The sequence below is a fragment of the Xiphophorus maculatus genome, chromosome 13, assembly GCF_002775205.1.
Source record: "Xiphophorus maculatus strain JP 163 A chromosome 13, X_maculatus-5.0-male, whole genome shotgun sequence".
Lineage (NCBI taxonomy): Eukaryota > Metazoa > Chordata > Actinopteri > Cyprinodontiformes > Poeciliidae > Xiphophorus > Xiphophorus maculatus.
In genome coordinates, this window is record NC_036455.1 from 20560997 (window position 1) to 20703755 (window position 142759).

Genomic DNA, 142759 nt, shown 5'->3' on the forward strand with positions numbered 1-142759 from the left:
AAACTCCAGTCCTCAAAAGTTGGATGTAACTTTTACACGTTTTTTCTGGAACAACACACATGAATCAAGTGGCTGAATTAATTCTTTGACTTGCAGTCAAATTTTACAAAGTCCCACTAATAACGCAGTAATTTTTTTTTTAATTTATGTGTGTTGAGCAGAAACATAACCAAAGTTTGCAGGTCTCTGTTGCTTGACGATTGAAGTTGACAGTTCTAAGTTGTTCCATTCTACTTCAGACTTTGTGTTTAGGATAGCTGCCCCGATGGATGCCGAACCTCAACTTGTTGCCTCTAAGCAGATAATATTCCAGCATTATTCAGCTCTATTTATCCTCTCGGTTACAACTAGCACCCATGTTTCTCTGAAGCAAAACATTCACCCAGCACATCGCTGTGTCTGTGTTCTGGGTAACATGTGCAATGATAGCATTATTATGTATTTATATCAAGCTTAAATTAACCACCGGTTGACACAACTAACTTGGTGACTTTATGTTTGCTCTGGATTTTATTCGGGAGATACTACAGTAAATAAACTTTAAACAAATACATGTCACACTTTCCATGTACAGTAGTTCCTTCATAAATATTTAGAACCCCCTCTTGCATTTACAATTATATACTATTTTGCTTTGGTCTTTCACATACAATCCAAGAAAATACATTGAATGTTGTGAAAGGTTGAAGGTGAGTGAATATTTTGCATGAGGTTTTTCCATAACTTTTCCACCCTTAAATTTCTGCTTGAGCCTCTAAGTACAAGGCTGATTCCAGTCAGGGGGTCGTAATACTTCCTGCTACCCTCCTTCACTCCCCACTCCCACCTCACATCACTGGCTGTAACTCGTCAATCACTCCTCTCAGATGGCCCCATGATCACAATCGACACTCAAATGATGGAAGCGAATAAAACTCATTACTGACGGTCACCACTGAGTCATGGCCGAGCATTAAAAGTTGCGCCTGGCCAGCCGATCATCCATTCCTCAGCCGTGCTTTATGACGGGACACCCGATCGGGTTTGCATCGCCTCTCTGGACCAATCTCCATCAATCCACTCTATCTGCACCTACAGATACCCCCTTCCTCTGTGTCCAGTGCACCTCGTGCTGTCAGCTGCATGCTTCTTGGTTGGAGGGGTGTGTTTCCTTTTTTTGTTGTTGTCTTGGAATGACTCATGGAGGGGCTGGTGCCTGAGGTTTTTAATGTGGTTCCTGTTGTAAAGCAAATGTGTTTCAGTTTTTATGTACAATTAAATTCTCGTTGCCACCCTGAGGAGAAAGATTGGTCAATAATTTCCCACACCGCAGAAGTTAATGCCTGGACAACTACGCGTCCTCCTAACTAGTAGTCATTAAGCTGCTGTCCATCCTCTAACCATTGCCTAAACAAGTCTAATGTAAACTTTGGCAAAGCAGTGAGTCATCCAAACGAGAGCGTTCAACTAAAACTGGTTCTGTCCTCATAAAGTTGGTGCAGAGAGAGAAAGAAGTGTGTTTACAGAAACACATGAGCGGCTCACCTCTGATCTGCCCTGAGATAGAGGGTGGAAAAAAAAGAAAAGAAAAAAAGACAGAATGAAAGGCATGGATGTAGAGAAAGAAACAGAGGAAAGGAGACGCCAGGGGTTACATGATTGCAGAACAAACTCATAAAAGTTCCATTAACCCGTGAGGAGTTAAAGAGGCTCTGTTTTCATCCAGCAGACAGCCGTCACAAACAGAGCATCACTATAAACCCGATCCTCCCGCTTCAGGTCCATCTTCTTCTTGATCTCTGCAACCTTTTCTTCCTCAGCCTTTGCATCATTCTCTGTGAACATTTCTTTTTCCCACTCCCTGTGATTTTAATATTTTACATTTTGGTTTTCTACCATGCACAGCTGAACGCACACTGGAAGCGCAAGTCTTTATCATTAGGATTCTTTCTTTGCCTTTCTGCCACCATTCCTCCCGCTCAGTAGACAAAAAAAGAAAAGAAAAAGAAAAACCCCTTGTTATCGTCCCTTTAAACAAGGTTCTTATTCTGTGAGTCACAATGTGAAGACGCCACAGGTCTCCCTGTCAGCGTCACTCTGTCTGTCTTATTAAACCTGTTTGCCATTCATTCATGCACATTTGTTAATTGTGTTTCCCTCCCCAACCCAACAGGAAACCTTTGAAGTACATTCTACTTATCTCAAGAATTTATGTGAGCCAACATATTCCTCACACTGGCCTTTCTCTTCATTTTGGGGTTGCAGTAGAGAAACTAAAAACACTTAATCACTTGAATATGTTAACTGTCTGTCTTAACACACAACCTGAACTGTGGGTATTATATCATCTCTGATAGCATCTCTGATAGCAAGACTTTGGTTAGACAGTGTCTAACAACAGACTACATTAAACATGTGCATTTGTGGGTAAAGTAAATATATTTTATTGCCAATGATTATCTTTAATAGGATGCTGGCCCGTCCTGTGTAGCTCAAAAGAGGGTGGTCTTCTGGAAAGACTTTCCACAAAGTTTAGGACTTTGTTTATGAAATGTTTTGCCCATTCTTCCAGAAGCACCTTTGTGAGGTCAGATGTGAATGACTGGTGGTGGGAGGTGAGGGCCTGACTCACAGTCTCTACGTCAGTTCATCCCAACTGTGTTTTGTTGGATTGACTTTGGGATCATATGTAGGCAAGTCAAGGTCTCCCACCCCATATTAGCTCACTCATGGCTTTGTGGGCCTTACTTTGTGCACTGATGCAGAGTCAAAAGGGACATTTGCAAACTGTCCCCACAAATTTGGGAGCATGGTGTTGTCCAAAAATATCTTGTTTTTGTACAGGAATGAAGGCTGCTTTCATTTGAACTAAAGGACTGAACCCAACTCCAGAAAAGCAATCCTACAACACAACCCCCTCTCCACCAAACTTCACATTTGGCACTTTGACACTCTTATGGCAACAGCCAAACTCAGACTCATTTATTGGCATTCCAGAAAGATTCATCTGATTCATCTTTGCCAAAAAAACCCCTCCATCGCTATAGAGAGCTTTTGTGTGCTTTACTGCACCACATCTGATGCTGATGCTGCTCTTAGCACTGTAAGGCCTGAATACAACTGCTTAGCCACGGAAGCTCATTCCATGAATCTCTTTATGCATTGCTCTTGAGCTCACCTGAAAGCCACATAAAGTTTGGAGGTCTCACAAAGCAGGGTGAATACTTTCAGAGGCATTCACTTTAGAGGTATTCAAGCTTGTAACAGTCAAAATGACATATTGTTCTGATACCATTTGATGTGATTAGCATTTGACCAGAATTTATGGTGGAAGCAATACATGATTGCCCTTTCCCTTGTTGTTTGGACTCATACTATCTCGAATTGATTCTTTAATGCTGAAGACAGATCCCCAGCAAGCTGGATTTTACAAACACGCATCATGCTGAATGCAGACATGTAGCCGACCCAACCTCTGTACTGACAGTTACCAGAGTTTTATAGGTTTGGGGGAGGTTCACTCCCTTCTAAACAGTGTGAGTGTTCTTTGAAATCACCCATTAAGGCACTAAGCACAGGCTCTTAGCTTTTCGTCTGTTGCTCTGACTATGTGGTACCATTATCTCCACTGCGCCCTTTCCCATGGTATAACATTACCTCCCAAACTAAGTCTGCCTGAACACACAGACAAACTTTAACATGGTATCCTTGTGCCTCAGTAGTACAGAGCTAAAATTTGTAGAATTAACTCATTTAGTACACATAGAGTGAAATGGGAATTCCCCAAAGAACTATTAAGGTCTCATCCTTTTCAGTTTAGATCGTCACCGTTTTGCAGATGTGTTTGCTGATAGTGGCATTCAGATGTAGACTGATGAAACAGTCTTAATGTTGCAGAAAAGTTGCATCAAATTTTCTGAATGGCTGGACACCTCGTGGTTAACTTTAGATAATTTGAAAACTGAGTGTATTTGTTTTTCTGTATGAAAGATTGATAACCTTTCTGCTGTAAAAATAGAATAGGGTAACAGGAAAAATAGAGAGAAATATCCAGAGATATGGTAGCACTAGACCCTTCAGGTCAACCAAATGTATGTTGCCCCTGTTAACATTAATATGAATGAATCAATGTTCTTTACGACAAGAATTCTGCAAATTACTACTAATGTGCATAACCTCGTCAACAAAATGAGGCCAGAAAACCCCAAAATAATCAGACTGTGTTGTTAACAATCATAGCAACCAGCAGGGGAAAACAGAGTTTTGAGGCAAATTAATGTTTTGAAATACAGATCAGAATCCTTTGAGAGTATTTAGAACTTCACAACAAATATATATTTTTAAAATGATAAGAAAATAACCTCATTTTTTCCATATAAAATTTAATGAAAAAAATAATTTTGGAGAAAATTTACATTATAACACAACCCACATTTATTCCCACTTAACATGGCTGAAATTACACACGTATCACATCATCTGACCAAGATTAGAACATTTTTATTCTGCATTTTATGCTAACTTAACGTTGAAAATGTGAAACCATATGTAAAATCAGAAAAATAAAGCTGTGACTGAACTAAAACTTTCCGTGTTTCAATGATCCAGAATTGAAATCCACCGAGAACTGACTGAGAATTAAGATATGGAAAGCGCAGGACCAACACAGAGTCCAAACTGGAACCTAATGGGATGCACATGAAAGAAATTTTTCAAATGTCTCACATTAAACTTTCCTGAGACTTGAGGAAGGGAACAAGAAATATCTTACTAAAGGTACTGTAGTCAAGGGATAGAAATAAAGAAATTATGAGAATGTCTTAACTTTTTCCTCACTTAGTATATAATTTTTTGTTGATTTTCCAGGTGAGCAAAACAAGATGAGTTCTTGTATTTTACTTGTAATAAAATCCGTTTTTATCCAGAGAACAAGAAAAAGACATCAGTATGTTAATATTTGTTTGGAAAGAGCTGAATATTTTAAAAAGTGATGATTTTTTTTTCATGACTGTAAATATGTAATAAAATTTAATTCGGTTCAGTTCTGTTTATTTATACATCCCCTGTTCACAACAAAAGGGAACTTCGATGTGGATCCAGTGACATACAATTTTAAACAGGTTCAGCCAGATGAGACTAAAGCTGCTGTCCCATTGTTTGCTACCTTGTATCCAAATGTAATGTAAAGCAGCTGGTGTTATGTGGGTCTAAACGAGAGGAAATGAAATAGATGCTGTATTCTGATGCCTTTATAGCTGAAATAGAAACCATATATTCAGATCAAAGTTGTGGAATTCTCTGTGTTCAATGGTGTCGGGATGGGGTGCGTTAATTGTGTTGTGATGTCAGTGTGTCATGTGAACTTTCTCACATTTATGAAACAAGTCAGACAGCCAAATTAATCAGAAAATATCACTAGATAGTTGCAGATATTCTTCACCGGACACTAAACAAAATCAACATTCTTCAGTGGTCATAGTGATTTAGCTAAAAACAGGTAATTCTTAATTGGGTACTTTTCACTAAAGATAAATTAAACGTTAGATTTTTCACAAATCTAACGTTTGTGAAAAATCTATTATTTTATTTATTTATTTATTAATTTATTTTTTACTAGATATCCTAACAAATGTCTGCATCTGCAGGTCCAAGCTGGAGGATGCTGGTGCATCGGAGTCAAAATGAGGGCAGGGGGGATTGTAGAAGCTTTAGGAGTGGATAGAAGGGAAGCCCAGGCCCCTCTGGACCCCAAGAGAACAGAGACAGTCTGGGTGTGACGGTAATGCGATGGGGGCATAATGAGGATACATCACTGCAGCAATGAGGTACTCTGTCACAGGAAGGCTCACACAAGCAGCTACATGCCCGCTGTGCACAGATAGAACCAGTGGCCACAGCAGAGATCACATTGTCATCACCTTCATTACTGTTCTGCGGCGGATATCAAGCAAACCCATAGAGGGGCGCATTCTCATTGTGAAGAACAAAATCTAATGTTGTGAATGACGCAAACCCATGTGTGGCTGTGGGAACGGTGCCATCGCTCACACTAGAGTTTGTTTGATTGTGTGGGAAAAATGGGGACTAACTTTTCCTGTCGCCTTCGACCACCGCCGTTACTGAGCAGTAAAGCAGCGAGCGAGCAGTAAAATAAAGGGAGGTGTGGGGAGAATTGGACTGATCGTCTAAGCTTTTGGCAGCCGTAATGGCTGTAAAATAATAACACTGTCATAAAATGAAGTGCTTATTAAATTATTTTTAAACAGTATCTCACAATACGGTGCCTGCTTTGCGAGCTCCTCCACAAAATAGACAGACCTCATGGGGAAAGCAGCAGAACAATCAAATGGCGTTTAACAAGTTGGTCATTATCACAACACTGAGTAAGACTTTAGGCAAACTGTGGTGACAGAGCTCCTACTAGCACTATCAACAAAGTCTCACTTTGCCATTGTGTGGCCATTACTTGGACTTTAAATGAAAATTGAGCATCACAGTAGCAGTTGAATATGGCCTCATCTTCAATTCCACATTGCTTTTGAGAGGCTTTTGTGTAGGCTTTATGGGGGAAGGTGTAGAAACTTTGGCAGGAAAAGACCAAAGACCAATATATGCAAATTATCCGAATCTCCATTCAGAGGTGTTGCCTCAACGCCAGTGTTTTTGCACATGACCAAGCACACGACAGGTAAACAAACTACAAGCTGTACTTGTTGTAGCAGTTGTAAATTTGGATAACAAAATTATTCCGAGTGCAACTGTTTTAACCTGAATATGAATCTTATGTAAAGGAGAACATATTGAAATCACGGCCTCTTTGATTAAAGCTGGTAATATTACTTTGCTACCTGACTCCATACATACTTGTACAACTCTTAAATGGAGTAGACGTTTTTCTAGATTGTCATACAAAGAACAATACCCTGAAATCATGTCTGTGTTTCATCAGCATGGGACATAACCATGCGAAATGTGGAGTTGTCATTATTTTCAAAATCCCTCAAATTTGCATGCATAAGTGTGGTGAAAAGTTCTGGTATTACAAATTTGGCCATTTTTCAGGGTTAGCTTTTTTTCCCCTTGAATGCAGTGTTTCTGCAGTTTTGTCTTGTGTGCTGGATAGTACAGTAACTTCTGTTGACTCATACAACAATACAATACAATACACAAGACAGAAATGGACAAGACAAAAGATGAGCAAAGATTGTGCTCAGAAAATGAAAATCAAAATCAAAATCAACCATGATAGTAGTTTGATGTTCTACAGCTTCTGTGTTTCAGGAATCGGACAACTTGCAGTTACTAATTCAGCTTTCTGTTTTGCTCCCTCTCAGAAAATCCTGAGGACAATAGCCTGACCATCAGTTCGGACATCATGACTTTGTAGCAGGGTAGTGATCTGAAGCACACCAGCAAAGTCCACCTCTGAAAGGCTAAAAAAAATATCTTGAATGAAAATTCAAACATGGATTTCTTTGTGTTTAAATTAATTGCTAATGTTTTTTTCTTCTAGTTAGCTCCTGAATAAACAGATTAATGTCTTTGGAAATCAGCAGGTCAGTGAAAAGGCCTAATACTTGATAAATGTCCCATTGCACTGTCAACTATTGAATATTTTTCAGCTTCATTTCAGCAAAATGAAGCTGAAAAGCCTCCTAGAGATCCAACTTTTGTTTTTAATCTGTTGATAATTGAAATTAAATCCTTCTCAGTCACTGGGAAAGCCAGTGAAAGTTAGCATTTCTGATTAAAAGGTGAATTCATTTAAACAGAATTCTGTATATTTATGTTGTGCCAATTCACAGCAAATGCCATCTCGAGGAACTTGAAACACCTGTTATTATTTCTCAATCAAATCAAAACTGTTTTAATCGGTATATTACCATTTTACATCAGTTTGGACAGATGTTTATGTAATTTAAAGATATATCAATACATGTCAAGAAGTTCTCGTCAAATGCTGAAACAGCTAGTTTGTTCATGCGTTACCGACCATTGGTCAGTGCAAAATGGTTTCTGTTGTGATTTCAGAAAACAACGAAACGATTCATGTAGATGGAATTTATTTTAGGTTTTTTGTTTAAAATCCAAACCGGAGGAATCCCCGCAGCATGGTGCTTCCACTACCACTTTAGTCTGTTTCACCGTGTCTTAAAGGTGACGATAGTTTTACAAAAATCTCTTTTAAAACACTTATCCAAACGTATCCAAACGATAGCTTTTGCAGGTTTAAATGCTGGATGAAACATACAACTTGGAAATATTATACGAAGCCGAACAAGGCATGAAATATATGTCCTCTTGAGGACATATTGTTGTCCGAGTTTATTTAACGTACTCGGCAAATGATCCAAATTCGGAGCACTTTCGACTCTACTTAATTCGAACACCTAAAGATGACGATGTAATTGAGTCGTTCCTTTGATGGCCCGAATCCTTGCCGCTCTGTTATCCTGTCTGACAGAAGCCTGCAGCAGCCGGGGCCCATTTTCTCTCCACGCTCGGCTGTCTCCTGTGCGCCGTAAGTAATGTTGATAAAGACGCCACCCGCAAAAAAAAAAAAAAAATACTTTCGCGTCTCTCACTCCGCCCTCTCCCGATTGATTTAACGTGACCTTCGTTTCCAAATGATATTGGAAGGCCGTTTAAACAGATGAAGGCTTAAATTGTCTTGCTTGTGTGCGCATTAATCTCCCATTCATCATCATTACTGTGCGATCGGTCCGTCCACGCCTCCGCCAGTCTCTCTTTTTTTTGTACGCTGCGAGGCTCTGTAAATTAGGATGTAATCCAATTTAACCAGCAGCAGCAGCAGCCACAGATCCACTAACCCCCCCTCCTCCCCTTGCTCGGTGGACAGCTGCACTGCACCGCCCATATCAAAACGCTTTGTGTTGGTTCGTTGTGAGAGCTGGGGGAACCCTCCGCCGATTCTCGCTAATAGGATCTTATAAGTCGGATGTAATTGCTGTTTTACGCGCAATCTATACGAGCCCATCACGTCTTCCAGCTCAGTCATCTTCCTGCAATTAACTGACGGTGCTGATGCTGCCGCTGAGGATACAGTCGCATCCAAAGCCACCAGTGCGGCTGGGTAAATGTGGTTGTAATTTGCCTCACTTTAATGTGTCACTTTGGCACGCTCTGCTTTACAAAGCTTTTTTTTCTTCTTCTTCTTCCTTTTTAAGGAAAGAAAAGAAAAGCGTTCAAAACACGGCGGTCTTTCAGAGATCGGCCTGAACCCTGCTCATCTTTGTTGTATTACGCGCTAAAAAAAAAAAAAAGGCAAGAAAGCAATTTCCCTGCTTGACCCTCGTTTCTGCATCAGACGCCGAGCCTGATAGTTTACATAAATCTGCCCGACCCACGAGGCTTAAACGCTGTATTATTCCAAACATATGCATTTTAATCAGCTCGGTCACACTTACAAGAACTCCAGTTAATAAGGCCATCAATCAAACGCGTGTTGTGGAGAGGGGGAGGAGCGGGGGGGTTAAGGGAGGTGTGGGAGGGGGTCCAAAGGAGTAGGTGGGGGGAATCGGTGGGGCAGGGGGGCTTGTGACTATTTAGGACACAACGTTTTTATCTAACGAAGCGACAGAAAATAAACAGTCTGGTCGCTTTTTCTTTTTTTAATTTTTTTTTTATTAGAATATTTGAAAAAAAAAAAACCCCAAACAATTATTATGTTGTATGTTTATTAGTGTTCCATTAAAACAATCTAAGACATCATCAGTTCGCGCTCATTTCTATGTACGTATACCTGGTGTGAGATTTAACAGAGCCAGGTGTGTTGTGCGATTAGCAGTCAGGTCTGCAACAAATGTCCGCAGACGGTTATTTTTAATGTTTGTAGACGAACGACACAAGTAGGGCAAAAATGTGCTCTACAAATGGGAAAATTGAATGTGTTTGAAAAATGTATTTGAAATGTAACCAAATAACATGTTGATTTAGAAAACTTTAGACAAGTGACCATAAATTAATAGTTTTAATTAAACCCATTTGAACTCTCATAACACTATGGTCAGGTTGCATCAAGGAAGACCTCATCGTTGTAGTTTTTTGTTAGATTTTCTTTTAACAACATATTGCAAAAATGTTGCAAAATTTTACAGTATTGGCCCCCCTTTTTGTTGGTTAGAAAAATCAGAAAAAAACAAGAGATCTTTGTGGTTGCTGTATCTGTGAAATGTTTTAAACGGAGGTATGTTTGATCTTTGTATTTTAGAGCAAATAATTAATCGCAGGGCCGGCCCAAAGCAGACTCAAGTGCTTCTTACGGGCATCCAGACCAGATGGGCCCCCGAGAGAGCTTGATTTCTCCCAACGAATAATTAAGAGTCTTGAATGTTGCTTCGAGGTTTTATGAATTGCAAGTTCGAAGAAATCCAAAATGTTTTCGAATTCAAAATAGTTTATTTATGATTTTATACAACTGACAGATGTACTTAAAAGAAGAATGTATTCAGAGTACATGTCGTAATTTAATGTTCGATTAATCATGTCTGCGGCTTGCGCCTGGGTTGTAGTTCCACTTTGTGCACATTGTAACTGCTGACTAATAAATAAATAAATGACAACTGAAGTCTAGCCCTGCTTCTCAGGACAAACGAATAAATCCAGTAAATAACTTTGTGTTAATGATTATTTTTCTTTTTCCTCGTCATACATAATCTGAACTTGAATTGGGACAAGCTCTGATCATTAATTATATATAAAATGAATACATCACTGTGCTGCTTGTGCTATTAAAATAAGTTGACTATAAAGAAAAGAAATCAATATTTCTGAGTTACCTCTCCATTTCGATGCCCCTGAAAAGTTTCTATTTTTAAGGGCTACAGTCATTTTATTTAACCATCTTCCTCTACTCCACAGAAACATCTGGGACACCGTACCCCTTAAAAGCATAGGTTTAAGGATTATGACTGAGTGAAAATTGGAAAATGGGAATAAATCTTATTGTTTATTGTGAAAGTTCCCCCCAGCCCCCTCTATTTTTTGCAGTTACTGTCACTCAACATTCCAAGATGAAGCCTCAACGTCCAGCCTTTAAAATACAAGGCATCATGTCCCAATGACGTCTTATCTGCGACATGAAATGCCTATCAAAAGCAAATCTGCATATCCGTGAGCCGCATGCTTCCCCCCTCAATCCCATTTACGCTCTGAAAACTCGTTTAATTTGCGCGGCCCTGTTCTAACGCAGTCAATTAAGATGCCGCTAATTGTTTGCGCTCCTAACTTGAAAGATCGATGCTTCTACATTTTTTTTTTTAATCTCGCTCTTTCTATCTCTCTAGCTCCAGCATCCAGACAACTAATTCCATGTCTATTAAGTGGTTGCAGAGAAAATATGAGTGGCGTTAACGGAGCTCGGGGACCACTTAGCTGTCACGGTCAATCTCTCGCTCCCGTCAGGAGATATAGTGGAGAGGATTGGGGGGCCACGCTGGGGTGTTTTGACAGCGGCCACTTGAGAGCAAAATTGGTGTTATTTAAAAAAAAAAAGGAAAGTGGGGAACTTGTTCTGATCGAAATCAAAGAATATTATATATATATATACATATATAAATGAAAAACAACAAAGGTTTTGTTACCATAACGCATCACAAGAATTCCAATAACTTAAAAAGAGACAAATGTGTTTAGCTAACAAAAATTAATTTCATTGACTTAATTTATTGCAAATAAGACATTATGGACAACGCAGTCTGAAAAAAACATGAGCAAACAATCACAAATAATAATAATAATAATAATAACAACAACAGTAATAACGACACAAAAACGAATGATGCAAACATAGAGCAAAACAGAACAAAACATACCCCCCCCCCAAAAAACGATGGAGATCTATGGATTTGTATGGCTATCTATGGTTGGTCAGTCATTGCGTTTATCAATAATAATAATAATAATAATAATAATAATAATAATAATAATAATAATAATAATAATAATAATAATAAATCTTAAATCTAACTCTTTAGTTTTTTTTAGAACACAGATCGCGTCCGAATTTAATCCAAGTAAGAACTTTCAAAGTCTTTTCACTCTCACTTCCCAGTGACATTGAAGCGTCAGAGGAGGTCCTTTCACCTTTAACTTTTTCAACAAAAATGCAAAAGTTTGGTCAGACAGTCCGATTTCCTTCATGAAGCGCTAATGAAAGTGTTGACAAAACGTACAACTTAATTGTGTTTAATCGTATTAAAAAAAATAAAAATCTGTATTAAAAAAAAAAAACACCAAAAGAGGAGCTCAAAAAAAAGGAAGATGTTCTTCCATTTTCTCCTCCTTTCGATTGTCCCCTCTCCATCCTCCTTTGGGCCCCCCTCCGCCCCCCTCCCCAATCCATCTCCCGCATCAAGTCGCGCGGGATGTGCAGTCTAAGTCTAATCCGTTCCCTCGGCGCCTTGTTATACCTTTTGTCAGCAACGATCCCTTCCTACTGGTATTACCATTAATTCAGCGCTCAAAATGTGCCGGCTCGTACATATACATCACTTACTAATTTTACTTGCATGTGCACATTTCGGCCCGCGCCGCTGCCTCCGCCTCTTCTAGGACCCCGATGTGGAGAGTGGCTTTTAATGAGGCGGTCATAGTCTGCCTTATGGGGAAAAAAATAAAATATATATCCCCTTGTTAAAAAAAGAGAAAAGGGAAGCATCATTCTCGCGTAACTAATTACACGCGTAGATCGATTTAGATGCCTAAAGAGGCGACAAGCAATAACAATGAGAGAAAACCTTAATGACATCCATCCAATTGGATTTGCCCGCCCTCAAATAAGTCTTCTAAAAATCATATCTGGTATCCCTGTTTTGATGTCCTGGCTCTCAAGTAGAATTAAGTTACAGTCAGGCCAGATTCTTTGAGCGCTTTCTCGAACGTCGGAAGTGCTGTTTTCCTCTCCGATTTATTCATGCTGTTTTAGTCCCGGTCCAATAATGCAGAGGTTTACGCTTACACAAACGGGGAGAGTTGGTTTTGGTTTTGGTTTCATCTGGTCAGAGGCACCTCTTCCCTCTGGTCTAGTGTAACAGATGAAGTTTTGCTGAGCACTGAAGGCGTAAAAGTGACAAAAGAGTCTGTCCTGCTGGTTGGGGAGCAGGTAAAGTCCGAACCGGATGGCCTGCTAGCGATCCCGTTGGAGTGACTAGTGTGACAGGCCAGGCAGGAACAGGGACTCCCACCCGGGCCGAGGCCATGGGCCGGGCCTGACGGGTAAACGGAAGGGTGCCTAAAGGCGCACAGAAGCTCTGGCCTCTGGTAAGGGTGAGACAACACCCGGAAGCTGTCCAGAGAGCGCAGCGGGGTCGAAAAAGGTGTGGCACCAGGGGCCGGGGCGCCGCCGACACCAACACTCAGGGGAGAATAGTAGGGCAGCGGCAGGTGGGACTGGAAGGGGTAGGGCAGGTTCCCAGTGGCCGCGGCGTGGCTCATCATGTAGGTGTAGAAGGCCGGGTCAGCGGGGTGAGGCCACGTCATGGCCAACCGCTGGCGCTTGTCTTTCATTCTGCGGTTCTGGAACCACACCTGGAACAGAGTCGCATTGGGTCAAAGATTAACCACGGCCCTCCCACTGACCAACAACAACAAAAGCTGAACCCTCCAGTACTTCCGCTTTTACGCAAACAGGCCCAACTTCTAATTTAGTGTTTTCTTTCAAGAGATTTCACATCTACTGAAGCAAAGTAGCTGCATTTCTTAAAGGAAATATGATAAAATGACAGAAAGTGATTTTTTAAATATTTTTATTTTTCAATTCAGATTGCACTAGCGTAGAGTAAGACTCTTTTGTGCCTCTGGAGCCTGGTTGCCTCCTTTCTAATTTAAGCCAAAAACAATATTGTCACCTGATGTAAAAATCTTACTTTAATTGTGGTTTCAGGTAGATTTAGAGCAGCCGCGAGCTCGCATCTTCTCGGCCTGGACACGTAGTTTTCCCGATAGAACTCCTTCTCCAGTCGGGCGATTTGCTCCCGGGTGAACGCTGTTCGGTACCGGCGGATCTGGTCCGCTCCGTAGGACAGAGAACCCTGACCAGGGATTGTCTTACCCGGGTCGGCGCCGCTCTCACCCGGAGAATGACCCGGAGATTCTCCGTTGCGACCTGAATCAACATGCAGAATGGTGCATCATGTTCAGCGAGGAAGAACGATTTGAACAAACGCTCACTGACTGCAAAGGATGAGCATAGCCATATTTGAGAGGGCTTCTCCTCCACTCTTAACGGGCCTTCCTGACATGCATCTTTGTAACAGCTGAAGTCTTTATTCACTGGGGTGTCCTCCTCTTTCACGGTTTACACAAACAACGAATAAATACGTTTGATGTGAAGAAGACGTTGCATGTACAGATAAATATGTGTAACATTTCTGCAGGCCTATTTCACACTTACGATACTCGGTTTTTGAATTTTGCACAAACCAAGAAAGAAAGAAAAAAAAACAGCAATAAGGAGATTCAGATGTTCTTTCGTTCACACATTTATTTCGTGTGGGTTTCTTTTGGCGGCTACTTAAAAATCTATTTTCTGCCTCATGCAGTTCAATTAGGCTTACGGGCACATTCGCTGCCAAAGTCAGTGATGAGAATGTCTGATTACACTGTGGGTGTCACCGCAGCGTTTTCAGCCACTTGACAGAACAGCTGCATGCACCGACAGCAGTTGTGCTTGATTTCCTCCGGCTCCACTAAGTCGAAAGTGTGAAACATTCGAGATTTCATTAAAGCAGCGTTCAACAACACCCTGGTAACTTATGCACGGATTTCTTTGTATGACATTTACAAGATGCAAAATTCAGCGTTTTGGTTTGCATGTAAACACAGACAGAATCCAAAAGAAATGTCGCCCTACCTTTAGACGTTGGGTAGTCCATGCTGTCAGGGGTGCAGCTCACATCAATTTCCTCATAGAAGTCCGACTCGTTGTCCGAGCTGCTGCCATCTTTGTGATGCCGTACCCCGGAGGAAGATACGGTGACCGACCTGGTGTCGGAGCACATGCTCCTCCGTGCGCTCTCCTCCGGCGCAAGCTCCGTGGTCCTCTCCCGCGAGTACGGCGCAGCGCCGGGGCTCAGGCAGCTCCTGTGGCCCGGTTTCCCCTGCGGTTCCCGAGCTGGGATCCCAGTGACTCCCTCCGCCGATCTCACCATCACCACCTCCTCTCTGCCTTCCATCACCCGTCGCTGTTCTGAAAAGCGTCGACTTCGCGGGAGAGCGTGAGCTGCCAGGAATGTGAGCCGGAGGTTCTCAGCTCGGAGTCGGCGGCGGTGGGAGGGGTGGGGTTGAAAGCGCTTTGGAAAGGCTGCTGGGAAAGAGGGGACGCAATCCGGTGTGACCCTCAGAGAAGAGCGCGGCAGAGTGTGGAGACGGAGCTCTGGGAGGGATCACCATTTACCCTCTCTCTCTCTTTCTCTCTCCCCTTCTACAGAGCTGTCATTCCTCACAGGCCAGTCTTCAGGATGGTCCCCCCTGATGACGCCACGGATTGATTAGAAATGTGGGTAAACAGAAGGAAGAGAAGGTGGTGGCGCTGTGGTTGGAGGAAGGAGGGGGGGGGTGGGGGGGGGGACAGTTTCTGTATTTCAAATCGATAATTTGTGTATATTGATTCATTTGGCTACCTCAAAAATAGCAACAATTGTAACAACTCATATCAGTGTGTATAATTCCAAAACAAAACTAAAAGTGAAAATGCTGAGAAAATAATTTTTACTTTGATATATATATATATATATATATATATATATATATATATATATATATATATATATATATATATATATATATATATATATATATATAATTTCGATTCGTTAGAAAATTCAGAATGAATAACATTCAATTTTAGAGCAATAACTACACCTCCTGGTAAATTGGTATTAACGAAATGTAATATCTATGAATTATGTGCATCCAGAATCAGAATCAAACCCAGAATACTTAACTGCTCCCCTGAGCGACAGTCTAATGTTGCACCAGCATCCATTATGAAAGCATGAAAAGAATAGGATACAAAAATAAAAAAGAAATCAGCATTGATCATACATACAAGTAAACCTAGTATTGCCCATATGTGAATCATGCAGAAATGTTTTAAAACCCATATAACTGATGTCAAACAGTTGGGGAGGAGCTGCAGAGTCCAGTTGCCAAAGGTAGAAATAAGTTTCTGCGGCGCTCTGTGCTACATTTTGATTTAATCCTGAACTTGACCAGTGAGTCGTGGAGTGGGTGGGAGACATTGTCCAAAATGGCATGCGGCTTCTGCAGGATCCTCCTCTGTCCTGCCCCTTTATTTGCGCCTTCCTCCACCCCCACGTCCTTTTCCTCGTCTTAAGTGGAGTCAAGTAAAGTCCTTAAAGGTCAAGTCGTCGGTCAGAGTTTTGATAAGAGACCATCCGAGGAAAGCTCTAAAACCAACAGATCCTTGACTAAACTATAATCTCACGTAGAAACAACCTATATGGGCCCTTAGGTACATTGCGATTGTCACACTTGTGCAATTTCAGCCTTAAATTGTAGAAGTTTAAGATTTTCTGATCACTCCGCTCACAGCTGAGATTAACCAGAGGAAATCCATGTTTTTGCTTCATAAAAATAAATTAATAATAAATACATAAATATATAAGTAAATAAATAAATAAAAGTCAGCAAACAAACAAATGTTGTATACATATATATATATATGTATATATATACACATATATATTTATAGGGGACTTTTTAACCAGTGGCGCCACCAAGGGGGGTAAGTGGGCGCGGTGGCCTCCCCTGTCGCATCCAGTCCGATCCAGCTGCCCAGCTCTGTTCGTACAGCACTAGAACGAAGTGCTGCAGAGAGCAGTAAGACAAAAATGCACACAAAAATATAAAACACAATAAAGTTCTGAATTTTCCCAGATATAATATTTGTATTAATGAATTTAAGAGAAGGGAGGACAGGTTTTTATGAATTACTTACTTAGTTTGTTTTTGACACTGTGGTTCTTTTCTGTCATTCTACTTTGGTTGTCTGACACGGTACTGGCCCCTCAGTCAAATGTCACCAGAATCACACACTTAGGCAAAACAGTTTGGGGATTAACAGTATATTAAAGCCATGGGTGCTGATTAGCTGGTTGACCCTGTCCAAACATGATATGCTTGACGAACGATTTACTAATATATTATTTTAAGAGAAGGAAGGACATTCTTTCTCTCTCTCTTTTCTTCTTCCTTCTTTTCTTTCTTGCTTTCTTTTCTCCATATTTGAATCAAAATTTAGGTGCCCACAGCAGACTAAAATTAAAAATTGTGGGCACTCTAAAAGTATATATATGATCAACTTATTTATGTATATTGGTGATTAAAAACAAAAAAATTAAACAAGAGGGGTTTTTTTTAAATGCCAAAAAAAAAAAAAAAGATATTTTGTATTTATTTTTGCTGCCTGATCTCCCATCCAAAGCTTATTGGTGCCCCCAATTTGGCCACCCCTTACATAACTCTCTGGAAAATGATGAAATGTAAATGTAATCAACATTTACCTCCAAAACGTAATCAAATATTTGATCTCTCTTTCAAGAAGATAGATCTTTCTGAATGGAAGAATGGGTCTTTTCAAAACTCAGACATGACGTCTGAACGCCAATCAACACGTATGAAAGGATCAGAATTTTTTTTGTGTGTGTGTCAATAACAGCATGGAGAGAACCACAGGACAGAACCTGGTGCTTTACATAGATAACATGTTTTCTCTGAAGCACCAGCTTGTAGCCAGTCTTGTGGTTCAAGGTGCTTTTTAAAATCGTATTTTTACAGTGATTAGTGAAGAAAAATACTTGGTGATTAAAAAAGAAGATAATTTTGCATATGTCTTGGAAAAGTGAGGAAATTTTGGTGCCTTGCACGTCATTGGGGTGTTTTCAGACCACGTGAATGTTTATTCTATTCAAGCAACATGGCTTCACCACTTTCCAGCTTTTCATCAAATATTAAAAAGCAACTATTCGAAACGTGCAACATGCTTTTGGAATTATATCTTTCTGTGACACAACCATCTCTTTTTCTTTCTCAATAGAAATCGAGCAGCAGCACGGGCCTCATTTGTTTACACGAATTTCAAGCCTTTTCTCTCCTTTGCAAAACTCCACATTATTAAATGTATGACAAGTTACGTCAAACTACATAAATCAAGGCGGTTTACGTTGAACCGTGCAGCGCTTCTGCACGAAGACAATGACACGCTGAACTAAGCTCGGTGCCTATGGATTCAGGCTGCTTTACGCGTGTTTCTGAATTAACTTGCAGAGAAAGAGAGAGAGAGAGACAGAGAGAGAGAGAGAGAGAGAGAGAGAGAAAGGAGTAGAGACTTTGGATGGAAGTGATGCACTTCAAAGTCAGACACCAGAGAGCTCCTGCCATGTTGGTCTCTCTCACGCACACGCGAGAGATGGGGGGTGGGGGGAGCAAACGGTGGCTCTCCTGCAGCCTCCGCTGTCCTTGTGCGCCCTCGCCTGTCCAAAAGAGGAAAAGCGAGTGACTGTAGTGGCATCCCTCCCACCCCTCCCCCCTCCACACGCCCCGGAGGCTGAGAAGTAAGGGAAATTCCTTTGGCTTCCCCCCCCAACTCCTTCATCTGGTCTGAAAAGGGGAGGAAAAACAAATACTTCTTTTTGCACCATGCTCACTTTGTGTGCTAGTGGTTTTAAATGTGCAAAAGTGAACTTAAAGTCATTTTGTCGCGCACGTGTCATTTGTTATTTACTGAAAATAAATGTATTTTTTTCATTTATTTGGGCGACAGCCATGTGAAAGTGTTACCGTGTGATTGGTCAGAGTTATAAGTCAACCACCAAATTAAGCAGGAAAATGCACTCGAACACTGAAAGGAATTGTCAGCTGAACCAAAAAACATCTCCTAAAACCAGAAAGGAATTTGTTTCATTTCCGTCCTTCACCCGCAGAAGTAAAACCTTATCAGGCAGCTCTTTACTTAGTCTAACGCTTTTGACCAACAGAACCCACAGTGTGTGTGTGTGTGTGTGTGTGTGTGTGTGTGTGTGTGTGTGTGTGTGTGTGTGTGTGTGTGTGTGTGTGTGTGTGTGTGTTCTTTTCCCCAGAAAATGAACATGTTGCGTAAAGCGCTTCGTTGCAAATACATAGGGAAGGAGGATGCTTGTCAAATCTCATCCGGGGAAGCATGGGGCAGATTATTTTGAATATTGAGAATTCCCCCGTCGCCTCCCTCCGGTATATAGGGGCGGAGTTGTTATACTTTTGCTCTGACATTCATAAATGTGGGAATACATGCGCTGTGTTTGTGCACTCCAAAGGTGGCAACGATCCATCCGGTTACTGAGTTATGGAATGGGTCGTGGCCGGGGCAGATGGGATCTTGTGATCGTGCGGAGATAACGCCTGGAAGCCTTTTGCGCAACAGATGGATGACCTTGCGCGTTTACAGTAGTGCCAATTATATTGTGTGTGTTTAAGATAGTGAAGGACATCGGATGGGTTTGCTCGCTTGTGCATCATGTTAACCCCAAGAAAGGAACGAAAAAAAAAAAAAAAAAAAAAAACAGGGACCGCAGACATACCTTTAAACCAAGCGGCAGGTCGGGTTGCTCGGGTTGTTTTGCAGGGTGGTGAAGGTGAAGAGTGTGGGGGGGAAGTGGGGGTGGGGATCAAAGAAGTGGGGGAGACCAGAGAGGCAGACGCTGCAGTATGCGCACCCCTCCAGTTTTATTAGCCAGCCCAACTTGAACTTGACCATGGAGCCTGCGCAGTGCGGGTGTAATCCAATCCAGCCCACCAAACCAAACAGAATGGCTCTCACGGAGCAGGAAAATATTTCAATAAGTGACAGGGCTGGATCTTCAGTTCATATCAAGTGGATTTCTTCTCTAATATAAACAACCTGTAAATGGGGGGGAAAGAAAGGAATGCCTCCTCGGCGGCCCCTCCCGTCTCAATTTCTTCAACTTGGCCTTGAAACGGGATGACGCAGCAAGCAGAGAGTAACTCATTGACCTTGGAGCGAAACCCTTTTCGATGACTAAACAGCCGGAAATCAAAGCTTTGAGAACGTCTTTTCTCAGATCCGTCCCACAAACACAAAGTCTCTGAAATCAGGCCCGTGTTACCCCGTTTTAAAAATTGGTGGAGGGGGCAGAATGGGCTTCCTTTATCACCTATTCTGCAGTAGCAGCAGCAGCAGCAGCAGCAGCACACCAGGTGCAAAGCCCTGGCATCTCACTTGTAAGTCTTTAGACTGATCCGTGCATCTCTGGCATCTCAGAGAAAGGTGATATTTACAAGTCTGTCTGCTTGCAAATGGGCTTTCATTTTTAGTGGGTGTCGGTCCCGTCAGTTCCGGTCTACCTTCCACTGTTTCTTTCTTTCTTTCTTTCTTTTTTTCGTGCCATTTAGAGGATGCTACTCTAAATTTCGAACACGTTTTGGTTCGATTACGTTTTGTTAAAATGCAGTTTGGTCTGTTGAAGAAGAAACATGAGTGTGACTCACGATGCAAATAGGGAGACCCAACTGATTTGCATCAGTTGAATGAACGAGGCTCGGGTCTTTTTTTTTTAGGCTGACGACCCATATTGAGTTTATCAAACTAATTTTGCACTTTAATTTCTTTCTCTTTAATGTTCATTGTCACTTGGCCTTTGGTCTGCGTTCACTATTTAAAAAACCGGTGTCGGGGTAGGTAGTGGCAGCAAAAGTAGGTCACAATTTAGGAGTAATAGCTGGCGCTTCAATTTGCTGTAATTCGTTACTGTAAAATATCAATATGTACAAACTAAATTTGTGGTAAACGACTTTTTAGCTATTAGCGTTTCCTAATTAATATAAATATAAATTTTATCTGCAAAATTAAAATGACATCTAGTCAGTTTTGGTGAAATAGTTTTAAGTAATACAAAATAAAAGCAAAGACAATTATTTAATAATAATAATAATAATAATAATAATAATAATAATAATAATAATAATAATAATAATAATAATAATAATAATAAATGTTCTTTATGGAAATCTAGAGAATTAAAACAAAAGTCTGACTTAATTTTTTTGGTTTAAACGCCTTAGTATTTTTCAGTGGAAACTGAGCGTTCATTACATTATGGGTACATTATATACATTATATATATAGTATAATGTAATACACATTACAAATTATGCAAAGAATATATTCATAATAATTTCTTATATTTTGGAATAAATGAAATAGAAAAATCATCTGAAATTATATTTTTGGTTCATTCACTAATATAAATGTTTCATAACCAACAATTTGGAGACAATATATTTACTCCGGGCTCGTGTTAAAATTTCGGGCTAAAAACATAATAATAATAATAATAATAATAATAATAATAATAATAATAATAATAATAATAATAATAATAATAATAATAATAATAATAATAATAATAATAATAATTGAATTAGGCAGTCTATAAATTTACATTATATGCAAACGTGAACTTGACCGTTCAGTGTGACAATATTCCGTTCCTTATATTTTTGTGCAGATTCCTGAATGCCTATAAATGAACGTGACGCGCAGCTTGCAGGCTGCAGCATTTAGCAGCCTGTCAACGCAGCCTCCGAGACGTCTGCAGAAGCTGAAACCCGAGGCAGGGCTGATATTTCGACTCACATTCTGGGCTCACTGGGAGTGAATTAACGTTGCCGCTCATTTAACGAACCTTTAGGTGACGCTGGGATGAAATGATTCAGCTCTTCTTTCATTTTAAGTGAGCCGTCATCATCGCACCGCAGGCGAGCGTCCAAGAAAATATGGAAAAGTCAAGTGTGTGACCGCCCTGTGGTTCCCGGCTCTGACCACAGAAACATATTGGCTGTTATGTTTTGACAGCTCTTTGACAGTCACTTACTTTAAACACGTGTCACCGTCGAAGCTGGAATTCGACCACGGGGTTTTCGGGATGTTTATTTGTCCCGTGGCAATTTGGTGTTGTACGACATCTATATTTAAACCTATACGCATCACTTTTAGAATAATTTTCTCATTCCTCGCTGACGCTCTATAAGCGTCGAAGCTGTGGAATAACTTGCTCTTTGTTGGGACCGGGAGGAAAAATAAATAAATAAATAACAAAAAGAGGCTTCAAACTGATCTGAAACCCTACACAGTTCAACCTGGAACAATTTTTTTGGTGGGTTTTCTGCAGATTAAGACTGTGCTTCTATGTTTGTAATAAATGCCATGATATGTCTTTTGCAAACAGCTTGGGTAAATCTAGGATTTGCACTCTCTGTGCTGAATACTGGTTCATGTGTATGTGTGGGTGCACACACACACACACACACACACACACACACACACACACCCCTCCTCCTCCTCGAGACACCGCTCATTGTGCGTGGATTTGTCTCTTGTCTGGGCTGACCACGTGCGCGCGCCGACGGCCACCTTGGCGACACCGGAGCTGCTGATTCTGCAGGACTGCAACACAAATAATTAGACATGTAAATAATTCCCAAATGAGCATCCAAGAGTCAGAAAGGTTCGCATTTAATAGGATTGCCGTAAAGTGACTGAACACATCTGTCAAAAGTCATAACAGGACAAAACACGGAGCAAGGAACAGTTAACGATTAACACCACTTTGTGTTTATTCTGAGGTCTGATTTGCAATGGGTTGGATTTGCTTGCAGTGGCAGAAACGCCAGAAGGCAGCGCGCATGCAACAGGCCGGGCCTTGTACTCTGACTCATGATTATTGCTGCTTGTTGCCGCTGAATGATTTCATTTCTTGGCCTTCCTTGTGCGGAGATAAAAACGCGACTACTGTGCATCGCCTCAGAGATTGGCTTTAAGGGCGAACCTGGCACAATGCGAGAGTACAAACCCATGCCAACCGCAGAGTCAGAGCTCGATATAGGAAACAGAATATGTAAAACTCAATTGATTCAGAAAGTGAGGAGACTATATCAGGTTTTATTATCTTGGTTACGTCTATGAATTTGTTTAAATTATTCTCTCATCCGTTAAAATGCTCATACACTGCCTTATTGGCTGCAAGTAACAGGCGGGACCAGCTATTATTGACTGTAGTAAATGATATAATAGGTAATATTTTGGCTTTAAATTATTATATATGTTATGAAAATTACATTTGATAGACCACGACCTTCAGCAAAGTGTTTTTCTTTGGCTACTGGAGGACGGTCAGTAGTCGCCCTTCAATTCAATGAAAGACCCGCAGACATGTCTACGTTTAACCGAAGAAAACTCAATCAAAGGTTTGGTTAACCCATTTCATCAACCGCAACCGCCTGTTAAGCAGATTTTAACATCAATATGCAGATATTTTCAGACATTTTTTTTCAGCCACTCTTTCAAGATGATTACATTGAAGGAGATACATTTATGTCTATGTATGTGTGTTTTAATTCTGCTCATTGGTAATTCTGCTGCAAAAAGTAAAAAAGAAAAAATTATAATAATCTTTTATTTACTTTTACGCTTCTCAGCACATTTGTTTTTGGAAATCCGTTTTTATACATCGCATTAAATCTCGACTGATGTCAATCTCTTCTTTTTTCCTTATAGCCCAGAAAAACATGTTGAAAACAGGACTTTTTCAGACAACAGATTCGGGCCAAATTTAGTGTAAAGAAAGACAATGAAAATCAGGCTTGGTTAGCCCGGTCGATTAACCGCTGCCACCTTGTAACCAGATTCAGGCATCATTGAGGTCTTTAGATAAAGGTCAAGATTGTTTTTGTTTTTTTCTATATCTAAGCAGTTTTTATGTCTGTTTCAAAATCTCTAAACCTCATTGTCACTATTCAATTTTACAACACGTTTAACTCGGGGTTCCAAAGTAATTAAAAATGGATGCGTACGCAGCAATCTACCCACATCAAGGGAAGTTCTTTCAATTGTTATTTGAGGTTGACCAGCAATCGTTTTCATTTTGCTCCAAATATTTGTTGACGACTGAACTTTGTTTTTGCCATGTCCAATCAGTACACAACCTTTTCTCCCCTCCCCCCTTAAAAAAGCTGTAAGTTAAACACCTTTCACATCACATTCACCGTTTTAGACGTCTTCATACCTTTCACTTTTAAACCACACTTTCGTCTTGTTTATTTAGACCAAGTTGTTTGAGCTGTGTCTGTTCAACAAAAAAAGCAACGTGGGAGAGACTGAACATTGTTTAAAAAACGAGAATATAGTTTCACCGTTAAAAACGCAATTAGGCGACTTGTATTTGGCATAACACTTGAATAAATGCGTCAGTGTTAACGTCTTTTCACCTTACACTTCCAACCACATGTTCAAGTTGTTTACGTTGAAGGCAGTCGGTTTTCGATGTGGGCTTTATAAACGTTGCCGGGCGAGAACTCTGCTTGGAAACTCCATATCGATACTTGACGTTGTGCAACATAATTTGATTGCGGGTTCCAGAGTGAAACAAAAATCAACAGTTTGCGTTTGCTTTACCCCGAAACGACAAAAATGATATGGTTAAAGTTCACTCGGGATTTTGATGTCTGGAGATTAGACTCGTATTTCATTCAAAACAGTTTAAGACGTATGCTGCTGCTAAATGTGTAATGTGGCTTTTTATATATGCAGTCTGAATCGCCCGCGCCATAAGATTTTATTTTAGAAATAAAGAGTGGAAACAAATTTGATGAGGAGTTTCGTATCGTCAAACACGCAAGGAGCAGCATAAACAGAACTCCTGCTGAACTTAAAGCTTTTTCCAGAGCCGAATAGAGCAGAACAGACACATATATACGCTTTCTCTCTCGCTCTCTCTCTCTCTCTCTCTCTCACACACACACACACATACACGCTCCACGTTTATCCCCCTCTTTCCCCGTGGATCAACATCATTTTCACACCTATCTGCGAAAAACTCCTCCGCAATAATTTTACTTAAAAAGGACACGATGACGTCGCTGTCTTGTTTCCAATGCCACGCAGCCCTCAAAGTTAGACAGCAAAGCGAGAAGAAGCGGGCAAGGACTAGTTCGTGAGAGAAAGCGCACTAGAGAAACAAAACAAAATGATAGTAAAAGTTAGTGCCCTCCAATAGCTTTTCATTAGGACAGGAATTCTCACCCTTCTTCCGCTCTTTTCAAGCGCTCAGACGGGGCCCTTCAAAGCCTGAATGGTGCGACGGGCTGGACTGCCAGACAACAACAACTTTCAACTTGACCTTGGCCTCCAACCGCGTCTCACCTCCCTATGTAAAACACAGCCAAGTCCAGGGCTCGCCTTCTGACTTCGCATGCTGTAAACACGTCGGAAGCCGAACGTCTTCAATATTTAGAACAATAAATCAGACTTTTACCTCATTTGTGTTTCCTTTGTTTTATAGGAGGGCAGAAAAATCTCAAGCCATTTGTGTCTCGCAGAGATACTCGCGATGTAAATCACTTAAAGTGGGCGCTTTTCTAAGGCGGATCCCACAGAGTGTAGTGGAAAGGGGTATTCCTGGACATTCCTGTATGGCGTATAACCCATAGCGTTTAGCATAATCGCACCACCGAGGTGTGCATGGAGACTGTGCTCAATTTAAGAAACAAATCAAGTACACTTGTTGCTTTAATGAGCTTATTGTTAAATAATACCGATTCATGCTAAGGTAAGCCTGAAATGAAGACAAAGAGGGGGCGATGTGCGTGCGTAAAATCAGTGTACATTGGTTATGCGTGCAAGTGACTGAATAAAAATCGTAAAAATAGCAAAAAAGAAATCATGATTTATGTACAAATGTATTTATTTGATTCTCCTTTGACCGTGCTATTTGACAAATGATCCAAAATGTGAATATCTCGTTGTTTAAACACCGAAAATATAGATATAGCGTATGATGATACATACATACACACACACACACACACACACACACACACACACACACACACACACACACACACACACACACACACACACACACACACACAAAGTAATTTCACATGCGCCGTATTGTTCAATGGGAAACACAGCATCAAACTCAGTTAAATCTGCAGGGACAAAAGCAAAAATCCCCTCATATGTACCATCACCTTTCTTCGCCGCATTATTCTCCATGTAATTATCTGCTGATGTTTACCGTCCTCTTTGCATAGCCCCGGTCACATGAGGAAGTCTTGGCCAATAAGAGCCAACCTCTGCACTCCTGTGCGCGTCAGAGCGGCTTTTACTCACTGAGAGCCCCACCATCTCCTTTTTTCAGTCACTGGTCTTTTTTAAAAAGAGTCAGAAGCTTCCGATGTTGGATGCCGTGCTATGACAACGTCACTGCTCCTCCGTCCTCGCTGGGTCGACCCGTCGGTGATGTTCCTCTATGACAACAGCGGCGGAACCGACGAAGCGAGCAAAAACATGGAGGGTTTCCCGGGTGGCAACTTCGCCGCGAATCAGTGCAGGAATCTGATGGCGCACCCCGCGTCCCTGGCACCCAGCGCCGCTGCGGCTTATTCCTCCGGGGACGTGCCCTCCTCCGGTGTGGGCGAACCAGTGAAGCAGTGCAGCCCCTGTTCAGCGGCTCAAAATTCCACCAGCGCGTCTCTGCCCTACGGGTACTTCGGCTACCCGTGCAGGATGTCGCATCACAGCGGCATTAAGTCATGCGGAGCACAGCCACCTTCTGCGTATGGGGAGAAATACATGGACACGGCTGCCTCGGGAGAGGAGTTCTCATCTCGGGCGAAGGAATTTGCTTTCTATCCAACTTACCCTTCTGGGCCATACCAACCTGTCCCAAGTTACCTCGACGTGCCCGTGGTTCCTACAATCAGCGCTTCGTCAGAAGCCAGACATGAGTCCCTGCTGCCTATGGAGAGCTACCAACCTTGGACTCTCGCCCCCAACGGGTGGAACAGCCAGGTTTATTGCGCCAAGGAGCAGCCTCAGCCTGGACACATGTGGAAGTCCTCTCTCCCAGGTAAGCAGAGCTGTCGAGCACATTTTTTGAGCAAACATGGAGTAAATAGGGTGTGTGTAATGTTTGGAATTGCCTCAGAGAGAGAGAGAGAGTGAGAGAGTGTAAAAGAGAGAGAGAGAGAAAAAAAGAGAGAGAAACATAAATTCCTTACCCTCAAATTTATCATAGAAATGTGATAAAAGGAGGGGTGAATGAAAATGTGGACAATTATTGTAGAAATGTATTTTTAGAAAATAGTAGGATATTTTTTAGAATTCGTTTATTTCACATTATTTCCATTTTTGATGACGTCTAATTCTCAATACATATATATGTATGTACGAATTGAATATATATATATATATATATATATATATATATATATATATATATATATATATATATATATATATATATATATATATATATATGTATGTATGTATGTATGTATGTATGTATGTATGTATGTATCTTTAAATTAAGTTGCAATTTTCACACTTTGTATATATTCTTTATGCTTAAATGTCCATAATTTAGGGAGAATCACCATTTTTTTGACCACATGTGATCAGATCTGAGACATTTCTCGTGTTTGCCCCCCTCTTCAATCAGACGCAGTGTCCCACGCAGCAGGAGACGTCGGCTCGTTCCGGCGCGGGAGAAAGAAGCGCGTGCCATACACCAAGGTGCAACTGAAGGAGCTCGAGCGAGAGTACGCCGCCAATAAATTCATCACGAAGGACAAACGGAGGCGGATATCTGCCCAGACCAACTTGTCTGAGCGGCAGGTCACGATATGGTTTCAGAACAGACGAGTCAAGGAGAAAAAGATTGTCAACAAACTGAAAACGATCAGCTAGTTGATTATCATTTCTGATTGCTGTTATTAATATTATATGGGACATAATCTGCTGGAGATGTACAGGCCTGCGGGTGTTTGGACACGTGGATTTGGACACCGTGCTCCTTGCTGACTGAACATGATTCAAATTTGTTGTAGGCAAATGATTTCCGGGAGCCTCTGGAACAAACTTTCCTGGGGCCTCTGAAGGCCGGACCATCCTTTTCCTGCCTCTTGTTAAATATTCAATTGGAGAGAGAGCTTGAGACAATATACAAATATAGTGCCAGCATGTGTGGCTTTTTTTTCTCCAAAATATATATTTCCATTTTGTTTTTAGTTTTTTTTAGTTTTTTTGTTTGCCATGCCTCTGTTCACAGAGGTGTGCGCCACCGAGCTACACCTTAATCTTTTAACAAGGGCAATAAATAGACGAGTCACAGGAAATTCTGCCGTTCTGGGGGGATTTGGACCTTGGAAATGTTAAATATTAAACCATCCTGGCTTCCTTTTTTAAAGCCTGTTCTCGTGCTTAGCTTGTATGAAGTCTATAGTCTTACCATATGGATCCTCCATGCTTTCGTTCATATGCAGTCCATGGTGCAATTCCTATTGTAATACTTATAAATATTTCGTCCAGGAGATGTGCTTGTACCAATCATAACTCCTGCAATGTACGTGTGTGTCTTCATGTGGTTGTATATCAGTGTAAAAGTAAATCCCAGCATGATATCCATGTTATGTGTGTATGAATGTGAGAGTGCGTATGGTTGGTGTTAAAAGTCCGTCTCTGCAATAAAATGTGGACTTGGTTGAATTTTTTTTTTAAAAATCCAATTCATGGTGAAGATGCACGTCTTTTTTTAATAATAAGGACACTCTTCCATGCATATTGTACGACTTTTAACTTTTTTGAGAAAATTAAACCTTAATCTTGATCTCTGCTTAGTGTAAAAAATACACGAACTTCAGGAGACATACTGCAGGGTCCAGTCAGGTCGAGTTTGTAGAACTCTTTGTAAGGCTTTCTGCAGGAACACTGCATACAAATCATGTCAACGGCTGAACAATAGTTTTGGTCGCTGTCTGCCGCAGGGAATAGAGGAGATGCAAAGGGCTGAGGCTGTTCAATGCTGTTTGGTAGTCTTATAGCGCCATCTGGCGACCACTTTTCACATGTACTCGTGTAGGAGCAGAATTTAAGGTTCGACAGTAAAACTAAAATTACAACAACAACAACAACAACAACAATAATAATAATAATAATAATAATACTAATAGAATAACTTAAAATGAAATAAATATATATTTTAATTACTGCACACGTTCTGGTATTTTTGCTTGTTTTCGTTTTAAACATTGATTGAAATTTCTTGTTTTGCAAAAGTGTTTTGTTCAAGGAAGGTTTGGTCGCAGCTTTAGAAAAATACAACAGCAACAATGCTACTTTCACGCATTTTTGCATGATCCTGTATGCGGATGCACTGCAACAAAATCATGCAAAGGTTCAGAATATGTTAATATCGCTTCCCCAACCACCCGAAAGAAACGTCAAAACAAACAAAATCCTGTCGCGTGGCAACAAAATGACACGTTTGTATCACCTGAATAATACATCCGTCTGAAGAGATGAAGGCGAATCACAGCACTTGAAAGTAAACTGAAGACGAAAAATAGAAAACGTTCTCAGACTCCCTTTATGTATTTTCCTACAAAGCTAAAAAAAAAAAAGTCAAACAATTAACTAAGAAAAATATAGCGCCAACATAAAACTGAGTCTGAAAATGCTGTTTTGCTAAAAAAGGTAGAAAATCTACCTAATAGAGAACTTAATTAAATAACAGGCGCTCCACCTCCTTCTGTTTTCAGTGTGTGTGTGGGGGGGGAGGGGGGGGGGGGGGTCTGTGTGTGAATAGGACACATACACTATATTCGTTTATATTCATATTTATTCTCGTTTATGTTTGAAATCCGTGGAATTTCACTGGACATTTGAGAGTACAAGAAAATCTTAATATGTGGTCGTGAAGGAAAAATCAAAAAACAAAAGAAAAAAAGAAAAGAAAAGAGAAGAACAAATGAATTATTCAAGCTCTACTTTCACTGCTGTACTTACACTCAGACTTACTCAGTATACTTTTATTAGGCTACTTTCATATAACAGTTTATATAAAGGTCGAACATACATTCATGGTGAAGTATCTTTTTCATATAGTAATTATGAATAATAATGTGTACACAATACATTAGCTATCATTGGGGAAAAAAAGAAAAAAAAACGTATATCTCTATATACATTGAAAGCCGTTAAAAGGATGTTTAATCTTAATACCTTATTTCAATTTAAGGGATTGATGTATTACTGCATTAAAAACGAATATACGTTCTTAATTTGCCGTATGTCATCTCCCGTTTGTGTCAACATATTACATATCTCCCATTTAACTTTTGGTGAAATTAATTTTAATTGCAGTAATGGGTAGACATGGTGCGCTATAAACACCCACTACAGTATTTACTACAACAAAAATAAAACTACTACTACCGCTACTACCAATAATAATAATAATAATAATAATAATAATAATAATAATAATAATAATAATAATAATAATAATAAGTAGAGATAAAAAATATAAAAATAATTTCTAATCTTTTTGCTATCTTTAGTACTTGAAAAATCTATCTATCTATCTATCTATCTATCTATCTATCTATCTATCTATCTATCTATCTATCTATCTATCTATCTATCTATCTATCTATCTATCTATCTATCTATCTATCTATCTATCTATCTATCTATCTATATAATTTTTCTTGTTGTTGCTCGTGTCTTTTAGCCATTTTTCATTGTTTGAAAATGATTTTGGGAATCTTACTAACCGAAACTCTTTAGTTCTTTAAATAGTAAATGTTTTTATGGTTATGTGGCTAAACCTAAATATATGTATGAAAAGCAACAAATTGTCACCAGAGTAAAGACAGGTAAATAAATACATGAATAAATAAATAAATAAATAAATAAATAAATAAATAACTATTATTTAGCTAAGTCTCATAATAGTATGAAAATTCACAATAAAAAACAAAAACAAAACAAGCATACAATAAAAAAATAAACGAAACATAAACAGTCCCATAAACAGTATTTATTTCTCTCTTTTTTTCCCCAATGATAGCTAATGTATTGTGTACACACATTCACATTTTCATTCATAATGGGTGATGGGTGATCATAGTGCAGCTGAAGTGAAACTTAGAGACAATATCTAGTGGCCGTGACGTGAAGACAGAAAATCCTCCAACGCAACACTGCATCTTTCCCACGTTGTGTGACGTGGCCTTCGGTAGAGCGGGCGGGGGGTGAACGTGACAGATGACGTGATCGGAGATGGGCTTAAACAAGTAAGATGTATGACCACACAGACTTTCACTGGGATGCGAGGAAAAAGGCAGAAAAGCCTACAGGAAGAGAAGTGCAGATAATGTTCGCAGAGACGCAGCTCATTGGCTGGAGGACAGCAGAGAAGCACTTTTATTGGACAAGGAGAAGCAAAACAAAGCCTCCAGCCTGTTACAGAACATGACTGTGCTCCGCCCCCCGCACCCCTCCCCTCCCGTCCCGGTTCTCTGCACATGACTCATCGTTGATTGGACCAGCTAAAGAGGACAAACCGGGATCTTGGTGTCGAACTATGTTCAAGAATTGATGTTTGCTGCCACACTAAGGAAACACCAGGAATTGCAACCCATGTTAGTGAAATCAATGAACACAAGCACAATATTTTATAACAACAATATTTGGCAACATTTTCTAGATAAGTTTATGTTCATCGCCTTGCCCCTTCGTTTGCTCTTAGGTAAATAATAATAATAATAATAATAATAATAATAATAATAATAATAATAATAATAATAATAATAATAATAATAATAATAATAATAATGTCGAAATACCACTGCGTTTTACTGAAACTGAAAAACTCAAATCAGAATTGGATCCTGACATGAAAACATATTTTAATCAAATAAAAATTATTCTTGGTTGGGAAAAAAAAAAAGACAAAAAGTGAAGCATCAACTTGCCACTTCTGAAACGACACAGGCTTAATTTATTAGGAAATAGAGGACCAGAGCGCGCAGCACTACGCGTTTCTCTCCCCCTCGTCAGGCGTGGCTGCAGCTCGGCCATCAGATCCGGGTTCTGCTCTTTACATTGACCTTCGCTGTCACTAAGGCGTAATGGAGGCGAGGCCTTCTTCATAACCTTCAGTCAACCCGCTTGTGTCGCTCCGCTCAGGACTGCAAAAGCGTGATCTTGGAGACGGTCTCGCATTGAATTGAAGCAGTCAGTCGCCAGCAGCCATAAGCCGATGCAGGATGGACGACCAGCGGTCAACTAGACGTACTTGACCGAGATGACATGTTGAAAGCCTTCTCCGTGTTCCGCTGAGCGAATTGGCTTTCCTGGCCTGGTTATCATCATGTCATTTGGTGCGAATTATACTTCCTGTATCATTTTTTTTTCTCCCCCTCGCTTAGGACTTGTGAATGGAATACACAAATGAATGCGTCATGGTTTAAAATAACAGCAGAGCCAATTTGCCGTTAGATAGCTTAGTTGAAACCGAGATGGATAAAAACGTGCACAAAGAAACAAGCTCAGTGTTGTTTACATAATCTGGAGATAACTCAGAAGTATTCATGAAGCCCCATTTAAAGCCACAGGTAGTGATAATATAGGAATCATCCCAACAATGGATGTCCACGGACTTTTTATTTGGCTATTTCGCGTCGGCCTATCCTATCCTTTGTGTAATCTTGAAAACTATATTGAAAAATGGACTTTTGAACGCATAGATTCAGCGTCCTGCAAATACGCTGATATTTAGGCTTCGTACGCTCACTTGGTCATCTTTATTAACTTTTTAATCACATTTAGACACAAATATACGTAATTGTGGAAGTCTTTTCACTATCCCGACTCAATGGGGAATTATTTTTGGCATTATTTTTACTGTTTGTGACTTGTATTTCGCAGGAATTGTTTTCGTTTCTGTATATATATATATATATATATATATATATATATATATATATATAAATTCTGTGGTAGAAGTTTGGGTCATTTCAGAGTCACATAGCATACTTCTCGATGCGAACTCCCTCAAATATTTAAGAATTACTCATAATTTTACAGTTAGGGTTTTAAGTAATTCGTTCATGTAATTATAGAATGCCTTTAATTCTACCCCATTGCCACAAAACATGATTTTTATATAGTGAAAATATGAAAGAGTGGGGCGTTTTATAGACGACAATATGCCTGGCTTGTTATAATTCTAAGTGTTACTAAATACTTGGTTCCTGGTCATCCATTCTTTTACATTGTTTTTACAGATCATAATTTCAAGGATAAGATATGTGTTACTATTTAAAAATAATACTAAATATAAGGAAAGAAAACAATTGTCTATACCTTTTTTTGTCGTATCTTGCAGATAGCCACCGCAGAAATGCGCAAAATTGAATCTATTAAAGTTTAATTGAAATTCTAAAAGCTCTGAATGTTTTTTTTTTTACGCTTCCAGTTATCAAAAAAAAAAAGTATTTTCCGACTCGAGTCTCTTTGTTTAATTCCATCTTCCATTTTTTTTTTATGAAAATACACTTAAAGTTTCAACAGCAAACAGCGGGCTTAGACAATACTCTTTTATATTTCCTCGTGCAAAACCCAGTAAGCGTCCAGTTTGTCCAGAGGCCCCTCCGCTCTTCCCGAGTTCCCTGCAGCGAGCCGTTCCCGTTGACCGTGGAGTTGGTCGGTTCTTTTTGCCCCCCTCTGTGTGGTCTCCGCCTGCGTGGCCTCCACATGCTTTCTTTCTCTGTCGTCGCGATCTCCCGTCAGCTCACATTTCTGTCACCTGTGGATAAATCAACAGTTGCTCACTGAATCTGGTTCCAAAGGCGTCGCTCCGCGGTACATATATCAAAGCTTGTTCGTGTGGACGCTGGGATTGCTTCGAGTTTCAGTCTTGTGATTGTATAATCGCCCGCGACGTGATCAAGGCTGCGACGCTCAGACGAACCTTGGCGAAAAGCAGCTCCTTGTGACTCAAGTTCAACGGTTTCGCAGAAACAACATTTCCACTTGTTTTTTAACGCTTTTATTATTATTGCAAGCAAATTAAGTCCGAAATTTGATGCATTTTACTCAAAAACATCTATTCACTAACTTGTTACCCTTATTTAAAAAATAAAAAAAGAAATCATTGTCAGATTCTCGGACTACGCAAAAAGTCTGTGATCCTAAAGAAGGATTTCAGATCAGTAAACTAGAGTGTGACAACATGCTCCTTAAAGCTCTGATTTACCACCAGTCTTCTATTTGTCCTGACAATGCGTTGTACTTGAGTTTGGGCCTCGTTATAAGACATATTTCACTCCCGATTTCCACACACCCTTTCTATATTGACTAAAAGAAGAAAAGAAAAAACATTTTTAAAAAAGCATCAAAAAAAGCTTTAAGTCTTTCAGTCGCAGGTGTGATGGCTTACTTCTTAACCATAAAACCAAAACAAAAACAGGCTGTTGGTCAAAGTCTAGGGCTCTTTATTTAAACCAAATAAAGGACTACAGGAGGTGTCTTTGCTGCAGACTGACTGCGTCTATTTAGCCTCATTTACAGCCTTCAAGGCCTACCTGAGGTGGTGTTAAACAGTATACTTCCACAGCCGCCCCCTTCCACCCTTGATTGTTTACTTGTTGTCTGATGAGGTTTTATGGCGCACGGCTATGCCTTTTCCCCCCAATGACTAAACCAATGGGATTTCCTCAGCCCTAAAAGATGGCTTCCAGCTATTTGAAGTTCATTTCCTGCGCAATCTGACTGTTTAATCTAGATGCATCCAGATAAGCCCGTCGACCTATCTGTGGTTATGTCACCTCTTGCATTAAGCGCGTTGCCAAACGGGATTAAGAGTGCCTCCCTGATGAAAAAAAAGACAAAAAACAAATAAAAATAAGATTTAAAAAAAAGAAAAGAAAAGAAAGAATTATTATTATTATTATTATTATTATTATTATTATTATTATTATTATTATTATTATTATTATTATTATTATTATTATTATTATTATGCAGTTAGTTATTGCCAAAACAAAAACATTTCAAGAATTTTGGTTGCATTTGTATGCATTTGACTACTACTCCCTTCTAATTTGAATAAAATGACATTTATGTGTGAATGTCTTTTAATAGCATGGTGAGCAGAACTATCTTAAGTATTTTCTTATTTAATTATTTAGTTGTTTTTTTTTTTTGTTTTTTTTTAAAGTCGTCCTAATGATATCCACTCTTGTTGGTGGGCATGCTTACACCGAAGTTGAAGTTCTACGCTCACACTTTCAAAGCGATCTGGTAACATAAAGCCTGAGTGGATGCGAGAGGGGTGGGGGGGGGGGTAGCAATTTAATGGAACTCCATCCGGGGCACGCTGGGCCCTTTGCTCTCTCTTGTGAAAGACCCTTTTCCTCCCCCGAACTTGAAGTCGACCGTACAGACAAAGCTTTGGCTTTGAGAGCTTTTTTTTTTCCCCTCTTTTTTTTCACACACACACACACACACACACACACACACACACACACACACACACACACACACACACACACACACACACACACACACACACACACACACACACACAGCGCCAGACTGCAGGCCTGCTGAAAAACGGAACCAGCTCGCTGGGATCCTCAAAAAAGACGTTATTTTAATAAAAAACACATTTGTCATCAAACGGACCGAAGCTTTGCCCCCCGTTTTTAATAAAGCTACAGTTATTTGGATTATTTTATGGACATTTGCATTAGATGTACGCCTGTTTAAGCAGGAGAAGACGTCTTACCTTAGCTGAGCGCAGACAAATGTTAATATAATTTTTGAAATTCCCCAGCTGCTGACTTTGACTTCGCGTAGGTGGCGACTTCCCATCACGCCTGGCCAGTTTTGTGGTGTCTGTCTGGCTCTGAGGAGGGGGGGGAAGCCAAGCAGAATACTATAGCAGCTATAAAAACGCAGGTCTGTGCAGAACTGGCTTTAGTTTTTTTTTTTTCTTTTCTGGGCATCCTGTCCTCAATTACAGCTTAAAAGCTCCAGCACAAGTCATAGAATTGGTCTGTAGTGACCCAGAGAGGCGGAGCGTGTGGCCGCAAAGATACCCAAATCGTTTGAGTACCCCGCAATTTAATCAAATAAAGTCCTCTCTTTAAGCAGGAGCGTAACATCATGTGGTTTTTGCGTGTTTTTTTCATAGACTCACATGAGGCGTCTGCGGGCGCTCTGGCTGTATTAGTCAGTCTGTATATTTCAAGGTCGTGTTTCAGATGTGTCACTTAAATCCGTGTGTGCGCCATCGGGCACTAGGGTCCAGACCAGCCGCAGCGATCTTAATCCTAGCTCAGGTCTCTCATTCACAGCACATTAGAGTCAGGTTGCAGCTTTTCTAAAACAGGCTTCATGGTGGCCCCCTGAGCGGAGTAGAACAGGGCGGAATGTCCTGTGTGGCATGTTTACCAAATTAAACAGCAGAAATGCATCTAGTCTCAGCACATTTACCGCCTCTACTTCTTCTTCTACTTCCGTTTGCTGAATGCGTGCATTGTCTGTTTGCCACTCCAAGAGAATTTTTTTATTTGTTTTGTTTTTTTTTTTTTTTTTAAATATGAGTGATAGCTAAAAGGCATCTGATGTTGCAGGTGTATATTTTAATTTTAACTTTAAAAATAAAACAGCAAGGCAGAATCTTATGGGTGAATATTATAAATATCACGTCCCCCGTTGATTTTTGGTTTGTTGATGTATGCTGCATTTACGTAAAAAAAAAAAAAAACAGATATATACATATCTTAACAAACTGAATTAAAACGGCGTTATATAAAACTAGCTGAAATGTTTGCATAGATAAAAACAGAACTGCCAGATAGTCTTGATAATATTCTGGAGATATTTATGTTGTCGAGCAACGCACAGTTGACTGCACACGTTGATGTAAACTTTGCCAAACAATCGTGCGTAAAAGTGTAGCCAGCCACTTTTGAAGTCGCCATTTGAAATCACGAAATGTTACTTATGCGTCAGAATTTTCTCTAAATATTCTCCATTTTAATTTGACCAAAAATATCACTTAAATCAATTTCAAGCAGAGGATAATGTTTATTGAGGTCAATGTTAATTTCTTGGCTGTTTTTGCTTTACGCACGTATTTGTTTTAACTCTGCCAATCTGTTATTTCTGCACACTGACCAGGAATCTAGACTAAGAAAAGAAAAAAATAAATAAACAAATGTTCGAACTTCCCTTGATGTTCCACTTCAAGACAATGAAAACTTTAATTGACATCCAAAACAGCATTCACCTTGAAATACTACTTGTCGTTGATTTATAAACCACCTTCGCTGTTTGCTATAGAAATACCTTCCGGAAAGTTTTGATTTTGTTGTTGTTGTCGTTTTTGTTGGCGCACAAATACAAACACTGTGCTCTTCTTTTGTTTGTTTTTTGCTTGCAGTTGAAACAGTATAGCCGCTACTTTGAACATGACCCTGATAACCAAATGCTCACTGAGCCAAACGCTGCGCAGTAAAAGTACCAGAAGATGATGACTAAGGCATCTCCCTAAAAGCAACCTTTAGAAATAAGCTGCTCTCCCCCTTAGTTCAATAAAACTCTGCTACATATCCCTAAAGTTGCAGACCATTGATTTGGTTCCAGTGTTGTTTTCGAGGCTGAGAACAGGCGGCATAATTCATTTTGAGGAGCTGCTTCCTCTGAAATAAATTAAAAACTTTTAGGGTTTTATCATTTCATGGTAAAAGGAGCACGTTTAGTTTTTAAACGGTGTTCTACCTGCTGCGTTCATTCAGATTTAAATCTTTTTTTTCTTTTTTTTTTTAAATAGTCACTAAGCAGTTAAAGATGTCTTTGTTCTCCTCGGTTGCGTGTTAAGTAATTCATTTTAATCCGGTATGGTTATAAACCACCAATGTCAAGCTTCAGGACACACAGCAGTCATGTCTCTCACACTCCTACACACTCCTTCCCCTACCGAAGCCTTACACACCCAGAGGATTGGGCGCACGCACGCAAGCGCGCACGCAGCCGCGCACACAACTGGAGAAAATCTGTCAATTCCTGCCGCGTGGTCACGTGGCCTCCTCCTCAGTGGAGTGGATGGAGATGGCTCTCCACGTCAGCTTACGTATCCCAATTTGTGCTTAGCGAACCTGCTTCAAAGAGGCGAGAGGCACGGCGCTTCAGAGCCATGTTCGGGGTGGTTATAGAGGAATCAAAGCCCAGCACAGACTTGTAGAAGCGGCCGAGCAACAATGATGGATTTTGACGAGAGGGTCCCCGTCGGATCGAACATGTACTTACCCAGTTGCACTTACTACGTGTCGGCGGGGACCGATTTCTCGGGTCTTCCCTCGTTTTTGTCTCAGACCCCTTCCACCCGCCCAATGACATACTCCTATTCCTCTAACCTGCCGCAGGTCCAGCCCGTCAGGGAGGTGACATTCAGGGACTATGCGGGTATCGAAGCGCCCGGTAAGTGGCCGCACCGGGGGAACTTGTCCCAGTGCTACTCGAGCGCGGAAGACATGGTGCACCGGGAGTGCCTGTCGGCGCAGACCGCCGTCGTGGGTGACATGTTTGGTAAAAACAGCCCCTACCACCACCACCACCACCACCACCATCACCACCATAGCAGCGGGAGCGGAGGAGGTGGCTCTTCGGGTGCTGGCTCCGCCGCCGCCGCCGCAGCCGCCGCTAGCTTCTACGGGAGCGTGGGCAGAAATGGCGTGCTCCCGCAAGCCTTCGACCAGTTCTACGAAACCGCGTACGGGAACGCGTCGGAGAGTTCGTCGTCGGTGAACACCGCCTTCTCAGGGGACAAAACGCCTGCAAGTAAGCATCCGGAGCAGACGCCGTCCTGCCGGGACTCCGAGGCAAAGGAGCAGCGAGATGAGACAAGCAGTCCGGAGCTATCTTCCGGCAACAATGAGGAGAAATCCAGCAGCGGCAGCAGCAGCAGTACGTATTTAAACGCAGCGCTCTGCTTATATGGGAGAAAGTTTGCAATCTTGCGCGCTGCTGTTAAAAATTTTATATGCTGTTTTATAAGCATATAAGGGTTTATGGAGGGCCTGTAGACCCCCCCCCCCCCTTCAACCCCCTCCCCCCCCCCAGTCTCCAACAAAAGTTTGTTATAAACTGCAGGATCACGTGTTTGGAATTGAAATTGGCCGTGAAAGACAGCATGCCCGTCAGATTTGTTCTAGTCTTTTTTTTTTTCGTGTGTGTGTGTGTATTTTGTAATATTTGCCGTGACTCTCGCTGAACGAGGATTTTCACACGGAGGAGCAGCAGCAGTTTCCATTTATGACGAGCGTGCTAGTTTTACGCTTTCTTTGCTTTTAAAAGACCTCTTGCTTGTAACGAGGGTGGTGTCTGTGCGCTTCAGGCTGTAGTGCACACGATCTGCCCTGTTAAAGCAACCAGTCGGTATATTTCGCATTTAAAGTGCATTGTTCGCGCATTTCTAAACGTGTTTACCTAAACGAGCTCGTCCTTGTGATCTGCATCGGATGAGAGCGTGTTTTCCCGAAAGCCTGCAAAACAACCCGGTTTTTCCTCTCGTGCAATATGACAGAAAATAGATGTGATTCAATTTTAATGGCTTATATACATTATAGTGAAAGCATATTTAAACGCTTATATAATTTGTGACTGCATGTCTTTTTCCTTTTCTTCCCTTTTTCTTCTGTGCCTCCCAGGTGGACAGAGGACGCGCAAGAAACGATGTCCCTATTCCAAATATCAAATACGAGAACTGGAACGAGAATTCTTTTTCAGCGTGTACATAAACAAAGAGAAGCGGCTGCAACTGTCGCGGATGCTCAATCTCACCGACCGACAAGTCAAGATCTGGTTTCAGAACCGGCGCATGAAGGAGAAGAAGCTGAACAGAGACAGGTTACAGTACTACACGTCCAATCCTCTGCTTTAGGGGGACCCAGAAAAAAAGAAGGAGAAGCACATTGCTCCGGTTCCCCCTCCCCTCCTGTGGGACTACATAGGGTTCGTCCACAGACTCACTGACTTCTCCTCGGTGTACTTCGTGTACTATACCACAGTGGCCGGCGACGGCAGCAATAACACTGCTGGATTGTTCATTTCAATGTTCGATGACACGCAGAGTGCGCTGATATGAAGTAAGCGTTCATGGGCCGTGGTTTTGCGCATCAAACTGATTTTGAAAAGAAAGGAAAAAATATATATATATATACAAACTGTTTTTCTTTTTCTTCTGTGTGCGCTCCAGGTCTCTGTTTTCGGAAAGGGCCATGTTATTAGAACCTGTTTGTTCTTATTTGTCAGGGTGTGTGTGGGGGGAACAGTCATTAATTGACTGCTTAAGTGTATTTTGTAATCAAAAAATAATATTTTATTTCTTTTTATTTTTGTCTGTTGTTTAAATCAGAAATGTGCTGGATTTAAACTTAAGGCGAATAGGTTGACCTATTTAGGGAGTCTGGTGGAGCCTACATTGGTGTGACCAAATAATGAGTCCGTATACGGATGCGAATGATGGTGTTTCTGTTCATGTTTGTGCTTATTTATTTTGTATGGCCACTCGTTTGCTCCTGTCTCTTTTTATGCCACGGCTGTCCGAGTCCCAATCCACGGGCAAGCTGTTGAGATTCCGCCTCAAACCAGCTATTCTTATCTCTGACGGTCGCCTATGGAAGAAAAGAGGGCTAATTATTTATATAATGCGTATCTTTTAAACGCGTAAAGCCATGCTGATGATCATATGCAGGCCAAAACCAGACAGATAAGCTTTGTCCGCTTGGATCCGGAGCACTGAGGTGTTCACGCAGGTGTAGCTTAGAGCTTATCCCTCCAATCTTTGGACTTCTATGCATCCTTTTTATGACCTTGTTTTTACTAAATCCAGGAAATGTGTTGAACATTTGACTATAGATCCCGTCCAAATTGTTTCTACACAAACGGAGACATTAAATGTCAAAATTGATTCGCCAATTAGAACGCCCTTTCAACCAAATAGAAACGCCACGATACATTTGGTTGAGCGTTCAAAAGTTTTTTTTTAAAAAAAAAAGACTGTCAAGCTTTCAACATATATGGCTATTGAAGTCTTCATCTTTATTTAACAAAGATAAATACTACAAATTGAGGGGGAGTGGATCAGCCCATGGGTCATGTCTAAATTTTTCCTGTATAAAGATGTTGAATGTCATAATTGGTTTGCCCATTATACCCACATTTAGACATCAGCAGACGCATAGACGTCTTTCCGTCTTTGACTTTTTAAAAAACATTTTCTGTTGTCTAGTCAGAACGCAAGTCGAGAAGAGTTTGCGAGGGGACATTCTGCTGCAGAAAAGTAACAACCTCATTGTCACTTTTTATATAATGCGTTTGATTGTGTTTTCAAATAATAATAATAATAAAAAAAACAGCCTGCGCAGCTTTTTTCACCTTTTACCAAACATGGCTATTCGTCCTTGTTTTTCTTTTGTCCAGCGAAAGATACGGAAATGAGGATTAAAAAAAAACAAACACAAAAAAAAACCTCTCAGAGCTTCCATTTAAATTAAACCTACATACAGACATTAAATGTCACAATTGGTTAGAACCACGCTTAAACCACATTTATACTCCAATAAACGTCTTTAATATAACGCATTTTCACATTTCTAAATTATAATTGCATTTGTTTTTTACTTGCAGTCAGAATGCGGACCCCCACCCCCCTGTTTTTAATTGATCATTTCTTTTGTTGAAGAGATTCTGCTGCAAAAAAACGTCTTGACGTCATTCTCACTTTGAGGCTTTACATTACTTTTCCTTTCAAATTCATTTTTAATATCACCATTCGTGCAGCTTAAATCCACCTTTCACCAAATCTTGTTCTTAACACCCAGAGAAATATGTCAGAAATGTGACACTCGGCTTATCTCGTCTATATTTAGCCTAAGCAAAGACACTGAACGTCAGTCTCGATGAGCCTATTTGATCCAAGCAGATTTTTTTTATCCACATTTGGACACCAGGAGACATCTTTATGTTGACGCGCTGACATTTTACGTTGCACTGATGGAAGGCAAAGGCACATTCTCTGGAATTTTGCAAGAGAGGGATTTTGGTGGTGCTGTTGGTTTTACGTGCACACGTACTCACGAAGGAATCGTGACAAGAAACATTTTTCGCGTGCGCACTGATTGCAGCGTCAGCCAGAGTCATCGCAGTGAAGCAGTTGCTTTTGATATGAGCCAAAAAATATTTTTGTAATATGCCACATTTTCAAGTAACTTTAACAATAGTTTGGTCATGCCTAAAATGCGTTCGGTCTCAGTAGCTGTTTCCCTTTTCTTTTTTTTTTTTTCAAAAGTTGGATTTTGTCTCGTAAATGTATTCTAAATAAACACATTGAAACTTAGGCTCAGTTGGCCCATTTAAATCGCCTCTCCAACACGATATACATACATGTGGAAATAAACAGGTCTTGATGTGGGCGTCTTTTCAACGATTTCCTCGAGCTATTTAGACAGAGTGCTACTTTGTCTTTTCTTTGTCTAATTAACATATCTTTGCCCAGGGGATTTGGTCTGCTGTTCGCAACATGTTTGTTTCCAAGAACCGTGATCCTTGCGCTTTCATAAAAGTGCTCAATTGCTTGGATCAACTGCTTTGGAAGGCCCAAATTGTGTATTATATCATATTTCTTAAATAAAAGGAAAAAAGGAAAACAAAACGATAAAACCAAAATGAAACGCTGACTGAAAATAGCATTGATATCAGTTTTAATCCTGTTTGCTTAATGCCCACATGCTACTTTTCATTGTTGAAAGCTGGCTCTCGTCTCGATGGATCACATGCGCGCATGTAAAACTTTTTACGCACACAAGATCAAGATATTAAACGCACACTCGCAGAAAAAAAAGACAAACATTATTTTTGCGGCAATCAGGTGTCTTTGCGCGCAGCAAACAATTGAAGGGAGTCACATGTTAAAACTTAGGTCTCTCAAATGCAATTTGGGAGCAGTCCAAACACACAAACACACACATACTCCCTAGCTTGGACGAGCTCAAGCAAAAAAAGAATGACAGTTTGTTTGAGATATTTGTGTCATTTATCACAAACAGTGTTTACTTGTCGACTTTAAATAAATTGAAACGGTGGAATTCTGCCTTTATTTTGTGCTTTCTGAAAATGTTAAGCCATCTGGCTGCGTCGCGGTGCTTCCCATCTTGCCCAAAGCGATAAAATAGCTTACTGTGTCCGCCACAAATGACATTTTGGGGGCATCTTGCTGCAAATACATTTTAAAAACTACCGACTTTACATCAGCTTGTTTTCTAATGGCCTTCCTCTGGATCATTTCTTGATTTTTTGTGCGCGCAAGCTGTCATTTTGCTGACTGGCCCTGGAAACACTCGTGGAGCAGCAGCCTCCCCTGGCAAAGGGGTCGCCATATTTGCTGTTGTTATCACAGTATTTATGGGAGCTGGCCGCAGCGCATTGGCGTTCATATATGACAGTCAAAAGGGTCATAAACGCTGGGGAGAGAGAGGCTGAAGTTTATGGTTGCCTCTCTCCGCCATAGTCCGGCCTTGCCTTACCTCGCCTCGCCATGCGCATCCTTTACTGCGCGTTGGAATTCCGTCCCTAATTACGGGACATCCTCCCCCGTTGCCAAGGCAACGTGGTCATAAAAGCTGTCTGAGGGTCTGGAGCATTTGTACAATTGGAGTGCTGGTGCAATAAACCGTCTGAGACCCAAGGTTATTAACTGTGTTACCAAGCAAGGCGACAGCGATGACAAGCAGAGGACAGGATGGCAAGAGAGCCTTTAGTGAGCTTTGCTGCATCGACTTCATTTTGCAGGTTTCCCCCCTCGATTCGGCTCTTCTGTACCGAGGACTTGACGCTACTACCACTGGGCGGCGCTATTGGGACCAAAGTCATGGCCTTGGATCTTCTGCTCCTAACGGAATGCAGGTAAGGGTTTCCTCAAGAGAGCAGACGTTCCTCTGTAGCAATAGCGTAGTTTCTCTTTTGTTAGGTCGAGTTTTGTCTCCTGATTTCTCTCTGGTACTAACTTGCGCAAAAAATCTCCAAGCAGGACTTAATAAGGCAACACTTAGGCAAAAATATTCATGCCTCTCGTTCCTTTCTTTTCCCTGAGCTCGACCGATTACTAGTCTAAGCTTAGGCTTGCCAAATGTTTCGCATTAGGTTAAGCCGCTTTAATTGATAACAGTTGGAGACAGTTCCCCTTTCGTACCTGTGCCTAACATGCAGAAACCATTGCAGTTTATACTCAATAACAAATCCTCACCTTCCCCTGAAAATCCAATTAAACCTGCTCCACGCATTGTCTTTGATTGTCAAATTTAAACGCCTTGAAAGCTCGATTTGCTTTCTACAGTGCAGCAATCACGTCTTTCCCTTCCTGTGTAGCCTAGATAAACTTTGGTGATGCTCGTGTCAGTTCTGGACCGAGCCTCCCACCCCCTCCTCAAGTCCCCCCCACCTTTTGTCTGTCTCTCGTGAAAAATAAATGCTTCCGCTGGATGTAATAAAACGCCGCATTATTGTTCATAACTGCACTCAGGACGAACATGATACGAGTCAAGCGGCCTCTTCGGCCACCATTATATGGGCCCGATCAAAGCCAGCGGTTGGAGTAAAGTGTTTTCAGGGTATTACAGCGCGGCAGCTGTGGAAATGAAGATTTAATAGCAACAATTAATAACTGTAACACAAAGATATCGATAGCTGCCCTCCGCCTCCTATTCCTCAGCCTCCAAAATGCTTCTCCGACAACACGAAGTGTGCGTGTTATTAATCGATGGTTTCAGTTTCTTTTCTGGATCGTGTGTCCAAGAGAAAACTGGTCTGTGCTAGGAGACATGGGAATGGTTTGGGTGTTAATTTGTGAATAAAATCGGTTGGATTTTGAACCAGAATGTTGTTTTAAGTAGATATGTATAAAGAGTAATTGACTAGGAAGCCTCTTTTTAAAAAAAAAAAAAAAAAAAAGTTGCGTCATGCTCGGCGTTAATTGAAAAATGTTCACCGTTGACGTGGAAAAGAAAAGAATAAATCTGAGGCTTTCTAAAGTAAAATTGCATCTATAAAAAAAACTAAATACTTTAGAATGTGTTAATATAAATACCTCACGGTTTAAAAACCCAACTTTTCTTCTAAACATATAAAGAGTTGTTTTTTTAACCCTCGGGAAAATAAAACGAAATAAAATAAAAATGCCACGATGCACAATTGGAGCTCTATTGTGTCTCAATGCTCAACAGGAGGACGTGTATGCGTCAAAGATTTAGATCTGCTTGATACACACAGACAAACAAACACACTCTCACACGCATTTAAAAGTATGATTACTATTAGATTTTTCCTATTTAAAATGAGCGCATAAGTAGACAGCCAAAGGGACGTTTTGAGCAACTGCATTGATAGTGTTATAGGCAGAGAGAATTATTATTACGATTATTGTTATTATTATTGTTGTTGTTGTTTGTGTTGTCATTATTAGTAGTGGTATTTAGAATTTAAATAGATAAGCTAATGTTAACTTTGATATGCTCTGAAGATAAAAAAGAAGACAAAATGAACAAATAATGTATCTATTGAAATGATCTATACCTTATGAGAAACACAATAATAAATGTGCAACATGAATCATAATATACAAATACATTTATTAGAAAATAGTGTAAAACATTTTTTTTTAAATCCTGAATTTCATTCCTAAAAATAAACTGCGAGCTAGTAAATGCGTTTGAGAAAACTGAAGTTCAACAAGAAATTAAGAATGGAGTACCTTTTTGTGTAGGAGTATATATTTTTACCGGGTTTATGCGCAAACTCTTATCCTGCTGACTTTTCAATATTAGTTCAAACTCACGAGGATGATGTGGCCGCACAATTTAAAACAGGAAGTGTGCGATACAGCCAAACCTTTCATAAGAGGTTTGACTTTGCTCTGTGGAAAAATGCGTATAATTTGGCCTTTTGGTGTTACGTTGTTCCGTTTTACCCGCTGTTGCCCTCCGGCTCGAAGACTCAACAGATAAAAAGTCACTATGCCAAAGGCGATTTCTTTCTGCAATCTTATTAAAGACTTTATTGCCAGGGATGCCCGTTGCTTTTTGTGTCATGTCTGTTTGTGGCGGGTCACAGCGGCAATGCAGTCTAAAATTACTTCTTTACGCAAAGACTGTAAAGCCTCATGTTAGTGAATGTTGAACCAATTTTGATGTTACATTGGTTTTAGTTTAGTACCCAATCACCCCAAAATTAGATATTATCACTTTTGAGAATAGATATATCTTTTTTTGAGGATCCAAATTATTCTTGCTCTAACTGCTGAGTTTTTTTTTTGGAATATTTGATTTGCTTGCATTGCTACAATACTTGAAACACTTCGAAATGTTGTTACATGTTTCATCATTTAAACAAATAAGTATGTATATTACAACCATGTGCATTGTTGGAGTTATAGTCTCTTCTGCACAGGTTGGTGCATTAAGACGAGGTGTGGAAACACTCTGATTGCTCTGCCCGCTTCTTTCTCTGCTTGAGCTCCATGATGGATTTCTGTTCTACTCCTACGTAGCCTGAGAGTGGGAGGGGACTGTCCCTTCTTCCTGCGTTTTCATTGGTTTTACAGTCCTCTCAGCGGTGAGGGGGGTGCCTCTAATCATATCCAGCATGTTTTGCACAAGAAATGTCAGCCAGAAAGGGCTATCTTCTCCCTTCGCCAAAATACACTACAATAATGTCATGTTCGGACAGCCCGTCTGGAAACGCATTTTTAGTGGACTCCCTGATCAGCGCCCGCACCGAGAGCGGCGGGGGTCACTATGCCGGGAGTGCGGTGTGCGTGCCGCACAGCACCGCAGTAGAAGTGCCTTACGGACTACACAACTATGGATACTTCCCAGGTATGACTAAACGGAGCGAGGTCGGCCCCCAGAATGTGGTGTCCACCTCAGGTGCATACATGTCCAGCATGGAGATGTGGATGGACGCGCAGAGGTCATGTCGTATGGACCAAGAGCACTCTGTGGGTCCCCAGGTCGCACCGTGCACTTTCCCGCAGAACATCAAGGAAGAGAGCACCTACTGCCTGTACGAGCAACCCAAGTGTCCCAAAGCCTCCACCGCCGAAGACCTTACATATTCAAGATTGACTTCTTCTTGCACAGTCACCGATGGCGGCGGAGGTGGTGGTGGTGGTGGTGGAGTTGGGGGCGGCGGGGGGTCGGTGCCTGTGCCGGGCTTCTTCCGCTTGTCTCAGACGCACGCACATTCTCATAAACTTTACAGCGCCAACAACGGCCCCCAGTCGAACCCTTCCCCTTCCCATTCTCATTTTGGCCTGCAGCACCCCGCCGACCACGCTCGCTTCCACTCGCCACCAACCTCTGCGTCTGTCCCAGCCACGGCGGAGAAGAAGGGGAAGGACGCGGAGGAAGCCACAGACCTGCCGCCTCAAGCAGCGTCGGGCACCGAGGAGGGGCGCGACTCCTCGGACGGTGAAGCCTCCTCTGCAGAGGAGGCGGAGGAGAATGACAAGGAGAGACGAGCAAAGGCCACTAAAGGTAATCGTTGCGGGACTTTGGTGTGGTCAGCCTTGTTTAGGTGGCAAACAGGTAGAGGGAGATTTTTTAATGGCACCTGTCTTGTCTTATGCTACGGTCTGGTCTACAGTCAGACGTGGAGGCACGTGTTTGTAAACATGGCATTCACAAAGTATTGCATGAACCCGGTTTTGGAATTACTATTATTATTATTATGCGTCAAAACCCAAACATAGAGCTTATGAGCTAGGCGTCACCTAGCTATCAAATTTCAAATGATCAAATTAGATAACTTCTAAAATTTTACGATTAGAGATATTTTCAGTGATAGACCGCTGTGGAAACTGGCGCACAGGCCTACACGCATGTATGGCACTAGGTAACAGGTAACATTTTCTAAGATTTTTACTCCAAAACATGATTCTAGATATACTTTCCCCTTGTGCGTTATTGGTGTAAACGTTGTTTATAGATAGAAAGCTGCAAAAGACCGTGCCATTATTTTACGGTTGAGGAAACTGGCAGAAGAGAAATTGATTGATTGATTTTTTTTTTTTTTTTTTTTTTTTACATTTTCAGTCACCATTCAGATTTGTACATTTGAACTTTTACGTGCTTTAACTCGTGGCACATGTTTTGGTGCGTTTGTGATTTTTCTTCTCCAGACATGTTTATTATTACAGCCGTCCTTTAAAATGTGTTTATAGCTACTAACCCCCGGGCACAGTTTTGCTGAACAGACATAGGAAAAAAACAACAACAAAAAAAGCTAGCTCTCCTTAGCTGATCTAAACAATAAGGGAAAAAAATGGGTGAAAAATGAGACGTGAGAAGAAGCTGGAATAATATCGTCTTGTTGTTGTTTGAAGGAACCAGCTGCGCCAACAGGCAAGACTATAATTTCAGTCTTGCTAAAAATGTATCCGTTTTTTCTCTTTTTTTCTGTCAAAATTAGTATGGAAGATATTACACAATGTCTTAGTAATGTAAAGTCACATAAAGACGTCTGTTTGTGTGTAAATATCATTAAAGGGCGATTAGGGTGACCAAAATTGATTTTAATATTTCTTTTAAGGCTTTATGAATAAAACTGAATTTTTTTCTGGGTTTAAAATACACCGATGGACGCCCACAGTTTGGATGTGAAAATTATATTATTTAAAATATACAAAAACACACAGACACGTCTGAGTAAGATCATGTGTTCATGTTTGTTGTGGTGTGCTTCATAATCATATGTGCTTAAGCTACTTTGCTCTTGCATTCATGATCCTCACTGCGTAAAAGCACAAAAAAACAAACAAACTATTTATCTGCCATCCTTCTAGGAGACACAAAAAGCGAAAACACGGCCAACTGGCTGACAGCGAAAAGTGGCCGAAAGAAACGCTGCCCGTACACCAAACACCAGACCCTGGAACTGGAGAAGGAGTTCCTCTTCAACATGTACCTGACCCGAGAGCGCCGCCTAGAGATCAGCAAGAGCGTCCACCTGACGGACAGACAGGTCAAGATATGGTTCCAGAACCGCAGGATGAAGCTTAAGAAAATGACGCGGGAGAATAGGATCCGGGAGCTCACCTCCAACTATGGATTTTCATGATAAACAGCGACTCAAAAAGGGAACAAAAAGTTTGGATGAATTTATTGACAAGCTATCCTCCAAATTCCTCAACTCCAAGCTCAAAGTTTCATTTCCCTGAGAGATGCAGCCTTCTCTCACGGCCCATCATCGTGTCTGGCCTTCTGAGAATAAAAAAGAAAAAAAAAAAAAGTTAAAACATAAAAAACAAAAAAAAAACATCTTTGGGTGTTTTAGCTGTGACTGTTTCTCGTGTGTTTTTGTATTGTTACATCTGTTGTAGGGAAGGATCAGTGCAGTTGAATACCCTCCACTCCCCCAACACACACACACACACACACACACATACCAACACACACACCCACAAACCCCTACACGCCCACCCCCACGCACACACACACACACACACACACACAAACATACACACACACACACATGCACAACCCCCCCCCCCCCCCCCCCACACACACACACACACACACACGCACACACGCCCCCCCACACACACACGCCTACACACACAATGCAAAAATGTATACAAAGTAATACCAGGGAATTAGGTTTAAATTCCTAAATGAGCCGCTGTCTAAATTCGGAAAATATACTCATTAATTCCTGGAGTTGTGCATAAAATTTCCAGACAAATTCACATTTGAACAATGGAATCTCCAAGGCTGAAAAATCAATCAGAATGTGATGTTTCATGAGACATGGGCTGCCTCTACATGTTCGAGTTAAATGTGTAAATTGTAACTTTGTTCACACTGAGAACAAAAGCAGTGTGAAGGAGGAATATTTTTGGTTGTATATTTCTGTGTACAGGTGTGTTTTTTTTTTGTGTAATGCCTAATAAATTATCAGCTCGGACTCAAGACTAGCAGCTTGAATTTTTGCAAAGTGGATAATAATATGTTTTGCTTGTTAGCACAGGGGTAAAAGAAATACATATATATACTGATTAAATAGTCAACGGATGAAATCAAACAGACTTCCTAACTCTGGAGGTCCTTTTGTTTTGTTGAGAAAGGACCGTTTCTGAGACCATCGGAAATAATTAAGATATTAGGCTGTATAAGCCGTCCTGCTGCATGCCCAGCCGGCTATTGTAGAGTTTTATGACTGGCTGGTATATGAGCTTTCTCCCTCTCCTCGAAGAGCTGCTTCAGTTGTGAGAGAGCCTGTCGCACGGAGAGGAGGCCCGTCTCACAGGCTATTAGTAACCGAAGGCTCTGTGGATAAACTGTTTCCATACGCGTCAATCCGGGAATTAATGGGATAAACAGATCGAGGATTCGGGTGAGTCCATTCGCCTTTGTGATTCTGCCTCCTTTTTTTCGTTGTTGTTGTTGCGCATTGTCTCGGTGGCTTATCTACACATGTAGTTTGTAGAATGCTGTGCTATAGCAAGACGCTGTGCTTTTTTCTTTTTCTTTTTTTTTTTTTGGAAACATGATGACGGAAGCGACCACCACGGCGCATTACGAACCGGCCGATTGTATTCCTCTTGAGGCCCCGGATCGACTGTCGAGTGGTTTAGGTAGTTTCATGTTGTTGGGGGTCCATTTCTTAACTCTGCAACATGAAACTGTCTTAATTGCCCCAGTTGCAAACCTCGAGACCAAGCGGAAGGCAGTTTGGAGAAATAAAGATGGTGGGACTTTTTTTCCCCCCTCAATGTGTATAGGTGTTTGGATGGATAGGTAATAAATCGGGGAGGGGCTGGGCTGGTTGCTTTCGGTCTTTGTGTCCAAATATTTTTCTTGTTTTCCTTGAAACCCTTACAATCTTGCTACATACACAACAAGTGGGACTGGGCTCGAATATTTGTGCCCAAAACTCCGACGCAGTTTGCGTGCTGGATTTGGGATAAAGCATTACAACGTTTTCCGCTATTAGCAGTGACGCAGACACGCCAGACAAGGCCTCGGTTACGACCACTGCAGCAGTGGAGGGGAAGGGGAAGGTGAATGGGGCAACAGCGACCTCCGCGGGCAATGAGACCGGATGCTTCCTCTGCGCAATAGTGGCTCCAAACACAAAAGGAGGAGGAATGGGGGGCTTTATGGCGATTTTCAGATCCGCCAGACAGGCTGTTATCTGCAGAAGCAAAAGAAGTGAATAGCCCCTGCGGTAAACCGCGGGGGCTGAAAAAGACACCCTGATTTAAAAGCTTTTACAGCCCTGAGAGCCATTGGCGTGGTGGCGTCTTTTCCTGCTGCAAAGGTGTTTGTTCGTTCTTGTTTGTCCGTTCGAGGTTTTAGTGAACAAATAGGCGCATTGCAGCCGCTCGTCTCATCCTCCTTTCCTTCCTTGCTCGGTTTGTTTGATGTCTGCTGCTTGGATACTGTGCAAGTACACCAGAGAGGTGATTGGAAATCAGATTGTGCATTCTAGACACCTCGGAGTCTTTCCTTTCCCACATCCTCTTCTGTATGCTGTGCAGAATGCAGAAAATCTGCGCGGCTTCAATTCCCTGTGGCCTTGTAAGGGTGTTGGCCAGACTGTTTATATGCTTGCATGAAATAATACACCAGGGTCGTGCAGCAAAACCCAAAGTTGCAGCTTCTAAGCCCATAAGACTACATTAGAGCTAGACTATTAGAAAATGGGCATGCATAAACTCAAACCTCCATTTTTTATTTTTATTTTTTTAAATTAAAAGTGACTTGGTGCTGTTTTGTTTGCTTTCACGCTTAATATACACACGATTGAGAATAAAATGATTTTATACATTTAAAAGTGACTCAGTGCATAAATTGAGCTATTAAATATATGAATGTATTTTTGTATGTTTAACAGTTTAGAAATGTCTTAAGATATTAACTCGTGGTATTTTAATTATTTTTGCGCATTACTCAAGTCTGGCACAATATTCCCGCACATTTATTTGAGCTTAGGTGCTTCAGCATTTTATAAACTCAAACTTTCAGGAACCACATTTAAAACACAATCTAATTTTGTCGCTATTTTTTATTTATTTTTATTTTATTTTTTTGAAGGGTGAAAAATACATGGACTACAGTTAAGGTTAATTTTAGCACTATTCTGAGCGTCATGTTACACCGAGTCTCGGGCTGCTGGCAGGTATTAGGAGTTCGTTTGTTAATGGTGGCGATGAAACCAACATGCAAGGGCAGCGCAAGTGATAACGGCGGTGTAAATAGAAACGGACGTCGAGTTAAGCAAACTGTAATTTACCATTAATCTCTTACACGGAGAGATATATGAAAAGACGTTACGAATTGGGTTTTTGATATTGTGCCACATGGTTCGGCTAATTTAGTCAGTATTATTGGATACAGTTTAAATACAAGTCTTACTTAATGTATTTACTCATTATCATTGCTAATTTACCGCTTGATATTATGATTTAAAGAATGCCGAAGTTACACTCTCATTATTTTTTTTAACCAAATCTTACATCTGACAAACTTTTGAAAAAGAAAAAAAAAATAAAAAAAATAAATATATATATATATATATATATATATATATATATATATATATATATATATATATATATCTTTGTTACTTCTTAAATAAATAAAATAGATTGGACATTGCACAAAAACTACACTTTTGTTACTTTCCTGTCGCCTGTCTTTAATTCAGTCTTCATTTTTTTTATTTAAAAATAATAGTTAAAGAATATATATCTGGACGAGGAGACGCAGAGAAAATTAGTTGTGTCCTACTTTTCCAGCACGTTAACCAAGGGATCATTTAGATGATCCCTTTGCATTTATATATATTTTTAATTGTAAATAAACTCACCTAAATGAATAAATCTTTCTTTGTTGTTGTTGTTGCTGTTGCCAAAATAACCCACAATTTATAAAGTATATGATAAAGAGTGTCCCTAATGATATAATGATGAAACTACTAATGCAAAACAAACGATAGAAATATAGACAAGTTGTAGGACCACCACCACCACCAACAACAACAACAACAACAACAATAATAATAATAATAATAATAATAATAATAATAATAATAATAATAATAATAATAATAATAATAATAATAATAATAATAATAATAATGAAACCGGAGCTCAAATATATCTTGCATCAGAAAATAACAAAAGCGACACAATATCTGTGCTTCATTCAGCGACTTCTGAGACTCCAAACATGGGAAACTGGCGCACATTGGATGATGTTTCCCGCAGCCTTCGGAGCAAAAATAAAAACAGGACGCAATGTGTTTTGGTCGTAATTTATCCTTGCATTGCTTCAATCCTCGAGTTACAAAGTTCCTCTTTAATACGCGGGTGTTTCTAAATGTGTTTTGGCGAGCGGCAGCGGCGGAGCGCTTACGTGTCCAATAAAGTAACTCGTAAAATAAGGCTTCCAAATACATATTGTATCGTTTTGGATAACCAAGGAAGGGATTTGAATGGCTGTAAGTAGCAGTGCTATTGTTGACTCTTCTCTCTTTTTTCATTCATATATATATACAGTATATATATATATTAAAATCTCACTCTGTACAGATGTTCAAATCTTGATCATTTATAAAAAACAGTGCTTGTTATAGTGGAGCAGGCTGAGTATTTAATGACTGCAGGGATTGATTTATCTTTTATTGTTCGGCTTTATGATCACGTGTCTCGGCTGCCCAATGGCATCGCGGCGTGGCTCCCCATTACTTTCCCCACTGTAGTTCTCCGTGCATGGGGCCAAGTTGCTACTTGATTTCTCCACATTGTTATTTTGTGAGGCTGCGCTTTGCTGCGCGTGCATTTGTATGTGTGTGTGTGTGTATGTGTGTGTATGTGCTTTTGGGGAATGTGTGTTTTTTGTTTTACTTTGCATGTATCTGTTGTATGACTGCGTACATGTGAAATCGGTCTAATTTCCCTGCCATGTCGACGTCCGGAGCACTCACGAGCTACTACGTCGATTCCCTTATCCTGCCTGAAAGCGAGGAGCTCTCCACCCCGAGGTACCCCTCCGGTGTCGGTGTCCAGCACGCCAGACAGCCCGCCCCTGTGGTTGACCACAGCGAGCTCGGAGCTTGCGGCTTCCCGTCCAAAACCCCCGTTTTCGGGCCGTCATGGAACCACGTCCCGGCTCAGTTCCCAGGCGCCGTCTCCTCTGTTTATCACCACTACGGGCATCCGCAAGGCCCGATGGCCGCGGAGACGGACGCCCGCTACCAGTCTTGGCTTCTTGAACCCGTGTCAATGACTGGATTACCGCCGAGTCACCATCACTATGCGATCAAACCGGAGGGTCTGGGGACGCCACCGGGATCTCACACGGCGCTGCTGCTCTCCGATTACGCCAACGGCACGGTGGCGACACCGTCACCCGGAGAGAAGGACGAGTTGTCCGCGCAGGGAGGGGAGCTGAGCACAGAGGGCGAAGACAAACCGGCCCTGGACCCAAGTAAGTTAGTCCGCTCTACGATCTTTTATGTTTCAGCTATTTTTACACATAAAAGCCACGAGGTGCGAGGTGCATGATGTCAGTGGGCATTCTGAACGTGCCATTACCTTATGGAGGGCTGTGAAGGGCTCACGTTGCAGTATCAGATGTTGGAGGCTGCAGAAAGGTGGACAGCTGTATTTAGACATGATGCGTCTTTCACTTGACATATGTTACTGATCCATTATTTTTATTATTATTATTATTATTATTATTATTATTATTATTATTATTATTATTATTATTATTATTATTATTATTATTATTATTATTATTAATATTGATAAAATCAATTTTGAAATATTCCTCAAAGTAGAACCAGTACTTGATCTCCCCCACACACACCCACTCCTTTCCACATTCTTTCTAGATAACCCTGTGTCCAACTGGCTCCACGCGAGCGCCACGAGAAAGAAGCGCTGCCCTTACACCAAGCACCAGATCCTGGAGCTGGAGAAGGAGTTCCTCTTTAACACCTACCTGACCCGGGACCGCAGGTACGAGGTGGCTCGACTGCTGAACCTCACCGAGAGACAGGTCAAAATCTGGTTCCAGAACCGCAGGATGAAGATGAAGAAGTTTAACAAGGACGGCGCGCCGAAAGACGACTGAATTACGCGCAGATTTGACACAGGATATCTAGGCTGTGAGCAGATCAGCTGGACATTTGTTTTTAAAAACTCCCTCGTCTTATTGTACTATATAACATCTTATAGAATTATTTGTCTTGTAAAAGAAAAAAATAGCATGTCGGAGATTAGTTTGATGCTACTACCTTTAAATTGCACAATTCTGACAGTGCCCATTGTTTTTAGTTGTTTTAATTGCTTTGTTGATTTGAATTAATACCTCGTTAAAGTGTTTAATTAATTGGCCTGCTCCTTTTTATTGTGCTCGTTTGTGTATGGATGTTTCTAGCCAAGTGTGTGTGTGTGTGTGTGTGTGTCTGTTTTGTTTAGTTATATTTGTTGTCTAAACGTATAGTTTATGAAAGAAACTGTGTTAATTTTACTGTCTTTTCTCTATAAGTAATAGAACTATGACAGATGGCCCTGAATTTGAGACTAACTTTAAAAACCGTAGTGGGAAAAACAGCTCGCATTGATACACACACCGCTCATATCTCTTAGAAATTCCTAATAGATCTTATCACAGGTATAGTTTCTGTCATCGACTACCTATATCGTTCAACTACCTACAATATGTTTGTTTGTTGTTTTTATTTAGACTTTGGGTCACATAGATTTGCTGGCATCACTGTAAAAAGAAAAAAGAAAAAAAAAATAACACGTCTGACTGAATTTCAGGGAGTGACATTTCCAATTAAGGGACGCCATGTTTGTTAGAGAGAGAAAAGGAAACACTGTAGGCTATCCATTGAATACCTCGCACGGTCTTCTGACCGTCAGACGTTTGGTTCATATATGTAATTTGTATTATTTATTAAATAAAACAAATTATATCTCGAAAGCGTTGGTCGTCGGACTTTCATTTTAGGATTGTGTTTTAGTCAGTCTAGTTTTGCCTGCGTAAAAGGTGCCCACAAATAAGATTGCATGCAGAAAATATATTGTCTTAAATTTATTTATTTATTTATTTATTTATTTATTTATTTATTTATTTATTTATTTATTTATTTATTTATTTAGTTAGTTAGTTAGTTAGTTATATATTTATATATATATTTTTTTATTTTATTTATTCACTTATTTGCTTATTTTAAGCTAAGTTATTTGGACAGTTTTTACACACGAACGCACAGTAATTAAAAAGCAACTATTGGTGAGAGTGTGTATGTGTATGTGTGTGAGTGAGTGTGTATGTGTGTGAGTGAGTGTGTATGTGGGTGTGTTTTGGGGAAAGAGTTGCGTCTTGGCAGAGGATGTTGTTAGCTGTATACAGCCATAAAAGACAATTACGGCTATAACCTTTTATGGGGTGCAAAGCGCTACGAGGCGAGAGGGGACGCGCACACGCTCACGCACACTAAAAGAAGAGACACTGAGATCTTCGACAGCTGAAGCTCAGAAGAAAGCGCCCGGCGTGTTTGTGTCCAGCTCAGCACAGATATGACAAGCCCACTGAACGGCCTTGTAGACAGACCAGATCCGCTTAAAACGTTTCTTTGCTGCTACAGTTAAATATAATACAAATATGATTATTTCTAAGTCACATGTTTTCCAGGGAAGCATATCTTGCTGCTTGTAGATTATAAATGTGGATGCCCTGATAGCGGCGCTGGTTCAAGTCCCCGCATGTTTGAGAAAGCGTTTGGCACACATGCACTTTATTAAATAATGCAAGGTTTCTTTTCAATCAACGTGTTCTAATGGAACAAGCTCTCATGGACTCTGGAGAAACAACAACAACAACAAAAAGTATTGACTGCCTTTCCTTCTAAGACTCAACCGAGTCCAACAGGAGTGGTGTTGTGACGCGTTTGGGGTGGACGCAGATGGACCCAAACTTCAAAGACTCGGCCAGAGACAGCGTAATAAAAGCGCCTGCTCTGCTATACACTGTCTGGCATTCCAGTTTTAATGGCTTTATGGCCGTCCAGACACAATTAGACCGTTTCCAGAATGGCACCCATTTGTCCCCCCCCCCCCCCCCTCCCAACCCCACCCTCCTTCTCTTTCTGTGTGATTGGGATCTGGGACAAAAGGCCGAGCGGAAATGATCAGCTTTATTGGATTCCTATCCGACAGAGGGAACGCGCAGGACTCACGGTCATTTGGAACTCTCCTTTGTTTCCACCTGGGAACCTTCCGCCCTTTGCTCTTTATTTTGATCCATAATGGAGTGGCGGAACAAACTGGGGCGCTGGAGTCGAAACCAACAACGAGCTTTAAATTGTTCTGATAAAAAAAAAAAATCATATTTGCTGCTGAAAATGTCATAACCATGGAGACACATTACCTCTGCCACGTCCCCTCTTCTCTGACCTGTTTTCATTCCTGAAGTAATGTCACAAATCTACAAAAAGGTTGACGCAGCTGGAAACTACCTCCTGCACCTCGCAATACCCACAAATTGACAGGAGGTGGCGACACTTTTCCATCAACGTCACTGCTGTTTTTGCCGTTTGAACAGCTCCTCCCCGGCGAAGCAGCGCAGAGGGAACAAACTGTAGTAACATTTTAAGAGTCAAGGAAAATAATTTCACACCTTTTTTACAGTCTCACCGCAGAAGCTGGTGCAGCTCTGAGAAGGCGAAAGGCGACACAGTGAAGATTTAACTATGTGGCTTCCGCCGGATAACTGCTGCTCATGCGCACAACGGAGGTCTACATTTTTACTGGTGTTTCTTTTTTTTTCCTTCCTCGGAGTGGCATTTATTTATTTATTTATTTATTTATTTATTTATTTATTTATTTATTTATTTATGTTGAGCCAAGCTTCTTTGATAGAGCTGAAAATTCAAATTAGTATGTTTTTTCCTCGACTTCTACTATATTTCATGTCTTTTCTTGCAGTAGCTCTTACAAAGAGGATCTAATGTCAAAAAAGTAAAGAATTCTAACGCGAGTGGCACTAAGTGACAGTAAAAAGTAATAACCCTGACACAAATAACTGAAGTGAGGTGGGATGGAAACAGAAACTAGAATTATCACTTAATGTGTAGATTAGACTGTTGTAGTTTTATTTCGTTTATATTTAGTAATACGTTTCATCATTCCTGATATTGATAGGTTATTGAGGGCATCGGCATGTTTTAAGTAGCCTCGACAGCTTAAAATTTTAAGGCAAATAATAATAATAATAATAATAATAATAATAATAATAATAATAATAATAATAATAATAATTACTATTATTATTATTATTGTTATTATTATTAGTGGTAGTAGTAGTAGTAGTAATAATATAAATACATTAGGTGCATGTCATAGTACTTTTTCAAATTGTTGCTATTTTTGTCAAGGATGAAAAGCAATGACATATTGTGTTTATTTAAAAGACGTTTGAATTGACTAAATGTACCGATTATAAATGTACTATTTATTACTATTAATAAATATTATTCGTCAATGAATAAGTAGGGAAGTAGGTCATACGTTAGTCGTGTGTTTTCTGTTCTTGTTCTTGTTATTTTTATTTATTTTTATTTTTTATTTTTTTTATACCTGCAATTCAATTAAAGGGGAGGGCCACTGGTAATATTTCCTCGGTTGCCTTGGGCATGGTTTTAATCCTGATGGACGTGTAGGTGTAGTTGCAGTGCATTTTGAAAAATGTTATATATATATACAATAATATACAATTATACAATGTGTGTATAATAATAATAATAATAATAATAATAATAATAATAATAATAATAATAATAATAATAATAATAATAATAATAATAATAATAATAATAATAACAGAAATTTTATTATTATAAGTCTGTTTTTTCTTGTCATTTTAAATTGAAGGAGCTTTTCATAAATTACATATCTAACTCAAGTGTGTGTGTTAAATTCAAAGACAAAATTGTTTAAGTTAAAGTTGAATTACATCTTCAGCTTCAGTGATATTAATACAGAACATAAATAGAGATGTATTTGCATAAAATGGAGTTTTTCACCAAGTCACTTAACTGATTCGTTTAAAATACTCGTAAAAGATTCAAAACACGTTCACCATTATTTCGTTACATTTCTACATGTTCAATAGTTAATCTAGTGTAAGGTGTTAAAAAGGAGTAAACGAGCAGTCTCACTGTTAATATACCAACGCCGTCTATTATTGCATTTATTAGAATAGTTACACGCCACTAGATGTAAGTAAAAATATTAAAACGAACAAAAAATAATGCATTTCCAGTCTCTTGGTGAGGAAGGAGGGAAGCGACATGATGCCGTTATGACTGTAACTGCATCTAAACATCATTTAGATTGCGAGAATTTCTCTGCAGCGTGTTTATTCGACTCTACGTGTTTATGCGTGTGAGGTGTTGATCCCGCTCCGTGGTCCGGTGCCATCGCGACATCCACGCCTCTGCTGATTGGATGAGAGCAACCGGGCCTTAGTCACATGGCTGAGTTCTTTAGTCCAGAGCAAAAATGGGGTTTGGTGTAAATCTAGGGTGTATTGCTGTCATATATCAAGCTACCTCGTAAAAACGACACTGAGGATTCTGGGCCAACAAATCAGAGCGGGGGTGAAAAAAGGGGGAAAAAATTATGAGTTCTTATTATGTGGACAGTCTCCTTTGCAAATCTGCGCCGGGTAGTTCTCTGTTTCCGATCGTCGAGCGAGCGTCTTGTGGCATTGGACCTGGAGGGGAGAACAGTCGGACTGCGGCCGTCACGTTTACGCCATCCCTCCCTGGAGTTTACAGCGTCAGTAACGCAGCCTACCAGAGTCTGAACCCCGTGTTTATCTCAGGATGTGGCCTGGGACGGGACATACACACTCAGGACTGCAGCAGCCCGCTTGATCAGGGCCGCCTGTTCAGCGGGAGCTGCTGTCATCCGGGACCGGGACCCCTCACCTCGCCTCCGGACAAACAGTACCGTATGTACCCTTGGATGAGGGCATCGGGTAAGTTCTGACCCCAAACCACAATGACATTAAAAAAACAATACTTACGCCGGACCTTAGCAGTTCGATTAATATCCACGCGCTCATTTCTGTCGCATGGAAAGAATCGTAAAACTTTTATTGCGCAGCTAATGAGTTCTGCAGCCATAAATTCATTTGACCAAAGCTCCCGTGTGTTCACTATAGGCAGAGACTTGCCGCTGGGGGTTTTTCCTCTGCACTCCTATTACTCTTACAGCCTCTTCTCCCCCTTTGTGGCTGTAAAAGAGTCCGGTCTGTGGCGTAAATCAGCTCCCCCGTACTCTGCAGCTTCCTTCTAATTGAGTCTGCACCGCAGAGGCTGTGTTATTCTCTGAGAACCAGGATCAATATGACTCACAATTTCCGTCAGATGGATTTAGAGCACAATGAAACCTTATATATATATATATATATATATATATATATATATATATATATATATAGTGAGAACTGGTGTGTGTGTGTGTGTGTGTGTGTGTGTGTGTGTGTGTGTGTGTGTGTGTGTGTGTGTGCGTGTGTGTGTGTGTGTGTGTGGGAAGACCATTATAGGCTTTTAGTTGGAAAGGCCTTCGTGACACCAGAGGTTACAGACATGTGCAAATGACTCCAACACGGCCACTTTACAGTGTCAAAAACAAACAACAAAATAACATCAACAAAAAAAGGCTTGTGTCTGTTGAGGAAATTTGAAGTAATACGAAAATACAAACCACAACAATGAAATACCATAGAGGAAAACATTGTGCCTGCAGCTATAAGTGTTTGGTTGTTTTTTTTTCATTGCCAGCTTCCGAAAAATAATAACAAAAACAATAATAATAATAATAATAATAATAATAATAATAATAATAATAATAATGATTAAATAACTGTAATACAGGCATCTAACTTATTATTTTTCGTCTTCTCTGCAGATCCAACCCGAAAGCGAGGCCGGCAGACCTATTCCCGGCACCAGACCCTGGAGCTGGAGAAGGAGTTCCACTTCAACCGGTACCTGACCCGCAGGCGGAGGGTCGAGATCGCCCATGCCCTCAGCCTCTCCGAGAGACAGATCAAAATCTGGTTCCAGAACCGCAGAATGAAGTGGAAGAAGGACCACAAGGAAGAGTCCAACCACGAGGAGATGAAACAGGGCGACGATCACACCGAATCCGCAGATGGGGAACCCGGCAGCGCAGACCCGGTGGAGCCTAAACATTAAAGACGGAGATAGAGAGAATTAAATAACATTACATATGTTTAGGGATAATAAGGGACATGTTTCTTCACTTTTCAAGCGTGCACATATTCGAGTGTTTGAGTTTCAAAAATGATTGTGTGATTTCTGCTGCTTTGCATTTTAAATACTGAACAGCTAAGGGAAATAAATATTTCAACTTTATTTTTAGCTATGTTTTTGTAGATAGCTATATCAACACAAATGATCGTGCATGTGACTGATTACTACTGAACCAACATTCCGTTGAACGAAAACTACCTAACATGTTCCCTTTTATACATCGAGCTTTCACAGATTGAAATTAAATCAGGAAATTTTCCAAGCGAACGGATGTCAATTTCTTTTGATGATAGCAAATGCATTGTCTCCTCCCGGGAATTGGCCTTGTTTCGAGACGGATGTGTGCTTTAATTAAATAAAAATTCATCACTGAATGGAAATGTAGGTGTCCTGATCAATAAATCTGAATATTCACATGAGTGCTGTTTCTGCCTCGACTTCCCATCTACTGTATATACACGCCTCTAGAATTGAAGGCTTCCAAAAGTGCTTGGATAAGCATTAGTCGGCATTTTTTTTTTTTTTTGTTGCGTTGGTAGCTCTAATTGACAATGTGCCAGTAACTAGTACTGTGATTAATTTAGGCTGTGTGCTAACTGTAAAGCCAGCAACTTCCAAATGAATGGGAGGCACATTAAAAGTGTAATGGAGCATAAAGAATGTTAAGGGGAAAAAAATGCTACGACCTGCACATGTTTTTATTACGAACATAATTACAGGGAAAGTAAAGGTTATAAACTACAGACTACCACATTTGGCACACTTGTAAGTGAGCCATATATATATCTGAATACATTTCATCTATCTATCTATCTATCTATCTATCTATCTATCTATCTATCTATCTATCTATCTATCTATCTATCTATCTATCTATCTATCTATCTATCTATCTATCTATCTATCTATCTATCTATCTATCTATCTATCTATCTATCTATCTATCTATCTATCTATCTATATATATATATATATATATATATATATATATATATATATATATATATATATATATATATATATATATATATATATATATATATATATATATATATATAAAGGTTGCGCGTGTATCCTTTGAGAACCTGTCTGCATATGTTCACACTTTCGTCGAAGCAGAAAGTGTGAACATATGCATAACAGGTTCTCCATATTCGGTCACCTGTGCAGGCCATTTTTAAAGTCTGTTCTGTGTGAGAGGTTAGATAAACAGTGAAGTTAAAGAATTTGAACTATGAGGATGCGAGGTGGGACTGGCTGCCTGCGGATGTTGAACTCTGCGTTCCCTCTCCTCCTCTCTCGGTAAGATGGCGCCTGATGGCGACCTGCACCCCCTCCTTCCCTTCCCTTTCTCCTTCTCCAGCCTCTCTCCTCCCCTTTCCATCACCCACCCTTTCTCTCTCTCACCCTCCGTCCCCAGCGCCGGGCCATAAATCCGTTGTTGTTTATGAAAATTTACAACACAGCGCTTCAACTTTACGAGCCGACTCGGCTTCCCATTGGCTGGACGGCTCGGTCACGTGTCATCGAGCCGTGAACATGAACTTTTTTATATTTATATATATATATATAATTTCCAATAGCGGAATAGAGCAGCCTTTCATTTAGAAGACTCGGGCTTCCTTGCTCGACTCTCCCCGCCAGTCATCAACCTTATGTTCAACTCTTTCTCGTCTTTGCTATTTTGGAGATTATTGTTAGCATCTTTTTTTTTTCTTATTTTAAATCGAAACACAGGAGCTATACACTGAGGCATGATTGGATATGTTTGGGCTTTCGACACGCCTTGGCGGGACAAATGGAAGGAGCGCTGGCGCGTCACTGACCCCCAGGAGTCCCGGTTTCCGTCCGTGGACTCAGCTGGAGGCTTTCCCCTTCCACCCTTGATTTGCACTGTTGACATGCAGAGGCCGTCACAAGGTAAGGCAGCTGAAGTTCCCAGACTGCACATGTTCAGGCGTCGATATGAATTCGCAAAGTTAAATACCAATGCTCCGTTTTCCTGTGCATTGTCGAATTCAACGAGAGGTACATGTCAATATCAAATAGATACGTGTCCAGGTTGTTGAAAGACTGCGTTCCTTTCGTGTTCTGACTTGCCCATGTGGACCTTATTTGTTTGTTGTTCTGCTTTAAATGTGGTCTGCGAAATTCAAAACGTGCTCTTTGCTGCCCTCCTGTGGATAAGATTAGGAAACGTTATGAAGGTCTGCCTTTAGTCCTGGTGCCAAAGAGCTAAACATTTGTGTATAATATTGTGTTAGTGTGTGATTCTTTTCTGACCGTGTTTTGCATTTTACCTGAGCATGCACCTTTTAAACATTGACGCGTCAGACTGCGTGCAACTGCGGGTTTTGAAGCTGCAACTGGTGAATTGCAAATCTCTGCTGTGGAGCCAGAGCATCACAGAGCTTGGCGTTTGACAATTTTATTCTTGAAAATGTTATACACTGCTTCTGAATCTACAGGCTTAAAATATCAATGTGCAATCATGGGACTGAAACTGTGCCGACCTTGTGGTGTCAGCTGCTGCTGCTGCAAATATTTGTGTGCAACCCCAGGAAAGCCCTCGTGGGTTGACATTTGCGTCTTTTGTTTCTTGTAAATCTTTTGCATTTGACTGTGTGACCATGCAAATCGTCAATATAGTTGCGTTACTAAATCCGAGACTTTGCTGCTTCTGTTGCTTTGCAGCAAATCGCTGAGTGCAGCTTGGGGAGAAAAATAAAAAAAATAAAATAACTGACAATATATTTTTTGTTCATTATTTTTCAACTTCTCTTGTTAAATTTCGTGCATCTCATATTACAGATGGTGATTATATCGGTGCATGCAGGCATTGAAAATTAATGCAAATAATGCATTGCCCCAATAAAGGGCTCTTTGCAGATTTTTTTTTACTGCTCGTTACCTTTTGCAAACTGTTCTTTAAGACCAAACACATTTTTTCTTGTACATTCACAGATCATGTGACTGTAATACAGACACGCATATATGTAAATATTTCTATTTCTAGATGTTTATGTATTGAATTTCTCAAATTATTCTTTTAAAAAAGGACAACGCTCATTTTTATTTTCATTGTTTCGACTGTGTAAAGATGATTGCGCCCAAAAAAAGTAAAACAGGTTCGAAACATTATTATTATTATTAATAATAATAATAATAATAATAATAATAATAATAATAATAATAATAATAATAATAATAATAATAGGAATAACATTCCTTTTTTTCATTTTGCTACTTTATTTTGGTAAACGTCCCCATCATATGAAAAGGCCAGTTGTAAAGCGGTTCGTCTGCGTTTTCTTCCAATCGTGTTGTGATGCTGCGTCGCTGTGAATGCCCCCTGACCCCCCTCTCGCCCCTCTGCCTCTCTCGTTCCTCCTTTCTTTTCTTTTTTTTATGGTCCTATAGCTCTCGGGTGTGTCCCTGCTTCAACTCAAATAGGTTTCGTGGGAACTTTGTTGTCACTGGCCCCAACTCACAGATCAGCTGCTGCAGCATTGCAGCTTCGGCAACACGCTCCTTGCGCAGCAGCTCATGTGCAACCTTTGTGGAGTCCTCTGCACTGCTGCAGCATGCATCCAGCCTTTCTGGACTCACCAAGTCGAACGCATATCTTGCGTTTCTGCGTTCTTAACGCGCAAGAACGGGCCTGTGCATTTGGGGAAATAAAACAAAAATGGCCGCTCCGGGGGTGAGAGAGGGCATGAACCAGGGAACAAGTCTGTGCTTCTGAGAGGCGAAGGTGCCATAAAAATTCCAGAAGAGAGAGAGAGAGGGGGGAAAAAAGCCAAACGGGGAGCTCTGTCCGTTGCATGTGTGCAGGGCTTTATGGAGGCTTCTGCGCCTTCATGCACAAGATTTTGACCCCATTCCATAGTTCATCTCTTTATAATATAATGTCTGAAGCTGATTTATCCATTTGTGATACAATAAAACGCTAAACAGAGTGATTGGGATGCTTTGAACAGAGCAAAAACATAAAAAAAGAGAAAGAATATAAGTTTCCAGCTGAAAGTTGTTTCTTTTTCCAGTGACCATTTTTCAAACTCATTGTTTGGAGAAATGCAGAATTCTTGCCGTATCTGTGCAATTCTAAAGAAAAATGAGCAAATGAGAAATTTGGAACGCGACGAGCCCCTAATTTCTTTTCTCCTGCTATAATTAGTTATTATTTTTCTATCTTTTTTCCCCGTCTCATTTCAGAAACAATTTCTTCAGTTTAAACTACAAATTACTTGCGAGATATTCATAGATTTGTTTTCCAATACGTTGTCTTCTCCCTCTCATCGTTTCTCTGAGCTCGAGAACAAATCTCGGCTGCCTTTAGTTTCTCATTAAAAAAAAAAAAAAAAAAGAACTATAATTCTCTCATCGGTCTCAGTTGACATCTCACACACATATAAAAAGTAACTTTGCTGGAGGACGGAGTCTTTAAAAGTCAGAATGATAAAAGAGTCGCCTCTAAATAAGACAAAAATAAGGTCGGATTATGTGCGTAAAAAAAAGACGCAATAGCCATCTTCTAAAGTGTCTGATGCTTTGCATCGACCCATTCTAACCTGCTTATAAACCATATTTCTGTGTTCATATAAAGCCTGTATGTGTGGGTATTCATTTTGCCAAAGTGGCACAAGCTGCAAAGGCTCTGAACGGCAGGCTCTGTTGCATTATTTGATATTGCGTATGTGATGTTTTGAGCTTCAATCTCCTCTCCCAACATTTACTCATCAGCACGTTCTCCCATGAAGTCGTTCAGCTCTTTTATATGGGGAAAAGTGCAAAAGAGCGCGCGGCCCTGCTCTGAATGGGCTTTTACTCTATTATCTGAGCCTATTTACAGCCATCTCCCGGCACAACGTGCATAACAGATTCTGATCGAATTATTCCTGTACACTATCTCTGGAGAGATTGAACTCTCAGCATGTCACGTTGTATTGTTTAGGAGACCTCTTTCTTTGCCGCAATGGTCGTTAACCTCCGAATGACCCCCGTGTGTGGAGCCCACGCCTCGGAAAAGCGCCGCAGACAGTCAGTGCAACAGTTGCGCCAGAGGATGGCGCAGCACGACAGTGGAAAAACTCCTCGCATAGCTGAGAGCGCAAGGCAGGGGAGGCGCGCACTCCCTCCCATCCCGCCCGAGTGTTTCCTGCGTGCACGAGTTTACCTCTGGAGGTCACCAGGCAGGATTTACGACTGGTCAACAAAAGCACGTGATTCTGCCTCGTACCCCATATTTGGGTGCCTACGTAAGAGAGAATCAAGTCCATGTCCCACTCTCATTTCCATAATTCATCATAAATTGTGCAAGGGTGCAATAGGACGCGCTAAAGCATAAGAGCCACAAATCAAGGAGCTGCAGGTTTATGCTGTTTACTTCCACCAAAATAATCACAAAAACAACAGCAATACCTGCAGCGGGCAAAAAAGGGGGAACTGTCAACAAATGAGCTCCTATTTTGTGAACTCATTCTGCGGTCGCTATCCCAATGGCGCGGACTTTCAGTTACATAATTATGGAGAGCATAATACCGCGAACGAGCAATACAGGGACTCCACGGCCATGCATTCCAGCAGGTACGGCTATGGCTACAACGGAATGGACTTGACGGTCGGGCGGACCGGCGGCGGACACTTTGTGGGCAGCGAGCGGACGCCGGGCTACTCCCCGACGCACACAGCGGCGGCAGCGGCAAGCCCTTCAGTGGACAACGTCAGGTACAGCCAGTCCGCGGGCGGCAGCCAGAACTCGTCCCTTTCGCCTCCACCTGAGCCTCTGCCGTGCTCCTCCTCCACGGTGGCCAGCTTGTCGCCGGGCGCCGAGACGCAACCCCAACTCAGAGCCGTGAAGAACTCCATAAGCGGCGCCCAGTGCTCGGGCTCGAACGGGGGAGGCACGCTGTTGCTTGGTCGGGACTGTGCGTCCAAGGCTTCCCCCCTGGAGGAAGATAAGCCTGCGGGGAGCGCACCGACGACTCCTCAGAGTGCCAGCGACTCGGCACAGCCTCAGATATACCCGTGGATGAGAAAACTCCACATAAGTCATGGTAAACTGCTCTCTTTAATGATCTCTTATCGATTTTATGTCTTGTATGTGGAGCTGGTGCTGTTGATTTTTTTAATAAAAGAAAGTATTGTAACTTACAAACAAATCGTAGTGAAATTTCGGTATTTTATATTAGTGATGTCTGACACAGATATTAAAAACGTGGCACCAAATCGCGCCTCTCACCTGTTTTGTTAAAGCTTTGATTTACGCAGATAAGGGTCATTTAGCAAAGCTCACCTTTTAGTCCAAGGATGAAATATTGTTTAACGATAAAATTTGGATTTTGAAACATTTTGTGTACATACTTCCATTTCTGTAGTGTGTAAATGAATATATTAATCTCCAGGCGGTTATCAATTCCTTTTAACTCAGTTCAGTTCAGTTAAACTCATTTGTGCAGCGCTATTTTTACAACAAATGACATGGTAGGAATATTTCCAAGATAAATTCATTGACACACATTTATAATCCGATTAAGTTAAAAATGATTCCAGAAAGTCAGACTCAAATTTGCTTTCAGGAGGAAAAAAATATATATATACAATTTCAGTTTCAAACTTTCAATTTCCAACTCGAATATTCAGATCCATGATGCACAGCTCCCCTCGTCTTGGCAATAATGTGTTCAAACTTTACACATTCACGTAAACGTTCTTTAAAACTCTTTCTCTTTCTGCTGTGCTTCTGTCCAAAGATTTGTCCGGACCTGAAGGCAAGCGAGCCCGAACCGCCTACACCCGGTACCAGACCCTGGAGCTTGAGAAGGAGTTCCACTTCAACCGGTACCTGACCCGCAGGCGGCGGATCGAGATCGCCCATGCCCTCTGCCTCTCCGAGAGACAGATCAAAATCTGGTTCCAGAACCGCAGAATGAAGTGGAAGAAGGACAACAAGCTGAAGAGCATGAGCATGGCGGCCGCAGGCGGGGGAGCCTACAGGCCTTGATAGCCCCCCCTACATCTTCTCTCATAAATAAAGTGAAATGAAATAAACTATTGAAAGTGTACAAAAAAAAAAATAAGAAAAAAATCTCGCAAGGACTTGTTGGCGGAGGCTTTGAGCCACCTCATCTTCTGTAAATGCCCCCATTAACCTTATATTTTCTTTATATTCTCACCGTGTTAATCAGTATGCGAGTAAAAATATGCATTATGTACAGTTCTGTTAAGATTAAGGACAAAAAAAGAGAAAGAAACGTTTAAATTATTTCTTGTTCAGAAGGAGAAAAAAAAATCAAAAGCTTGAACTTGTCCAGTAAAAATCTGTGTGATGCACTCAAAACAGCAGTCTGATAAATACTAACTAAATAGAAGGTTTGTGTTTAGTTCTCTCTGTACATGTACTGTATATGTATGTATTTATTTGTCTCATGTATTGTGCCAACTTGTCAGAAAAAAAAAAAACTCGCTTTCCGATAACCAGCAAATAAGCGTTTTGTGTGCGTAATTGTATTGTGAACACACGTGTATGGACAGAGGTGCCGTCTCGCCCCTTTGTATGTACAGTGGCGGTGCTTTGTTTTCTTAAGTTGTTTTCCTTTTCTTTTTTTTTGCAGGAGATCATGTTCGACTTGCTCACCTGGGCGCAGCACAGTTAACAAAAAAAAAAAAAAACGTGTTCGTCCCTGTTTTTTTCTTGCTGTTTCTATGTGGAAGGTCCCCCACCTTTATGACTTCATCGTGATGAGCTTTTTTTTGTAAATGTTTTTCAAAGACTGGAAAGAGGTAAAAAAAAAATGCTACAATAATCAGAAGAATGATATCGATGCTCATGTTGATGATGGCTGTCATAGCCGTGATAATAAACTTTTTACTGGAAACGGCAACTTTAGTGAGTTTCTTTTTCAGACTTTGTGATGCGCGGGGCCGCTTGGTGGAGGATTTTTCCTCCAAAAGCTGGACGTGTGTTTTTACTGCTATTTAGGGTTGGCTAGATTTTATCTTTATGTAGCCAGAAAATGTAAAAGATATTACATACATTTCTTACGCCATAGACCGAATCCGGATTTAGTCCAAACTAAGAAGTCAAAAGTCTTGTTTAGAGAATCATCCTCAAAACCGTTAACAGCATTTAGTCATGAAAACTTCCTCTACTGGTAGACGTCTATATATATATATATATATATATATATATATATATATATATATATATATATATATATATATATATATATATATATATATATATATATATATATATATATATATACTTTTAATTGTCAACCAGATCAGACCCCAGTGGACATCTTTATCTGAACGCTTTTTCACGTCCCTGCGTTCAGAAGTGGAAAATGTGGTTGAAATGTTTTGCATTTCAACCACATGTTGTTTACAAGGAGGCGTTTGCTTTCTTCTTCTTTGTGGTTAATTCTAGGCCTCTGCTCGTTCTTCCTAAACATTCCACCCCCCCCCCCCCCCCCCCCCCCCCCCCTCAAAAAAAGAAGTCAAAGTCTCCTCGCCTTTTCTGAGTCAAATCCGGTTGAATTCAACAGGTTCTGTCATTGAATGAAAGCTGTTACTCACCTTGTTGTGGTGTTGCATGGGAAGTGGGGTTGCGGAGGTGGGTGTGTGGGTGTGTGTGTGTGTTGGGGGGAGAAACTCCACTAACAAGCTCCAAGCAGGGGCCGACCAGTTCACCCCCCACCCCCCTTTGCGCACACTCTTCTGAGCAATCCCCAGCAAATTAACTCGACTTTTTTCCCCGGCTGTAAACTTTATTACAGGGCCGATTCTGGCTCCTCTTGACATTTGGGTGCTAAATGAATGGGGGGTTTTGTCTATGAATTAGATCGTAAAAAATCAGCCGGCAGAGCGGCCAGATAGGCTCACTGGCCATAAACGGTCACGTGGTGGGCCATTAAAGTAAGTTTTATGGTTTTGGGGAGTTGACAGTATATTGCACATAACATATAATCGCAGTGAGGGCGAAGCCTTGTCTGACTCTCTCTTTGCAGCCTCTGTTGCTCGGACTTTCCTCTCGGCGTGGACCGGACACTCTCTCTCTCCAGGATGAAGACCGCCTCTCTGGGTAAGTTTCTCCAGACCAACCGGTAGCCAGAGTGCAGTCACCCCCGTGTTAAACAGCCGTATTATTGTATTCGCTCCCCTCTCTATCCGTCCCTATTAGTGCATTACACTAATTTGTCAGTTGTGGAGTGCTGGATACTGGTCTCGGCAGATGTTGCGCAGGGTTGGGTCCAGCTCATGGCTATTTAATTGCTTCCTTTCCTGCGTAACTTGTTTCCCCTCCATCTGCGGTGTAACTCATAATCCATTTTTACATGTTGGATAATTATCTCTGTGTCCATTTCCACCCCCACAAAACTTGTCGTCTTATTACATTGGAGGACTCACAGACCGTGCAGCCAGAAATGTTCCATATTGGGCAGCAGGAGAGCGGGCGGTGTCGCCTGATAAAGTTAAGCCCTGACTCAGGCCTGCAGATGCACAACGTGTGATTGGATTGCACAGATGACTTTTGGAGCACGCGTGAAGGTCCATAGTCGCCGAGGGAAAGAGCAAAAGTTGCAGGAGCGCAAACGTGCGCTCCACATGTTGGATGCGCGTGGAGGTGGACTTTGGGGTTCGCTGTAAACACTGTCGGGTAAACACAACACAGGAAGAAGCAACAACGGGGGAAACGTTCGACAAGGAATTCCGTTTTGTGTCAACCAAGCTTTTCTTCTCCCTGTGTGTGTGTATTCGGGGTTGAAAAGTTCAGTTCACCTAAAAGCAAAAAAAAAAAGTCACTCTCGCTTTGCGGGTGACCTCTTGTCTGGTCTGAATAAGGGCGAAGGCGGTCAGAAGTGAAAAAAGCGTTGAAAAAAAAATCATGTCTTAATAAAATGCTGATTGCATTTTTTTGTTAAAGAAAACAGAGATATTTAGTGTGACAATGTTTTATTACATTTTAGTTTATTTTATTATCCTTAACAATAATAATGTGTGTCAGTCTGCCCTTATTTTAAGCGCAAATAAGTGTCACACAAGTAAGAAACTATCGGGAGCTGAAAAATCTGGTAACTAGAATGAAATTGAATATTATGAAATATGACAATAGTTGGCCATATTTCACAATATTCAATTGGTGGTGACCACGTGTCTGTCTTCTTAGTTGGCCAGACACATTAAGTAGAGTTTTGCGACGGTTCGGAGGCCTTGTTGAAGAACAGCTTTAGAGAGCTCAGAATATGGCGTTGCAGCGCGTCCTTTCCGGTCAGAAAAATAACAATCCAGATGGACATTCGTTGAGAAAACGCATTTGGTGAACCGATTTCATTCGTGGTTTGATGAAAATTCAAACAGCTTTAAATAAACTATTGTCATAGGAAGAGTACTATGGTTTTGTATCATAAGCAAATAAAAAATATCAATGTCCAAATCAGAAATGCAAAGCGAAACTGCAGTAGATTCAATTCTCCACAAATTTCTATTGTAATGTGAACTGGACCTAAAAAAGCAGGACAAAAACAAAAGCATATATTTGTTTATACTCTTCCCAGTTTCATTTGAGGCATACTGAAAATCAAACAGGACGTGCCTCGAGCGCGGATCTATGGAACCGAAGCGCCCCCCTTTATTCCCCTTTGCCAATATTTCAAATAAGGGAGACAGTTCGACAGGGCCCCATGTGCAGCGCGCTGCCAGGCTAAGATAGAGAAGGGGAGCGCTGCTGTGGGTTCATCCGGAGGTCAGCCCCTCAGCACAAAGATGAATCTGCATCCTCTCGGAGCCACCAGCAGAGCTCGCTTTAGGCCAAGTTCACTGTCACCCTGCTGCATGCAGAGGAAAACGAGGAAAACAAACCGCTTCCACATGCATGCACGGCGGCAAACGCGCGCACGCCTTCTCGGCAATGCCAGGTTGCCCATAAGGACAGTGCACGTAAATGAAGTTAGCGAAGGTTGCAAAGCCTGCGGTTGTGCACCAACACCGGAGGGACTGATGTGTGCAGAGAGAGAGAGAGAGAAAGTTTTGAAGCGATGCTTCCAACAAAGTGTTTCCCCTGCTTTGCTTGCTCTGACTCTAATGGATGATTTGCATATTTTACAGCCCTATAAGCCTTGAGCTGGAGCTTGGTGCTGGATTGATTTCCTCCTCACTGTCACTGGGAATCATCACAAAGACGCAAAAGCATTTCACATCTTGGTTTTGGCAACTCGTCTGCTTATCAAATTTGTGGAAAATGATAATTAGTGCATATTAAAAGAGTCGACTTCTTCTTTGTGTGTGTGTACATATATATATATATAAATATATATTTCTGTATATATATGTATATTGGGGAAGGCTGTGGGAGGTTGCAGATATCTCTCCTGGCTGCTACTGATGAGAGCGATATATGCTGCAGAAGAGGAGGAGAAGGAGGAAAAATTGGGGTCAAAAGTTTACGCGCTGAACAAGTTTCCGTCATCTGTTCACTCGGAGCTTGATGCCAGCCTTTATAAAAGCAATCTTGACTCTCCACACAAAAGGCAGAATAGCTTTGCATTACATATGTTGCACGGTGCACTCCAGGTGAACCCTGGATGCGCAGTGACCTCGCGTTAGGGACCAGAGAGGGGGTGAAAGGGACCCCCCCCCCCCCCCCCCCCCCCACACACACCCCTTCACGCACGCACGCACACACACACACACACACACACACACACACACACACACACACACACACACACACACACACGCATGCACCCCCCCGCCACACACACACACACACACACACACTCCATGGGTCTCTCCCCCGCCTCAGCAACAAGATTGAGTGTTTGGCGTTTTATTAGGGCGGCTGATTGGTGAATTTCCTTTGAATAAATTGCATCTGATATGTTTAGGGACGAGGGCAAAATTTGCATTTTGAGGATTGATACTCTCGACCCGGTCACAGGGTAATGAGAAGGCCTCCACCCCCACCCTGAATAAGCCCCAGATCCTTTAAAACACATTTAGCCCCGCTCTTCCTGACCAGCTGAATAGAATCTTTTTTTTTTTAAACTAGAAATACCACAGATGTTTGCTGGGGTTTTTTTCTTGCGTTTTATCAAACAGATTCAGATTTTTTTTGTTTTCAGACATTTGCTTTAATTGTGTTGTCTTACGAAAGGTAATAACATCCAGTCAGCAAATACATATTTTTAATTCAGTTACAATTATTAACCTTTTCACCCTGAGATTTTTTTTTCCATCTCAATTGAAAATACCTGGGAAAACACAACATTGCCTTTTATATAAACATCCGTTAGGGAGTGAAAATATGCAGAAATGACGTTTATTGATGTCTAAACACGGTAGAAAGATGAAAAAGCTACAGAGACTGTGGGTTTTTTTTTGTGCACATAAAATCAAATAAGCTGCAAAGCGTAAATGTGATCTGCCGCCTTTGCGAATCAGGCGATGTATTACAGAACAGACAAATAAACGGGTATTATCTTCTTAAAGTGTCGCTGAAAAGAAAGCTTGAAAAATCGTCGACTAAATGCTGTAGGGTTAATCAAATAGGCCGAAGAATTCTTACTTTCATAGTCTTTGTTTTCCAAAAACTGTAAAAAGGACAAATGGGGTAGAAAGCAAAAATTCGCATCATACATTTTCCGGCCTAAATATTAAAAATCACCGACCTACTTTAAATAGACATAACATAAGAAAGATGTGCATAGATGGTCTGTTTGGAGAGTTGTCCTAGAAATGCGCTCAAAATGTAAACAAGCACAAGTAGCTATTGATTTCCAGATCAGATTCTTGGGCTTCACAATTTATCACAATTACGAAACAATTAGCAGACAGTAAAACAGAGAATGGACGAGACACATTTTACGTTTAAAACATATTTCCTTTTAATATCACGAAATCACAGTCATACTTATATCACCTGGAATGGACAAACAAAACCACATCATAGAACATTCTTTATTGCAACATTAACATGGAATGAATGGAAAAATAATGCTTAATTCCACATAAAAAAAGAAGTAATTATTCTTATTTAGGTATTTTTATGAATTAAAATTAATTACATTCCACACATATAACACCGTTAGTGACTATTTGGGCGTTTTATGACCAACTTAAATGTTCATTTTGTCCAAATATGTTTCATAATAATTTTGAGAAGCTGTAGTTGGGCAAAAAAAAAAAAAGTTTAATCAGGCCTAAATTCAAAATTAAAGTGTCCTTAATGAGTTAGTGGTATCAAGTTGCTCCACGTCTTGTGATTGTACACACACACATCCTAAAATGGACGATTAGTTCATTAGTTTCAATGCATAATGCGGATTATGTGGATTCCTATAAACGTCAAAGACGGTCAAATGTATTTTATCATCAAAATATCAGTTCACGATTGATGGATTTGATATTTTCTGTATTTTTGCTTTTGCAGAATCGTTTGCACCCAAGATAACTTGCGCTGTTTAAAGAGAAGAAACAAACAAACAAACTAACAAAAAAACGTCTTTTGTTCAACTTTTTAGAAACGTTCAGCGCGTCCAATCAAAACTAGCAGCTGTAGAAAGACGCCAGTTACTCTAATGGCTAATTGTTGCTGCAATAACCACGCTGTGAAAACGTCATAACGCCATGCATACCGCGCACCAAACGATTATATTACCAATGCCAGCCCGAGCCACAATGTTTCTTTAAAGACGTGAATTGGGCATGTTTCTCTGGCATTTCTTGATTTTTTCTTGCTCATGCAGACAGAAGACCTTGTGGGAGCCATACACAATCTGTCACCATCATCTCAAAGCACTTCTCTGATAATCCAAATTTACTGTATACTGTCAACTTGATATATATGGGCTGACTCGACCTTCACTTCGCAGTGTGTATGCGCCCGGAAAGCCAACACCTCGAACCCATTCACTGTGAAAGCTGAAATTTCAACTCAAGCCTGTTGCGGTTTCAGGCGTGATTTTCAGTTTTAAATCTTGTGGAAAATTGCGCGGATAACGAGCGCGTTCTCACACGCTTTCGTCGGGTTTCATTGGGACTGAAAGTAGATCAGTTTTCTTTTCTTGCATTTTGGCACAAATGTCTCCAGGAGCCAATGCGCGCAGGCCTGAAGTAGATAACAGGAGTAATCTGAAGCTGTGCATTCGAACGCTTTTCTAATAATGACGTTTAAAAAAAAAAAAGTGTCCGAGGTTTATAGCAGCAACAAGTAGAATCATCTGTAAAACTCGCAGCCGCTCCTAGCCTTGTCGGCTTAATTTACTGTAAGTGGATAACGGCTTAGCTGACCAGCTCTATATTTATGCTGGACCCGTGTTAGAATAGAAAGCCAGCAGAGTGTGAATTTAGATATCATGTGTAGCCTTCTTACCCGCCGACATTATGTTGACACATTGCCTCTCAGGTGGTCTCTGCGGCCGTGTAGGACACAGTGAATCTCCAGTATGCCATTTGCAATGAGTTAGGATGGATACTTAACCAGCTCTGGCTCAGTGCGCACGGGCCTGGCTGTTTTCAGGCGCTCTATTCCAACAGTCTGCAACTTTTCTGAAGATAAGGACTCTGGAAAACATCAGAAAACCCTTCATTCACATGCAATCCATATCCTCACGTCTGAACGTATAAGTATTTTTGCAAACGTGTTACCAAGAAATCCCTCGAGGAACCTCCTTGTGTGTTGAAGTGCGCGCCCCCTGAAGAGCTAAAGAGAGCCTTGCAAAACTGAAGTCCAAGTCCGGGGTGAACCCCAGGTCACCGCGTCTAACAGATATGAAAATGTCGCCTCTTTGGGAAAAAAAAGAGGGGGCAACGCCTTGTTGTTTAACAAAGACTGTCAATGGGCAAGATTAATCAGAAACAAAATGGAAACGGTGTCACCTCGGGGTCAGGCAGAAGTTATCTCTGTGTAGGGGAGCGTCAAAAAAAAAAAAAAGAATAGGAGAGAGGCTGAGCAGCAGCAGCAGCAGAACAGAAAAAAAATAGGGAGAGAAAAAGAGAAAAAAGAAAAGAAAGCTTTCAGTATTTCCGCAAGTTTTGTGGGCCCCTTCTGGTTCTCTCTTGCAGAGGCCTTGTCGAGGTGGACCAGATCCGAGAGGAGCTGCTGCTGTTGCTGCATCCTCGAGGAGCACGGATACAGAGGGTCATCTCGGATAAGGAGCGGAAACTGGACGTGAACATGATGGCTGATGGCGAACAGCACGGTCAGACACGCTTTTCATGATGTCCTTCTGAACATGCAACATGTCTTTTATCTTCTGTTTTTATTTTATATAACCAGAATTTTTATTATTATTATTATTGTATCTCATTGAATCACAGACAATTTAGAATTTCAAAGCAGATTTCTGTAAATTCATCTTCTTCTCATTATTATTATTATTATTATTATTATTATTATTATTATTATTATTATTATTATTATTATTATTATTATTATTATTATTATTATTATTATTATTATCACCATTGTTGTTCTTGTTGTTGACAGCAACAACCGCAACAATACTAAACTAACTAAAAAATAAAATTGCAGTACTTGATGAAACTAAGAACTAAGAGAAAACTATATGAGATTTTGTAGTAAAAATTTTAAAGGCTGTTTTTGTACTTCTTAAATGACTTCCCATGATGTATACATTTATTCAGGGGCATTATTGCAAGTAAAACCTGTGGTCGTCCTCAATGCACGGACACTTTCAGTTCTGACGTGCAGCTCTCTATTAATGCTTCTGCAGGATATTTGCTTTGGCGTCTGGCTGTATTGCACATGCAAATCAAATGTTTTAGGTGTTAGACAAATTTATTTGCCTTTTAATAGAACTCGAGACGCGGCATTGCACGCTTTCAGCACAAGCCAAGCTTACTCTGCAAAATATGGCTATGTAGACTCTCCATCATGTTGTCAAACAAATAGAAAAAAGCCGTTTTCTTGTTTGTTTTTTTTTAAAGCAAACTATTGAGGTAAAAGATTGGGGTCGGCAGATTGGAGGTTGTTTTTTTCTTTTTATTTGAAGATCTTTTAAAGCAGAGTTTTGCAGGTTGTTTGCACGTGCTGTGCGTGAATCAGAAGACATGTGCCAGTTTCAGAAGGACGCGCAAACCCGTGAAGACTTTCGAGGCTTTTGACATCTTTTGTTTTCTTTTCCAACCATGATGATTTTGATGTGCTCCCAATTCAAATCTGCGTTGCATCTTTGGGATGCAACAGATTCCAGTTGCAAGCAAAGGTGTTCAGCGGGAGCACGACCAGATTTATTCTGCCTCAGCCGAGATGCTGAACCTCGCCCACCAAAGTTCGCACTCATGCAGTAAACAACTTAGCAGATTACTTTCTTTTGCTTTATATGCTGTGATTTAATAAGGAAAACACCAACGTAAGCCAGTCCGAGCGCTGCTGCTGGTGCCAGTGCCATGCTTTTCCATTGGTTCCTGTTTACATGATGCCCACAGGACAGGCGGTGATTGGTGGCCTCCTCGCACGTGACCAGACAACTTTGTACATTTGACAGGGGGGAGTAGGAGGGTTTTGTGGAGATCAGAAAAACGACAGCGCGATAAAAATTAGTATTGTTGCACTTCACAAATTAATGACCATGAGTTCCTACTTGATAAACTCCAACTACATCGAGCCTTCCTTCCCACCATGCGACGAGTACCAGCAGAGCGGATATATCCCCAGCCACGGCGACTACTACGAGCGGCCAAAGGATACGGGCTTCCCCCATCACGACGAGCAATCCTATCCCAGGTCAGGCTACGCGGAGACGGGCTATGACTACGGAACCGTCCCCTCGGCTGCCGCCGCTGCAGGACTCGACGATTTCGGCGACGGGCACCACGCACAGCCGCAGCCGGTCCCACAGAGCCACGGCGCTCGCCTCTCCGCGGCGCCAGACGGTGGCGCAGGGGCAAACGGGAGCAAAGACTGCAGCCTCGCCGGTGAAGTGTACCCCGGCGTGGCGAAGGGCAAGGAGCCGGTTGTCTATCCGTGGATGAAAAAGGTCCACGTTAGCAGCGGTGAGTTCCCAGCCACTGGAAACACAAGCATGAGCCCACTGAGGCAGCACTAGTAGCAGTCCTTACAGCAGCAATTTACGACTATCGAGCAGCAGGGTCGGTAATTAAGGACCCTCGTAAATTTTATTGCTTGTGTTCGTCTGTCTGGGGCCGTGCGCCTTTGTTGCTTTTTAACCCAAACTACCTTCTAGCACTGGAGGCGAGCCAAAGTGTTATATTCCGCCCTGCTGCTTTTGTTAATCATTCCTAAGCTTTGATGTGTCCCTGGATGCGAGTGCTTGTACACATTCTCTTCCGTTAAGGAGAAGAGACTTTAGAAGCCGGCTGCAGAAACGTGGTGCACGAATTATGCAATATGCATGTGCAGTGGGCACACAGAAAAAAAAAAGCAAATAATGCCTTCTTAAACCTGCATGTAACACCTGCCTCCCACTCCCCCCAACCCCCTTTCCCGTCTCCCAGTCAATGCCAGTTACAATGGAGGGGTGCCCAAGAGGTCCCGCACTGCCTACACCCGCCAGCAGGCTCTAGAGCTGGAGAAGGAGTTCCACTTCAACCGCTACCTGACCCGGCGCAGGCGGGTGGAGATCGCGCACACCATGTGCTTGTCCGAGCGCCAGGTCAAGATCTGGTTCCAGAACCGTAGGATGAAGTGGAAGAAGGAGCACAAGCTTCCCAACACAAAGATCCGCTCATCATCCGGGTCGGCCTCTTCCTCAGCCTCCGGGGCCCAGCAGCAGCAGCAGCAGCAGCACCAACAGCAGCAGATCAAAACAGGCCAGCAGCTTGTCCCAACGCCGTGCACAGTTGGTCTATAGTGCCCAGAATAACAGACCCCACATAATCCAGACTGAGATGGCGAACAACACATGTGGAATTCGATGGACCGATTTTCAGTATTTTACACTCATGGTGTTATATCTCTGTAAGCTTGCACATTGGGCCTGTGCCACGTCCTTTGTACACCCTTTCGTCCTCACCCCCCTCTCCCCCCTCTCTTCATATAAGCTTGAAAAATCACCTTTAATTGCCACAGTGGCAACTGAAGTGTTTGGTTTCTGATGGAAAAGAAGGAAGGAAGGAAAAAAAGATAAACAAACAAAAAGAAAAAGAGAAACAAAATCCAACGCACATTCAGACGTGTAGGACTTGGATCACAAAGTGTGTGTCATTGCAGTTAAAACTGAGTCAGGTGAAAGTAAGTTTGTGGTCATTTTTTTCTATATGTTCTCTACGATTATTATTGTTTTTATGACCATTGCTCATGGAAAGTTCTATTATACTTGAAAGATATTTAGGAGACTCTGTAGATGCCTGTTTATTTAGGGTGGGGGGCTGTTTTAGGTAGAGGAGGGAGGGGGGGGCGGCATCAGTCAGAGGAGCAGCAGTGTAGTTCGTGTGTTTGACTGGGTTGGTTCTTACTGTTGAATGTATAGTCCAGGTGACGTTCACATCAAATGTACATAGACAAATCCTACCTAATGAAGGCACAATGAGGGAAAAAGGCGTTGTTGTTTTTTGTTTTTTTTTTCGTGTCAAGTTCTGTCGGTGTTGTACACAAAGTCCATATAGATTCATTTGTGCTCCCGTGCGTCCTTATGCTGTGTTGTGTTCTAAACTGTGAATATTTGTATGTGCTGTCTCAGTAATGACCAATGTAATGTAGGCTATATAGTGTAGGTTAAACCTGTCCTTGTGAAATAAAATATGTGCTCCACTTACGAGGCTCGACGCGGTTTTGGATGTTTTTTTTGTTTTTTTTTTGTCATCGCCAGTATTGATTTCACTTGAGCGCAACAGTCTGTTTTCAAAGCCGTTCTGTCGTTTACGCGCGGTTTTACCCGAACTCGTAAAGATCTTTTTTTTTTTTTTAAGTAATCGTTATTAATTATTAAAATTAGACATTAGGAGACAGAGTTTATCTATCTTTTTTTTTCCTCATTCTACACTCAAATATTGCGATCTATCCAGGAACTTGACGTGGGAATATTTTAATGGTATTTTATTGCATCTGTTATGCCCCAAAAAATGTTACGAAATTGATTTTTGTTTGTCCTGCGTGTCCAGTCCAAATTTAGCCTAAATAGAAACGCAGAAAGTCAGGCTTGGTCAGCCAATTTTAAAAACTACACACACCTTGAAACAACAGTTTGACATCAACAGACTTTTATTATTATTATTATTATTATTACTATTGTAATTTATTTATTTTACATTTCATCTATAGTTTCACGATATAAACACAAAATTTGATGCTGTCATTTCTACATTTGTTCATCAAGAATATATGAACTTTACTGATTAGAATATTTGCCAATCGTCGCTTTTGAAAACCCTGCTGTGTGTTAAGACGCTATTCCTGCACGACCCTCTTTAAATAATTGTTTATCTTTTCTAACAGTTTATGACATTTGCATTGAGCTTTAATTTGGAGATCAATGCGCAATGCTGTGTTTTTTTTTCTCCTTTCGGAGTGCAACTACTAGTGGTGTGAACCCTAATATCCGTCTTGTTACTTTCCGTCCAGACATGTGTTTGCATCTTCTTCTTGTGTTTTTCATCGCTCGCTTGTCTCGGATCCAAATCCGTGCACGTGCATGGCATGTCATGCGGATATTCTTGTATTAGGAAGATATGTGGCAGAAACACATGATCCGAGTCCACGCAGTATTAGCTGACAGCAAGTGTTTTATTTTTTTATTTTTATTTTTTTTATTATCAAATAGAAACAGAAAATGCCAGAATTGTCTCAGAACAAGTTGATGTTGAAAAGTTAAACCTGAAACGCGATAGTAAATGTGTTTATAGATGTTTAAGTGAGCTCTAAATGTGGTCGTGATAGTTCAAGAAAGCTATCCATGCATTATTTTGAACGTTTTTATTTTTGGCTAAATATGGGGCAAAGCATTTTCCAAGGCTAAAAAAACACAGACTAGAAAAGATATCCTGGACATACAATGTTTGGTGAAACACCAAACCTGAACAGTTACGCATATCCTGCCACACATAATTGTTCCAATTTTGCCACTCCAATGATAACTCCAGCCAAAGTTACAACACCAAGAGTGTGAGTGGTGGTCACTACCTGCCCCGTCCAAACAATAGAGAGTTCAGCCAGGGGACAGCGGCAGCCACTGGCCAATCACAGGCTCCGAGCACTTCTTCTGACCCCTGACCTTTCGACACACACAATGTTCAGACCATACATCAGCGCTGAGACCTCCGTCAGCCCATTTGAGATTTATCCAAAGACGGCGTGCCAAACAATAACCGTGTTTAAGTGTGAAACTGAGCCATGAATTTTCCCAAAATTATTCCAAGAGACAGCGCTTGTGCATGTGCAGATTGTCACAGAGGGAGCGCTGGCAGGGCCCGGAGGAGAGGGCGCACATGAGCAGTAACATGCTGAGGTTTTGCATGTTGCAGTGCATAAATTTGAGTATGTGTTGGCATGTGTTGGTTTAAAGCCCATAAATACGTCGGCACGTTCATTGGTTATGGGTTTACAGAGCACAAATTGTAAATTGCCGTTTAATGTAAACGTACAACGGACACAAACAAACTGCTTATTCTTTTCCTAACCACATTTATTGAGAGAGAGCGAAAGAGAGATAGAAAACAAATCTGGAAAATATTAATACTTTTTGCTACATAAATTCTCTCCTAGACTGTGGGCTTGCAGGATGACGCTCAGCCTGATTGGCACGTACTTTACGCACACGTCCAAATATATAGTTCAATTACGCATTTCAAGTCTTTGATTCTCGAATAGAGGTCACTTTCAGAGTGCTGAAATTTTAATCTGCTCTTGTTCACGTGACTTGCTGAATAATGGATGCCCCGGGGGGTCAGAAATAGATCTGAAAATCTGACTTAATTTCATTTGAAGTGATGCTCTGCAAGGTGCGAGTCAGATCTCTTCTCCTTTGACAGAACCTAAGGAGGAGGAACCATCATGACTTGTAAGTAGAATCGGTGTAGTTATATTCTAGCAATTTTTTTAGGGACACGAGGAGAATGCGTAAAATGTCCCAAAGTTGTAGATCGTTCTGGGATTTTTATTGCAGTTATGTGTTAGTATGCCAATGTAGGTTAAAACGTGGCAAATTTTCAAACGCTTGCATGTTCAGCCTATCAACAAATCTACATTCTAAGTAAGTTGTTGAGGTGATCAAATAGATCCAGGGGGGGATTTAATTTAATTCTGACTGTTGCTCAAAGTTCTTATATAATACTCAATAAAATGTTTACGTTTTGTAATATTACACTATTATTATTATTATTATTATTATTATTATTATTATTATTATTATTATTATTATTATTATTATTATTATTATTATTATTATTATTATTACTCATAGTTTATGTTTGTTGTGGTGAATGCTGACAAACATGCATCCATGTATCCACTGTTTGCATACATGCAAATCGCGAAGGAATATTGATCTGAAAAGATGATAGTGCTGGAAAACATTCTTGCTACGTAACGTTTTGTTGTTATTCATTCATGCATGTATCTATTTATCCATTTCACAGTTTGGATGAATACAAACTGTGAAAATATGTTTTTTTCCTATGTCACACTATGGTGACATAGGAAATTAAAAACACATATATTTTTTGCCTTTAACTGAGCATAAACCTAAACCTCGTGCCACAGTTTCTATGTTGTTTTCATCATTAAAAAAAACAGAAACAAAACGATTTTGGCTCTAATCATCTCATCTTCTTCTCCTCTGACTCTGATGGTGTTTAACAATGCAATTAGGAAATTGCAAGGGAACTGCAAAAATAACAACTAAACTGAGTCTATTGTTATTATTATTATTATTATTATTATTATTATTATTATTATTATTATTATTATTATTATTATTATTATTATAACTTACATCTGAGGGTTTCTGCTCAAAAACGGTCACTAACAAATTTCCTGGGATAATAAAGAGCCACGTCTTACAAGAAAATCCAACTTGCTTTATTTCAACCACATCCAAGCAAACACTTCTTCTGTCTTCGTTGGTTGCAGTGTTTGTCTGGGGTTAATTAGAGATGGCTCCACTCAGCTCGAGGCGTTGAATTTCGCATTAGTCTTGATGTTGGCCGATGTAAACCTCGCTGCAGCAGTTATCTTCGGCTGAGAGGCTCGGTAACCCAAGCCTGGCTGTTAAGAGCTCCGAGTGTCAACATTGTGGGAAGATATGGCCAGTCGTCTGGCCGACATCCAGGGGCTCTCTGCGCCTGCAGCTCCTCTCCGTGCTGACAGAGATAAGGAGGCTTGATTTGTAGGGAATACATCTGGAAACATTTGTGTTATTTTGATTTTTTTTTTTTTTTTTTTTTAAATCGTGATCAATTAAAGAGTTTTAGGAAATGGCAAGGAGCTAGAATGTTGTTGAATTAAGGAATTAAAGGGGAGTTTTAAATGCTACCAAAGTCGATGCTTGCATGTCTGATTTGCCACTCAACTCTGCACGGGTCAGGGGAAAGTTCAGGTGCGGTGGCGACAGGTAGGGTGGGATTATCCTGCAGGACACGGCCGTTCAGTTTCACAAGCCTTCACATCAGTCTGGGTCTGCAAGAAAAGACACACATGAAAATTTTGTCCTAAATCACGTAGTGAGACTTTTGTCGCTCTCGCAAACAAGCGTCCACGTTCGTTGTGAATAGAGTTTTTGACTAAAAGTGAAGAAATCGCCTCCGATTCTGCTCTTCACTTTAAAAGTTTGCCATTAGAGTTGGAGTCGGAGAGGACAAAAGCCACAATGCGGGAGTGGGGACGGAGCCTCTGTCCGACTCGAGTGATTAATAGGTGTGGTGGGGATTTTTCCACGCCCGCTGCTCGGTGTTGACGGAAAACAAGCGCCAAACGGTGCCGAGGGGAGAGAGTCTCTTCCGGGCTACGATCTTTTGGCCACATATGCTTTGTGTGCGTGAACCTCGCTCTTTCAAAAAAAAAATAACATTCTTTGATTTATTTATTTATCTCCAGAACTATTTTACGCACAAACTTGAGTGAGTTGATCCATGTTAGTTTTAATGGGGATCCATGTACTGACCAGCAGGGTCGAGCAGCCTCTCTTTGGTCCCCTCACCTTTCCTTCCCGCCCACCGCTGACTGACAGGCGCCCCTCACGACCACCGGGACGCACAGCCTCTCCGCGTCTGACAGGTAAATGTGGCAACGTTTGGTTTCTATTTACCCCTGCAGCGTGCGCGCCGCGCTGATTGAGGGGGGCTCAGAGGCTGACAAAGTGGTATATACTAATGTACAAGTGTCGCGATGAGAACAGGGGGGGCGGTGTTGAGTTGAGCGCTGTGGAATACACCCATGCAAAGCGAGGCGGAATGAAGAGGAAGCTAAAAGCGCGTTTTGTTTCGTTGCGCTCGGACAGCTTTCCGCCGTGCAAATGTGCTCGAATCTCTGCCGCTCTTTCGGCCGCTAAACAGGCACGAAATATATGGCGCTCTAAAAGTGTCAGAAAAGCCCCTTTCTCCCCTCTGAATGGGGCGACACGTGGAAAAGCTGCTTCTCAGTGAGAGGCTTGCTCCTCAGCCAGATACATTGCACTATCACACAGCCCCTCTTTTTTTTCCTTCCTCTTCTTCTTCTTCGTCTTCTTCTTCTTTCTCCCCCCACCCCCTCTCAACAAGCCCGATCCGTTTCTCCTCAGGGGCAATGACTGCCTCCATTAATGATTCACGGGCTCAAATAAAAGGGGATTTAAGTTGACGTTGCGTCACGTGAGCAGAGCGCATAATACCGCGCGGTGTTATGGCACTGGGAAGAAAACCGGAGCCCCGGTCTGGCCATATGATGCAGATTATATGCTGGTTACCCCCACTTTTCGGGAGGGGAGTCCTGGCTTTGTAGGGGGTTTTTTTTCTTTCTTTTTTTTTTTTTTTTTTTTTTGAATATCCAGAAAGAAAAAAAAAAGCCGATTTGAACAAACGAGAAGAGGAAAAGGATTCCTGGCTTTTGTGGATGTATTCTGTTGTCACGGACGGATATGCGTTTTTTTTCCACGCGGACGGAGTCAGAGCCCGAGCTTTGGGAGGATGGATTTTATTTTGAGGTATTTCCGCCGATTGTTCATTACTGTCGTGAGTTATTGCTACGCCAGACAGAGGTCAGTCAGTGAAGGGGGTGGGGGGGTGGGTCCTTGTTTTTTTTTTTTTGTTTTGTTTTGTTTTGTTTTGCAGCGCAAGAAATTTTAAGAAGCTGGCAATATGCATAACATAAGTTAACCTAAATAAATGTCATATTTTGTTTGTCCAAATAATCTATTTTATGCGTTCTGTATAATATCCAAAATGCGCAATTAGTTCGAGTGGAATAATTACACCGTTATAGCACAATAAATGACAGAAGAAGCCTCTTTTTTTTGTTGGACAAATAGGCCAGTGTGAGTAAATAAAGCCCCCATTTATCCCGACTTCCAGCAAACACCCAGACAGAAGAGCGCTCCGGCGGTTCAGGGTGTCAACCTGTCCCATAAAACTTTAACAGCCCCATCTCTTTAAGCTGGTTTATGTACCGCGCCCGTGCGTAAACGATGCATCAAGACGATCTCCATAAAAAAAAGGAAGAGAGAGAGAGAGAGAGAGGAAAGACGAAGAAGATTAAAAAAAAAAATGAAGTAGCTGGTGGCGAGCAGTTGGGGTAGTTGTTGTGTCGCTCCGCCGTGGGGAAATGAGGATATAATGCAAGACGGAGTGCCATCGAGGACCGCCGCGGCCGCGCTGAGGTCACGGCGCTCCGGCTTTGATTTATGGGCGCGGGGACTTTGGGAAGGTGGTGAGCGCCAGCTAATGACTGTTCGATCCGTTTGCGAGAGGAGATGCAACAAAACACTTTATTTGCATACAGGACAATTATTATTATTATTATTATTATTATTATTATTATTATTATTATTATACTACATGTGTTTTCGCAGCTATGTGCAGAATTTATCTGAGTTTTATGAAGAAGAGTTTCATGGCTTGGGCTTTCATATGGCCGTTATCAGAAGGAGTTCATGTCTGTATATTTCATGAGAATTATAGGCTTCTGGTTGTTGCAACCTTTTCTAATAGTTACTCAAAAATAAAATCTTTATTTTTTGCGTACTGTTATAATAATATTCATCTAGCATATGTTAAATCGTTTTTCCCCCCAACCTAAGATAGTGGGCCTAATTTGAGATCCATCAGTTCCTCTTTAAATTTAAACCTCTTTTTTTTTTTTTTTTTTTTTTTACATTTTATGGAATTTCTAATATTAAATCCGAAGTTAACCTACTTTAACAAAGAAGTTTGGATTTTGCTCCCGACTAATAAACAAACAAACAAAAAATCCTACCCATTTCGCTGTTCTAACTTAAGGCTTATGTTGAATTATGCGCCCAAACCTAAACGAATGATAAAACATAAATCTTTCTTAGCTGATTTCATTTACGTCTCTGCTTTGAATACAAATAAATGACATCAAAATCCACATGAATGTATTTTAAATGAGAGAACATTTCTGAATTAGTCTTTAAAAAAAAAAAAAGAGAACAAAATAAAGCTCACATAAGCCCGTTGAAGAAAATGTTAAATTGTGCTTTAAGTTGCTAAAGAAAAAGGGGGAAATCCTTTTCTCGTTGCAGAAATCCGGCCGAGTAACTTCAGGCCCGGTCTCGGAAACACCCTGAGCTGCCTTCGGTAAGTCCATACATCTTTATTGATTTATGTTATGAATGCTTGATGGTGATATCCTTATTCAATTTCTAATAATCACCACACACACATACACGCGCGCTCGCTTCCCAGTGCGCTCACAAGGCCGGAGAAGCAGAAGCAGAAGCAGAAGCAGAAGCAGAAGCCGTCTATGTATGGCTTGTTGTATATTTCCGTGTAGCAGCAATATGACCAACGCGAGAGCAATATTTCCTTCTCTTCCACTTGTCTTTGTGGTGTAATTTGTCACCATAAAAGTGACGGAGGGGAATCGCGGCTCTTGGAGCGCTGCCTTACTCGCTTAAAGAAAAAAAAGAAAAACAACCAAAAAACCTACTTTCTGCGAAAGCCATCTGCTTGGAGCCACTACAGCCTGCTGCAAACAGGTTTTTACGTTTTATTTTATTAAAATTTTACGGGTTTTCTTTTTTTTTTTCCTTTTCGACCTTTCCCATGTAGCTTTTTGCTCTTATGACGCTCGACCTCTTAGCCCTCTCCTCGGGCCAAATAAAGAAAAAAGAAAGAAAAGAAAGGAAAAGGACCAAATCAGCGTTTTAGCGTAGAACAAAGAAGTAAATAATTACACAAAGTGGCAGCAGTTGCTTTGTGAAAGAAAAAGGCGAAGTTAGCTTAAAAAAAATCCTAATGTGTGATTTCTTTTTTTTTTTTTTTTTGTCGCCCACTCAAGACTCCCACGCCGTCCTAGCTTGCGCGCTCTCTCTCTCCACCTTTCTAATTGTGTCACCGAAATGCTTCTGTCCCACAGCCTGAAAACCAGCGGACAAGCTTTAGCTGCTGGCCGTGTTTACAGCTGAGAGGGGAGTCATAAATCTAATTCTATCAAGTCTTTCATTCTGGCCGCAAACATTACCATGCAGAGGGATTCCCCGGCTCCCTTCTTCTCCTCTGCTCCACGCTGCGTGTCCTCCCGCTTTGGCCTTTTTGGTGTTGAAACCTCTGCCCATTTTTCATCCCAGTGCTCGAGCTGCTGTGTGGGTTTTTTTTTCTTTCTTTCTTCTCCCTTTAATATTTAGGAGCTTTGATCAGAACTGCCCTGCAGCTTTCCTTCATAGTTAGCGGGTTCACGTTGAAATGAAAACGAACTGTACGTCCTTGCGCCAAAACAGCAAATTCTGAGAGAGAAGGAAAAAAAAAAGAGAAGAAGAAAAAGTAGGTTAATGATTAAGCCGCCTATAGGAGCGCTTTTATCTCCCATGGAAATGGTAATGCGGCTCTCAGTTTCCCATTGTTGTTCCGAAAAATCTCCTTGTGTTCATAACTCCTATCTAGGACGCGGTGTAAACGATAAGAAAATGACCTAAAACACCTTTTGGGACGGCGCGTTAGTAACGAGGCATTATTAACGTTGTTATTTTCTAGCCGGACTACCTCATTTGGGATGTTGGGGGAGGAGGAGGAGAGGCAACTACTTGATTTGGACTGGCTTTCCAAGGCGCTTGCTTCATTTGCATAATTTTTCTTGTCTACGGTGACGCTCCGGTTCGGGGCAGTTCACTGGTGTCTGCATGGTAACTGCTGAAGGATCTCATAGTCAAGCATAGCCTTGGCTGACGTTAATATTGCCATGAAGCCCTGTCCATTACCCTGCAAGCATGGGAGCAGATAACTCTTCTTATCGTGCTGACCCGACTGCTCACGCCTGCTTTCGCAATCTCGGCGAGTAAGGAGAGAAAAGGAAAGGGGGTCTTCTCTTGCTTCTCTTGGCTCTTCCCTTTTTTTTTTTTTTCCTCCTGTGTGTTGTGCCTGCTAATGCCTGCCTGCATGGCAGGGCGCAGTCTGCCGCTGCTCCTTCAACCCAGTCAGCCCCGCTGCCTTTAAAACTTTTTTTTTTTTTTTTGTCTGCCCCCTCTTCCTCTGGATTACTGCCTTTGATCGATTTCGTCGCTGAATGAGAAAATATTGCCCGGCGCTCTGCATTCATCGTGAGAGGACAAGGTAAGCAGGGGCCAGGAATAGGCTCCCCTTTCGGTTGTAAATGGTGGAGTTTGTGTGTCGCGGCGGTGATTTATCACCGTACGACTTAAGATCTCGGTTCAGGAAGAGTTCACACGCACACACAGAGTCAGGCGGACGGATTTTTTCCTGCAGCAGCACAGCTCAAGTCTGCCTTTTGTCTCTCTTTTCTCTGCCATTTATGACTGTCGCAATGGTTCGCAGGGAGATCCAGAGAGGAGAAGCCTCCTTGTACCTTTTACCGGTCATTAGAGAGCGTCTCTCAATCCGCAGTTAGGCGTTGAAAGCATGACGTGGGGTCTCATTTTGGACTTATTTGTCTTTTGGTATGCAAGGCTGCATGGGTCCTGCTTTTATTTTATTTATTTTTTAATCTTTGCTCATGTTTCAACAATCCCAGACTAAGGACTGCTTTAGATTTTTTTTTTAAATAAATAAAATAATGAAGAAAATGAGTAGTTTATTGGAACCCTGTCGTGATATTGAAAGTTACAGATTTACTATAATTTATAAACAAATAAATAGAATAAAATATAACTGAATCTTTATGGGTAAAACTGTGTTGCTTACATTAAAATCTGATATTTAGATGTAAAAAAAAAAATCCCTAAAGGAGACGGAAGCGTGTCAATGTATGAAACAGACAAAACAGAGGCAAATCTATTTTAACATTATTATTATTATTATTATTATTATTATTATTATTATTATTATTATTATTATTATTATTATTATTATTATTATTATTATTATTATCTAAGCTATAAAACAATACCACCGGAAAACGTATAGCTCTATTATGAATAAACAGTCTGTTATTGTTATTCCTGTGTTATTACTGGATCCGCTGCTACAGCAGCAGGCTGTAGTTGTGTCCTCCCTGGGTTTCTTCTCCGCTGTACAACCGGGTTTCTCCTTTTTACGGGGCCCGGCGCTCCCAGCCACTCATATATCAAAACTACGGAGCCGGCAGGAAATTATTATGGACCCTGCGAGGAAAAAAAAAAAAAAAAAGTTCCCACCGTGGTCATAGGAGCGCAGAGATGCCCGTCTGGTTTTTCAGGTTTTCCTCGGGCCTCCTTTTTCATTTATCTTGCAATAAGCAATAAAAAAATATATATAAAGAGAGAAAAAATATATATATTTCCGATTTTTTTCTGACTGTTCCAGAAGGATTATTTTTCTAGCTGGGAAAAAGAATTTTATAAAAAAGGAAAAAAAAAAGTGAACGTCTTTTACCTGCTTACACAGGAAATTAGATATGCTGTTGACAGCCCGGCTGGTAGAATAATATTGTAACAGAAACATTATTTTCCTGTGTGGCAGCCCGCTAACAAGCCGCTTCCACAGCAGGCACTTTCCCCCATAAACTCTACTGTAACTATATTCCCTTTATCCCTCTCGGCTCAGAGTTTTAAACTGTCATCCTGATTCTTGTTAGGCTTTTTAAAAATGATTTGAATGCTTTGGAAAACGTGTTATGCTGTTTGGCACAGATGGTAATGCAAGGTTAGTGTGCGCCTTTGTGTAAGCCATAAGGTAAACGGTAATAGTCCACAGAACTGTTGGCCCTATCTTGCCTCCACAGTCTCCAGTGTCAGGTCTGTATTGAAAAGTAAGATGGATCGCCACCATTTCTCCTCCTCACAGTGCTTCTTGTAACCCTAGGTTCACCCGAGGAGGCCATTGGCGGAGAGGCGTCACGTGACCACGGGGTGCCAATGTTATTCTACGAGGGTGTCAAGACCCTGTCAGTTTCTGAAATAAATATTGGGAAACGGCGAGATGCAAAAGGCGACCTACTACGACAGCTCCGCAATTTACAGTGGCTACCCGTATCAAAGCGCAAATGGCTTCGGTTATGATGCCAATCAGGTCCAATATCCCAGGGCCTCTCATGTGGAAAGCGAGTACCATCGACCCGCCTGCTCCCTGCAGTCTCCCGGCGGCGGCTCTGTTGCTCTGCAGAAGCCAGGGGAGATGGTGGCGGAGGGCTGCGACAGGGCCATTCAGGCGGCGCAGGCCAAGATTCTCCCCGAAAGCAATCATCAAGCGCCGGTGCCGGTGTCAGGCCCACCGCCTCCCCCTTCGCTGTCCCCCGGCGGAGTCGGCCAAGATGCGAGCAATGGCTCCGGCCAGACGGGCGCAGCCAAGAGCGGCTCCCCGACCTCCGGTACCCGCAGCAAACAGATCTTCCCCTGGATGAAGGAGTCCCGTCAGAACACCAAGCAGAAACCCGCCAGTAGCTCCAGTTCAGGTACAAGCTGCCGGACACACAAACCCTGATCGTTACCTTCAATAGTGGTAGAGAGGGGTGGGCAGGTAGGGAGGTGGGCAAACCGCAACAGAGCATTAGTTTGCTTCCTGGGAAGGTCATGTTGTGTAATTGTCTGAGCTGTGGCATTTTAGGTGAACCATTTGTTGTAACAAATCATTTGATGAAGCCACAACCTGCGAAGATTGGGCCCACTTTTTATTGATGGTGTTAATATTCCACCATCATCCAGCATATATGCAGGCAGCGGAAGGTGGAGGGAAAAGCAGCAGATCCCTCCTTTTGTTGTCCCCATGCCCTCCAGCTGACCTGTCCCTACTGTAAACACACATCTCCGCTGATCACATAATGTTCCCGGAGAGACAGCAAACAAACACACACAACAGTTGTTTCAGTTTGTCCTGCTGTTTTGATTAGAGGGGAAACTCAGTGGGTCAGTGTTTTGGGGGGTAAAGGAGCAGGCCAGAGGAGGGGTGGGGTATTTACTCAGAGCCAACCTAAAACGTTAAAGATGCTCATCTTCCCATGACCCGCTGTACATATTGTGGCTGGTATTATAAACATGTTTGCGATTATTTTATTTTTTTTTTCACAAAATGAAACAATTATAGTTAGAGGTTTGATTTTCAGGCTTAATTAATAAAGCTCTTCCATGGACAGAGCGCCGATCCTGATGACATCTATGGAGACTAAGAATGTGGTCACTCAGGTTTAGTTAAAAACAAAGTCATATCTGAGCTTATTTGTCTATGGAAACTTGGTAATTTACTACATTTCAAACACATTTGATGCATTTTAGACAGCATTGAGCAAACAGAACACAGTGATTCACTTGAGGCATCGCCTTATGTTCATATAACCTGTTTATGCATCTCAAGTCTCTTTGCTTAAATCTCTCTTTGGCTAATTTAAATCATAAGAACTAGAAAAGTCATTTTTCCTTCTGAATTTAACAAATGATGAGCTGTGGAAGAAATCAATTAGATGTTCATGTCAGTTAATAAAGTGCAGACCAACATCGCACTTTCATATATTTTTTTCTAATAAATTTTAGAAGAATTTGACATAAATCTTAAAACAAATTTCCACTGATTTTGTAAGAGATGGGCTACACGCTTACATGCTTTCAGTATGAATTTAAACATTTTGCACACAACCTAAAAAAGCAACTAAGGAGTTGCAACTAAGGAGTTGCTTTTTTATGGATGTATGGATGTATTGTCACAATATGTTGACAATACAATACGCATTGAGGCAACCTGAAAATTCTGGTGTAAATATTAAGTTAGCAATGGTCTTCAGAAACAGCTGTAACTCAAAAACCTATGTGGCTCCACTGTGAGTTTGAAAATTCTACATCGAGAAAGTTGTCCTTTCAGAACATTTTAGGCAAAAGCAACACAACTACAGCGATCTGAGTGGTATTCAAAAGTGGTAATGAACCAAACTAAGCATTCAGGTGTACAGCTTGTCTGACAATCTATAGAAATGGTTGAAATTCCAGCGTTATGGTTTCACAGTCAGTTCGACAGGTCTGGATATGGCATTAATACACATTTTCTAAGAACAACGAAGATATGATCTGAGGTCTCAAACGCTTGCAAATGTTTTCTTTTCATTGAGTGAAATTATATTTTCAGTTATACAAATTTTGCCTGAAAAGCACCTAAAAATCCAAAAGTAATTGTGGCTTCAAAGTGAGTTTAAAAAGTATGTGTAACAAGACAAAGAGGTCATCTATTACACACATATTACGCCCTCGATTCAAATGTCTAATCCTTGCCAGGTGGGCCAGACTTATCTTGGGATTTCAATGTGTTTATCGCTCCATATTTTTTTAAAGAAATTTATATTTTGTAGATATTGTATTTTAAAGTACTAGAGAAACTGCATGAACTAATATTTAAGTAACGATTTAATTTCTTGAATATCTGTTGAAAATGATGATGTCATGGCCCAAGCACAAACTTTATGGGACTTTTTGATTAGTCTCAAAAGTTGCTTCTGGGAAAGTTGCCAAGAGTTGTGCATGTTCCAGATGTAAATTTAATATTCATTGGGATTATTTTTAACATGTCAATGCGTATTAGTATTAGCAACACAAGCAACAGCAATGTATTTGTATGCACAGAAAATAAAAGGAAGATTCTCACAAGCTGGAAGTTGGACAGTGCTATGTGCACTATATGAGTTACCGTAAAAAGTGCTAAAAAAATACTTGAGCAACTTTGCTATATTTTCTTTGCACAAAAACAAAAACAAAAAAAACATATTGGATAATAAATCCCTAAGTGTTCCAGTCAAAACAGTAACGTCAGGGCTTTTCTCAGGGTTTGTTTAATATACTTATTAGAACTCCAAAGTGCCCATTCCCAAGTACAACAGGAGCACACACCCCAACCGTCAACCACAAGTACCTCAGGCTCAACAACACCAAGCCTTGAGGGCATATTCCAAACCTGCCTTCTTGTTTCTGTTGTTTTTTGGTAACTGCATTTTACTCTGCCACATGCTAGGCATTCACTGTTGCTATCACATTTAGGGTAAATATTTATGTGCAGATGGAGGAAGAAATTACTAGGAAGAATACTGTCTATATGAAACATTTTAGAAAGAATACAAAACAAATCATTACATAGTTCCAGAAAAAAACTAAGAACCTTGAAGTTAACAAGTGCCTTGAATCACTTTATTGTACGTTGTGTCAAAGGAATCTGTGTGGTTAGGGCACCAACACCATCTCTAGCCCGGGGCCCCACTTCCTCCTAATGCCGGCCCTGCTTCCATTGTTTTTACAGCACTATTCTTTATAAAAATCTTTAACATTATTAAACATAGCATATTAGAAATTAATTCATAAATATTTATCACTGATCAGCATTTTGTCTTCCATTCCACAGTCAACATTTACATATGGGCTCATACGGGTAGAAAACGGGCTGAAATATGGGCTCCATAATTAATTGTTTTTAGTTGGGATACTGACCTCATACTTACTGCTTATATAACTTTGACAGAGGAAAAACTCTGTGATCCGTGGATCATGTGCTGCTCAGTTTGTACCGATTTGCACCACATCTGTTTTAGAACCAGCTAAGATATAATGTCTAAATTGTTTTGTACTTGTTTTTATTTTGGATTCAAACCATGTGGATCTAATATAAAAAGTTTTTTTTTTCTTTTTTCGGAGCGGGAGACCATTTAGAACCCACCCAAACTAAGCCAGATCCTAATGGGGCCTGCATGCACATATTGGCTGAGCCTAAGCTAAGAGCCATTTCTTCTTCTTCTCCTGTGTGCAGACTTCTCTTTCATCTGTGCAATATCATTACGCCTCGGGTTATGTCATGTTGCATTCCTCCTACCTCAGGTTTAGGAGACAGGTAGTGAAATTTATTAAGTGTTGGCCGGCTGCCACCGCAAGTGGATATGACCTTAGGATTCTGCAGGCAAGTGCCAGCCTCTTAAAGCTTATCAGCGAGGGCAAGATGAGCAGTTTTATAAACCCTGAAGAATCTATAAATGCTTGTGCTTGCATTATGCGCCTGTTATGCGGTGTGACTTTCGGGGCAGGATGAGGGTCAAAATGTTTTTGTATAGGAAACCAGGGTTACACATCAGATAGTGACCCAGTTTTCTACAATTGCATTTCTGGTTAGTGCTCGCACATGTAGGCACATTGATTGTTAATTGTCTCACGGTCCCCTGATGATAACCCCTGCGTTGGGGGTGAATTTATCAAAATGTTGAGATGTTTGCTCCACATTGGCTGCAGATCTTAGGAGATGAAAAACTGTACTTTAATGGGCATATTTATCTAGTAGAGAGCTCTATCACCACCACCACCCCCTCCTGATTGTAGGGTTTCACTATCAGTGTACGTGTTGTCACCCAGTTCTGCTCCCACTCTCACTCTCCTGTGTCTTGCGTCTGTGTTTCTCTCCGTGTGCCTATAATGGGTCACTGATTGACGCCCTCCTTCTCCTTCTCCCTGACAGTGGAGAGTTGCCCAGGAGACAAGAGTCCCCCGGGGTCAGCAGCATCAAAGAGGGCCCGGACGGCTTACACCAGCGCGCAGCTCGTGGAGCTGGAGAAGGAGTTCCACTTCAACCGGTACCTGTGCAGGCCCAGGAGGGTGGAGATGGCCAACCTGCTTAACCTCACGGAGAGACAGATCAAAATCTGGTTCCAAAACCGACGGATGAAGTACAAAAAGGATCAGAAGGGCGTCGGGATGATGCCGTCTCCTGGCGGACAATCTCCCCGGAGCCCAGTAGGCCCACCGTCCGGTGGGGGCGGCGGTGGAGGGAGCGGATACCTCAACTCTATGCATTCTCTCGTTAACAGTGTACCGTACGAGTCCCAGTCTCCAACCTCTTACAATAAAACTCATCAAAATGCGTACGGTATGGCTACGTCATATCCCCCTTCTCTGAGCAACTCCCTCAACAGCTGCCCCCCCTCCCAGAAGAGGTACCCTGGGACGGACTCGGCCACGCCCGAGTATGACGCGCACCACCCACTGCACGGCAACGGCAACTATGGCACTCACATGCAGAGCAGCCCCGTCTACGTCGGCGGAGGCTACATCGACTCTGTGCCCAGCTCCGGGGCCTCAGTTTTCGGTCTCACCCACCTCCCTCACCCGCCTCCTCCGTCCGCGAGCATGGAGTACAACGGGGCGATTACGATGGGCAACAGCGGCGGTCAGCATCACGGCGTGTGTGATGCGACGCCGACGTACACAGACCTAACGCCGCACTACTCTCAGGGAAGAATCCAGGAAGCGCCCAAACTGACGCATCTGTAGCATGCGGCGCAAGCCTGGATCACTCCGCCCCATTGTCTCGTCCAAGCTCCAGACATATCCCCCTGCTTTGTTTCTGCGCCTCCTCATGGCTCCCGCCTTCTCCTTTTGCCTTTTTATTGTTTGTTTGTGTTCTCTATAGTTTCATGTGTGAAGTAGCGTAGGACAAATAATCACGACTTGCTTGAATTTTCCTCTATTTGCTTGTGTCATTGTCTCACCAAGACATTTATGTACCATAGAGTGTCTATAGAGCCGAACGGAGGGAGGGAAGAAGGGCATAGCATATCCATAGGCTTATTTAATCTTTTCCTTTTTTTGAAACGTCTTTTTAAAAATCTCAAACAGGGTATTATGAACACATGTTATTCATTTTCAATGTGAAACTGTCCGTCTTTATTTATCCGCAATTGAAGAATGATGTTTTTTTTTTTTGTTTTTTTTTTTTTGCATTCTGTTGCACTTGTGTACAAAACGAACATTAAGAGCCAGGAGCTGGGAATGTGAGGAGATTACATTTAAAACAAAGGGTCATGAACTTGCACAGCCTCCCCTTTTGCTTCTGTTTTGTTCCATTGGTCTTTTTAAATGTTATTTATTCAGACTCCAATAGTATTATTTGACGCTCCTCCATCTCTGTCTGCAAGGGGAGAAGGTTGGTGGAGAAACTAGCGCCATGTTCGGCCCATATATGCAGCCATGTCACTTAGATTGCAGGTTTTCCAATTTGTTTCTTTCTTAGTATTATTATTATTATTCGAGGAGGTGTTTCTGTTTTGTCAGCGAATGAAAAAAGAAACCAATCAGTCATGCAATAAGGGTGGAAAGAAGGACACACGTTTGCAGTTTCTTTATTGAATAAAAAGCAAAACACATCATCATTTTTTTTTTCTTCTTCTCGATGTCAAACATTCCACGGTGCTCCAGTTCGAAGAAACAAATAAAAGCATTGATGTGAAAAAAAAACAAACAGAACAAAACAACATTAAAAAAAACAGATCCACCCGTTTTAATTTTAAATTTTGCAAGCAGTTTCACATTTACATGATCACATAATGCTGCTTAATTTAACCCCAAAAATATATACCTGAAAATGAAAAGGGGTTATCAGCGATGGTATGGAATCATCGGTAAAGCAGCATAAAACATAACGCTCTTTTTAAACTACAAATATTATATTCAAGAAGTACATTTCACAAATTAAAGTCCTACCGGAAATTTCTAAAACTAATTTAAAGAAGAGTCCAAACTGCTCCGCATTAAATCTCTTTTTTTTTAAACAAAAAAAAAGAACAAATCGCAGATTAAAAGAAAAAAAGAAAAAAAAACATTTGATCTATTTACTCTCTCTTCCTTGAAGGTGGGCCCCCTTCTCTTTCCCAGCGCGCCTCTCTCATCTGCGTGGGCACATCCATAATAATAAAAATGTCACCCGGGTCTTCGTGGAGGGTTCTGCGGAGACAACAAGCCAAATGAGAAATCGTTTAAAAATAATCCCGCCTGTGTGCAAAGCCAGTCAAACGCCGCTCACAGAGGACGCACTCTAAAGTACAATAATCAGGGACCTTATTTGCTCAATCAGACCCTGAAATGTGCAGATTTTGATGCGTAAAACCGGCCACAAGTGCTAGACATAGATGGCTGCAAATATTTTATGTTGGTATTTTTATCTTCAAAATTAAATGCCAAACTAAAATATTACAAATAATTCCTTTTTTTTTTTTTTTTTTTTTTTTGCTGTTTTTATTGATTGTAATAATTATCTTATTTGTTTTTAATGACATTACAATACGCAAGCCAGGAGCAAAGGTGTTGAAAGCAGAAGGCCATCGAAATAAATCTGTGCCAAGATACTTATCCGCAACGAACCTCTGACGAATTTTGTTTAGTTCTCATAATATTTGCTCGCATTAATGTATTTTTTTCTTCTGTTTATTTTTCCGACTCTCATTTTCAACCTAGCGTGATTGATATCAGAGGGCACGAACATCACCAGCCCTGACATATGGTTAGCAGGGAAACCTAGAACAATTGAAGCATGGTGTGTCACCGAGGGGGGAAAAAAGGGCCAGTGCTGTGAGTATTTCTGTATCCAAAACAGAAACACGCATGCACACGCGTTACGCAGCAGGACAGCGATTTGACCCACATGCGCCAAACGCAGGTAGCACACAAATAAATTGTGTCTAAATTCAAAATTGAGCACACACTCGGTGTTTTCTCTTTGCATTCGTGTGAAACTGCGCCCTAAATCACTCCTGCTCTAAAGATAAGTGTGTGGGACGCAACGGGCTCCCCTAAATGCCGCCACCCACTCCTGTCCGTGCACACAAAGCCTGCGCGCAATTCCAAAATAGCCATCAGTCTCTTCTCTTAGCAACTCGCTACTGCTCCATTCGCAGACTTGCAAGTCTTAGGAAAAGAAAAAAAAACAAGAACAACAACAAAACAAACAGAAAAAAATAGAATTTAAACATAAAAGCCAGGTGGGGAAACCAGCTTTACCACATACTCACCGATGGCTCTTAGAGAGGAAATGGTCGCATCTTGTGTGACCAGATTCCTTTTTTTTTTCTTGTTCTTAAAAAGAAAGAAAAAAAATCCCTCCAGCGACAAACAGACTACCAGTGCGAGCAGAAACCGGTTCTAATCTGAGTGACCACTGTTTCTCGGCGCTTCCTGGCTGCATTTGATCCGGGGGAGAGTTAGAAGCCTTAAATGTGTTGTGAGGGCACCGAGCTGTCAGACCTTTTGGCGAGTAAGATTGATCGCGCACAGGCTTCCAGGACTCTTTGTTTGGTATATAAGCAACAAACTGAGAGAGAGGCCTTCCACTTCTTCTCCTTCTCTACTTCCCCTCTTCTTACTCAATAAGCCACATACAGATATATATTTTTGTGGACGAAAAATACCCCCATGTACTTCCAGACGAATAAAAAAAGGGGGGGGGGACCTCCTGAATGGTGCTTTTACAGATTCTTCTAGAAGAGCCATATGAAACTGAGCACAAATAAGGGAAGAGAGCAGCTCAATAGCATTCCCATCAGCATAATAACGCTGGCAAATAGATTTCGTTGTAAAAGGTCGATTGTAACAGTGTTTATGCTTGCTCCATGACCATTTCAGGTAGGAAGGATAATAGAAATACATTGGGAAGCTCATTCCCCTCCCACCCACCCACCCCAAGCAAGTGTGGCAATGTCCGTCCAATAAATCTTTGCTTTATGCAGCCTGGTGGCTTTGCGCTCCTGACATGAAAACAAGACTATTTCCGACGCTGCTCTTAAAGGAATGCAGTAATCGTGGCTGCTTTGAGTCATCAAAAGAGATTCTGTGTTTCGTCGCGGGTTTATGAGCTCGACGTTTTAGTGGAATGAACGAAAATGTGCCTTAATGCTACTGTTACATGGCTCCAAACACTAGAACCGTATAAACGTCTTTTAAAGGTCTATTTGAGGCTTGTCTATTCTTGTTTTGGTTTAGCGCCTGGAATACGCCGACAGTCGAAGTTATTTTTGAGGTATCGGCTCCGTTCAGATTTTTTTTTTTTTATAAACAAATATTTTTGAAATTTAGGCCAGGTTAGCCCATTTGATCACCACCAATCACATTTCAACCTCATTTCATTAAGCATCTCTGTCCCTCTTTCACTTTTCAGAACATGGTCTTATTCGTGAGATAATTTCTTTGTCTATTCAACAAAAAATAATAATAATAATAATAATAATAATAATAATAATTGGTAATCAAAACCATTTTTAACGTAACAGATGTCTTTTAACGTCTGACTTTTCAGCTGCATTTTAGGCTGTTTAGATGGTAAACCATGGCATCTGTTATGTATTTGTCCACGAGTTTGACCATTTATAACCCAGAACCTTTCACTTCTCCATCACATTTCCACGTTGTTTAGATACAGGGTGACCCATTCTCTATTTTAGCCGTTTAACCACGTTTTCAATATAGTTTTGATTCTAAGTGTCCTTGCATAGGACTGTCTAGAAATGGAAGGCAGATATGTATTTTTATTTTTCCTGTTTAGTGGTAAAGGGTTGATCGTGTTAACACAAGTGTACGACAAAGGTTCGCCTTTTTTTAAACACCACTTGGTCATCGTCCAAGAAAATAATCAGAAGTTAACGGAGCTCAGCAGACGCCTTTGAGTGGGCGGTCTTTTCGTATTTCGACTTGTTTGGACGGAAGACAAAACGACCTGATGTCTAATAAACGAAGCTTTGCTCCGGGAAAAAAGTTGACCATTTGAACTAAATTTGGGTTAGAGGGTCTGTCTTTGTATCAAACAATGGTGACCGATTGAGAAAAGTGAACGTCTTGTTATCAGTGAGCGTGCTCTGCCCCTCACCTGAACCGCTTTAAATCAACCACATTCTCACTTTGCTCAATTACAATTCAACGAAACTTTACTTAGTGGAATAATTTGGGATTTTCCTCAATTGCAAAAAAAAAAAAAAAAAAAAAAAAAAGAAAGAAAGAAAGAAAGAAAGAAAAAAAAGTTGACGAAGTTTAGATGTTTTCATAATAAATGGCCATATTTGTCAGTTTTGTCAAATCATGTGGATTTTGATGTTTTACAGCTTTAATCAATGCTTAACAACTTACGTAGGTTCTGATTGCAAAACTCTTAAGTTTTCAAGTTTATTTTTCACCCCCAGAGCTTAAATATGAAGAGCTACTAGCGTGAAATGTGTCTGTGTCTCTGTGTGTGTGCTTTGTGATGTATGCGTGTGTGTGTGTGTGTGTGTGTGTGTGTGTGTGTGTGTGTGTGTGTGTGTGTGTGTGTGTGTGTGTGTGTGTGTGTGTGTGTGTGTGTGTGTGTGTGTGTGTGGTGGGGGCGTTCTCGACTGACATCCTCAAACAATACGAGAAAGAGGAGTGCACGAATCCGCGCACCCTGAGCTGGTCTCCTTCCCTGTAATAGAGAGCGTCAGGCGCTTCTTAAAAAACACATTTTGTGGCTTAGTGGACTGGACTGGAGGAGCGAGGCGAGGACGAGCTGAGCGGACAGAGATGTAAATAAAAACAGTCGTGCATGGCCCAGCTGAGCGAGGACTTTTCTTTTTTTTTTCCCCCCCTTTTGGATCAATCAGGCAGAGAGTGGCTTCTTTTGATTAAGCCCCAAATTGTCATTGGGCAGAGGTAATCATGTGACAGGCAATTCGGTCCAATTTCAACCTTGTCTCCATGAATTCTATAGTTTAATGGTAGCTCGGTCCCCATACGGCCGTAATCACTGAAATAGAAAAAAAAAACACATCAGGGGATTTATTTTTAAATATATATTTCTTTTTTTCTTCTTCTTCTTCTTCATCGTCCTCACTGAGCCGCAACGTTTATAAAAATACGGCGCCGCAAACTTTCCTCGGCTCTCAGGGAGCGGAGATGAATTACGAATTCGAGCGAGAGAGCGGTTTTATCAATAGTCAGCCGTCGCTTGCTGAGTGCCTGACATCTTTCCCCCCTGTCGCTGATTCATTTCAAAGTTCATCAATCAAGAGCTCGACGCTTTCACGCCCGACACTGATTCCTCCTCCCTTCGAACAGACCATCCCCAGCCTGAACCCGGGCAGCCATCCGCGGCACGGTCGGCCCAGACACAGCCCCGATGGCTGCAGCCCGCTGCCTACCGCCTCCTTACCCCCGGAGTACCCGTGGATGCGGGAGAAGAAAGCCTCCAAGAGGAACCATCAAGTGCCGAACTCCACCACCGCCGCTGCCGCCGCCGCCACCACCATCTCCAACGGACCCGTGTGCTTCTCCCCGAAAGGTGGGTGAATCCTAACCGACAACGCCTTCACTATCTGTTGCTGCATTTGGAGCCACCCGGGCCCCTACTAGGACAGACAATAAATGCGGATGAATAAAAAAAAAAAAACCAACAAAACAACATATGCTTGAGTATAGCTTTATTCTGGTGGATGAATATGAGTGTGAAGTGTGTGGGGGGTGGGAAAGTTTGGGTAAAGTTTGGTGATGTAAGATGATTTATTCCCCTCGGCGAGGCAGAGTTTTGATGTGTGACAGTAATGAAGAGTGATGGAGTGCCTTTGCCGAGGAGGGCAGCTGGAGCATTCATTAGACTCCCACACCAGGATGGACCTCAGTGTTTTAGGGCGCTTTACGCACATGAAGGCACCTATTTTATTCCCTAAAAGAATCAAATGAGGAGTTTATGTCAATACAGGCATTATGTTTGGGTAAAATGTGCAGGTTAACGGATCCAGCGGCCATTTTGCTTCATGTAAAACTCAAGAACGTCGCATTTATTGGCAGCGGGGTTATACAATTGTTGTATCCTACTTTAAAAAAAAAAACATTTTTAAGAATCTCCTTGCTGTTTATTTTTCAGGTTCGCCTGAGATCGTGGAGGGAGCGGCTGGAGGAGGGGGCTCCCGCAGGCTGAGGACCGCATACACCAACACGCAGCTGCTGGAGCTGGAGAAGGAGTTCCACTTCAACAAGTATCTGTGTCGGCCGAGGCGGGTGGAGATCGCGGCCCTGCTGGATCTGACCGAGAGACAGGTCAAGGTGTGGTTCCAGAACCGGCGCATGAAGCACAAGCGCCAGACTCAGACCAAGGAGAACCACGGAGGGGGAGACGCGAAGGGCCCAGGAGCCGACGACGGCATCCACAGCGAGGAGGACGAGGAGGGGAGCGGCCTGCTGTACGAGCAGAGTGGGCCCCTCCTGGAGAGAGATACCTGCTCCTTTCAGAACAACACACAGCAGCAGCCGCAGCAGCAGCAGCAGCTTCACAATAATGGAGAGGCGGCAAGCTATGACAAAAATCTGAAACATTTTCCCAACCCGTCACCCACTGTTCCGGGCTGTATGTCAACAATGGGCCCCGGATCGGCATCTGGGCCGGACAATGGCGACAGCCCCTCAGCCCTGGATGTTTCTTTGCACGACTTTCAGCCTTTCTCCTCGGATTCCTGCCTGCAGCTCTCGGACACAGCCTCGCCGAGCTTGTCGGAGTCTCTGGATAGCCCCGTGGACATCTCCGCGGACACGTTCTATTTTTTCTCGGAGTCGCTGACCACAATCGACCTGCAGCATCTGAACTATTAACTCAGAAACAAAGAAAATCCTTCAATTTTTCCTTGTTTGTGTGTGTGTGTGTGTGTGTGTGTGTGTGTGTGTGTGTGTGAGAAAGAGGGAGAGAGAGAGAATGTGTGTATGAAATCAGGCTACGAAGGCATTAATTCACATTGTTTGTATGTGCGGCACATTTATTCTCTTGATATTTAACTTGACGATTAATACAAGGTAAGGACGGAACTAACTCACTGAAATAGCTCTGCTTATAGCTTAATTACCATAGCAACTTGATCACTTGGAATAGAAATTACAAGTGTGTGGGTGTTAAGAGGGAAAGTGTGAGTGTGTGTGTGTGTGCGTGTGTGTGTGTGTGGGTGCGTGTGGGTGTGTGTGAGAGAGAGAAAGTAATCTAACAGTGTTAGGTCAATACGGAACCGGGTCGTTTTTTATTTTTGTATAGTTTTCTTGGATATTTTTGTTAGAATACAAACTAACTTGCTACAATCCTTCTGCTTGTGTTTGACTCGTTTCTTTTTAACATTTCTAGAGTGAACTTTTTTTTTTTCGTTTCCTGGTTTCCTGTAAGAAACATTTAATCAGAAGCGAGAGTAAGAGGCTGTGTAAATCAACAACAAGTTGGTAATGAATATAAATGATCGATTTGCATTCATTTCTCAACGGGACACTTGTTTGAATGAAACAAAGAATTTAGAAAAAAAAGTTTTTCATCATCAGTGAATAAATAAATAAATTCCACCCTCTAATCATTTATAGTAAAACGCAGTTGCTTAAATATTTTCCAAACAAAACCTAGAATACAGATAACATATAAAACAAAATGAAGAATAAAATAACTACTAAACCTTAATGCAAGACAGGCATATTTATTTATTTCAAAATGCCTAAACTTTTAGGTAAAGAAAAAAAAAGCAAATAAATTTGAGAACTATAAGATCAACATTTACATTTTCTAACTTCCAAACTAATTTATTTTAAAGAAAAAACAAATCTAAATAAAATTTCCTGCGGAGATCGTAGCTGTTAACACTGAGTGCAAGTTGCAGGCAAATAACCGGAGCCATGTTTGCCTTCAGGAGCTCATAAATCACCGAGGTGGCATGAAAGAGACGGACGTTAAGGAGAGCAATTGTCGCGTAATGTGCACAAATAATAAAAAACACCCACTTACGTTTTCATACGGGACTCCCCGACTCCTAAAACTAAAAAAAGGGGCCGAGTCACTGCATGCGTTTGGTAATAATTCATTTTTATAGCTTGTTTGAACACGGCTCATGGCTCAGAGACAGCAGCAGCAGCAGCAGCAGCAGCCGGCTCGGGATTAAGAGGCTGCGCTCAAACTTAAGCCAGACTCCTTTCGGAATATTGAACATTTATCAAATTCACTCCGAAGAAAAGCTTTCTCAAGTAGAGATTATTGTCTAAGCTTGTTTAACAGGAAATTAGGCGTGTTTGGAGGATTTTACCACATTACTGGACGCTCGTATGTTTCAGCTGCGCCTTAAAGCCTCCTATTCAATAAAGGATTATTTCTAATCTTGCTCAATGTGACTCCTCGTCAGGAATGGGGTTTTTACTAGACGTATTAAATCAACACAACACATCTGGGCCTGATGCTAGAAACCACCAGTTGAAATGAATCGATTAAAAAACGTTTGCACATCAACTCGAACTTTTCACTGAAAAATCTGAAAGCTAAGCAACTGTTTCTGTTTATGTATTATTTGGCGAATAGTTAGGAGGAGTTATATGTCCCTGCGTGTGTGCAGATGGGGTTAGGATGAGGATTGGGGGGAGGTGGGGAGACTAAGTGGGGCTAAAAAAGTAAATTCAACTTTTTTCCCTCCCATGTCTTTTCGACTAACCCTGGTGGAGGCCGTTTTGACCAAATCATTCCGAGACAGCGCGCCTTTTCTGTGCTCCTGCAGCTCACACAAAGAGCCGTGAAAAGCCTTACGAGGTTCCGGCATGTGGCGACGCTGCTTCTTTCCACGAGCTCAGTGAGGCAGGAGCCTTCGCCCACTCACCGCAGAGGCAGCTGGAGGAGACAGAGAGAAGAGGGAGGGGGAACGGTGGGAGTGGAGGGGAATTGAACCCGGTGGGCTTTTTCCACCCCTCCCCGCTGATGGGAAGTTTCAAACAAATTTCACTTTGTTTTCATTTTTATTTTACGGTGACGTCACATTTCCCCTATCGAAACCTAAACTCTCAAAGATTCAAAAAGGCAACCTCTGTTCAACAGAGAAGCTGCAGCAATTAAAAACAACAACAACAAAAAAACGCAAAGGAAAATAAGAAATTTAAGATGTTGGTCTCATTACAAATAACTTGATGCACTTTAGTCGGAAAGCAACTTAATCAAAACCCACAGAAGATGTTTATTGACGCCTTACGGTGATCAGAAAGTTGTTGAGGTTGGTTGGTGTAATGTGTTATCCAAGCCTGACTCTTTTACGTAAGACTACATTTGAAGCGACGGCCTAAAAAAGATCATTTGAACCAACACATTCTCACTAACATATTTTCCACGATGACGTAATAGGTTAGCCAAGCCTGACTTCTTTGATAGTGCTCAATTTCAAGCTAAGGCCTTAAAAAGACAAAGTCACTTTTCAAACATATTTCCCAGACTGAATAGAGAAGGCGACCCACAGTCCTGAAAAAACGTCAACGTGCCGTTCAGTGGTCTGAGGGGAACTCAGTATCAGCAGCGTTGTGGGTGTTTAGCTTCTCTTGGCCTCTGGGGGCGCTCGCTTCTCCATGAGATCCTTTACTTCTCCCTCCCCTTTCTTCTCCTTCCTCGGTGAGAGGTTGTGCATCTGCCGCATGTCTCCCACGCATACTTCCCCCCGCCCCTGCCCTCCGTCTCTCTCTCTCTCTCTTTCTGCTCTCCAGGCTCTCTCTCTCACTCCTCTTCTTTTCTGCGGCCATTCATTTCTCCGGCAGCTTTATTTGATGATCTTAACAGGATAATCAGCCCACACTCACACCTCAGGCTACATAGGCGCATTTAAGACCTCCTCTCATTATTATATCATTTGATCACCGTACATGCGTAATGAATACATGTGGGAGTGAAACCACAGTAGATGGCAGACCCTCTGACCTGCTAGAGATGAAAAAATGAATACCCCATCATCCTAATGGTAAATGTGTTGTCTTGCCTCTTCATCACCTGTGACAACCCAAACATGAAGCAGTTGCGGGGTTTTTTGGGGGTTTTTTTGTGCGTTATTTTATGAATGAAATTAGATCAAAAACGAGCTACCAGTTTAGTGCAAAGAGTTTGTTTTGTGTGTGTGTCGTGTGGCGTGAAACTACATGTACAGGACGGGAGATTTAAGAACATACCAGGACAGGGGCGTCTCTTAAAGATTTTGTACGGGGTCGGGGGCCCACTATTAACTTCGAACCAAGACAAAAACCTTAGAGGAATTAGCAGAGCTTTTATTTTGGTATTTTTGTTACAGTTAAATTTGAAGTTAAGTAATAATAATAATAATAATGAATCAATATTCTTGTGTAGAATATAGAAATCATAAAATTGTATCTGTTATTTTTGTTAAGTGCCAGCTTGCACTGTAAAAGGATTAAAAGGGTAGATTTTTAAAAAGCAAGTTGTTTCAATTTAAAATGTGAATCTAATCAGTATACTAAAAACGGACATGTATGTAAAATATTTATTGTTTGTGGTTACAGTTCAGTGTTGCCAATTTAACCACATCTGCTTCCTCAGTCTATCCTGGAGTGACATTTTATATGAATCGTAACAAGTAAGATTTGTTGGCGCTTCTTTCCTGACATTTGGACACCCAATTTAATAGGTCAGAGAAAAAAGATGGTCTCCACAATATATTTATTATTATTTATTGATTATTACCCAGACTTGATGTGAAATGCACTTTGTGTGCATGCTCTTCCTTATAGGAAAAGGTTGAGAAGCTTGCCTAACTCTGAAGCATACAGATTGTTGTCTTGCATCAATAAGTAAAACTACATGCACAGAATGGAGAATGATGTGACAGTGGGTGGTGTGAGGTCGGTCACTCCTGTAAATCTGCTCTCAGCCCCTCCACCAACCAGGCCTGACAGTTTCAAATAGACTCTATGTTAAGAGAAAACAAGCCTCTGTGAATTGCAACATTTATTTTTTTTTTCTATTTATACATTTGGAGTTTGCACAGTGGCATAGTTGGCATTGTGAACTTGCATTAATAAGGTTTTGGGTTCAAATCGACGCCTATGTGGATGGAGTTCTCGTGTGGATGTGAGGGTTCTTTACGAGTGCTCCGCATTTCTCTAGTGTCCAAGCAGGTGACTCTTAGGTCAATTGGTATTTTAAATGCATCTGCATGGCTGTTTGCCCCGTGTGTCTCTGTGCTGCCCTGTCCTGTTCCTCACCCAATGACTGCTGGCACCAGTTTCCCCCCTGACTTCCTCCCTGCAAGAATAAGCGGGTAGACAATAGATTTATTTATTTATTTATTTATTTATTTATTTATTTGAGCCTCTTACTGAAGGTTCTCTGCCTCTCTTTCCTCACGACTTCACTAAAGAATAAAGATATGGATAAAACGATAACATTGTCTTGATATGACTTCTGGTTTTTGTTTCCCACACCAGTTTCCTCATTGGTTCCTATCTGGTCTGAGGAAATTCTGGAGACGCCCCTGCTGCCACATGAGGTGGAGTGTACAATAGGCAAACACAGATTCCTTGACAATGATACTCCCATTTCGTACCAATTCAATGGCATTTCATTCCAACACACTTTTTGTGTACACTGTGAACAAACCAGGCTATATCTGCCTAAAAAATCAAGTGTTTTTATTAATTATTCAGATAAACAGATATAAAATGTTCAACTTTCCACTTTTACATAAACTGTGCCATATAGCCTGATGTCTGATGATTTCATATTCCATCCTGCTCTCTCCTCCTGCTAATAGAATTCATTAGTTGGAGTTGTAAACACACCTTACAGCAGAGATGACTGAATGATAAAAAAAATACAAGTAATGATTGCTTGTCATAGAAGGTACGAAGCAAGGGGTCACGAACTGATACATGGATCAGTCTCAGCTCCTTTACATGCCTGCAAAAAAACAGGTACAAAATTACGGAAAGAGGTGAAATTAATTGCACCTCTAAATCTTCTACTGCTTCATTTAACAGTTCATAACAAAAGAAGAAAACTGTAGAAAAATGTAGAAGGGTAAAAGTTGCTCGTTTCAATATAGGGAGGGCAATGTTCCTGCCTCTTCCTTACTGTCACATTGTGACAATATTTGCAGAGTAAAATCCCATAATGTTCAAGCGTGAAACATTTCGCATCGGAATGAGACATTAATAGCCCATACATACCCCGCGGCAATGGTACGCACACACACACACACACACACACACACGCACACACACACACACACACACACACACACACACACACACACACACACACACACACACACACACACACACACACACACACACCCCGACACACAGAGGGACACTCATACTTGGCCATCCATCCAAGAGCGACTGACGGTGCTACGCATGTGACAACGCCGCTGTTACACTCAAGCAAGACACATGCACACCCCCACACGCGCTAAACCAAAAATAGGCTACCTGGGGGTCAGAGTGCAGGGCCGTCCTCACGGTGAGGTAGCAGAGGATGAAAAGTTAATCTCTCCACCGGTGCAGGAGCGCGCAGCGGGGTTGCTTGCAGCAGCCCTGCTCCCCGCATGCGACCCCGGGACTGTCCACCTCCGTCTGCCTCCTAGCTCATTGTTTGCTCGGCCAATACATTAGCGGCATCGCGCGTCACCTTGATCGACGAGCACTCGGAATTTAAATAGCCCCTCAAACACCAATCTGTCACCGTCCTATAGGGGATAAGGACAAGTGCCTCACTGGCTGACCTGTAGCCACGTGACAGCAGCCGTTCATTGATATCGGTCAGTGCGCGCCCCCTCCTTCCAACACTGATAAGGATAGAGTATAGGTAAAGGTTGGCACGGTCACTTTGGGCAAGGGTGGGTTAGAGGGCGTTTAGTTGGAGAGGACGGTCCTTCAGCCCCTCGGAGAACGATGCCACAATGAGCAGCTTCTTAGACTACTCGGTGATGAGCGGAGAAGGTGGCTCATGCTCCATCAGGGCTTTCCACTCGGACCACGGGATTACAGCTTTCCAGTCCTGCGGGGCTGCTGTCAACAGCTGTGGGGCGGATGAGCACTTCGTGGCAAACAGGACTTCTCCTGACAGCCTCCACCATCAGCCGACGTCTTACCAGTCTTCTGCAAACACGTTGGGTCTCTCCTACGGAGCCCACCCAGCCTGTAGCTCCAGCTATGGGCCCCAAAGTTTTTGTGCAACATATAACCACTACACGCTGAACCAGGAAGTGGACTCTGGAGCTGCGTTTCCCCAGTGCGGTCCATTGATGTTTTCGGGTAACTTACCCTCCTCCATGGTTCCTCAGCACCGCCACGGTTACAGTGCCACCCCACTGGGCCAGCTGCAGTATAGCCACGCTGCCTACGGAGGCGGACTCGAACAAGCACCCCCTTACCCTGGTGGCTCAAACCCTATGTCACCTCTGCACGCAGCTCACCTGGAGGCTTGTTGTTCACCTCTGTCGGAGGGCGCCTCCTCTGCGCAGACTTTCGACTGGATGAAGGTCAAGAGGAATCCACCGAAAACAGGTGAGTGGGGGGAAATGTGCTTTAACAGCAGAAAGGACACGACGACAACATTTAATCAGACCCGGAAACGATGACATCGCTTTCCCTCGAAACTTTGTCAACATATAGTTGAAAAACAAAAATGAAGACTTAGAGAAAGATTCATGTAGTGGTATTTTACACAGTTATGTAAAAGGGCCTAAGATGTTCAAAAGTCAAAATATGTTCCAAATCCTGTTACAATAGTGAGCATTTTCTCACTACATAAGTGAAAAGACTTTATAGACGTCTATTGATGTTTATTGATCGAATATGGTAATTAAGCTTGACATTTTTGTAATTTTGGGCAGGACATGTTGGCTAAAAATCAAAGATTTTCCTGCAACATGTTTTTGGGCTAAATAAAGACAAGGACTAGCTAACCTTAAGCGTACATCAAAAGACGTCCATAAACATCAATGTTTGAAGGAAACTGCCAACACGTTTGCTTGGTCTAAGCTGCTTGTTATAGTGTAACTTTGACATCTATGTGTTCTTTCCAGCGCTCAGATAACTAAACTCCAAAGGAATTTTTTATCACTCTCAAATTTACAACTTTAAATCTTTAAAGAGAACTCAATGGCATACGTTGATTAGAATACCAGTGCTCCTTTTTGTTTTTGTTTTGTTTTTGGTTTTTTTGCAAGAGAAGCCATCAATTTTCTGGTGCGTAAAAGTGGTTCCAGATGCGTAAAACGAGACTGGTTTTATTGGGGGGCATTTTAACTGTTTATGGTACTAAAGAAAACAGGATAAAGCCTTCACTTCTGTCTGCAGGACGATCCGGGGAATACGGTTACGCAGGTCAGCCGAACACTGTCCGGACCAACTTCACCACCAAGCAGCTTACAGAACTGGAAAAGGAGTTTCACTTCAACAAGTATCTGACGCGGGCGCGCCGCGTAGAGATCGCGGCCGCGCTGCAGCTGAATGAGACTCAGGTAAAAATCTGGTTCCAGAACCGGAGGATGAAGCAGAAAAAGCGTGAGAAGGAGGGGCTGCTGCCGGCCAAAGCTCCCCCCGCAGAACGGGAGGAAATCATCCCGGAGAAAATGGACGATGCAGCATCTGAGAGGTCGACCTCGTCTTCCCCCTCTACTCCCTCCCCCTCATCCTCCACCGTGTCTTCGACGGGCACTGACACTTACGCCTCCAACTGAGGACCAACTCTTTACCTCTTTAGGCCACGTGAGCCTGACCACCAAAGTTAAAGATTGTTGCGAATGATATTCGCGTGTACATTTATAGACTTTTGGGGCATTCCCCAATAATACGGACAATGGCTTAAAGGTTTTAGAGTTGTTGTATAACCACTAACGTGTCTGCACGAAGCACTATTGTCCAGTCATGATTTGAAATGTGTTTATTTGCTGAACATGTGGCTTCCCATTTATAAAACTAAGTGGAAAGACTGCCACCCCTATGCCCTATACCATGACCCAGTGCTGCTTTATTTAAAAAATAAAGAGACAAATCTGCACACACACAAACAAATACCTCAAAAAAAAAATAATAATAATAAAATAGTGCCAAATTTGTGCACCACCGGCCACAGGCGATGCTGTTAATGGGGCATCACGCAATCAACGAGATGACCTCGTTTATTTATCGTTAGTGAATGAATAGTTACAGTAGCTGTTTCATCGCTGTCACCTCTGTCTTTTATTTTGTCTGTGCGCGCGCGCGTGTGTGCGTGTTGACTGTTTGAATGTACTATATGGGATTTGCATGGTATGTAAAGCCTTCATGTATCACCAGTGGGGCGCTGAGTTTTATCAGTTGCGGAGCCGGTCCTTCAGGGCTGTGAAAGGCTTTCATTTGCTGTTCCATTTAATCAAGTGGGACGAATGTGAAGTGTTTTGTCCAGAGAGGCGTTTACGGGTCAATCGTGTGTATTAAAGTACGTTTAAATATAAATCTTTTCCTCTGTGTCACTTTTTTTTTTTTGTCTCCTGCGGGGTAGATAGTGGGAATGATGTAGCGTAACATGGGGACTTAGAGCCATCTAAGCGGTCTATCAAATCTAAATCCGCTTGACATATATTTAAAAGCAAAAAGACAAAAGGATGGAGGAGAAATTACAGAAACTCCACGTCCTGTCAATGTATGCGGCCTGGCGCGCTCCCGTCCCTGGAGTAAACAGTTATTGGCATAATAAAGGCATGTTTATCCGAGAGCGAGGATGTCAGCGTCTTCTATGATGGCAACCTTATCGAGCTCCCAGCTTACTGAGGGGACAAAAATATATTGATTGAAACATCGAGGTTACGGCTATTGACTGATGTCACAGCGTCAGTTCAGCTTCTTAAGTTCACCAAGTTACACGGGGGTGTCATCATGCCAACCTAATGACAAGATAAACTGTGAAAACTTACACCTATACCAAAAAAAAAAAAAAAAAAAAAAAAAAAAAGAGTGCAAACTTCCTTTAACAATAGTCATTCTCTCGGGTTTACAACATAATTTTCAAGGAGATGACCTGTGAGGGAAAAAAAACAAAAAAAACTTGGTATATTCGACACTCTGGGAGAAAGAACAGGGCTTCGCGGGTTTGTGTTGTTGTTTTAATTCCTGGTGTGCAGGATGCGCGTCCATTTGGCCTTAAAAGGACAAAAAGCCCATGAAAGAAGCGTGATTAATGAGCGCAGTTCACCTTTACCTTGGATCCACCTGCAGAAGCGGCTGTATTTGAGCTGTAGAGAGTCTCTGGCACAGGCAGCCTCAGTCAAATTCAACTCCACACATGGGTAAGTCGAGTAAGTTAAGCCGTTCTCTTTTTTTTTCTTTTTCCGCTTTTAATTGATCAAACGCACGCCTGGTTATGTCAGAGCGCGTTTATTATATTAGGAAGAACATTTCTTGTTCTGGACGATGGCAAGGTTATTTGATAACTGTAGACGCCCTTATTTTTATTTGTTTTATATAAATAGTTTAGTGTACACACACTTGTTGCTCAAGGTGAGAGTCCGTTTTGTTTGTACGGCGCCTTTGAATACCGCGATTAACTGAAAACGTGCAACATTCAGCGGGTTTGCTGTCTGTTCTGTGCTCAAAAGAAACCAAATATGTACATTTTTACCCTGAAAGAATTATACTCGCATAGACGCAAACTATCAGACTCATGCAGTTTGCGGCTAAATCTGGGCATAATTTTAGATTTCAAAGTAAATATTTTAATAAATACTATAAAGAAAAATTGAAGCAATTACTAATTAAAGTTTGTTTAAAACAGCTATTATAGTCATAACCAGATTCACCAATTCAGTCTTTTTTTGCCGCTTTGAATAGAATAAAAATTTGACAAAAAATTTCAAAAATTATTTAATGGAATCCGTTGCAAAGGTCCCTTAAATAAACATATTTGCTAATAATTATCGAAAATGACAGTTACAATTTTAAACAGGAATATTTAAGTAGGTCAAATTATTATTATTATTATTATTATTATTATTATTATTATTACTACTACTACTACTACTACTACTACTACTACTAGTAGTAGTAGTAGTTACATGACACCATATTACACCACTTACATGCAACAAGATGTAATTACGGGTCAGTTTCACGGCAGATGCGTTACTTTGTCTGGTATAAATGAAATGGAAAAATACTCTGCATGTGATTTTTAACAATCTCCATTCCTCTATGGAACCGTGCGCACCCTGCTTCATGAGTTGCAGCCAGTCTTATGGCCCCCTGCTGCTGGTGTGCGCTACAGGATCCTCTCAGAGTGGAACCCAGCTGATTCTCAAAAGAAAAGGCCGAGCATTCAGGGTCAATCCTCGGTCACGGCTTCAGTTTGTTGTGACAGCACCATCCTAACCCCCTCAAACCTAAACTAGAGTTTATACACCCCGCACAGGGCAAACAAACCTGACTTGGACGGCCGGATTTAAACGAAACTCCGAAGTAAAAATAATTAGCAAACCAATACAAACGACAGAAAAAGGAAAGGCGTCACGGGAGAGGACTTCCCGACGATCCTGATGGTTTCTATTAAGGCCCAGAGATAAACATATGGACGATGACAGATGCTTAACTCAAACCATTAAGATGCTGGTACGGAGCTTTAAATGTTCAAAGCATTACGATGGAATACGAAATATATATATTATATTTCACACGATCTGGCAAAGTTTAGGCTCATCGGGTTTCAGGCATTGGTTTTAGGAAACACCCCGAAATAATAATAATAATAATAATAATAATAATAATAATAATAATAATAATAATAATAATAATAATAATAATAATAATAATTTTTCCAATAAAATACATTTTCCGACAAAACCGCTCATGAATATGTTTCCAATCAGTATAATTTTAAGCATAACTTTAACATCTGATTATTTTATCAATCAATAATCTAATGATAACTGCTTCTTAAAGAGATACTTTAAATCTATATGCATTTATCATTTTATTTTTACATGTATTTATAATTTTATTTTACAGATGTTATATTCTTCCAATCGAATAATTCAGTCTTATTTAATTTTTTTAAAATATCTATCTATCTATCTATCTATCTATCTATCTATCTATCTATCTATCTATCTATCTATCTATCTATCTATCTATCTAATCTATCTATTCTATCTATCTATCTATCTATCTATCTATCTATCTATCTATATATCTATCTATCTATCTATAATCTATCTATCTATCTATCTATCTATCTATATCTATCTATCTATCTATCTATCTATCTATCTATCTATCTATCTATCTATCTATCTATCTATCTATCTATCTATCTATCTAGTTTATGTGTTTATTTAGTAGTAGGTGACTTTTTGTAAAAACAAAGTTTTACGTTTATTTGCATTTTCTTGTATGTTCCAGAAATATGGAAGTAATTGAATTTGCTTTAAAAGAGTCCAAGCAGAGCTTTTCTCAGTTTAGCTATGAACCCCAAAAAAGGGAGCTTTCTCTACAAGAATGATATCAATCTTCCTTTTAGATTGAAATGAAATAAAAAGTCTCATTAAAAAATGGACATATTATAATAATTGGATTTGTCTCTTCCTGCAAAGGTATGACATGGAAGAAACAAAAAGTATGGAGAGCCATTAATATCAAAGAACCTGAGAGCAAAGAGGTATTTTAACCAGAGCCCACACACTAAGGCAGGCAGTAACATGTGCAAAATATTTTTCGATGAAGTAATAGAAACAGTTGAAAGTAGCAGAGGATGATGACTTTTATGACTTTTTTTTACACATACAGTGAATGTTATAGAAAAAAATGTCTAAGGGCATTTTTAATTTGTGGAATCGGATGTTTCAAGCTTTGGATCCCAGGTTCAATTTTTTTTTCTTTAATTCTGTGTCTGTGTGCACTATACTAATTATACAGAAGACTGACAAAGTAAGATCATATATATGTCCTGTCTTAAAAATTGGATGCATTTGTATTAAAAAGCATCCCTTTTTCAAATAAATCCCATCTTACCTCTATCTCAATTACGTTTATATAATAGTTGAAGAGGCAAAGTCCCATTTCTTCATTGTCAGTCTGAAATATTATGTCGTAAATAAGCAGCAAGAAAATTTTTTGTGGTTCCATGTACAGGTTAGCACTCGGTTTGCAAATAAGGTTTATTTTCTGCACATATACAGCTCTGTAAAAAGAGTCTAATACGAAAGGGTCAAACACTTCTCTCAGAAATATCTTTCTGATGCTTTTACTGACTGCTCAGTTCAAAGAGAGAGAGGCGGAAACCCAGCGAGGCAGTGATGTGGACAGACAGATGCTGGTCCAGGTATTGGCACATCTGCTCAAGCTGACCACTCCCTTGGTGTGATTGGCAGGCAAAATGAATTCCTCCATCGACAGATGTGCGACAGAGGCAAATGGCTGGATTGACAGAGTGACGGGGGGAAGAGAGGGAGATGACATCATGAAATCAGTTGCTGTGTGCTGCTATGGTAGGATAAGCATGCCGGCTAAAGTGGGAGACAGAGAAGAAGGGAAGAGGGATGTGGTTGACTGGATGGAGGAAAAGCAGAAAGTCCGCATCTTGACATCAGCACTCACCTCCAGGAGTTGTCTGCAGTTTTCTTTGTGCTGCGCTCCTCTCAGCTCAGTGAGGCACTCCGACTCGGGGTGCCAAACGGAGGTACTCAGAGAAATGTGAAAACAGGAGAGCACAGCCAGGGGACTTTGATGGGTTAGAGGCCCACAGGAGGAGCCAAGACTAGGAGCATATAGGCTGGATAGTGGTCTACAGACACAGGGTCCATCCATCACACATGTCTTGACCTCCAGTTGACCCTGGCGTTGGAGCCAATGAGGCGCCCTCAAACCCTAAGGAAAGAACCCCCCAACTACACGCGCACACACACTTATCTAGCCATACATACACGTCCAAACACACAAGAGATCGGGTGACACTGAAAGGAGCCTGGATGCTCTTTGTGTAGGCCTCCCCCAGTTTCCAAGAATCCTTTGTTGATAGTTTTTCTAACTAATGTGAGTACCAACACCTGAGAGACAGACAGATGTATACTGGCACACACATTCAGGTAACTACTCACATACTTTCGTCTGAACAGAAAAAGCCACTGAGCTTATTAGCACTAGCTAATAAGTAACACTTTCAGTAAGAAAAGTGACCTATAGGACAGAAAAACAACTACAGCAAACTCAAGATTCGCCATATAGGGCTAGTGTCAAGATATATATTTTTGATCAGTAATGTGTGTTGGTAATTCCGTCTCTATTATATCGTACCTTTTGCTCTTTTGGTTGTTTTGATCTTGGTCAGACCCAGATATCATAGTCACACAGTATGCTAATTTCGCTAATTGGTGCATCCAGGCCATTGTTTTTCAGTCGCTAACTCAAAACACAACAACAAAAAACATCTGCATTTCATTCATGTATGAATTCAACAATACAACTTGGAATTCATAGTAGTTGTTCTCCTATCCATAATGGCTTATCCATGTACATCTCCACTAACATTTGGATAACTGTCTTTGAACCACTTGATGATTCTGGCTGAACATTAGACATCTCGTTGCTTGTACTTGTGACAGTGCAATGACAATAAAGTTGAATTCTATTCTATTCTATTCTATTCTCTTGTGGATGGAATCGGTGAGGTTCATTTAAAAATTGAGTTGTTCCCTGGCACAAACCTGACTTTTAGGCATAGTCCCTGAATATTCATTAGTGTTGAGGTTATTTGCAGCTTTGCCCATCCCAAAACTAGTTCTGATGAACACTTCACATACTTTTGGAGCACTGTGTCCAAGTTTCACCTATACAGCACTTGATTTGAGGTAACGGTATTCCATCCACTCCATGCGATTTAGGTTTCCCTCTGGATGCTGCCACCACCATATTTAAAATGATGTACAGTATTCTTTCAACTCGCCTTTTGAATATATCAGCCAACAAGCCAAAATAATTGTCTCTGATGAGACCTTTGTCTTATCTGACCATGAGACCTTTCACCTGAAGACATCCGACTTGTCTATGTGAGCAGATGTAAATTTCAGGGTGAGAGCTTGTGTCAAAAGGTAGGAAGTTAGGAACTTAGACAAGAATTTCAAAACAACAGTGATCTTATCACGTTTAAAATCTCAACCCTGTGCACTGAGAACAGCTGAAACTTTATGTAAACCAACTTTTGGACAATGATTTGTGTAAAGGTAAGTGGTAAAATATCTAACAAGAATTATGCCAGAAGCATATCAAGGGCAATAAAATAATAAATAAATTAAAGAGTACTGTCAACTTCAAAATTATGACCACATTCATGTTCATAAAGGGTGCAGTAACAGTCTGCCCAGAACCGCAAGTGCATTTTTGGAAAATACTGGTTCACCCAGTGTTTGACGTGTCCCTCTTGAACTTCTGTACTAACATGTCGGTGCAGCAATCCAGAGGAAGAACAGCAGCTGCATGCACATATAAAGTAACAGACCTGATGAAAATGTGGTTATTTGAGTAGCCACATTTCCTGGGAATGAAATCCTATTCCCAGAAAAATTTAGGAACTTTCAAAATTCCATCAGAAACCTTAATGTGTAAATTGTCAAACTTTGTCTTATGGACACATCCAAACAAACGTGATTTAAATTTTGTTTTGAGTTATGGAGAAAGATACAATTTTAAACAAAGCAGCATTATTTGAATGCAGTCAACCAACTTTAAGATATATGTACTAATAGTAATGATCTGGTGGCAATTTGTGTTTTGTATTTAAAGAAGTCTTGGCGACCAACAACTAAAGCAAACGTGGTAGAACTTATTAAAAAAACAAAAATATTTTTCTCCCTGTCCATAAGACAAAAAATCTAACAAATCTACTATTTATTTGTTACATTTTAAACCACTCCAATAGCTTAACAGCAAAGGGGTAATAATCAGATAATAAAATTTAATTACCAAGGCTATTAAGCTTTCAGTCATTGAACAAAAATAAAAGGGCAAAAACCAATGGAATGTGAATAATGATACAATAATTTGATTGTATCATTACAATCATTGTAAGGCTTTTAAAATTATTTTGTGTAACAAGAAGTGAGTGATCCAAGCTGTTAGTGTCACATCATAGGATACAATATGTAGCTATATTTAAAGATGCTTTTATTTGAAGAGCCTGGATGTTTAATATTTTATTGGATATAGCATGAATTTTCTGTGATAACACTGATGTGATGAGAGGGCACCAGTGTTCCAACATAATGAATCAGCCTTTCCTTTATACTCGGTGTTATTATTATGATAAACAATCATAAAGAAACAAACTCAATAACCAATAGAACAACCTTTAGAGCCATTAATGTAACACAGTTCTTACATTTGCTTTCACTGGTATTTTAAGAATTTCTCTTTAGTGATAAGCTCCAAGGATTTGAGTCTGGATGGCATTCTGGGTATCTTCCCAATTTTTAGCTGCCTTCAGATTCCCATGTTTAAGTTGGGACTGTGATTGGACTACGCCAAACCATTCATATTACTTGAAGTCAGAAGAAATGGTTGGAAGTTTACAACAAACCAATGCCAGGTGTACAAACCTCCATAGTATCGTCTGATAAAGTGACAAAGAATAGATTTTGGCAACTTCCTACAAAAGCCACAACTAAGGACTTTTACAGCCATAATTTGCCAAATTTATTGTTTTACATACTTTCGAACAAAAATAGTAAATAATAATAATATGAGCTCAGCACTGATGTGATGTAGAAATTGAAGTGAGTACATGCATAGTATTGATAAAAATCCTTAGATCCTTGTTCTACTGTTGTCCAATTCAGTTCATCATAGGACTTGTCCAAATGTTTTCTCTACACTTCTTTTTGAAAGTTTCTTACAAACCTCAGCTAAAACTGCCTGAACAGGTTATTATTTCAGCTGTTGGTGGTCCTAAGACCTACATTACAGTTAATGTGATCAAATTCACTTTGCAAATAATACCAAAGCATTTCCTGAGTACCACTAATAGCAGGCCAATTACCACCAGCCATTCGAGAACCATGAAAGTAATGAGTCCATCGCAACTCTGGCTGTATATTTAGGGTCAATGTCCAGTTACCTCAGTCTGGTGTTTTATGGTGATACTGCTCACCGCTTTTGTATGATATGACATTTTATCTAGCTTTGGCTTTTGATAACTTTGCTGTAATTTTCTAATTGGACAAAAGAGATGGGGTTAAGATGGAGAGTAAAAACATAATCCGAAAGCCTAAACCACAGTAGTTGTCAATTGGGAAATAGAGCCTGGACCAGGCTGTTGATATCAAAGAGCTGAGCCTTTGGTGTCATCAACAGGAAGACACGTTAAACAGTACATGTTAAAACAGCCCCAAGGAGATAGTTGCTGGCACATCACAGAGAGAAACAACCACAGTAACCACTTTCACACACAGACATACACCTACACGGCTTGAGGGCACAAGACAGGTTTCAGCACTTTGAGTCAAACGGCTTCTTGTCGGGTAGAGTTTGCAGATGATGCGAGCTGCGGATTCTGCTCGCAGGGACTGGCAACCATTGTTTGTGGTGTTTGATCTCGCCTGACACCTTTATTACCTGAGAACCACCTGCCAGTAACTCTCACAAGAAGAGAAATGGCGCTCACGTGTGCTGTGACAGGAGAGCATTGGAAACAAAATCTGCAGGGATTAGGGAGCAATTTGTGTGTTAACTGACAAGCCAGAGTGCTCAAATCTGTTTGATGGTTTGACATGTGAAAGCAGATCGGATCCCATCGAGGATTTAGACATCTTGAGTAATATCACCCAAAAATCCAGCACTTGCTAGATAATATTTTAAGATGTAGTGTGAAGTAAAATGAGTGTTTTGCGGTTCAAGCATTATGAGACAGACTGCTTTGCTGCGGTGTTAAAACAGCTGCTTGTTGTAGTGGAAAATGAAAGAGATGTTTTAGTGACAGATGTTTAGCATATTGTAACTCAAAGCCTCTGGTTTGTACAGAGCCTGCAGCACCTTACACAGTGGGAGTCAAAGAGCTGGAGTGAAACTATGCACTGATGTGCTCTCTGTCCCCTTAGGGCAAAGAGCGGTTTAGATCCAAATCTGCAGCACTCAAAACACGGAGCTTAGCCCGACAAATTGATCTGAAGTTAAAGTGTATGATTTACTGTATTTGCATGGCTGCTTGTTTATCTTAAGCTTTGTGCACAGGGATTTGTGTCATATTAATGAGAATATATGTCAAAAGAATTGAGTTGAGATTCAATGTCTTACGTCCTTATTATTCTCACTACTTTTGAAAACACTGCTTGAATAATTTGATGTCAACTTTGGCTTGTTATTTAATGCACTTTTCTCAAATTTATTTGAACATCAGTGTCTCGTTGTGGAAAAAAGTTCCAAAGAACTTTAACTTTCAGAGAACACTCCTTCTTATTAGTGGCAGTTCTTACATGAATGTAATCATGGAAGAGGGCCTCCTTTTGCAGCTATTCTGCAAAAATCTGTAACCTTTTATAGTGTAGCTTATCAGAATATGATGCACTGAAAAAGCATTTGCTCCTCCATCCAAATCATTTAATTCAGGTCTTCCAGTCACTTAAACTGTATCTGGTGTTACATATTCAGCACTTAGGCACATTGGTGGTATGAAACCATGATAGGATACCTAGTCCAAATGCCTAACTGGTATGAAAATGTCTGTCTTTTCTTGCAGTCTTATTTCGATATTTTTATTTGTAGAAAATTACAGGCAACTGAAAAAAAATGACAAAATAATTACTTCACATAACCATGGATAAAAAAAGCATTCTCTTAAATTAATCCTGTCGAGTCTTTCATCATCAAAGTAGCTTGTCTGTTTGTTTAACCGTCTATTCTCGTAAAGACTCATTTGAAGTTTTGATATATGATCTTTCTAAATAGTGTCGGAAACAATCACTTCAAATTAGAGTTACGTGTTGTGTACACAAAAAAAGTCCTTTGATTCTGCTTTAGGAAAACAGTTCTCTCAGAGACAGTTGACCCACAAAGAGGGAATGTGGTTTTATTGGGTCACCTGTTTAAGGGCTCTTACAGTGAGATGACCTCTCCAACACCACCAGCTCTCCAAGCAGACAGCTGGCCAGTCACCCTTCTTTGCATCCCCCTGCTCAACCTCCCCCTCCGCTCGTTATCATTTGAGCTCCACAGAGACTCCTCTAATGACAGCCCTTGTCTATATCGCCGTTGTCACAGCTCGTGTCTGTGTGTGTGTTACCCCCGTGGGTGTGTTTACATTTGTGCTCTCAAACTAGTGCATGTTTGGCCTGTAATGACAGCGGCTGTCTATAATGCCTCACCCTGGCAGGGATCATTCGGTCCAACCTCTCTCTCGTCCGCTGTCCGGTGTCACCTACGCCCGGCTGGACGATGATGTGATCTTTAGTCCCCTCTGCAATCTATAGACTGGCATTTGGCTCAGAAAGCATTCCCCGGCCCTGACATGCATGCTAAAGCTTGTCGCTGTTTTGCCGATATCTCCCCCACACCCAGTGCGGCTGCCTAACCTCCCCCAAAAGGTGAGTTAAAGCAAGTCAGAGCAATATTCCAGCAGGCGGTGTTAGATACTGGAATGGCATTTAGCCACTGACGTGTATTTGTGTATGCATGACTGTGGGGTGCAGTTTGAATGTTGCTGTTGAGCAGTCTGCCGTCAAGAAGTCAAATGTTCTGAAACTATTTGGATTTCTTTTGTGCCACCCGTCTCGACTGGGGAGCATTCAGAACTTTGATCTGGGAATCAACCCAAATTTACCTACGCTCAAGTTCCATTGCAAAACCCAGCGGAAGTTGCTATTTGATATGAGCTATATTCCTTTTTTTTTATTTAATGACTCTTAGGCTCCAGTGGTTTTTACTGAACAATGAACAGACAGGAAATACGGAGGGAAAAGAAGTGGAAGACATGCAGCAAATGGCGCGAGACTGGGAACTGAACCCAGGACATCCATGTCGAGACTAGCCTCTGAGCACGATGCACATGCTCTACCAACTGACCCACCCAGCCAGCGCGGCTAAAAGTGTTCAATTTCAGTTCATAACATATTATGAACTGGAGTATTGGTGAAATGAAAAGGATTATTTTAAACCTATCAATAGTTTGGGGCTTAGCGGTATCGTTAGCATTGTATTAAAGCATCAATTAAAGTTATGTTGCGGACTTAATTTGTTGTGACTTAATTTAGCTTTTTGTTCAAATGGATTCTGAAGCGTCCAGAAAATCATTAATGAATACGAGTGGGTGTGTTTTTGTTGAGGTAAACTGATGAAAAATTCTGATTAGGACACCCCTACCTGTACTGACACCTATTGAGAGATCTGCTCAAGTGATTTTTTATTTTTAGCATAAGGCAATGTCCTGGGTCTGCTAAAAGAAATGAATTTTGCTCTTTGTATTAATTTAGAATTATCCCAGGAAGCCGAGTGTGTTCTGCCAAATCTTACAATTTTCCAGCTTATGAAGCAAAAATCTTTTGCATCCTGAGAGATTCTTGGAAAAAAAGCAGCTCCGGTTTAAGACTGATTATTTTCATCCGGCGGTTTAGCTGAAGCATGAAAGAATGATGAGTGACTAAGAGTGTGGTCTCCCATCAGGAATGGCTTGTGTTACAGCATTAAGCTACTTATCTTTTATGGAAATGATAACTTTTGTGACATCTACCTCTGACAGCATACATTATAAATTCAAACCCGTCCCCAGGTGATGAAACAGTTCCCATTATGTTTTGTGTTTGTGGTATCTTCAGGATATATTCGCTAGCACACTGGAAGCAATGTATTTTGCATTTCCAGCATCATTAACAGTCTGTGGGGATGGAAAAATTCAGCAGTTAGCGTAGACCAAGAGTTCAAACTGAACATCAAACAGCAACAGAAATAAGAAAAAAAACAAAACACCAGAGACTTAAAATTGAAACAATAGACATTACATCAGCTTTGATTTAAAAGGAATTTCAATAAGTTTTAGTCTGTCCATTTATCTTGCAGTTCAGGGTCATAAAATGTGAAGCTAGAGCCTGCAGCATAGCAGCAAGACAATGAAGATTTAATGACAGAGAAAATCGTAAAGTTGGATTTTATTGGCTATGGGCCATCTTTTCATAGCAGATGGGTTTACATAAATACTCAATCCAGTTATGCTTGAGGTAGATATAAAGTATTTCCATGTAAAAGAACATGCAAAACTTGCAAAATCTGAAATGTAAGCTATTTTATGTTTTGAAATAAAAGGCTTGAAGAGCATCTTTCGCTTAGAAAGTGAACTTATCATTTAAAACAGCACTTTGTATTTACTCAGGTTATCTTTGTCTTATACTAGAATTTGTTTAATGATCTGAAACGTTCAAGTGTGACAAAATGGCAAAGACATACATCTGTGCAATGAAAAATACATTGGTGAAACTTTGCCACCCTTTTGCAACGTGCTTCTTCACACAACTGGAAACTTGTAAAGTGATTGTGTTTTGTTTTTTTTTAAATCATCTTATTGGAAAAATTTGAGAGTATTCAGTAGTCTCCCAGCAGCTGTCCAAGTAATCTTAGCTTGGAGGCTCGTGGAAAAGTAGTTTCGGTCGAGTTGAACTAAAAGTCATTCAAAACAACTATCAGTCATGGGTAAATTTCCACCCGCTGCAAAAAAAAAAAAATTAAAATAATAAAAAAATATATAATCAAACCTTTCCTAGAAATTTGAGTGAACAATGTTTAGTATTTGTACACCTCATTACCGTTGAATCAGACAGCTGTTTACATTGTCACAGTTTTTTCAATGGAGCACTATCTCTGGTGCCATTGCTTGGGCCAAAGCAGTAGAGTGTTTCTTCTTAATGAGAAGAGGAAGAGCTGTTAGTCAGACAGATCTGGTAGACAAAGGTGATATTTTAGCTATCAATTGTAGGCCCAGTGGTTATAAACTATACAATGTGGTTGATTTGTTCAATCAAGAGCATGTTTAAAATTTCAACTTCGGATCTTCGCCCATTACTTCTGCCAAAAATGATAGTTTTACCAACTCATAATGAGCTCCAGCCATCTAGTTCGACCCACCTTCCATGCACTTGCAGTACAGACTATACCGCCAGTAAACATCAGAAGGAATCAGAAGGAAAACAATCCCAAGGGCATACCTTATCCTCCCTTGATGGCTGTGTTCACTTTGTTGACTATATAGCATTAAATCACAAGTGACATAACTCTAGCTTACATGTCCTGTAGAGCAGGTCTATGCCTTGTCCTTTCTGTCAAACCAAACAACCTTATGGGTAATGTACACTATGATGCGAGCGTAGAATGCACATCTGCACACACACATATATACACACACTTTAGGCTTTACAGTTATGGTCTAAGGTAGAGCATAATTTTACAAAGTTATGGTTTCTAAAGGGAGTTTGCACATAATAATGGTATGAAGTATAACTATATGTTTTGAAAGTCCCTTTAATAAGATCCTAGAGAAAGTTTAGAAGATAGTTTTTTTTCTGGAGCAGAGTGGCTCAGTGCTCTCCCATGGGAGAACACCCATGATGAATAACAAAACAAGAACAGGATGATGCAATTTTGCTCTTACAACTCTGGGAGAGAAGATCAAAAATCTCTGTTTATGCAGAGTATGCACAGGCCAAGAAAGTAGCTGCAGATTAAGGTTCACCAGGTTGAACCACTGGTAACTTAAATGCAAATCCAATGTTTTCAAATATTTTGTTGAAAAAAAGTTGCTCACCCACCAGTCTTATGCCTTTGGTTATGTGCTCAACCCAACGCTCAATCCAGAATTAGCAGTTTTTTTCTCCAGTGCGCTTTGTAATAGGTGCCACCTTCCAGTGAAAATCTATTCTTCATTTCATAACTCTGTTTTCATGGTCCGCCTTTCTGGCAAGTGAAAATTATACAAAATCAGGCAGTTTCTTAAAAACCCTTCTTGGCAACTTTGATCAGTGTTAGATTAAGAATATTAAAGCACAATGAAAGATGATAAAATAGAACTGATAATGGTTTATTGTGTATTTGTTGGGGAAACTAATGAGAAGTTGGTAGATAAAACTAACCCTATGGTCCAATTAATAAAATGTTTAGAGGTTCTACAGTGACAGTTTTGAATATAATTTGTGTTCGTTTTAAAAATGGATGATCTCCAGGATATTATGTATGTGACCACTGGAAGTCTCCATCTCTAATTTTATCTGCTCCTTCTGTTATCAGACGCTCCCTGCCGCCTTTGTTTCCTATCTCTAATCACAGTCTACATGCTTTATGTGTGCACTGATGTCGTCTTGCACTCATTTGCGTACCTGACAGCACAGAGCCTTCTTTCATCTGCGCTTCCTCTGATGCATCCTTCCTTTGTCATTTTGTACTTCCCTTTTCCTTCCTCTGATCTCTCTTTGTTCACCTTTCTTTGCTGTCCACGCAAACATTTTCTTTTGAATTGTCACCCTCTTGCTGCTTTTGCCCCTTCAGGTCACAAGTGTGTGTGTTGAGGTTTCAGAGGTTGCAATTTTCTATAGATAAACACCCTGTTAGGAGGATTATCTGTGTTGTCCTAACAATGTAAACCCAGGATTAGAGCTTGCTCTCCAGGGATACATAAGCATGGCTGAATATGTGTATCTGTTTATTTATGGCGTAGTCATATGTCAACTTATCTGTTTGGGTCAGATCCTATTAATTCACCGCACGGATTTCCTTATTTGTACGCCAAAGTTCTCCGTTGACCATGGTCTAAACCTCGTCAGCTGACTCCACTGTCTCAGTTCAAGATACCTAAACACCACATTACACAAAGACTAGCTGTTCATGATCTAATTATTACACTGATCTAGCACATGCATGAGAAAATGCATGTTGAAGTAATCAAATTTCGCCATTTATAGAAAGGTCTCATACACAGAGACAAATAATGCCAGTGGACCTTAAGATAGACTTCATTACCAAAATGAAGCAGGTGCCATACAGAGCTGTCAAAAGTGTATATGGTACATACCTCTTGAACATTTCAAATCTATCACATTATGATCAGGAACATCAATGTATTTTATTGGGATACATCAACATATCCATACATTGATGAATTAAAATACATCAGTGTATTTTATTGGGATTTTATCAGATAAAACAAAATCCACTTGGCCAGTTTTCTGGAGCTCAGAACTAATAGCTGTCCACCTGAAAGTTTCTCTCAACAAAGCTGTGTATCTCTGCAGTACCATTGAAGTTACCATGGGTCTGTTCCTGCAGTTCATACTCTCTTTTGTATCCATAGTATTTCCATTTGTAGATGATATGTTGACCAATGCCCAATGCTTATGCTTAAAGCTTGTAATATTATTTTAAAATCTAATCCTGCTTCAAACTTCTCCACAGCTATGTCGCTAATCTGTGTTCCTTGGTCTTGATGATGCTGCTTGCTCACTAACATGCTCTAACAAAGCTCTAATGGCCTTACATAACATCAGGAAGATTCTTTTTACTTATATTTCGGTAACTCATGATTGTCTTTAGTTGGAGTAGCTGGATTTTCTTTAGGGGGTGACAGATAAACGGGGGCTGAATAATATGCAATAAACACTTTTGGAATTTTTGTGTGAAAAAGAATGTATTATCTTTATTCTACTTCATAACCAAGTTGTATTTTCTGTTAGTTTATAACACAGAATCCCTCTGCAATGCATCGGTTTGTGGTTGTAGCGTAGCTGAATGGGAATAACTACTGCCGCAAGGAAGCTTAGGCGTAAACCCTAAACTTTAGGAAGAGTTAATAAATCTGTAAAGCTCCAGCGACTGCTCAGCCAAACTGCAGGTAGGGTTGGAGGTGAAAAACCTTTAAAGAAATGAAAGCAGGGAAGGAGGTAAAGAGATGCTTCAGACGGCAAAGTGAGGACTTGAGGAGGTCAAGGGTCATCCCCCCCAATGATACCTCCTGTGCCAGAGAGGTAGTCACGACCCGGTCAGCGGAGGTTCAGGTGTCAGTGAGAGACGACTGACTGACAAGCCGAAGCGGGAAGCCTCCTGTGTTCCATCCCGATTGGACCTTTCATCCTTCCTTCCCTCGCTCTCTCTGTCACTCCTCCATGACCCAAACCCTCCCTTGCTTCAGCTGCTTCACTCTCTTTCGCTAACTCTCTTCTCCAGCCCTGTCATCCCCTCATCCTTTCTCCACTCACCCTCTTTTTCACCCCAAAAGCTAAACATTACCACAGGGTTTCACTCAGCAGGCCGGGCTGACTAGGAGAGCTCTCTGTGGGAGCACATTAGGCTTCACTTCACCGTCATACACTCACAGAAAAGCACACATGTAGAAACTGCGAATGCAGGAGCACAGGCTGTGGTCAGACAAACATGTAGCAAATTCTTTATAATGCTTGAACGTAAAAATAAAAATTTAAAGGAATGGTTTGTTTTCAACTCAAGCTATTTATTTATAATTAACTGTCTATTAATTACTAAGAATTTAGTGGTTTAGTGATTTAGTGATTTGAAAAAGAGCTTCCCCCTTACATATTTCTTCTGTTTTTAGATTTGGTTGATTATATTTTGTTAGAGAAATAGTGTTTTGATTGTTTTCGATTGAGATTAGTTGCGGTTACTGCTATTCATAATTCCTCTGACTATGTTGGAAAGATGTGACATCGCAGTAAGATTGCAAAAATGTAAAAAAAAATACTAAGTGATGGGGAGCTAATAGCATTTTTTACATGTGCATTAAATATTTTAATTATTTAATTTTGTGTATTCTAATTTTTTAATTTAATTTACAGTTAAAAATGAACACGTCACTTATTATTATGAGCAAAATAAAAGGAGTAGCAGGAAGGGAAAAAAATCTAAAGCAAGTACAGCTTTTCAATTATGGACGCTTTAACGTGATTATATTTTTCTTGAATTTAACCAAGAACATCCAAATAAGAAAATAATTCTCACATCATTAACTTGAAAGGTTTAACTCGATGAAGGAATATTTAAGGTTAAAAACAATTTCAACATTAAAAAAAAACCCACAACATATCAGCAAACCTATGTCTCCAAGTCAACATGCTTTATTCGTAGCAAAAATGAAATGTCATAAGAATCTGCACCCAGGAGTTATTGGCTCTCTCTGAACAGGTTGCTGACCAGAGCTGATAGATAATTCACAGCTGACCACAGATCTCAGTAATGGTGTCACCTTATCAACCTCTGCTGATGGATGGGCAAAATGTGCCTATTACTTCTTTACATGGACAGCATGATTAATACAGCCTGTTTCACAGTGAAAACTGAATAATATTTGAAAGTTTCTTCTAATATAACAGTATCTTTGGGGGGGGGGGACTGTTAAAATGTGCATACTTCTCAATGCTAATGCTAATCCATTAGCAATAGTCCATTGAAAAGTATTTGCTGAAAGAAAAGAAAGAAAAATAACACTCTCCGAACAAAAGTCAGAAGCTTTTAGCTCAGTTTCGCACAGTTAAGCTTGGAGGCAGCAGATTCAAAATGGGACACTTTTTATACTTGTTTAAAGGAATAATGGACTACCAAGAAAACAAACTCTTTCAGTAAAAACTATAGATGCATTCAAGATCCCAGGTGCTCTCACTCCCTCTCGTTCAGTTTGAATAGCTAACAACTCCCAGGAATGTCATTGGTGAAGATCTTTGTAATTCATCTCTTCAGCAATTCCTATGCACAGATTCCCATTGTGTCACAAACTGCTTCTATTCAATAGAAGTGCATTTCATTCTCCCAAGAAAAAAGAAATAGGCACGTTATCTCGTAATTATGAGATCTGGATTGTTTTTTTCTTTATTTTCTTTTTTGCAATAAAGAAAAGATTTTATCTCATGAGCACTGTCAACTTGGCGATGTTAACCCACATGACATCTCTTCTATAAAAGGATGTAACAGTTCAGCACTTCTGTTTTAAGTTGTGTTTAACTCCCAGACAAACCAAGCTTCGACTGCCAATCATTCTGCATGCAAAGTTATACTTTCCCTGTAGAAAGTAGCCCTGGCCCAGTGCTACTGTGATTGGTTTCTGAACTAAAACTGATTGTATTGCATTATAAGTAGGATCGAACTGGGATGTATGATATGCAATTGAATTTGAATCTGTCTGTGTGAATGCATTGTGTTGGACTGATGTGATATATCTCTAGATATCTTGTAAAGTGCCTTAAAAGTTGATATTTGTGGTCTATTTGCACCAGACAGATTGCTAGAACCATCCATCTAGTAAAATTATTTTAAAAAGATATATATATTTTTTTGTAATTTATTGGATGGCTACTTTTTGCTTTTCCTTGAGTAGAATCTCTGCTCCTGACACAACATGTTGACCATGTACATTTTCCACTTTCTGCTGTGCTGCACAAGTGATGCTTTACCGAACTTTCTCTCTTCACCTCATATGGGAAAAGACGTTTATATTCATAACCGTTTTCCAGTTTGCAGAACGGAGCCCACCTCGGAGGCATATAGACGAGCTTCTCATCACTCCTAATGTCTCATCACCGTGTTGACTGGCATGCCTGAGGACAGAAGACAGCGTGACATAGACACTGGCGGGTATGCATACGCAGACATACACTCTTGACAGGTGCAGGCTGCCAGTCGGCTCTTCTTTGTTGCTTTTCATTAACTTGTCTAATAGAATCAAAGACTGTCAGCAGAAGAGAATGACAGAAAAAGAAGGGAAGAGGGGAAATGGAAGAGGAAAAGATTGCTTACTTCTGTTTTTTTCTTTTCTTTTTTTACAGTATATGACTCTGTTTCTGCAGCTGTCTAAATTAAACTCCTCTTTTCTTTTTCATATCATGTTGCATCTGTTATTGCTCCTAGATATCCCCAGGCTTTACAGGCATGCACAGGTATGCAAAAAATATCAGGAGATAGAAAGTAGGAGGCATAGCAATAAAGGTACAAGTGCTTTTGGCAGCATACACCTCCCACACTATCAGCTCATCATCAGGAAGCACTCTACATGAAAAAGCCATCAGGACTTTCACTGAAATAAAATGTCAACAGACTGCTTTTATCTCTCGGTATAAACATTCTTTTATTTCTTTGCTATGCAGAGATGCGTCACTCTACTAAAGGTTAAAGGGAAGATATTCTAATCAGGGACTCTTTGCACAACAGCAGCTCAATAAGGTCAACTGGTGTCACAATACTCAGCTCGGAGGGAGGGATGTGTGTAAATACAAGTGCGTGTAGGGTTACTTTTTAGTCATCCTCTTGTTTATTTTTCTGTTGCCGTAGCGGCCAATCCAAACGGCATCACCTTTAAGTCCTTACCTGCTTTTCCTTCCTGCAAGGTCTTATAATGAAATCACCATCGCTGTGTCATGAGGTCGCATACGCATAAGCACGCATGTTAAGACACGCAGACTTAACTCTGAGTTGCATGTAAAGCTCCGGTGCCTGACGGGGCGATCCGCCAGCCAATTGGCTGTATTGATTATTGGGTCAGAGGAGGCTGGTGGAGCGGCAGCAGTAATTAGGGCTTTTTGGTGTGGATTAGCCGAGAGAAAAGGTCACCCACTCAACAACAGTGGCAGGACCACAGGCAGGAAAGGGAGGGGTGGACAAGACGATGGGCGCTGTCCCCAAACATGATGACCACAACTTGTGATTGATAGGGAAGGAACAGTTTACATGTATATCTTGCCTTGCTAAAGTACTCACACTTGTATATCCCTCACACTTTTTTTTTAAATTTTGGTCAAGTCACACATGTGATAACAATGTTAAATATTGCAGTGGCACTATTATTATTATTATTATTAGAGAGACATAAGCAAATGCTGAAGCAGGCAATGTTAACATCTTTCTGCTTTGGTTCACTGCAAACAGTTCCCAGATACAAAGACACTGAAAATAAATGAACCAATGAATAAACAGAACCTGTATGAGATTCTTTAAACTAAAATGCATAACGTGATCTAATGTGAGGCTGCACAGTGGAAAAGTTGGTAGCACTGTTGCCTTGCAGCAAGAAAAAAGTCCTGGGGTCTTTCTGCATGCTTCCTGTGCATGTGTGAGTTCTCTCTTCGTAAACCAGCTTTCTTTGACAATCTAAACACATCACTTTTAAATAGCCTCTCTAAATTGCCCTTGGGTGTGAGTGTGTCTGCATGGTTGTTTGATTGATTGATTGATTTATATAGCGCTTAACAGCAACCAACTAATGTGACAGAAGCACTTTACAGTGAATTATGAAATATGTTTTCAAGGCACTGCTTAGTCCATATAGCAATCAGATAAATGAGACAATAAGTCAACCCTGCAATGAGTTAGCTGGCAGATCGAAGGTAGAGAAAAGTGTTGTTTTCACAAAGAGCACAACTCACTCAATGTCCATAAGTTTAGAGTGATTTTGTTTTAGTAGACAAGATATTTTTTAAAAGGAAAAACTTATCAACTTGCATTTTGAGATTTTTATTGGTTTCTTGAGATGTTTTATCTGTTTCAAACCTTTGCCTCTTTTGTCTTCAGATCCTCAAGTTGACCTCCCAGCGGTATGGCAGGTCTGAGTGTATCTTCGGAGGTCATGACCCTTCCACACCATGAGCAGGACAAACAGGACCGAGGAGCTACAACAACACATGGAATGTACACTTTGTTTTGTTTCTGCTACACTAAACTTGCGAACGAAATCAAGAAAATTCCCCTACTATTTGAATAAAATGTCTATATATGTGTGTTAGAATTTAGAATTTTTGTGTTGTAAGAAATGGTAAAATCTCAAAAAAATTGTTTTCTCTAAACTCAGTGCGTACTGCTGTTTCTCTCTGCAGTCGCTGTTCCACAAAGTGCTGGAAACGTGATTTATTTTTAAGATCTCACTTGAACATATATTTGTTTTGTCATCTGCAATCACTTTGTCTGCATTATCTGTCCGTCCCTCACGATATATTGTCACCCCGCAACTGGTTCAATGTGGAACCGATTGTTTCTGTAAAGCACAAACATAATAAAGTGTATGATTAAGAGGGTGTCTGCTTGTGAGCGTTTATTGGGTGTCATCTCCCCTTCTTCCTCTGCTCCTCATGGCTCACAGTGAGAGAGCAGCAGTGCTGGAGGAATTGGGAGTCCTGGTTTTTGTGCAAAGCTGCAGCACTCCTAGTGGTGGAAACACAGAAGAGATGCCCCATTTCTGCAAGGGCAACACAAATGCAACACTAAAAAGCCTTCAAATAAACTCATCTTCATTGGAGTAGCATAACCTTTACATTTAATTTTAAAAATATTTGTTGGGGGACAAAATATAAAAAAAATTAATGATTCTGTTCTTTTTAACAAAATCACCAGTGAAGCATATTTTGGACGTCCTACAACAGCACATGACTTATTAATTAACTTTATAATTTTACAAGGTTGGGAAACTCAAAAAAGAGCAACATTTCTATAGGATTTAGTTTTGTGGAGTGTGGTGTTGACTTATACTGATGTCTGTGGTGATTTGGTTATTTGTTGTGGGTCAGTAACAGTTGAAAGACCCAACAATGACAGCTTTTCCAAATTTTGGAAGATGCCATCATATTCTTTTGGAAAACACATTAGTACTTTAAAGAGTTAATGATACCATGTACTCTGTTAATGATCCTATTAGCTTTCGAAAAAGAACAGACCGTCAGATTCACAGTTCCTCCACCGTGCTCAACACTGGGCATGAGATGTTTTTTTTTCCTTTTACCTTTTGACACATGCCAAACAAATCCAGAGTCCTCTAATCTTAGTCTTATCTGAACCAAAAGCATTTAAACTCCAAGCACAGCTTAGGTAGCCTGTGTTGAAAAAGGTTTGGGTTTCTTCCTGGCATGGCTCCCAAACACCTGGTTGGCATGGAGATAAAATCTAATGCAGGTTATGGACACTAGGTGAACCTAAAATAACACTCTTTTCCTGCTAAGTACTCGTAATTTATTGTCCCTTATTGAATACATTTTTCAATTAAACGTTGGACTTTTTAGATTATTAAAGCTGGGTTGTGCTGCTGCTGTGAAAGATTAATATAATTTAAGTGTTCTTTCTTTTCTTTTTTTGCATATTTACTTGGGGTTCCCCTATGTGTCCAGCAGAGCAGGAAGACATGACTTCTGACTGTACTTCAGAAGTAGTAAATTGCATAATATTTTTGTGTTAAGTTTCTGTATTGACAGTGATACTTGTATGTTTATGTCACAATGTTGGAGTCATGGACACTGGAGGTATACACGACTGTCTCTTCACACAACAACGTTGGTCACTCTGTATGTGAACCTAAAGAGAAAACTAACCGTGTTTTCACTTGCATATCCGGGCCCAAGTTTAGTTCATTTGACCCTCTTTTATGTATGAAACAAAGTGCATGATTTGTTAATGTCAATGGAAAATGCGTGCCCACAGAGGCTCTGCAGAATTGTTGTGTGACAATAAAGAACATACATATCTGGAGACAGGCCGGAAACAAACCAGTGAGGGCCAAATAAACAGTGAAACCTACCAGTCACCAAACCCGACCTCGGCTGTCTTCCATCTTTAAAATGCGCGCAGTATTTGGTATCAATAAGATGCTTACATGCGCTTATGATAGTCGTAAAAGTCCTGTTCACTTTGGGCAGGGTGGAGTGATAAAAAGTAAACTGCAATCCTGCTTTAAAACTAGAGTGCACTGGTGTGAATTTACTGCCGGCTGCTTTTTTCGGCGATCAACAAACTTCGGTCATAATTCAGGCTATTAATTTGAAGATTTTTCCCGTTAGAATTGGTTGGGTTTATTTAAGTTGGTTGGTTTTCAAACACAGACCTAAAGGTTAAGCCATAATATTTTGGTAGGATTGAGGTCAGCACCATTCCAGAAGCTTAGCTTAAGTCCACTCCATCCATTCCAAAACCAGTTTGAATGTGTGCTTGGGGTCACTTTCTCCACTAGAGTTAGGACACCATGTCCTACCTTTTTGCTACCATCTTCAAATGAAATAACTTCTTGCCATTTATCAGTCTCTGACAAACATTGCCCTACTGCATGTACAGCCCATTTCTAGTCACGCAGCACTGCAGTAAGCTCAACTGGGCGTTAACTCAGTCCAGGCCTTTTCATTTCTTAACTTTCAGTCAGTTGTTGGTGGGCTTACTGTGTTGCTATGTTGCAGGCTCCAGTTATGCTTCAGCTTATTTATATTTTTTATAAATGGTGTTACATTTCCACTGAATACTCCTCTGTTACATGGTGGATTATATGATGGTGAGCTGGCCAGGCTTTCCTGCAATAAAGCTTCTCCTTGCCATGACCTCCATGTTCCTGGAAAATAAACTCCTGGAATACAGTAGCTGGTTTCTGCAAAACATGCCCTCTGTTGTAGTTTATGAAATATTCAATTTTAAACTAATCTCTGTTAAGAACATTACTCCAGACTTTGTGTTCTTTGTGTCAGTTCTCTCTCCGGCAAACTTTGGTCTGACTTTTATATTTTGCTTAAAAAGCAAAAGTTTCCGTCTTGCACAGCCTACAGTATTATGTTTCAGCTATACATCATGTGATGAAGGTTTTAAGAGAGATCTTTTCTTGCGGTCTGCTGGCACGGTTAGTGCTAGGGAATTTGTTTGGAAAGCCAGACCAAGGCATGACGGCTGCGGTTTTGAATGTTCTCCACGACTATGTTCTGTACAGTGGGACGGCTACTTTAAATTATTTCTAAGCCTCTGTAAACCTCTTACCAGACTCAGAAAATACTCCAATTACCTTCCTAAAGGCCTCCTGCAACCGTACCATGATGCTCAGTCTAATTTGTGACAGTCAGAATTCCAATAAACTAAATTAATGAGGTTTAATCAGATCTACCCTCCTTCAAAATGTGGTCTAGTCATGTCTGCCTGAAGTGATAAGCCTGTGCGTGATTTTCACCATTTTAAGGGGAATTTATTTCTCACAATTCTTTTAATAATGTTTGTGATAAAATTTTATAGCATTTTAACAATTATAGCAATTAACAGTACTTTTTTTTTAATCTATTGGTGATCAGTTCAGGACGTACTCTACTTTCGCCCAATGGCAACAGAAGTCATCGGTCACAGGGATGGGTGGATTTTCTTTTTTGACATCCAAATATGACAAAAACTTCCAGGATGTCATTTTATGCACTAGTTTTTTTATGAAGTATTTTACCCTTTTGGTATAATTTTGAATCAATGTGGGCCTTAAAAAACATGGTTTCATCATAAGGGGGCGGGAAAAAAAGCTTAAATACATCTTCAAAACCATCAAAAGATATCCGCATCTGAATTATTTCTGGTGTACTTTTGATGTATACTTGGCAAAAATTGGCAATAAATCACAGTGACTGATAAATGACCAACAACATGTCATATTTTAAAACATTTCATTTGTGGTTTCCACGATAAGGGTAGCATATTTTTTCTTCCTCATGCAGGAAGCAAACTCTGTAGCAGACTGTGACCCTTGTATACATCGTTAGCTCAAGCCATACGCAACAAATAGCAGGGGGGGGAGAATAGTCTCCCTGCAATATAGAGTTCACCACAGGGTTAAAAGTGTCACCACATACATCACAGCTGTAGCAGAACGGCACACACAGTTCCCATGGAGATCAGCCATGTTGTCCCCCTACTGTGCGAAGCCAAAGAGAACTGGGTGGGTGCCAACATGCACAAAAAGGCAAAAAGGATTGTAAGCGCAGCCTTATGTACGTGTGTATCTGAAGTCAGCACGTTTATTTGACCAGGGGTGCACCCATTAATGGATGTATGTGTGCCTTCCTTGTTTGATCTGACTATCTGTGGTCCCAGCTGTGGTCTCATCAGGAACGCTGTGCAACAATGGCTTGGCTGGCTGCTGTGAGAGCCGCGAAGTGTGATAAAACAGGCGAGATGACGGTGTCAGAAGCTCCATTGAGCATAATCAGGCGGTGGTGGATGGGCCGGGGCTCTTGGGCTTCGGGGGCCATAAGTCTGGCGATTAAACATGCATGTGGAAAATCCTTCATCTCGGGAACGAAACAAAAGCCGCCCTGCCCTTCCTACGTGTACTAACATTGCCGTGGAAAAAGCCAGTTTCCTTGGCAACCAAACTGGCTCTCTTTGTCACAGGAATGGGGAAGGAGGAGGTGAGAAGAAATGAGGAGGAGGAAGAAGAATCGGGAGGGGTGGTGGGATTAGAGCGGAGACATGACACTACACTCGCTGACCTCTAGCTAACCTCTAGGTGAACATAGCCAACTGGTTTCTTGGTTTCCAACTGTGATGCGTTGTTGAATCAACAAAGATCACTTCTATTGCCTAAAATAAAAAAAAATGTACAGGTGCATTTTTCTTAGTAAAGTCTCACAACATAGTTTATGAAAATAAATCTTTAAGGCTCATTAGGGATCACAGACTGTGCTGGAAACCAAATAAACTATATTAGGACAAATATGTCAAAGTCTGTTGCAACAGTACATAAAGACAAAAACATTGTCAACATAAGGTCATGATACACACTGTTTTCAATACTTATCGTTCCAATTTTGACAAGCTATTTGAAACTTTGGTTCTCAAAATATTTACAGTGCCCTGAAAGCACTGTCCTCCTTTTTGTTAAAAAAAAATCTCAAGTCATCAAACAAATGTTAATGTTAGACCAAGATAATCAGAGGAAATACAAAATATTAATAGAAAAAGCTAAACCAACCTGTCCAGGGTGCAGGTTGCCAGTCCATGGACCGTGGAGAAAGGCTTATCTTGCAAGGATAAGTGTATATAAACAATGAACAGATGAAAAACTAAAATAAATGTGCCCCAGTTACAGGGGTTCGTTATTGGAATTCATTTGAAAATAAACTGAAAAATCTGCTCAGATATAAAATCATACTGAAGATAAACAATTCCCAGGATGAATGAGAGGTACATTTCAAGAGTTGATGTTTTGTTTATGTCTTCATATCAATTACTTTGTTAAATGGAGACAAAATTGAGACTTTTAATCTTTTTTTGTTCTGTAAAAGACCTGTTTGGAATTTCTTTTATTATGATTTTGTGTCACTTTAGGTTATTGCGTGCTAATTGGATTCTATTTTCTTTCTAAATGCTCTGAAATAATATTTTTAAAATCAGATTTCCTTCACTGGTCCTATTATCCCAAGTACCCACTGCCCCTTTCTTCTACTGCCCCCAGTGGCAGAGCTTAGCTCCTGTGAAGGTGATATAGACAGGCAGGGGGGGGGAGGAGGGCAAAGTGAAAGAGAAATGACTCAAAGCGGGGAAATGGAGGATGCAGTTCCGAAAAGCATGGTGGTGGGAAAAAAAGACAATGGCTTGTTAAGGCAGGCACCCAGACAAAGAGAGGAAGGGGAGACAAAGTGAGCCGGCGCTTTTATGTCGACCCACAGCGGCTCACATTGAACCAGGCTGGCGCTGTAGGTTTAACGTTAACGCAGCATTTCCCTAATGGCCTTAATGACATATGGAGCACAGATTGCAGCAGAAGCTGGTTCACTTTGAAAACCGCTGTCGCCTCCCTCAGGGCGTCACTGGCAGAACATTAAGAAGACGTTGCAACCGAGTGTACGGGTCATGCCTGGTAATGGTTTCTAAATTATAATTGAAGGATGTCTTAATGACATGAAAGAGTTTTTTTTTTTAATAATGTGACAGAAAGGGGTTGTCAACAGGTGTACTGCTTCCTTCTTTGATCCCTAAGAGAACAAAAATAAGGATCCTGGATGATCTTTATCTCAAACACTTGATTGGAGTTCTTCCGTGAATTCTCGTCACTGGCCCGTACAACATCACTCCTTGTGCCACATCAGCCGCCATTTTGTTTCAATCTGTTCCCATCAGCGATATCTCCTTCAGCTTATCGTCTGGCCGTCATCTTCACTCTGATTGTTACCGTTTATATCAGGGCACCTTTAAGGTGTTTTGCACAGGTGGAGAATGCCGCTGATGGGCCGCAAAGCACCACGTTGTAAATGCTCGCCGTCACAAGAGATGGGATCAGATTTGATCATCGGGGACAGCAGCAAATAAAATGTGTTTAAAAAGAGGGGGAAGTTTGTTCTCCTGCGTGTCTTTGTGGGAGGGCGAAACAAAAACTGCATTAAGCATTTGCGTTATCATTTACCGTTCGGTCCCAGGCTGTATTAGATGCCGTTGGATTATTATTATTTTCTGAACCTTTCATCCTTGCCGCCACTCTACTTTTCAATTTCGGCTTCCCATATGCGTCTCTCTGCGACACAAGAGAAGGCAACACTGCCTCTTTTGGCAAAATGAGGCAAATGTGTTCATCTCTGGCAGATGAATGATGTCAAAGAGACATATTTATATTCATTTAGGAGCGAGGAGGAGGAGGAGAACCCATCTGTAACGGATGTGAAAGGAGCCGCTACACGTGAGCGTGCGCGCCGAGGTACGTGTCTACGTGGGAGTGTACGAGGGCGCGTGCTGGAGCATGTGTTCCAAGGTATCCATCGTTTGTGATAAATGAATCATGCTTTTGTGTGGGATGATTCCAAGTTTGCCAGTGTGTGTGTATGCGTGTGAGCGTCTGCGTGCGAGCGAGGTCATTCCCCGGTCACTTGTTCAGGCTGTGTGATGAATGAAGAGGAGAGGTGCCTGCGAAGCCGGGGAGATTTCGGAGAAACATTGTTCTGCCGGGTTAAAAATGGTTTTGTGTTGTGCCAGAGGCTGAGGGAATGTTGCTAAAAAAATGTAAGACTGCCATTTAAGTGGATGTTCATTATAACCGGGGTTTAATATCAATCTCGCCAAAGTAATAAAGTGGTGAAATATGACGATTTGTCATCGGGCGGCACGGAGTTGCTCAATTAGAGGTTTCCCATGTAAATAAGTATCTAAAAGTTGTCCCTTGCTTCTTTCCTGCAGGATAAACAAACAGTGGGAGCGGCTGTGTTTGGTTTGCATCGGAGGCAACGAGCATGAAAGACATGTGCCTGAACTAGGAAGTATCAGGTTGTAGTCGACAGGAAGTATGGGGTCCAAACAGGAAGGACTTTAGGCAGATTAAGCCACTGAAAGCTAGCAGCATTCACAGTCATTGGCGTCTATCAACACAGGTAAAAAAAAAAAAAAAAGTAGATGCAGATGTTACACGAGTCTTCCTGTAATCATCCATATAATTGGATAATTATATGAAACTTTCTGAAAACCTTACTCACACTAGTGATAGAATTAAGTTAAAAGTAGATATAAATAAATGATTGAATAACCAACAAAAAAAAATCACTAGCTTCAATGAGTGCTGGTCATTTTGTCTCGTCTTCTCAGTTTTCAGACCTTCTATCTTGAATTTTGAAGAATTGACTAACCCTGCGTCAATTCATAATTACTTTAAAAATTTATCATTTAAAGTACATTTATACAGCCGTGCTCATGCCATTCTATAGTGTGGAGTTGTGGCTCTGATAAATAATATCTAGCAATAGGAGGACTGTTATTTTGGTATGATCATGCATTTTTAATCTGTTGTACTCCATTAGCACTACCTGATCTATTTAGGGAACCGCAATTAATGAACATAGGATATAATAAGTAAGTCTTCAGGAAGTAATATAGAATTAATTTGCATGCGAGGTTTAGCGTTTTTAGAACTACAAGGCGCTGTGTGGCTCGGTGGTAGAAAGAATAAAGGCTGTTAGTGCCCCAAAACATTAAAACATATAATTAACTATGAAAACACTTAAGACAACTTTAAATTCTCATTGAATTAGATCTGTGGTTCTGAACCTGGGTCTAGTTGAAATGATAAACAATAGAACCAAACCTGATATATTACTCTTTTTTTTTAATTTCTCGAGTGAAAAGTACCAGTGTTCACAAAGTGTCCTTTAAAGAATTTCCATTTATTGTATGATACGCTATTGCTTACTTATTTAAGTGATTAAAAGTCCAAAAGTTCTTGAGTTTGAAATACCGAGCTAATAGAATTGAGTTTAGATGGAAAAAAAAAAAAAACATGAAATGGCATCACGTCACATAGAACTGAAAGCGGATTCCAGCATTGTTTTGTTTGCTGATTTGTTTTGAGTTGATAGAAAATAAAGCACAATTACTATTAAAGTAGTTTAAAAGTAGCATCTTGTACTCCAGCCAAAAACATTGAAATTTTCATCAAGAGAACTTTTTAAGTTAAAAGGGTTTTGTAACAGAATTTCAGACTTCATTTCAGTTTTTTTTCATTAATCTAACTCAGCAGTCAGAAGTTTACTGCTTCATAAATAAAGTATGACCGTAGTAAAAAATAAAACACACTTTTATCACAACTGTTATAATCAAAAGTGCAACCATACTACTAAAAAGAACACTATAACAACTTTTAATCATATTTTCAAAAGTACATTTATTTTGTAAATATGGGAAACTTTAGGGCAGTAGCTGTATTTTTTTTCAAGCCACTTTAAATTTATAAAGATCCAAACACATAAGACACAAACACCTTACTTGAATACCATATTCTTTAATTTTGGGCCTCTGTGTCACGAATGATAAATTTAGCTTGAACATGCTTTACTCAAAATTTCCTTATAGGAAATTTTCAAAATTTAAAATAAAAAAAAAAGTATAAACTTTTCTTTATATTGATTTCTCCCCATGGAATAAATGTATTGACTTTAAAAGTAAAAAATTATTCTTTAATTTTATCAACATAAGATCATCCACTACAGTGAAATATATAGAGATTTTATTATTTTTATATACCTTTGCCACTAAATGAGAAGGGCGCTGTTTGATAAGCAAGCCAGAAGTGCACATTAACGCCAGAGTAAAGCTGGAGATAATGGCATTTTAACTGTGTTGTAGACAAAATAATGGCTGTAAGATGGCAATCATTTGCTACTATGTAGGTTTGATGGAGGTCAGCTCTTATCTGTGGTGATTTAAGTGCGTCTGCTTCTGTGAGAATCTGTGCATGGGTCAGTGTGATCAGGCAAAAGTGAATTGCAGGATCGATGTCCACACACACCTCGTCCTAAATTATTCATCCTGTCAGCTGCCCTGTCCGGCGCTGCCGTGGAAACCGCTGACCGAGAGCTTTACCCTCATCCCCATGGATTCACCTCTTCATCCCAGCCTCAGCTCCTCACTTCCTTCTGGAGCTCATTCGCTCATTATCTCTTCCCTGATTCGTTCATTTACAGGCCTCTTTCTCTGGACTCCGATCTTTTCATCCGTCTTTCTTCTACTCCCATTATTCAGTATATCAGTCTTCCTCATTAGTCCCAAATTCCCTCTGACTCACCTTAGTTTTTTCTCAGCTCCCACTCCTTTTCTCCAGGTCTTTCTGTTTCCTCGCGCTGTGTTGCTGACTAAGATTATAATGTGTTGGGTTTTGTACGATGTTTATGTTTGCGTCTTTGAAGTCTGCCCCAGTGGCCTTTGGAAGACAGCCATAATCCCGGTGAGCTGCCAGAGGTTGTTCTGGGTGCCGCGTGCGTCTGTTCGTCCTCATACGTTTGTGACTACATGTGTGCATGTGATGAACTGTGAATGCAGCGTGTGTGTGTGTGTCTGCGTGTGTGTGTTAGTCAGTAACTGTGACATGGCTCATACATCATGGCCAGAGCCCGTTTGATTACAAGCGGAGGGGCCTGGTGATTAATCGGTGGATTCAGCTTCCTGGCCCGAGCTGTGACACCCGGTCACAGAGCATCTGTACTGACACACACCCCCAGCCCCGCTGCCCGGCACCAATATACCCATATACCGCCTACTTCCTTACACCTACACCCACACATACAGAAATACCCCATGCCTTCTTCTCATTTCCAACCCCACATTCCATTTCTTTCTGCCTTCTCCCTCTTCCTCATACACCCTTTTACTTCTCTGCCTACTTTTCTATCTTACACTCTGCATCCATACTCCACCTCTACCACCCTACACTTTCCTTTTCATCATGATACTCTTCAATCACCTTTTATTTCAAAAATTAGTTGCTTCAACCCACAAATCCAGCCATCCATCGTCTGTACCCGTTTTTCTATGCAGGGTTGCCGGGGCTGGTGCATAACTCCAGCGTTCATTTGGCCAAAAGTGGGGTACACCCTGGACAACTTACTAGTCCATCACAGGGTAATAGAGACACACAGTGCAAATAACGATGGACGTATACACTCATATCTAAAGACAAGTTATTAGAGAGGTGAAGTAACCTAATACTGTGGGACTGTAGGAGGAAACCAGACTACCTGGAGAGAGCCTACTCATGCAGGGGGGAATGTCCAAACACTGTGTAGAAAGATGCCAATCTGGGATTCTAACTCAATAACTTCTTTTGGAAAGGCAACGTAGCTAACAAATGTGCCACTGTGCAGAAACCCACAAATACAATTTCCCCTAATATGAGGCTAGTCTTCTTTGACACAGTCCACACCATTGGGCTGCTTCAACAGGAATCACCATTATGCAA

At 40.9% G+C, this 142759-nt stretch overlaps 11 protein-coding genes and 5 long non-coding RNA genes across 21 annotated transcripts; 11 read left to right on the plus strand and 5 right to left on the minus strand.

Annotated features, from left to right (window-relative positions):
- Positions 1-12371: 12371 nt before the first annotated feature.
- Positions 12372-15390, minus strand: evx1 (even-skipped homeobox 1). The gene is given in 4 exon segments (XM_005802764.2): positions 12372-13527; positions 13866-14104; positions 14852-15291; positions 15293-15390. Coding segments are annotated over 4 exon segments (1314 nt in total). The 3' UTR covers positions 12372-12990.
- Positions 15391-25944: 10554 nt separating this feature from the next.
- LOC102227083 (homeobox protein Hox-A13a) lies at positions 25945-28559 on the plus strand. The gene is made up of 2 exons (XM_005802727.2): positions 25945-26927; positions 27519-28559. Exons 1-2 carry the CDS (start codon positions 26270-26272, stop codon positions 27764-27766), a joined length of 906 nt encoding a protein of 301 aa, XP_005802784.1. The 5' UTR covers positions 25945-26269; the 3' UTR covers positions 27767-28559.
- A 4810-nt stretch (positions 28560-33369) lies between these two features.
- On the minus strand, positions 33370-38263 carry LOC111610393. The gene is made up of 2 exons (XR_002753643.1): positions 38183-38263; positions 33370-33671 (listed from the first exon to the last, which is right to left on the minus strand). It is a non-coding gene; the product is annotated as an uncharacterized LOC111610393 (long non-coding RNA).
- LOC102226826 (homeobox protein Hox-A11a) lies at positions 35444-43007 on the plus strand. The gene is made up of 2 exons (XM_014470123.2): positions 35444-38839; positions 39583-43007. Exons 1-2 carry the CDS (start codon positions 38134-38136, stop codon positions 39813-39815), a joined length of 939 nt encoding a protein of 312 aa, XP_014325609.1. The 5' UTR covers positions 35444-38133; the 3' UTR covers positions 39816-43007.
- Positions 43008-46318: 3311 nt separating this feature from the next.
- On the plus strand, positions 46319-49100 carry hoxa10 (homeobox A10). Its single transcript, XM_005802725.3, has 2 exons — positions 46319-47463; positions 48771-49100. The coding sequence occupies exons 1-2, from the start codon at positions 46587-46589 to the stop codon at positions 49043-49045; spliced, it is 1152 nt and encodes a 383-aa protein (XP_005802782.3). The 5' UTR covers positions 46319-46586; the 3' UTR covers positions 49046-49100.
- On the minus strand, positions 48844-54007 carry LOC111610392. Its single transcript, XR_002753642.1, has 3 exons — positions 53918-54007; positions 49024-49188; positions 48844-48934 (listed from the first exon to the last, which is right to left on the minus strand). It is a non-coding gene; the product is annotated as an uncharacterized LOC111610392 (long non-coding RNA).
- On the plus strand, positions 52582-55732 carry hoxa9 (homeobox A9). The gene is made up of 2 exons (XM_005802724.2): positions 52582-54420; positions 54830-55732. Exons 1-2 carry the CDS (start codon positions 53895-53897, stop codon positions 55069-55071), a joined length of 768 nt encoding a protein of 255 aa, XP_005802781.1. The 5' UTR covers positions 52582-53894; the 3' UTR covers positions 55072-55732.
- A 3201-nt stretch (positions 55733-58933) lies between these two features.
- Positions 58934-61713, plus strand: LOC102226061 (homeobox protein Hox-A7). The gene is made up of 2 exons (XM_005802723.2): positions 58934-59991; positions 60927-61713. The coding sequence occupies exons 1-2, from the start codon at positions 59631-59633 to the stop codon at positions 61214-61216; spliced, it is 651 nt and encodes a 216-aa protein (XP_005802780.1). The 5' UTR covers positions 58934-59630; the 3' UTR covers positions 61217-61713.
- Positions 61714-63125: 1412 nt separating this feature from the next.
- On the plus strand, positions 63126-96953 carry hoxa3 (homeobox A3). 5 transcript variants are annotated; one of them, XM_023345011.1, is made up of 6 exons: positions 63126-63214; positions 70306-70379; positions 76361-76497; positions 86950-87004; positions 90662-91250; positions 95267-96953. In XM_023345011.1, exons 5-6 carry the CDS (start codon positions 90779-90781, stop codon positions 96076-96078), a joined length of 1284 nt encoding a protein of 427 aa, XP_023200779.1. In that variant the 5' UTR covers positions 63126-63214; positions 70306-70379; positions 76361-76497; positions 86950-87004; positions 90662-90778; the 3' UTR covers positions 96079-96953. The 5 variants fall into 5 exon arrangements, with proteins under 5 accessions (XP_023200779.1, XP_023200781.1, XP_023200780.1 ...); XM_023345013.1 differs by lacking the exons at positions 63126-63214; positions 70306-70379; positions 76361-76497 and adding an exon at positions 84415-84488; XM_023345012.1 differs by lacking the exons at positions 63126-63214; positions 70306-70379; positions 76361-76497 and adding an exon at positions 85255-85392.
- On the plus strand, positions 64485-69444 carry hoxa5 (homeobox A5). The gene is made up of 2 exons (XM_005802722.2): positions 64485-67350; positions 68047-69444. The coding sequence occupies exons 1-2, from the start codon at positions 66750-66752 to the stop codon at positions 68295-68297; spliced, it is 852 nt and encodes a 283-aa protein (XP_005802779.1). The 5' UTR covers positions 64485-66749; the 3' UTR covers positions 68298-69444.
- Positions 77890-79131, plus strand: LOC102225275 (homeobox protein Hox-A4). Its single transcript, XM_005802720.2, has 2 exons — positions 77890-78313; positions 78776-79131. Exons 1-2 carry the CDS (start codon positions 77890-77892, stop codon positions 79129-79131), a joined length of 780 nt encoding a protein of 259 aa, XP_005802777.2.
- LOC111610530 lies at positions 83273-88124 on the minus strand. The gene is made up of 2 exons (XR_002753693.1): positions 87891-88124; positions 83273-83891 (listed from the first exon to the last, which is right to left on the minus strand). It is a non-coding gene; the product is annotated as an uncharacterized LOC111610530 (long non-coding RNA).
- On the minus strand, positions 96512-99236 carry LOC111610531. The gene is made up of 2 exons (XR_002753694.1): positions 98592-99236; positions 96512-97527 (listed from the first exon to the last, which is right to left on the minus strand). It is a non-coding gene; the product is annotated as an uncharacterized LOC111610531 (long non-coding RNA).
- On the plus strand, positions 97794-103640 carry hoxa2 (homeobox A2). 2 transcript variants are annotated; one of them, XM_023345015.1, is made up of 3 exons: positions 97794-98151; positions 101638-101860; positions 102443-103640. In XM_023345015.1, exons 2-3 carry the CDS (start codon positions 101749-101751, stop codon positions 103162-103164), a joined length of 834 nt encoding a protein of 277 aa, XP_023200783.1. In that variant the 5' UTR covers positions 97794-98151; positions 101638-101748; the 3' UTR covers positions 103165-103640. The 2 variants fall into 2 exon arrangements, with proteins under 2 accessions (XP_023200783.1, XP_005802776.1); XM_005802719.2 differs by lacking the exon at positions 97794-98151 and having other exon boundaries at positions 100880-101860.
- A 5561-nt stretch (positions 103641-109201) lies between these two features.
- Positions 109202-111126, plus strand: hoxa1 (homeobox A1). Its single transcript, XM_005802718.2, has 2 exons — positions 109202-109857; positions 110653-111126. Exons 1-2 carry the CDS (start codon positions 109251-109253, stop codon positions 111033-111035), a joined length of 990 nt encoding a protein of 329 aa, XP_005802775.1. The 5' UTR covers positions 109202-109250; the 3' UTR covers positions 111036-111126.
- Positions 111127-112544: 1418 nt separating this feature from the next.
- Positions 112545-132327, plus strand: LOC111610635. The gene is made up of 3 exons (XR_002753738.1): positions 112545-112622; positions 129798-129918; positions 131848-132327. It is a non-coding gene; the product is annotated as an uncharacterized LOC111610635 (long non-coding RNA).
- Positions 132328-142759: the final 10432 nt, after the last annotated feature.

What these genes read in the sequence shown, in the direction of transcription:
- hoxa1 (XM_005802718.2), top strand. Translation starts at nt 109,251, where the DNA reads ATGAGCAGCTTCTTAGACTACTCGGTGATGAGCGGAGAAGGTGGCTCA. An exon ending in GAGGAATCCACCGAAAACAG is followed by an intron (nt 109,858 to 110,652) that starts GTGAGTGGGGGG and finishes TTCTGTCTGCAG; the next exon opens with GACGATCCGGGGAATACGGT.
- LOC102226061 (XM_005802723.2), top strand. Translation starts at nt 59,631, where the DNA reads ATGAGTTCTTATTATGTGGACAGTCTCCTTTGCAAATCTGCGCCGGGT. An exon ending in CCCTTGGATGAGGGCATCGG is followed by an intron (nt 59,992 to 60,926) that starts GTAAGTTCTGAC and finishes TCTTCTCTGCAG; the next exon opens with ATCCAACCCGAAAGCGAGGC.
- LOC102225275 (XM_005802720.2), top strand. Translation starts at nt 77,890, where the DNA reads ATGAGTTCCTACTTGATAAACTCCAACTACATCGAGCCTTCCTTCCCA. An exon ending in AAAGGTCCACGTTAGCAGCG is followed by an intron (nt 78,314 to 78,775) that starts GTGAGTTCCCAG and finishes CCCGTCTCCCAG; the next exon opens with TCAATGCCAGTTACAATGGA.
- LOC102227083 (XM_005802727.2), top strand. Translation starts at nt 26,270, where the DNA reads ATGACAACGTCACTGCTCCTCCGTCCTCGCTGGGTCGACCCGTCGGTG. An exon ending in GTGGAAGTCCTCTCTCCCAG is followed by an intron (nt 26,928 to 27,518) that starts GTAAGCAGAGCT and finishes CTCTTCAATCAG; the next exon opens with ACGCAGTGTCCCACGCAGCA.
- hoxa10 (XM_005802725.3), top strand. Translation starts at nt 46,587, where the DNA reads ATGTCAGCCAGAAAGGGCTATCTTCTCCCTTCGCCAAAATACACTACA. An exon ending in ACGAGCAAAGGCCACTAAAG is followed by an intron (nt 47,464 to 48,770) that starts GTAATCGTTGCG and finishes CCATCCTTCTAG; the next exon opens with GAGACACAAAAAGCGAAAAC.
- hoxa9 (XM_005802724.2), top strand. Translation starts at nt 53,895, where the DNA reads ATGTCGACGTCCGGAGCACTCACGAGCTACTACGTCGATTCCCTTATC. An exon ending in CAAACCGGCCCTGGACCCAA is followed by an intron (nt 54,421 to 54,829) that starts GTAAGTTAGTCC and finishes CATTCTTTCTAG; the next exon opens with ATAACCCTGTGTCCAACTGG.
- LOC102226826 (XM_014470123.2), top strand. Translation starts at nt 38,134, where the DNA reads ATGATGGATTTTGACGAGAGGGTCCCCGTCGGATCGAACATGTACTTA. An exon ending in CAGCAGCGGCAGCAGCAGCA is followed by an intron (nt 38,840 to 39,582) that starts GTACGTATTTAA and finishes TGTGCCTCCCAG; the next exon opens with GTGGACAGAGGACGCGCAAG.
- hoxa2 (XM_005802719.2), top strand. Translation starts at nt 101,476, where the DNA reads ATGAATTACGAATTCGAGCGAGAGAGCGGTTTTATCAATAGTCAGCCG. An exon ending in CGTGTGCTTCTCCCCGAAAG is followed by an intron (nt 101,861 to 102,442) that starts GTGGGTGAATCC and finishes TTTATTTTTCAG; the next exon opens with GTTCGCCTGAGATCGTGGAG.
- hoxa3 (XM_023345011.1), top strand. Translation starts at nt 90,779, where the DNA reads ATGCAAAAGGCGACCTACTACGACAGCTCCGCAATTTACAGTGGCTAC. An exon ending in CGCCAGTAGCTCCAGTTCAG is followed by an intron (nt 91,251 to 95,266) that starts GTACAAGCTGCC and finishes TCTCCCTGACAG; the next exon opens with TGGAGAGTTGCCCAGGAGAC.
- hoxa5 (XM_005802722.2), top strand. Translation starts at nt 66,750, where the DNA reads ATGAGCTCCTATTTTGTGAACTCATTCTGCGGTCGCTATCCCAATGGC. An exon ending in AAAACTCCACATAAGTCATG is followed by an intron (nt 67,351 to 68,046) that starts GTAAACTGCTCT and finishes TTCTGTCCAAAG; the next exon opens with ATTTGTCCGGACCTGAAGGC.